At 45.2% G+C, this 143413-nt stretch overlaps 2 protein-coding genes and 1 long non-coding RNA gene across 5 annotated transcripts; 2 read left to right on the forward strand and 1 right to left on the reverse strand.

The window, feature by feature from the left end:
* Positions 1–624: 624 nt before the first annotated feature.
* FDFT1 (farnesyl-diphosphate farnesyltransferase 1) lies at positions 625–34226 on the forward strand. 3 transcript variants are annotated; one of them, XM_082726917.1, is made up of 8 exons: positions 625–920; positions 10517–10614; positions 11551–11734; positions 15032–15160; positions 17830–18021; positions 22567–22743; positions 23512–23664; positions 30596–34226. In XM_082726917.1, the coding sequence occupies exons 1-8, from the start codon at positions 822–824 to the stop codon at positions 30815–30817; spliced, it is 1254 nt and encodes a 417-aa protein (XP_082583043.1). In that variant the 5' UTR covers positions 625–821; the 3' UTR covers positions 30818–34226. The 3 variants fall into 3 exon arrangements, with proteins under 3 accessions (XP_082583043.1, XP_082583044.1, XP_082583042.1); XM_082726918.1 differs by lacking the exon at positions 22567–22743 and having other exon boundaries at positions 630–920; XM_082726916.1 differs by lacking the exon at positions 625–920 and having other exon boundaries at positions 10184–10614.
* Positions 34227–34908: 682 nt separating this feature from the next.
* Positions 34909–53952, reverse strand: CTSB (cathepsin B). The gene is made up of 10 exons (XM_082726929.1): positions 53770–53952; positions 41992–42142; positions 40990–41075; positions 40124–40238; positions 39340–39458; positions 38412–38497; positions 37999–38142; positions 37358–37474; positions 36287–36415; positions 34909–35864 (listed from the first exon to the last, which is right to left on the reverse strand). The coding sequence occupies exons 2-10, from the start codon at positions 42115–42117 to the stop codon at positions 35767–35769; spliced, it is 1020 nt and encodes a 339-aa protein (XP_082583055.1). The 5' UTR covers positions 42118–42142; positions 53770–53952; the 3' UTR covers positions 34909–35766.
* A 36148-nt stretch (positions 53953–90100) lies between these two features.
* LOC309863165 lies at positions 90101–91748 on the forward strand. The gene is made up of 2 exons (XR_014310900.1): positions 90101–90173; positions 90815–91748. It is a non-coding gene; the product is annotated as an uncharacterized lncRNA (long non-coding RNA).
* The last annotated feature ends 51665 nt before the right edge of the window (positions 91749–143413 follow it).

The following is a 143413-nucleotide window of genomic DNA, read 5'->3' on the forward strand; positions in this document are numbered from 1 at the left end:
TGGGGTTCAACACATTGAAAAGAGGTCCTAGAGCTTCAATTCGAGGGGCGAGGTAACTTCGCCCGGAGAGAAGGGAAAAGCCTTGAGGGTTGTGAAGCAGGGAAAGGAGGGGTGTTCCTGCTGCACCAGGTGCCCGCCGTCCTCTGCGGCTGTAAGAGCCGCGCGGAGGACTTTGGCTCCCGTTGTCGGTGGTGAACGCCGACAACTCGGTGGCGGGGCCCTCCCGGCTTTTAAAGGGTCCGCAGCCTCGCGCAGACAGTACAGGAGGGGCGCGTCTCTGAAGAGCTAATCTGGCCGCAGGACAAACACCGCTACACACGTGAAGGGATTACTGACAAAATCCTCGCGAACTCGCGCCAAAAGCCCACGCACCTCGGGGCCAGGACCCACCACAGAAACGTTAGAACGTCGGGTCTGGGTTCGGGCTCCAACTGCTACATAGGGAAGTGGAGGAAAAGGCCCGCCCCCGGAGAAGCACCAATCCCGCTCTACCGTCCTTTTCTCTTCTCCAATGGGCGTCCAGGGTATGGTCGTCACGCCAGCCTCATCCTGCCGCCGATTGGCCAGCGTCTTCCTCGTGCGAGCGGTCCTAGCTAGTCAGAGCCCGTCAGCCCACCCCGTGAGCCCACGAGAAGTGGCGCGAGAGCCAGAGACCCGTTGAGGTGGGCGGGGGAGTGGGCGTGGCGCCCGCCTGGGCCCGCCTCTGCTCCGCCCTAGTCGTCGCGCCTCCTGGGTTTAATCCGCTGAGTTCCTGCGGGTGTCCTCCAGGGGTGTACGGGAATTGAGCACCTAGCCCCGGCAGCCGGCAGCCTACTACCAGCATGGAGTTCGTGAAGTGCTTGGGGCGCCCCGAGGAGTTCTACAACCTCCTGCGGTTCCAGATGGGGGGCCGGCGGAAGGTGATACCCAAGATGGACCAGGTGGGAAGAGCATCCTTGCATCCTGGCTGGGACGGGGCGGCTGCGCGCGTTCCCCGGGCGTAGAGCCTGGCGGGTAGGCCCCACAATGGAGGGCGAGGGGCGCGGCGAGCGGGTGCCGGAAGCCTCTGGCGCCCTCCTACCCTAGGGGTAGCAGACACCCACCCCTTCTGGCGGCCCCACCCGCCCGGCCTGGTTCCGCTTCCCTTACCCCAAATCCGGCCCAGCTGGCCGACGTCCCTTCGGCGGGCCGCCTCTTCCCTTCCTCGCCCTCCCTCAGGTGATGGTCTTGATGTTTAAAATGTTTCTGTTCTTTCCAGACATGGGTTGTCAGGTATTTTTTCGTCTGCCCTTCTGTCTTTGAGCATTGATGTTTATCAGTTTCTTAATAGGTGGTTGCAAAATCGAGATCGTATGGGTAGATTAAGTGGGAGAGGACGTGTGAGAGCATATCATGAAGGGTATGAACTATGCAAATATTGCCCCAATACCTTTTCGGGAATGAAACCTTCCTTGCTCATCCTTCAGTTTTCCAAAAGCTTGCCTCACTGTCCTGCAGTCTGATCAATCCAGTTTCTCAGTGCGTCTTCGTTTTTTTTTAATAACACATATTTACTCTTCCAAGTTCTTAGTTATTATTGTAGTAGTTATTATTATATTATTTTATTAGTTACCTGTATTCTGTCGATTAGCAACATTGTTGGTTGCTTGAAGGCCAGACTTGGTTTTATTTACTTACATTTCATCTGCCTCATTCTTGTGCCCTTTGCTAAATGAATGCTTACAGAGGTATCTGTTACAACAAGAAAATGATTCTGAAGTGATTCTTGAATGAATAGACACATTTAGCCAAATTCGTGGGTTATATCAAAACTTTTAAATTATTTTCTCTGATGGCAACATCACAAAGACTATTCTTTGTTTACATATATTCTTAATTGGTGTTGTTTATTAAACCACTTTAATTTCCCATCAGAAAAAAATTCTTCTCTTTCCCTCATAACTTGGAATCCTTCTCATCTTCAAGGTCTAGCTTCAGTGAGTGCCACCTCTATTCATTCAGTGGAGATTTTCGGACACCTGTTCCGTGCTAGATGTTATGCTGGTTGGACTGTGGCAGGATGGCATGTATAGACAAATAAGACCTACAAAGAGCTCACCATCTTGTGAAGTCAATAAAACATTATGATTGTTAATAGAAAATTCAGGTAGGCACCATAACAAGATACCTGTGAAACACCCTCCACCATTTTCTCCAGTACTGCTTTGTAACAGTCCCATAGTCTTGTATTGTGGTTATTTGTGTTTTGGTTTTATGATCCCTAAATCCCTTATGGATTTAAGATTCTATATTTGATTCTGGATTTTTAAGCTATTTGGATGTAGGAATCCTGTTCAATGTCCCTTTAGTGAATTAATGAATAAAAGGTGGATGTGCTACCCTCATAGCTTTTTAAACAAGTAAAACTTAAATAACTGTGGCAGAATATAGTAAATGCCATAAAGAAATTTCAAGTAGGGAAAGCTCACTGCTGGCTGGAATAGGGGATTCATCTTTTGGGGGATGCCTAAAGGAATTACAACTAAATATTGTTCCTGTGCCTTGCTCAATAGATATTTAATCAGAGATTTTTACTAAGAGTTTTTGGAGCTTTCTTGAGATTGTTTGCAAGTTTTTATGTTCCTGCACATTTGTGTGTTTTGAGGAGAGAACAGTGTCTACTGTCATCATATTCTTCCAGGGACCTCTAACCTAAAATAGTCACTGCTTTGTAATCCAGTTTGTACAGTCTCCTGATCACCTCCTGCGACAGGTAGTTCACTGCCTCTGGAGACTTGCCCACTCCATCCGCAGACAGTTTTGGATCTTAGGAAGTGTTACCTTACAGTAAGCTGACCTTTTTTCACTCTGTTCTCCCTCTGGAACCAGAGTCCAATCCTTGTTGTGTAATACAGCACTTGCCATATTTTAAGAGAACTCTCACGTTATCACTGAGAATACTGATATTCAAGCCAAAAGTTCTATGTTCTTCCTTTAGTTATCATTATCTATTACTCTTTCCAGATCATTTACCAACCTGGCGTCTCCTTTTAAAGTCTATTGTTCGAAGTTGAATGGTACTCTTTCAGTGTGACCTGGTCATTTCAGAACTTAAAATTTCTTTCTTACGGATGCTGTGTAAAACTGCTTTCACTTTGAAAAGTATATTTTAATTATAAAATATTTCAAGCAAATAGAAAAATAATGAAAATACTCTAACCAATTTGTGTCTGTTTCCAAGATGTATAATGTTTGCTATATTTGCTTCATCTTTTGTTTTTTCTTAAGAAATAAAATGGCCATGTACAAATAAAGTCCTCCCCCCCCCCCCCCCACTACATCAGTGTTCCTTGTCTTTTTGAGGTAGCCTTGTCATGCTATGGACTTAGAATTGTAGTCAGTCAGATCCCTAATTGCACTTGTTCAGGATGATTTCTTCCATTCTGACACCCTGCGGAGAGACTCTTAAAACCTAGATCTTTTACCTTTTAGATAAAGGGCATCACAATAATGGCTAACATTTATTGAGCTCTTATCTATGTGCCAAGCACTATTTTACATACCTCCTTGCTTCTATTATTTAAACTTCCCAGTAACCTTATAAGGAAGGTACTATAATTTTTAGCATTTTGTAGATTAGAACAGAGGCATAAGGTGGCTAATTAACTGCCTGAGGTCCAGTTATCCTGGGACAGAGCCTGTCTTTGAGCCTGGCTGTCTCACTCCGGAGCTCACTGTCTTTCTTACCTCCATCACGCTGCTTGTCATTCAGGTGATGGACCAGACCACACTAAATGAGTACTGTTCAACTTTGACCAATAGACGTTAAAAGGAGAGATGCCAGGTTGGTAAATGATTAAGCAGAGGAGACCCATTGAGTAGAGGATTGTCCAGAATCAGCTAAAAATTGACAACACTTCCATGTGAGGGACACAGAGTAGAAAATGGCCACTCTGAATATATTCACAGTCCTGTGGAGAATCGGTGTCCAAAGGTCAGATAACCTAAGCAGTAATCTTTATTTATTTATTTATTTGGCAGAGAGCGAGAGAGAGCGCGCGCATGCGTGTGCCTGCACAATTAGGTAGAAGGTGGGGGGTGGGGGGGGAAGCGGAGTAGGCTCCCTGCTGAGCAGAGAGCCTGATTCGGGTCTCAGTCCCAGGACCCTGAGACCATGACCAGAGCGGAAGGCAGAGGCTTAACCCACTGAGCCACACAGGCACTCCAGTGCCAAGTAATCTTAAGTACACTTGGATTTCAGAAAATTTTAGTGAAATGAGAAATGTCTCTAAGTGAAACGATTTTAGAAAACACAGGAAAAGGGCTTTGTAAGTTATTAGATTTAATTTAGTTGGGGAGCCTCCTCCATTGAAAAAACTAGTGTGGGCCAAGTTATAGAGGACTGGGCATGCCCTGAGCAAGTCATAGAGGACTGAGCATGACTGCGCATGTATGAAGTGAAGAGAAAAGCAACCTGAAATTGAAGAATACAAGCTTAGAAGTATGAAGTTCTTTGAGGGCATGTGGGAGACCAAGAGCTGAGGTGTCTAATCAGTGAAGCAGGTAAGGGTTAAGAGCAGAACAGTGACTTGATGAAAGCAAAATTTTTGGAACACAAATTTGACAAGTGAGTGGGATTAGGAAGAAATTATATTGTGAGACTAATAAATTTAATAATGATAATAACAGTTTCCTAATAATAATAGCATTTATTGAGTTTTTATGTTTGCCGGGCCCTATGCTAAGGTCTTCAAGTCTTTTATCTTCAGTGTTACCAGTTAACTTTCATTGAATAACAAACCATACCAAAACTGAGTGACTTAATTCTGGAGATTGGGTTTAATAACATTGTGAAAGTCTTTAACACTGTTGAACTGCCCACTTAAAAGTGATTAAGGTGGCAAATTTTATGTTCTGCATATTTTTACATAATTAAAAAAACAATTCAGTGACTTAAAATTCCAACAACTTGAGTTCACAGTTTTCTGGGAGAGCTGGGGAGTTCTATGGTCTGGACCCGTTTGGTTGATTTCTTCTGGGCTTGCTCAGCAGGCTGGCTGGGTTGTGGCTGGACAGTTGGATATTTGGCAGACTGTAGGTTGGAGTGGCAAGGAGAGACCGGTGTTTCTGTGTTTCATCATCCACAGGCTAGCCCTGGTGTCTTCAAGCCTTTGCATGAGTCACCTTTGCTGCTGTCTTAATGGACAAAAAAAGGCACAAGGGAACCCACACGTAGGGAGGCAGAGAGAGAGAGAAGAGAGACCCCATCCCTTGATGGGAAGAGCCACAAACTTTTGTGGCACACTTAGTCAATCTTGACAACAACCCTAAATTGACAAGCACTATTATTACTCTTCTTTTACAGATTAGCAAACAGTGGCATAAAATAATTAGATAACTTGTTCAGGTAGTGGTTCTAGGATGTCCACCCAGGCTAGTCTGACAACCTCCATGCTCCCTGTTTGGAGGCTGTCTGCAGTGAAGAGCTCAGGTTTGACTGGCCCCAGATCACTGATCAGATCCCAGCACCATCACACGTGCTCCTGGCACATCGCAGATACCCTTTAATTCCTAGTTCCTTTCTTCCCTTCCCAACCTGGTGTATGGTAGCTTCCTTCCTTCTTTCCTTTCTTGAACAAATACATGACCACCAAATGCATGGCAGATACTGTCCTAGGTGCCGGAGATAAAAGAGTTAATAAGATGGGCAAGACCTTACTTTTATGAACCTTTCTTATATTCTAAAGAAAGACAAAAAAAAAAAAAAAAAAAAAGGCAAGTACAGTTGACCCTGGAACAGCATGACTTTGAACTGTGTGGATTTACTTATACATGGATTTTTTCCCACTAAGTACAGTACGGCACTGTAAATGTATTTTCTCTTTTCTTAAGCTTTATTGTAAGAATACATCATTATATAACATACAAAAAAACTGTGTGTTAATCAACTGTTTATGTTATCCGTAAGGCTTTTGGTCGTAGTAGGCTATAAGTAGTAAAGTTTTGGGGGAGTCAAAAGTTACATGCAGATTTTTGGCTGTGCAGGGGTCCATGTCCCTTATTCCCACACTGTTCAAGAGTTTACTGTATATAGTGTTTCGGGTGGAGGTAAATACTACAAGGAAAAATAACAGCAGGGCAAAGATCTGAGTGTCTAAAGTCAGGATACACAGTTTGTAGGGTTGTCATTTGGGTCCAGAGACTTGACTTCTCTGACTCATTCTCCTCGCTATAAAATAAGACTGTTGGAGAAAAGGGTAGCATTGGTTACCCCTAGAAACTGAAGACTTTGCACACTATAATCTCTTGATTTTTTTTAAGTGAGACTCTTCTAGTTTTGAGATGTGATGAACAGTACAGTACAATATTATTTGTTTTGTTGCTCGCAGTTTTTCTGAGTCTAAAAACCCTAAGAGCCATTAAAAAAGAAAATGGTTGAATAGAGGGAACATAGGTTCACACATTTTCTTTTGCTTAACATGATTTTAGTTTCTCTCTCTCCCAATATTTTACTTACTTGAGAGAGTGAGCAGGGGGAATGGGGGGAAACAGGGAGAAGCAGACTCCCCCTTGAGAAAGGACCTTGATGCCAGGCTCCATGCAGGGCTCTATCCCAGTACCCTGGGATCATGACCTGAGCTGAAGGCAGAGACTTAAAACCAGTTGAGCCACTCAGGTGCCCCCTTAGTTTCCCTCTTTTGTAACAAAGAGACTGGGGGGAAATGTGCACTTAGCAGATATTGATGGCTGACTATTTCTTTCACAGAAGGATTTGGCTGTAGGAATTCAGGGTTCAGTAAACTTGATTTCTACTGAGTTTTTAGGAGCCTGTCCATAAATAGGGGCATGCTGGTGTGATCACCCAGACAGTACCTCATGGAAAAAGCAGGTGTTTTGTAATTGTGCATTTCTGGCCTCTATTAAGTCTAAATCCTGACTCTTAGCTAAATAATTTTTGGTAACTTAACCTCCAGGTAACAGTTTCTTCATCTCAAACAGAGATACTGATCGCAGTCCCTGAACCACGATTTTCCAACTCAGAAATGGTCTGAAGATGAGAAATGTTTTCATAAATCTGGCTCAAAGTCATTTGGCGGCAAAACTACCCCTAATTGAAGTGAATCTGGCTTAGTATAAATATGAGTGTTTTGCTGAAGAAATATTAACAATTAATTATGGGATATTACTCTATAGCAATTGGGGCTGTATATGCATCTTATTGCCTATTTTCTGAAGCACTAAAAATTCTGAATTCGGCTGTACATCTGGCCATGAAGTTTGAATGAAAGTGGATATAGGTCTGTAATATATTCCTTAAAGGATTTTGTAAGGATAAAAAGTAATATTTGTATTGTGCTTGGCATGCGGTAGCTGCCCAGTAAATGGTAGTTATTAATTTTATATAAATTTGGTTAAATTGTGGGGTTTCTCCCCATTCTGAGGAATCTGCATTCAAGTCTGAAGGAGAGCTGTGGAAATGGTCGATAGCTGTTCACCTGTGGACTTTTCCTGGGAGTCCCAGTCCTGGGAGTTCGGTCTCACACTTCTAGCCACTGCACACTCTTCCTCCAAATGCCTTTCATCCCTGTTTTTCTCTCACTTGAGAGTTCTTGGGAGCATACTTGATGTCAGACAGCAGTAGAAAACATCAGGAGGCTCTAGAGACAGGCAGCTGTTAGCTCTAGTCTTTTTTCCACCCTCTCCTCCCTGCCAGCCCATGGGAATCAAGCAGTGGAAATTTTCATAGGGAGTCTAGTTCTCCAATGCTTAATAGTTATAGCTTCCTATATCTTCTTGGTAATTTGAGGAAATTATTGTTATGGAGTGAGGAACTGAGGCAAATAGGTGACAGAAAGAAGAATGGTGAGGGAAGGAGACTGGGAAGGGGTTTATTGACCTTGCTCACTTTAAGAGTGGGAGAGGTGTGTTGACAAGGAAGGGTAGTATTCTTTAAGGTTGTTGCTCTTCAAAAACCTGTCCAGCTTTTATAGGAGCTCATGGTTAGATGTCAGCTCCTAAACCGTAAGTTGTAGTTGAGGATTAAAACATTTGGCAGTGCAGTGAAAGGAATCATTGTGGCCTGGTAACAACAGTTTCTGTGAAGAGCTGCCATAGAGCTCAGTAGTAGCTGTTAATTCTGTTTCTTTGACTTGACTGCAAAGCCTGAAGCCTGGCCTCTCAATACTTGAGAGGGAAGGAGTTGGTGAATGGTTTTTAAACACCCTCAGTGGGGGTGGGGCGCCTGGGTGGCTCCGTCAGTCGGTTGGTTAAAGCCTGCCTTGGGCTCAGGTCATGATCCTAGGCCCACACGGAGGCTCCCGGCTCAGTGGGAGTCTGTTTCTCCCTCTCCCTCAGCCATTCCCCCTACTTGTGCACCCTCTCTCTGTCAAATAAATAAAGAGAATCTTTTAAAAATAAATACATAAATACTCTGAACATATTCATTTATTCATCAAACCTTCACTGAGTATATTTGTATGCCAGACACTGCATGAAATGATTTTATTAGTATGGTGCCCAGTAAACACTAATTTTTATTAATCATGTTTTATTGAACATGGCAAGAAAATGAAATTCTCATGATTATGTAATTTTTTTAAGCTTTATTCTTGTTAATATGATACGCATTCATGATAGGAAATTGAGGAAATAATACACATAAAAAAGAACATGGGCCCACTAGGGTTCAGGATTCACTGTTAACATTCCAAAGTGACTGCAGTATTTCCCACCAGTGGATATGCCATTAGGTATATTTTTAACCACTCCCCTGTTAGGTATTTCAAATGTTTTCTTTTTCTTAAAAAGATGGGGGGGGGCAGGGGTTGGTGGGATACATGAGAACTCTGTACTTTGCACTCAGTTTTCCTCTGAACCTAAAACAGCTCTAAAATTAAAGTCTGTATAAAATACACAGCAGTTCTTTCAGCTATGCTTGCTTTGAAGCTATGGCTTTTTTTTTTTCCTGGAAAAAATGATTCTTGTTGGGGGCGCCTGGGTGGCTCAGTGGGTTAAAGCCTCTGCCTTTGGCTCAGGTCATGGTCTCGGGGTCCTGGGATCCAGCCCCACATTGGGCTCTCTGCTCAGCAAGGAGCCTGCTTCTTTATCTCTGCCTGCCTCTCTGCCTACTTGTGATCTGTCAAATAAATAAATAAATAAATCTTAAAAAAACAAAAAACGATTCTTGTTTTCCTTAGGGAAGAGTAAAAGTTCAGGAAGCAGCTCATTACAGCTTACTAATTTGAAAGAGAAAGAGGATCAGAAATCTTAAAAGTAATATCTTTCCAGTATTTCCCACCAGTGGATATGCCATTAGGTATATTTTTCATTTATTCATGAAGAAGTGAGGAAAAAAAAAAAAAAAAAAGAAGCCGGAGGTGGACTGTAGTTAAAGCAGTAAAAACAGTTTCTTCAGAATAGTCATTGCAATGACTCAGTATAGAAAAGAGACCTCAGTATAGAACTGGGCTCAGTTCTGGGCACCTGGGTGGCTCAATGGGTTAAAGCCTCTGACTTCCAAGCTCAGGTCATGATCCTGGGGTCTTGGGATTGAGCCAGCATCTGGCTCTTTGTTCGGCAGGATCCCGTTTCCTCCTCTCTCTCTGCCTACTTGTGATCTCCGTCAAATAAATAAATAAATAAATAAATAAATAAATAAATCTTAAAAAAAGAAAGAAAGAAAGAAAAAACTGGGCTCAATTCTGAATACAACACGGAAAAGTGGGAATTTCTAGCCAAGGAGCAGAGTGGAGGGGTCGGTGGATGGAAAAGATGAAGATGGAACATGTTGGGTGAGGGACGTTCTCACCACACGACCTAACCTAGTGGGATTCTTGCCAGAGGCAGACCAGGGTGATAAGATGATGGGGACTGAGGAACCCTGCCAGTCGGTCGGGGTGATCAGTAGCAGGATTCTTGCTAAAATTGAGCCATGCAGGGGTAGACACAAGTAAGTACAAGAGTGACTCACCGACTCCAGTTTGGTGAAGGAAAGATTCTGGCACCAGGAGGAAGAGCCAGCTTCTCAGTCGACTGGGCTTTGGCAGCTGCCCATGGGGTCCGGGGACAAGGGGAAGACTTGGAGGAAGGCACAGGTGGTGAAGGGATGGCAAGCGGGGAGGAGGGGGGCAGGGGGGCGGGGTTGACCTCGGCCCCGGGGGGGGGGCGGGGCCAGCCAGCCACATGCCTGGTGGGGTGGAGGGAAAGCCTGCCCCGCCCCACAGGGTGCCTCCCAGCCCCGCTCGGGTCTATGGAGGAAAAACTCTGCTCGGGCCCCACGATTCCCATGGCCGTGGTAGCCTGCGGCACCAAGGCCATGTCCCTGTTCAAGCGGACCTTTGTGCTGAGTCCGGCCGCGGCACCCCGGGGCACAGGCGCGGGCGCCGGCTCCCCGCCGCGGGGCTGCGCCTTGTCTTCCGCCGCCTGGCCCTCCAAGGACTGGCCGCGGGGGGAGGGCGTCTGCGGCTGGCTGCGCACCCCACCGGCAGCCTGCCGCCGGCCGCAGTCCCACTCCTGCTCCTCTGCATCTCCCACTTCAGTGTGTCTTGTCTGTCCCCAGGACTCGCTGAGCAGCAGCTTGAAAACTTGCTACAAGTATCTCAATCAGACCAGTCGCAGTTTTGCAGCTGTCATTGAGGCGCTGGATGGGGAAATGCGGTGAGTGGCCAGACAGCTCCTTTTCACGTGGGGGAGGAGAGCTTTTCCTGGGGACCTTGAGCTAGTCCCGGACGTTGAGCCACTCAAGGCTACTTTCTGACAGCTCCTAGCGTTGTAGTGTCCGCTTGTGGCTCATCTAGAGCGTGCCCCACCAGAGTGAAGGAAACGTGGTCGGAACACCCATGTATTTACTCTAGAATGCCCTTCCAGGCACTTCGCCGTCTAATAGTGTCCCTGTGGGCCCAGCTCTTTCAGGGAAGCATGGGGGAAGGGGGGGTGGGGGATGGTGGTGTTTATTGACTCTTTTTTAGTCCTGGCAGCTGAACTCTGAGTTCTCTGAGTAGGTCATGAATTTTTCTTGGCTTCACTATGCTACTTTGCAATTCTAGTATATGGGGCTAATTCTAATAGAGTTGCTTTTTTTGTTTTTTAAAGTTTTATTCAAGTAATCTCTATACCCCACCTGGTACTCAAATTTAGGACTCCTATGACTAAACCAGCCCAAGTTGCTTCTGGGCAGATTGCCTGCGTGAACCTGGACCAGTTGCCTTTGTGTATGATAGTAATTATACTGAGAAGTTACTGTGTTTTTTGACTTTATTTTTATCCTCAAAAATACTAGTTCCATGTAAAAAGTTGGCCTGTTGATCTTTGTACAGTTGTTCTACGTTTGTTAAATGTAACTCATTCTGAGAGTAGTTGTGACATCCAGCTGGCAGGGTTTTTGTTTTGTTTTTTATAAATAAACCACTGAAGTCCGTTGCTCCCACTTAAGAAAGGAAAACTAAGATGTCTCGTATACAAAAAGCTTTGGCTATCCTTTCATAGTTCTTTAGAGGTGGGGTCCTAGTAGGGTTTGCATAATGACACGTTATTTTGAAATAAATATCTTGGAATGTTTGTCCTGTTATATTAATAGTTTCTCCATTTTCACAGCCATGCGGTATGCATATTTTATCTGGTCCTCCGAGCCCTGGACACTCTGGAAGATGACATGACCATCAGTATAGAAAAAAAAGTTCCACTGCTACACAATTTTCACTCTTACCTCTATGAACCAGACTGGCGGTATATGGAGAGCAAGGAGAAGGATCGACAAGTGCTAGAGGACTTCCCAACGGTAGCGGAATTACATATCTCTTCTGCCTATGGTTGTGTGTATAACTGATGATGTATTCGTCAGCCAGCCCTCATCCCTATAGAGAACTGTAAAATCAGGGCAGTGTAATCTAATGTGATGGGTAAGAATCTGAAGCTACGCTGCCTGGGTTGGAATCCCACCCCTTCCCCTTATTAACTGGTTTGGAGTGATGCGGCCTGTGTAAACCTCAGTTCTCCATCTATAGTGATAATAGTACCCACTTCGTAGTATTGTTGAGAGGTTTGAAAAGAGTCAAGACAGGTACTATTACTGTTACCAGTATGTTGCCTAGAAGTCCAGTGTTTCTTCTTTTGGAAAGATATATTTCTTTCTTTTCTTTTTTTCTTTTAAGATTTTATTTATTTATTTGACAGAGATCACAAGTAAGCAGAGAGGCAGGCAGAGAGAAAGGGGGAAGCAGGTTCCCTACTGAGCAGAGAGCCTGAAAAGAGGTTCGATCCCAGGACCCTGAGATCATGACCTGAGCCGAAGGCAGTGGCTTAATCCACTGAGCCACCCAGGTGCCCCTAAATAAGTGGTTCTTTCATATCAAATAAATGAAAGGTTGATTTAGTGAAGTCTCATGTTCTCTAACAGACCAAAGAAGCCCTTCCTTTTGTACACAGTTGTCAGAATTTGGGAGGAAGAATTGCCCTCATGTGGCTGTTGCTACTGAAATAGATCTATATTCTTGAGAGGGGAGGGCTGTAATCCACCCCATACAAAAGAGTGTTTGAGAGACTTCTTTGGAGCAAGGGCTATTTCAGATTACTGAGAGCATGTTTTTGGTGTCAGAGACAAAAATAAAATACAATAAAGTTCAAACCCAAAGAAAAGAAATCTGTGAGAAGTAATTACATGGAGCTTTTACAGTACAATACAATAAAAAACAAGAAAAAGGAAAAAAGAACCTGTGAAGAATAATTAGGTGGGGAATGAGAGCACTCACCTAGAGAAGGTACCAGTGATTTGGCTCTCCTAGAACACCTCTCACGACCTGAGCTGAAGACCGATGCATAACTGACTGAGCCATCCAGGTGTCATGATGTGTATTCTTACTTAAAAAAGTTATATTCTAGCTAGAGACTCCAAAAAAAAGAAAGAAAGAAAGAAAGAAAGAAAAACAAAAAACCTTTGACACTATTTTCGAATTGAGTAGATTCATAACAAATAGTTTCTAGTTGTGGGATAAATGTCATAGGTATTTGAAAAACCAAGGCAGCCCTATCTACTCGGCAAAAATGAAAGAATATGAAAACGTGTGAATGTCAGAATAATTTGGGGGGATATGGCAAGTAAATGTTTAGATAATATTTCAATATGCTTAGAAAACCAAAGTGGTCTTTATAAATATTGCATTCCAATGAGAAAACAACAGTTTGTTCAAGCAAATTTCAACATTAAATTGATCATTTCCTATGTTGGGTAGTAGGGTGAGAGAACAGAGCCTCCCCTGCAGAGTGGAAACTTGCTCTGCCAGAATAGAAGGGAGCAGAGTGCACAGGCCAGGCATCACCATTTTGCTGGTGTTGACCTTTTATATCCTTAAGAATGTGAAATATACGAAGCTATGTGTTGGTGAGGATGGAACTTCAAAATCAGAGGTCCTTTCAGCTTGTCATTCCTATTGAGATATGAATATATGGAAAATCGTAGTGTCTTATTTTCAGTGGGAAAGCTTTGCACACCTGCTGATCTATCCCAGCATCTCCTTGAGACAAGATGCAAAATTTGAAGGATAAAGCAGTGTCTTTGGGTTACGCGCACCATCAGTTTCGGGCGAGGTCCTAGGGCAGAACAGTTAACTTGGCCTCACTCACACAGTACTGCTCTTAGACCGAGGGAAGAAGGGCCTGCACTTCCCGGCTCCTCACTTTTAGAGGGCCCCACTCAAAGGGGTGAGGGTTCCCCAGTGCCATGGGAGTGTGCCTACCCAGATCTTATGCAGCTCGCCTTCTAGATTATATTCCAGGTGTGTGGAATTCCTTGCCCTCAGCTGAGCCTGCTTTCTGGGTTTGCAGTCTGTTTCCACAGGCCTGTCTTCTCCAGGGTGAACCGTGCACCAGTGACCCTGCCCCTAGGTCTTCTGGGTGCTAGACAGAGTTGGGAGTGGGAGGGCCAGGCTGCAGACCAGAAGCTGGGGATCGCCAGTCTCTGCTCTTGCTTTTTGGAACAGAGCCCTGAGGGAGATTTAAACTCACACCTGAGTCCTTCAGGTTGTGGTGAAGGTCTTTGTAAAAGCAAGAGAATAACACATACTGTTTAACAGATTACTAGTGTGACTGATAATTTCAAGATTTTGAGCCAGGATGGTGTGTGCGCCTCCTTTTGTGCTCTTGTCCCAGGTCCCACAGACTTTAGGCATAAGCCTAGACAGAGTTTTCTCACCAAGTGAGCCTCTCCCCAGTGTGTGTGCATTAAGATTGAACCTGGTGTTTTATGCTTTGTGGTCATTAGTTAGTATCATTTGAAGCCAGGTTTTCTAGAACTTTCACTGTATATTATGGATTAGAGCTTATCTTTTTCGCTTGGTACTAGTGGAAACTAGTAGTCTTTGAGACCTACCCCAAACACAACTTAAAGAATAGCATAGGGTTATTTTTAAATGCTAATAGTGGTAATAACATATATTTATTGAGCTATGAATTAGTTAATGAAATATTCATTCAAAGTTTGTATTTTATGGTAATGTAATTTTAACATTTAGCCTTATAGTAGGGGAGACACTATAACTTCCTGATAGAAATTTGGAAATTGATGATAAAAATAGTGGCTCATCTCCTCCGTAGAATGTAAACTGTACCAAGTTCAAGTTTCTGTTCCTTTCCAGGCTGTGTATCCCCAGTGCCTAGAACAAAGCTTGTTACATAGGAAGTGCTTGGTGCATGTTTGAAGGAATGAGTCTTCCCTATCATGAGGTTTGTCTAAAATGGGGCATTCTCCCTAAAATTCTTATGTTTATGTCCACTTTATGTTGAAACACCTCATTTATTATCTATTGGAAAGATGAGTGTAGAGTGAGACTTTGATTTTCTTTAGAAATTTTAGCAGTTTTTAGACTCTTCTATTTTAACAGTTATAACATTTCTGAGCTTATTATGCAATATGTAGAAAACTAGCATGACCTAGGTGTTAGGTTTATAGATGAATCATCTGGGAGTCTTAATGAGTTCTACTGTTATTTTATCTTACGATTTGTACGTACCATGTTCCCAGTGTAAATACATATTTCATATTTTCTTTCTTTTTTTTTTTTTTTGTGATTTCCATTTCCAGATCTCCCTTGAGTTTAGAAATTTGGCTGAGAAATATCAAACAGTGATTGTTGACATTTGCCAGAAAATGGGATTTGGGATGGCGGAGTTTTTGGATAAACACGTAACCTCTGAACAAGAGTGGGACAAGGTCAGTGTTTGCAAGCTGTGTTGGTGTGTGGCGCATAGAACAGAGCTGGCAGCATGTGCTATGAAGTTCAGAGTGAGGAAGAAAGTTGTCATACCAGTTCCACGTTTTCTGGTTTTACAGCCCACCTGTGTAGCTTGAATGTCTCATCATAAACACTTTAAATAAAGGGGCTTAGAGTTGAATACTTGAAATAATCCATGCCCTAGGGAGTTTGCCATTAAGTTAGGCCGAAATAAATATAACCTGTCCCAGAGATACAAACATTAACTGACTTGCTGTGAAATTTTAGATTTCTTAAAATTAATGTAATATAGAGATAGCCGAGGTTTTCAAATCTTCAAAAATGTGGTTTTGGTTATTTGCTTTCTTCCATCACTGAGTATGTGTGTATGTGGACACACCTTAGCATCTGAATCAGTTTCCAATTCCATCTTAGCACAAGATGACTTTTAAACTCTGTGCCAGCCTGACCCCATTTGTTGAGGAGAAGTAGGTACCACTTAAACTGTTAAATTATATGTGTGTTTCCTTTCCAACTTTTTGAGTATCCATCCAGAGGTACTGACTTAGGATCGTGGGTGTGTTGTGCTGAGGAGTAACTCTCCAATACCGTACTTCTTCTTTCCCGTCATCTCCTTACAGAACTAACACAATGGGAGAAGTTCCAAGTTTCTCAGCCTCCCTCCCCCAGTTCATATGGCCGTTAGTAATGAATATGTGTGGGGATTAGCAATGGGAGACCCCTCATGGGTGAGGTGGTCTTCCTTGGGAGGCAGGGTAGCTGGAAAGGGCAATGAGAGCAGATGATGTGGCAGATAAAATTATGATGACTTTTATTTGGCCTGAGTTTACTCCTGAGCAGCAGCTGCATAGGATATGGCCAGGGTAGGAGTTAGGGGACAGGGAGAAAGTGCCTGTCTAGACAAAGTGACCTAATTGACCATGGGGACTAAACTAAGCATCAAAATACTGGATAGGAAGGAAGGATGTTGCCCATTTTCCGTAGGAATGATGTTTGTGAGACTTGTTCATCTCCCCAGTGGAAGCAAACACATTTTAAACATCTGAACTATGTGTGTATTTTGTATCTTTAATAGTGTTTAAGTTAGTATCTCAGAAGAGAGGTGACTACATGCATACTGAATATAGGTTCAAAGTCTGGCCTCTTAATCCTTCAGTCCTCAAAACTTGCTGGCAACATCTTTGCATCTGCTGGGTTATACTCTCCAAGTTAGCATGAGTGATGCTGCTGCTGGAATACCCATTTATGAAATTAAAGTTAAAGCTGAAACTCCTCCGGGCCAGGAATCAGCACTGATTAGCTGCGTGGTGACTCCCTTTTCCGCTCTGCAGACCTATTCAGGAGACCCAGTGGTAGTTTGTTGAGTATAATTTCTGATTAGATGAAATTCAGTACTTTGAGTGATTCTCCCCGCCTTCAACTTTGGAGGAAGAAAACTACTTCCAGTCTAGGAATATTTCTATCCAAAGAACTGTTATCTTAAAATCTTCTTTTCCTAGGGCAGTGCAAGGACAAACTGATGTTTTTAAATTTCTAGTAATTCTTTTTAAGTTTCTTTTAGCTGTCCACAGCTCATTTCTCTATTTTAGCCTATCTTTACTCTTTCCAGAGTCTTCCATTCTTAGACCACATTTTGAGTGCTTTCTCTTTGCCATTTCATTGTGCCTTTTGATTAGTCTGGCTTTGCGCATTTCTTTCATCCAGAGGTCCTCCTTGGGTCTTTGCTGAATGTTTACCCTTGCTGTTGTTCACCCCAGAGTGTACCTTCTTTAACTGCTCTCCACCTCTTACAGTGTATAATGGAAATTCATTTCATAGGAGTATTGCATTAAGTTGTCTTGGAATACTCTTTTTAAGAGAGGAGAGCTTTGACAAACTACTTCTACAGGAAGGAACTTCTTTGACAATCAAGAATGACGCCAAGATTTCTTTGGAGAAAAGGCAGTTTCAGTAAAGTTGTTAGAACCTGCCTTGTAAACCAGACCACCTGGCTTTGAGTCCCTCGCCTCTAACTTCCAGATGAGTGATCTTGGGTAATTAATTGACCAAACTCTGTCTGCCCCAGTTTGCACATCTGTAAAATGGTGGTAGTAATAATACATGCCTCATAAAGGTGTTTGTGAGGAGTGAATATGCAGAGTGCTTTGAAATGTGGCAAGAACAGAGCTGTGGTACTTTGTCCTTCTATGTAATGAAGATTTTGAGACACGGCAAGATCTTGAAGTGTCCTCAAGACTAAGCTCCACTTACTATTCTACTTTCTATTAGAATATTCCTTATTCCCTCATTGCCTTCACCCTCAATTTTAGATACCAAAAAGCTTACTGTACTAGTTTATTTTTTCAGTGACCTTTTTATTCTAGGAGTAATGCATGTCCACAATAGAAATACGGAAAAGCAGGTGAAAAAATAAAACCATCACACCAGCCAGAGATCAGAGGTCACTTTGGTTAAATCTTTTGTGCACGTGTTTTTTATTCCTCACATGTACATAGTGCATATTTGTGTTTTTTAATCAAAATCAGATCTTGTACATTCTGTTTGGAACCTGTTTTGGGATTTTGTTTTTTTTGGCTTTTGAGATCTTTTTTATAGGCAATTATCTCGGATGTTTCCATTATAGTAAGTACTTCATTGTTTCTTACAGTACTGTCACTATGTCGCCGGGCTGGTGGGAATTGGCCTTTCCCGTCTGTTCTCAGCCTCAGAGTTAGAAGACCCCTTAGTTGGTGAAGACACAGAATGTGCCAATTCTATGGGCCTGTTTCTGCAGAAAACAAACATCATTCGTGATTATCTGGAAGACCATCGAGAAGGAAGAGAGTTTTGGCCTCAAGAGGTAACAGATGTAGGAAATTTGAGAAAAATAATTTTAAGTACTTTCTGAGAACAAAACAAAACAAATCTTTCAGTTGTAAATGACAGAAATGTGAACAAACTACCTTAGACAATGTAAGAGAATATATGAAACAGGTTAGGATTTAGTTTGCTTCAGAGTAGACTGGCTAAATCCCGGGGTTCAGACTATGTATAGTAATGCACACACACACACACAGACGCTCACACAGAGGCTCTATCCTTGTTCTTTCTATCTCTTGAATAGGCTTTCTCCAAGTGGTGGTTATAACAACTCATGACTCACAATCTACTAACTTAATAAAGAAGTTCTTAGGAAGGCCCAGTTGATGAGACATGGATCCTGTGCCCAGCCCATAATCAGTTATCATGTAAGCAGAGGGCTGAGTACTCTGGCCAGACCTGGGTTATATCTTCCCAACACACAGAGTGGATTCTACCCCACCCTTAACCCCTGTCAAAAAAGGATTCTGTGGCAAGAAGGGAGAAGACCATAGAGAGGGAGAGGCAAAAACTACTGAATGTTCATTATAAGAGAAGAGTTGATCTTTGACTTAATTTTAAAAAAGCAAGTAGTCAAGGAAAGCCATGGATGTTGGCTTTATTCAGAAGGACAGCTAGAAAGTATTAGGACTATGTCCTGATTTTACTCCAGTATTTGTCTATTGCTTTCCGTAAAATGATTTCCTAAAAGCAAGCGCTTTTAATTTTTTTATTATTTAAATATTTTATTTATTTGAGAGACAGAACGTGAACAGGGGAAGAGGCAGAGGCAGAGGGAGAAGCAGACTCCCCACTGAGCAGGGAGCGCCTCCATCCCAGGACCCTGAGATCGTGCATGGCCTGAGCTGAAGTCAGTCACTTAACTGACTGAGCCACCAGGCACCCCAACCAAATGATTTTAAAGTGAAAAAAAGGCAGGTAACAAAGTAAGGAAAATATTTGCAACTCATATAGCAAATACGGGACTGCTATTCCTAATATAAAAACTGCTAAAAGTTAAGACCAGCTACTTTATAGAAAACTGGGCAAAGAGATAACAGGTTATTCACAGAAAGAACAAATTTTTTTTTTTTTTTTGAAAGAAAGATCCTTAAATAGCTGAAAAGATGATCAGTCCCACACCTAATAAGAAAAATTCACGTTAAAACGACCCTGGACTGAGACATCCTAGTTTGCCAAGTTTCCCAGGTGACTCCTGTGTGGGCAGGGTTGCCAAAGAGCTCTAGACCACCCTTCTGGGATGCCACGGCTCAGCGAAGGGAAGGGGTTTGTGTGAGGACCCGCAGTGAGTCAGGGGCCACCTGGAAGGGCCACTTGAGTCTCTGGGTCCCAGCCGGGGCTTGTCCCTTGTCATCACACTGCCTGTCACCCAGGCACGTCCCCTCAGGATGGGTCATGTGCACTAGCTCTACAGGTCTGCACACCGTTTACATCCTCTTCTGTAATATTGAATAGCTGTTAGACCACAGGGTAGTGGTATGAATAAAGTGAGATAAACCTTGGCCAGGGTGCTTCTAAATGTCAGTCCAAATAGCTTAACCAAAAAAGAGAGAAGAACCCTGAGAGACTATCCAGCGCCGGACTGGCAAAAAGTCATTAAGGTTGGTATTCACTAAGAAAAACTGGGGACGCAGGCACTCTGTGGCTGGGGAGAGTGTATCCTGGTGTAAACAGCCCTGAGCGCTGGCAGCTTGGCAAGTGAATAATATGGGGGCTTAGTCGTGCAGCTTTGTTTCTAATAGGTAAAGTTTATAAACAACTGAGATGTCTATACCGGACTGAACGAACTATGGTCTATTCCCTTGGTGGAGCACAGAAATAACTGTACTACTATGGAGTAATCTCCAGGTTATATTATTAAGTGAAAAAAAGTAAGGTGCACAGCACCGTAAACATACTGAACGTAATCAAATATGTACGTAATTATACTGGGAATAATATTGAAATACTGAAACTGTTACAGAAACACTGCAACATACAGCAAATAGGCAGTTGTGTTCTTATCAGTCTGGGAACCAAGATGTTCAGTCTAAAATAAAAGGTACAAATATAGAACTATTAATAAAGTTAAGCAAAATTCCCATAATCCTAAACTGACTTGAAAATGTCAGCATGAATTCCTGATACAGATTCTCTATTAAAAAAAAAAAAATGTCTCGCTCTCTCTACAAAGAGGTGTAGAAACAAACCAGTAATAATGAGTACCGCTGGTGTTCCAGTTTGGTCTTTTACTACTGTTTTCCACCACACAGAATAGGGGAGTAGGAACTGAGAATACACTGTCGTGCCAGGAAGTAAGGCGGCTATCAAAGTACAAAGTATAGGGTAAAAAGGTATAGGGTCCAATTTAAAGGTGCCTTTACTGACCACATATGGAACAATTTGAATATCGAAAAGAATGAAGACTACAGTGGGTTGAAACACAGCAAATGTGTTTAAATCTAAAGAGAAATGAGCGTCTGCCTCCTGAAGGATGGGGTGCTCTCTTATCGAGAGGCACACAACGGCTGATCTTTGCCCACTTTGATGTTAGCAGTCCTTAGGCTTCATGTCTAGTTCTGTTCATTTATTGGGGATCAAGTCCCACATTGGGCTCCTTGCTCTGCAGGGAGGCTGCTTCTCCCTCATCTGCTACTCACCCTGCTTGTGCGCTTTCTCCTTTTTCTGTCTGACAAGTAAGTAAATAAAATCTTAAAAAATCACTGATTAGGTTTAATCTGTTGTAATTATTCTCACTATTAAAGCTCAAAATTTTCCTCCTTTGGTCAGGAACAGGTTCAGGTTGGCTCCTGAGTCCTCACGAGGGGACTCTTATTACTTTGATAGCTTCCTTGCCGTTTGGTATGTACAGATGTTCTAAGCTCATTTTGTACATTTCTTGCTTGAGTACTGGACTCCTCCAGCTCTTAGGAACCCCAGGTAAGACACCTGGGCTAATGGGAAATAGTACCCAGCACTGTACTTGGACACTAGGCACAGTCACTGCTCTTGGGACAGTCTGTGTGTGTGTGTGTGTGTGTGTAGTTTTAAAGCTCAAATACCTTCTAAGTTCATGTTAATTTTCCAGTTCAGGGATTGTTACATAACCACCTCCTCTGTATTACATTTCTACTTCATTTCTTTCTCATCGAGATTCATAATTCTCAGGGAAATCAGAGATGCTAGAATTAGTATATGCCATGATTACTCATTTGCTTTTCTCCCCCTGCATTAAAGATCCTGCAGTCTCTCAGTAGAGATAAAAATGCACCTACCACCAAAATGATTCTTGAAAATAATTGAAAACTATTTTTGCGTATGCTATACTAATTTCCAATTTTTTATGATTGTATTTATTTCTGAGTTGTCAGATTAGATGGCCACTGATACTGTACTATCTTCCTTTCCCCCTTCCTTAGTCTTAGTTTAAGCTCACCTTAAATTAAGGTGAGCTTTTATTGATGTCTGTAGTCATTTTGGTTGTCTGGAGCTCACACACTTATCGATTGGAAAGGCCCATGAGAATAATAATTTCTCACGTTTATACATATTGGTAATTTGTGACTTTGATATTTGAAAGTTAGTTTTTCTAGATAAATAATTTTTAGCTCACATTTTTGAGTATCCCATTTTCTTCTGCTTTACAGACTGTTAAAATTCTAAGGGTAACTTAATTTTCTTTTCCTTGTAATTTATGGGTTCTTTTTCTTTTCCTTGGTGATTACTGCTTAGATCCCTTATCACTGGAGATGCCAAAAGGTGATATCCTAAATTCTGTCACCCTTTCTGTATTTTTTAGCAGGAATTTTGGATTTTGTAAAAATGGTAGTGGTAGTGGCCAGTCATTTATTGGGGGACAGTGTAAAGTGACAATAGCCATTATTCTTTGGGAAACTTAAGAGTGATCAAAAATGAAATTAGTTTTTTTCTAGCTTCAGAGACTCCTTTAAAAATATCATTAAAAATTGATAAATCAATCACACTGTTGGAGTTGAAGATGTTATTTCACTTTTGAGTTACTAAGATCCAGGGAGGTAATGTTCTCATTGTGTAGACTCAGCTCATTCTCCCCCAAGACACTTGTTCGGCAGCATTCTTATCAGAATTGGGAACGTCATGTTAATCATTCATTACTTTGAGTCCTGACCATCTTCAGAATATTTAACATTTAGCTTGCACAGTACTCTTGTAGCTGATTTTGTAAGGAGACTAATGCCTTCTGGAACAACAGGAGTCCTCTTTATTTGAAGTCATCAAAGTATTGCTTAGTACATGATGTACCAACTGTCCCTAAGGGACAGTTTCCCAAATACTTAACTGACTTCTAGGTTGTGATCAGACCCTGACTGGTCATCACAAGTAGCCACTTTGTGGAGCTTGAAATGGACTTGATCTTGGTGAAAGAGGAGCATGCAGCTAAGAAAAACTTCACTGTAGATCTTATTAATAAGATAATTCTTATTGATAAGATAGTTCTTATTGACGAAGATTCTTTCCGGTTGCTTGTATGTTCTTCACTTATGCCCGTGCTAACTTACTTTTTAAGGTTTGGGGCAAGTATGTTAAGAAGTTGGGCGATTTTGCTAAGCCACAGAACATTGACTCGGCTGTGCAGTGCCTGAACGAACTTATAACCAACGCACTTCACCACATCCCACATGTCATCACTTATCTTTCAAGACTTAGAAACCAAAGTGTGTTTAACTTCTGTGCTATTCCACAGGTAGGTAAGGGAGCTATTCTTGTGTATGAGAGGCGGAAGCTAAAAGGACTGGCATGGTGGTGCTGATGGGGGTGGACAGAATGCATTTACTATTTTGGTTTGCTGTATTCAGGAATATGGTTCCTTTTAAAAAGATGACTCCAGTCTGTTTTCTTTTGCTGGGTGGGAAGGCAGGCACCTCCCCTCTGCCCCACAACCACCACACCCAGGTCAGCCTCCTTAGATCCTTAGCCTCACAATTAAATCTAAGGCTTTGGCTTAGGTTTAGGGGGAATGCTGGGTAGAATATAGGTGAAGGTTTATCATTACAGAGTCTTACTTAAGGGCCTTGTTTCTGCTGTCCTTTTCCCAGACATGGGATAACAGAACCTGATCCTATGGACCTAGCCCCTCAGTCCTCTGGTACTTAGGCTTTTTTATTTTTTTAATTTTTTTAAAAAGAGTTTTATTTATTTATTTGACAGACAGAGATCACAAGTCGGCAGAGAGGCAGACAGAGAAGGGAGGGGAAGCAGGCTCCCTGCTGAGCAGAGAGCCCTATGAGGGGCTCAATCCCAGGTCCCCGAGATCATGATCTGAGCTGAGGCAGAGGCTTTAACCCACTGAGCCACCCAGGCGCCCCACTTAGGCTTTTTTAAATGCCTTTGCCAATTATTTTAGTTTTTAACTCAAATACATGAAACTCATGGGATTTAACTGATTTGGAAACTTGGTTTGATCTTTTTTTTGTTTTTTTCTCTTCTTTTCTCTCCCTCCTCATGTCTGTAGGTGATGGCCATTGCCACTCTGGCTGCCTGTTACAACAATCAGCAGGTGTTCAAAGGCGTAGTGAAGATCCGAAAAGGGCAGGCAGTAACTCTAATGATGGACGCCACCAATATGCCAGCGGTCAAGGCTATAATCTACCAGTACATGGAAGAGGTGGGTTCTTACTTAATGACCTGGAAAATTTGTGTCTCTTCTTAAGATTTAAATACTGTCACTCTTTCAAGAGTTCATATTTGGCTACTAGATGATTGTAACAGCTCACGGTGTTATGGTATAAAGAGACAGGAGTTGGTGTCCTTTATTAGGAAGTGTGTGCCCAGGTTGCTGATTGATTGGAGCTGCACGGCCCCCTGCTGGGAAGCTATAAATGGAGCAAGGCTTTAGGGTGGAGCCCCTACGGAGGATCGGATTTTTTGAGGAGGGGATCAGATTTGAGGTGAACCAGGCTTCATGGGTGTGCTGAGTGAAGCTGAGGCTTGTGCATGCTGATGCAGGATCTGACCAAGTGCATCTCCAGCCCCAGGCCAGGTTGCCTGACACCCAATCCAATACTTTCCGTTACGTGATAGGCCTCAACTGAGAAACCACAGTAGGGAAATGCAGCAAAGGAGAATCATCAAGTGGCAGTGATTTGTCAGTTTTCTAATGCGGATCTCATTTCAAATGCCAAAACCACCTATAGGACAAAACACACTTGTTCAAGTCAGATCTCCTGCTGTGGAGGATATAATACATGACTAGGTTCTAAAAACTTTTTCTTAGAGGGTAAAACTAATCACTAGGCCCTAGAGCAGTGGTTTTTAACTGAAAGGGCTTTTGCGCCCGCCCCCTCCCCCACCCCAGGGGACATTTTGCAATGTCTGAAGACATTTTTTTGTGATGGTCACACTGGTGAGGGGGGTAGCCACTAGCTTCTGGTGAGTGGAGGCCCTGAGATCTTGGGTTCTTACTAAAGATCGAACTGCTCTGGAAATACATGAAACATGAAAGACCTTCCTCCTTCCTCTCTCCCAGAGAGAACTACTGCTGCCAATAATTTTCTCCCTCCTTCCTGTCCTCTGGTTACATCTTTACAGGGATGTGATGTGTAATAGTGGTCTCCCCTAAACAGAATTCTGCAAAAACAGTGATTCCCTTGGATTTCTGTTGTATAGTGCACATTCTCCTTGGAGTTCCTCCCTGTCTTCTATCTGACAAGATTTGGACCTCTGCATTTCTACCAAAGACACCAATAGAAGACATAAGAGCAGGGACCCTGGGTGGCTTAGTCGATTAATCATCTCCCTTTGGCTCAGATCATGATCCCGGGGTCTTGGGATCGAGCTCTGAGTTGGGCTGCCTGCTCAGTGGGGAGTCTGCTTCTCCCACTTCCTTTGCTCCTCCACCATCTCTCTCTCAAATAAATCAATAAAATCTTAAAAAAAAAAAAAAAAAAAGAAGAAGAAGACAGAAGACCACATTAAAAAAAAATCCTAAAATTCTTTTAGTGACTAGGTACAATGTTTAGCCATTGATCAAAAAAATTGCTACTAATGAGACTTGGGGACAGTCTTGTTGACCGTATCGCCAGCACTTCCTCTGAGCTTGCTGCGCGCCTGGCATAGCAACTGACTAGGTGGGTACTATTAATATCAAGGAAACCTGAGGCTGGAGCCATAATTTGGGCCTGGATCTGGCTGACTTCCGAGCCTGTGCTGTAAGCCACAATCCTAAGGGGTTTGGGTTACGCTTTCGAGAATGAATAGTACCATAGTAGTTACTTTTCCTTCATTTTATATAAATGAGAAACCTTTTATATGTAGTTCAGAGAAGATTTATTTGAGTCCAGAGGCTGCAACAGAGGGTGGTCCACACAGCTGAAAATAGCTCCTGGCTCCTTTAAGAAAATTTGCAGACCCCCAATTCAGGGAGTCAGTTGTTTAAAGCTACTCCAGTGAAACTCAGTGTAATTTGGGGGACACATTAACAACGCTTGAGTTGATTTGACTAAGAAAAATCTCTGAAGACTTCTGAGTCAGAAGGAATAAAATGTAGTAATGGTTTTGATGTCAGCATGAATGAAATTTCAAGTTAACTTTTTCTATCAAGTCCACAAGTTGTCTAGCTTTTTTTTTTTTTTTTTTTTTTTTTAGGATTTTGTTTATGTTGAGAGAGAAAAAGATAGTGCACATGAGTGAGGGGGAAGGGCAGAGGGAGAAGCAGACTCCCTGTCTAGCAGGGAGTGCAATATGGGACTCCATCCCAGGGCCCCCGGATCAGGACCTGAGCTGAAGGCAGACACTTGAATGATTGAGCTACCCAGGCGTCCCAGCTGCCTGGCTTTTTGCTGCTGTCCAGATACTAACACTGATCAAGTCTGTCCTTCGCAGGAAGACAGGCAGACACATTTATTCTGTCAGATTTCTGGGCCTAACAGGTGGTAACCAGAATGTCCTTGCAGGGGACTTGAAGGCTTTCCTCACGCAGCTCTAGTGTTTAAAGGAATAGTCAGAGGGACAGCCGACCGTTGCAGAGTAGGTGGGCTCTGCTCCTCATGTCGTGGGTCCTCTGGAGCAGCCACAGCTTCAAACCACTCTGATTACCTGTCAGCTGGCGAGAAGCTCCGCCAGCTATTTTGGGACAGAAACAAATGCTGAGGCAAAGAGCCAGAAACTATTACTTCTTTCTCTGCCAATGCTTACTCCTTGGCGAGGGCGATCTTTTTCAAGCTGGCACTGCTTCCCGACTCACCCTGTGCTGTGGTTCGTCTAGAGCATTGCCCTGCCTTTACCAAGCTCTCCAGGTGATCACCTGTGAACCGAAAGTCTGAGATGCACTATTGTACTCCCCGTCCTCCTCCTCAGCTGCTTTCACCGTGGGAGGAGGTGCGAGATTGTGTGTTGTGTGGCATGAACCCCCTCCACTCCTCTGTGTCCTGTGTCCACCTCTCCTGGGTGAGCCTTAGCCCTCCTGCTCCCCTCTGTCACCCCTAGATCCACCACCTCATTATCCAAAGCCCCCCACCCCAATCACTCCTCTAGTTGTTACGTGCACTCAGGCCACTCTGCTTCCAAAAGGGAACAGGTCATGGCTCTGACTTGACTTTGCTCCTCTCTACCTACTCCCCTTCCCACTCTCCCTCACAGTTAAGCTTCTCAAAAGATACATGTACTTCATGTTATTTATTCCCATTTTTTTTTTTTTAACCCACCTCATGCTCGCTGGCTTTTTTTCCTACCTTGTCATGAGACTTTTCTTACTAAAGTGATGTGATGACCTTCTAATGACTAATTTTGAAAACATTCTCCCCGGTCCCACTGTTTTGACCCTGTGGATCTTTCTTACCTTAAAAGCTCTTTCCTCTTTGGGCTTCTGTGACTCTGGCCCCCAGTTTAACATCTTACCTGTCTGTCGACTCCTTTGCCTTTCTGGCTTCTTATTATACTGGTATTTCCTGGAGTTCTGTCTTTGTTTGCATTTTTTCTCACTGCACAAAAGCTTTCTGGTATTCTCTTCAATGGCCAGGCTTCTTTCTCCACTACACACTTGTCAGTCCTGACTTAATTAGTCCAGCTCAGGACTTGGTCATAAACTTTTTCTTTTTTTGGTTAATGATATTATCATTCACCTAATCACAGAATCCAGATAACCCAGGCTCCTCTTTATTCCCTCTAACCCTCATCCATATGAAACTCTACATCCTGCCTATTCTACTTAAAAGCTTTCTTACTTATCAGAGTTTTACATGCATTACCCTCTGACCAAGCAATTCTAGGGCTTTATGTACAAAATTAGCTAGAAGATATCCAGAGGTGTTTGTTGTAACATTTTGTCCTCAGTCCTTATTGGGAAGGAATTGATTAAATTTTAGTACATTCACGTTATGTGGCTTGTGTTTAGAAACAGAATGACATCATTTTCTAGGTTCTGGCATTAAGAAATGTCCATAAAAAATTACGTGAGTGAAAAAAGTCAAATTGCAACATAATCTATTTATAATCTATTTTAAAAATAAAATTGTGTATAATTTTATATGCACAATGTAGTCATGTATTTATATGTTATATAGAATGATAGTCATTTTTTAAAAGATTTTATTTAATTTATTTGACAGAGAGCACAGCAGGGGGAGCGGAAGAGGGAGAAGCACCTCCCTGCCAAGCAGGGAGCCCAATGTGGGGCTCGATCCCAGGACCCTGGGATCATGACCTGAGCTGAAGGCAGGCACTTAACCAATTGAGCCACCCAGACACTATGATTTTCTAAATCATAGTCATTCTATGTAGTATATAGAATATATAATAGATATATGCATTTTATGTGTTTGTATATAGTTATATTTGCACATGGCAACAGGTATAAAAGTAACTACACCAATTTATGATGTTATTATTATAGAAGACATTTATACATTTCTATATAGAGTTTTAGGGCATAGTGAAGAAAGGTATAAAAGGTATAAAAGCCTATGGCTGAGAGAGTAGTATAAGGGAATTCTGTTTTTTTTATTTTATTTTTGTATTGTTTATTTGTTTTGAAGATCTTACTTGTTTATTTATTTATATTATTTATTTATTTTTAAGGATTTTATTTATTTATTTGTCAGAAAGAGAGCACAAGCAGGGGGATTGGCAGGGAGAAGCAGACTTCATGCTGAGCAAGGAGCCTGATGTGAGACTCGATCCCAGGGACTCTGAGATCATGACATGAGCTGAAGGCAGATGCTTATTCGACTGAGCCACCCAGGCGCCTCTGAAGATTTTATTTGGAGAGAGACTGTGAGCATGCCTGCAAGCAGGAGGAGGGAGCAGAGGGAGAGAGAATCCCAAGCAGACTCCCTGCTGAGTATGAAGCCCAATGTAAATGACTGGATCTCACAACCCTTGAGATCATGACCTGAACTGAATTCTGGAGTCAAATTTTAACTAACTGAGCCACCCAGGTGCCCCTGTATTGCTTGTTTTTTACAACTGTAACTCCATCATCTAAAATATTTATTGAAAGAGGGGTGCTGGGGTGGCTTAGTTGGTTAAGTGTCTGCCTTGAGCTCAGGTCATGATCCATGGGTCCTGGGATCCAGTCTCATATGCCGCTGCCTGCTCAGCAGGGAGTGCTTGTCCCTCTCCTTCTGCCCCTTCCCCCGACTCATGCATATGTGCTGTTTCTCAGATAAGTAAAAATCTTTTTAAAAATTTTAAAACATAAAATTTTTTAAGAAGAAAGTAAAGAGGAAATTGTAGTTTCATCCCAGTTTCTGTTTTTCTCTAAAACTGTTCTTGGTAGCATAGTATTAGATATTAGATATTATTTGCATATTTCTGTAGGCTTTTTTTTTTTTTTAATTAAGTGAGCTCTGTGCCCATTATGGGGCCTAAACTCATAACCTCAAGATCAAGAGTCACATGCTCTCCCAACTAGCTAGCCAGGTGCCCCTGTAGGACGTATTCTTTTATTTTCTTGTTATTCTAGATTGTAGCTATGCCCTTTTGGTGGAGAGGTAGGAGGCTGGCAAGAATATAATATATGGAATATATTCTTGCCAGGAAAAAAATACCTATTATATAATGAGAATTTTGGGAAAAATTTATTTAAAAATACGCCTGCTCTGTCATCTTCCTTCTCTTTGCCTCCGTCTCGGCTCAGATCCTTGTTACTTCCCACCTGCATCGTCTCTTATCTGCTCTGTCAGTTTGAGTCAGTGGCCATTTGAGCAGGGCCTCCTGTGTGCCAGGCACGGAGCTGGGCTGGAGGCAGAAAGACCAGTAAGATGTGGTTCCTTTGAGACTTGCAATCAGGGAGACTCATAGCTGAATTCAGTGTTAATTGAGAAGGTAGGAGTATGTGCAGGAGGGGGCATGTGACCTAACCTGGGGGTTCAGGCAGGTTTTTTTTTCTTTTTATTCTTTCTTTCTTTTTTTTTTTTTTTTAAGATTTTGTGTATTTATGTGAGAGAGCGAGCAAGAGAGCATGAGATAGGGGAGGGTCAGAGGAAGAAACAGAGTCCCCCGCTGAGCAGGGAGTCCCATGCTGAACTTGATCCTGGGACTCCAGGATCATGACCTGAGCCCATAGAGCAGAGCTCAACCAAATGAGCCTCCTGGTGCCCCAGGGCAGGTTTCTAGAAGACTTAACACCTAATTTGAGACTTGGGCAGCAGATAAGAGTTGGCCAGGTATCAGAGCGTCACAAGGGCATTCTGGGGGTTGTGGGGGGATGGTGTGAGCGAAGAGGGGAACAGAAGCGTGTAGAGTATCACGTGAGTTGTTCCAGGTGGGCAGCGGCAGATGAAGCTGAAGAGGTTCAGTGGGCCCAGGTCATGGGTGGCCTTGTGCTCCATGTCCCAGAGCTCACACCTCACTCAGCAGCCCATGGGGAGCCAGTGGGGGTGTCAAGCAGAGGTTTCCATTTCTTTGGTGACGGTGTGGCAAGCAGGTGAATGGACTTCAGGATTCAGTAGAGTCAGAGCTCAGTTTGGAGGCTGGTCATAGCTCAGATGAGAGGCATCGAGGCCTCAGCTTAAGCTGTAGTTGGAAGCATGGACATGAGGCCTGGATTCAGCAAATGCTCTGGAGAGTTGCGGAGGGAGTAGGAGGGCCAGGAGGCACCGAGAGAGGGTTCTGGGAGGACTACTCTGGCTCCCAGCTTCTGCTCTCAATTTTCCTTGTCCAGCCTGTGGTCCACACCACAGATTCCATCTTGTCTGGCTGCGTCTGCCCCGTCTTTTCAGTGGCCTTTTCGCTGCTGTGTGAGCAGAGCTGTCAAACCCTTCTGACATTCCCAGGCTCCACCGCCTCCCCCCCATGCCCGGCTCTGTGTGAGGCCCAGGGAGGTGCAGCTCTATGCGGTGGCTCCCCGGGGGCAAGGACTTCCTGGTGCTCTCGAGGACAGGCTGCAGGACAATACAGGCCTCCATGGACAGTCCTGCCTTATTAGTGGAGTGACTTTAAGTTATTCCTTCCATGTTCTCTGAGCCTGTTTGCTCATTGGTAAGAGGGACATAAAATGTCCCTTTGTAGGGTTATTGTAAGAAGTAAATACAGAAGGTGTTTATAAAGTTCCTAGGACTCATGAAGTGGCACTTATAATTTTCTCCTTTCTTTGGCAGATTTATCATAGAATCCCCAGCTCAGACCCATCTTCTGGTAAAACCAGGCAGATCATCTCCACCATCAGGACCCAGAATCTTCCTAATTGTCAGCTGATCTCCCGAAGTCACTACTCCCCTCTTTACCTGTCATTTGTCATGCTGTTGGCTGCCCTGAGCTGGCAGTACCTGAGCACGCTGTCCCAGGTCACAGAAGACTATGTGCAGACTGGAGAGCACTGATTGGGTCTTAGTCTGGAAGCTCAAGTTCACCATGAAATGGATTGGCCTTTCCTTCAAGGAGAAGGATATTGGTACCCCTTGTCCTCCCCCTTTTCCTTCCTGCTTCAATCCCTGAAAGAACTCTGTGGACTTGGGACTTTTAGGAACTGTGACGTACAGTCAAGAAGCTAAGAATAAAAGGGAAGGCTACCTCACCCTCAGCAAGCAGGCCCTTGTGCACGGTGCTCCCCTCTACGCACCGTGGCCGGCAGCAGAGAGCCCCTCACTGCAGGTCAGGGGACATGGTGGCCTATGGGGCTGCTGAGAGATCTTACTTAGTGTGAATCCTAGCTAGAATTATAATTAAATGTATTTAATTTGAAGCAACCTTGGAATATATGTCCTTGTACAAAGTGAAGTGATTTTTCTTGGTTGGGTTCCCATTTTTCTCATTTTGTTTCCTTCAGTTGATTTGAATGTAGTAGACATCCATCTTTGTGGTTCTAGGCAATGGCCCCAGGTTTCCTAAGAATGCAGACTGTCTTCTGCTCATGAAGGCTAAGGACTGACTGCTGGGGGTTCTGGAATCGCTTCCTGGTTTAAAAGGAGGTTAGCTTTCAGAAAGAAACTGCAGGATTGCTTTGGGCACCATCGTAGAAGACTGGCCTCCAGTTAAGGCTGACTTTTTAAGTAGACATCATATCTCAAGATGTGTTTGTAATAAACAACTGAATTACTTTGCATTTGTTGAGGGCAGCTCATTTGAAAGCCTGGGTGCACGTGGCAAATAAGAACAGAAGAATGAAGTTAGTGATGGAGGGACATGGCCCCATGGAGCCAGCCAGAGCAGGACCAGGAAGAAGGATCCAACTGCCTGGGCTCTGCACGCTGTGCCCGCTGGAAGTGAGCATGTGGCAGCCTCGCCGCCTCTGCCCGCTTGTGACCTGTACTCCCTCTGCCGGCCTGCTCTCACTTTGGCCAACTCTGCTAGCTGCATGCAGAAATCTTAACCATATCCAGGTTTTATGTGTTTTTTTTTGTCTTTTGTTTCTTTTTTAAAAAGTCACCAGTTTATACATGGAGGTCTCAAGATAGGCAAGATGGGTTTTCACTTGGTGGGCTGGAAAGCCAAAGGGCATTTAGCCTCATTCTTCTAGCATCACTGTCTGCCTTTAGCCCCACACAGGCCAATGGGGTGTGAGGCACGCTCCTCCAGTGACTTACTGCGAATCTCGGCCTGGGCCGGGGAGGACACGGTCCCTTCAAAGGGTGTTTGGAAAAGCCCCCCCAAGCTGAGGAATCATTGGTGTGGGGCATGAAAGTACTTTCTGGAAGCCATTCATGCTCTCGGTGTATGTAGCCTGCTCTTATGCAGTCCATTGTGTGTGGTTGTTTAATCATGGAAGCTGGGGGTTTTCCCTGGCAGGAATGCTGGCCTCTGGTGATTATACACATACACCAATTTCCTCCTTGTCCTCGGCTGCCACCAGACACAGTGGCTTAGTTTTAGTACATGGCACCTGCAGTGAACTGGTTCACTTGAGGTCCTGGACAAACTTGTCACCATGCTGAAGTCAGGCACTTGCGACACGGAGTACAGCTCTGAGCTGGGCTCCTAGCAATTTAAGCATCAGAACTTGGTTTCAGATTCCAAGGTAGGTGGTTTCTACACATCATTTCTACACAGAAATGATGGATGAGTTCTCTACAGCCTGTGTAGGACAGAGGACAACCTGGTAGAGTCATGGTCTGAAGTGGTTGTACTGGAAGGTTTCTCTCCCAGCTCAGTGATGACCTGTGGGACTTTCTGAGCTTCTAAATGGTTTAGAAGACCTAGGCCCCTCCCAGATACAGAGTTATGTGACTTTTACTATCACTGACTTGTGCAATGTCTTAGCTCTTGTGCCCGCTCCTGGGTGCTTTGGAAGATCATTTTCCTTCTAGAGTTCTCTATCAAAATTGCCGGGTAAAATACAGGATGACCAGTTCAACTAGAGTTTGACACCCTAGTTTTTGTTTTGTTTTGTTTTAGTATAATTATGTTGCAAAATTATTGCACAGGATGTATTTCTACTAAAAAATTATTTGATCTGAAATTTAAATCTGACTGAGCATCCTTTGTTTTTGTTGAATCTGGCAACCCCATCCTCCGCTCCACACTTTAAATCAATCAGATATATTTATCTTTGGCCTCTAGTCTACTTGATTTTTACTTACAGAGGAATATTTTAGCTTTCCCCAGAGTATCTGACACATCTGAATCAGGGCTCTAAATTTAAAAACTCCGTTACAATGGACAGGAGTAGGAGCCTGCTCTGCACGTTTTTTTTTTTTTTTTTTTTTAAGATTTTATTTATTTGACAGAGATCACAAGTAGGCAGAGAGCCTGATGTGGGGGTTCAATCCCAGGACCCTGGGATCATGACCCGAGCCGAAGGCAGAGGTTTTAACTCACTGAGCCACCCAGGCACCCCGTTTTGGGAGCTTCTAAGGCTCCAGATAGACCTGCACACTTGCACACCCATCTCTGTTTGGGGAAGTGCTTGGAGCAATTACTGGGAAGCCCGATTCTGTCTGAACCATTTCTGTGGGGCTAGCATGCACGTGTGTGTTGGGGGAGGAGAGGGGGCTAGCCATTTTGTTAATTAATCTTAGCAGTTTGGGAAGCAGAGCTCTAAAGCTGTGGTTCTCCAACTTAAGCATCCAAACTACCTGAAGGTCCCAGATTGCTAGGACAGTTTGTATCTCAAACCCCGAAGCATTTTTAACAAGTTCTTAGGTGATACAAATGCTGGTCAGGAGCCCAGTTTGAGAACCATTGCTCTAAGGCCTTACTTTTCAAACTTTAATGAACATGTGAACCAGCAGGAGTCTTGTTAAATTGCAGGGGCAGATTCAGAGCTCTGGCCCAAATTCCACATTCTAAGGTGCTAGGTGTCGGCCCTGCTTTTGGTCTGAAGCACAGCTATCTGACACATTTTCAGAGTGGAAAAGCAACTATGTGCCCAAGCTTCGAAGTCTAAACTATACCCACACCCTCTTCTGGGTCATGAACAAAAAGGCACGGTGCCTTCCATTGATTGAATACCTCGTTCCAACAAGCACCCGAGAAAAGCATACCACTTGATGAACTGAGGTGACAGGTTGGTCAATGAGGTAATTTGAGGTTTATTTAAGTATTGACATTGATCCCAATCCTAAACAAACATTGCTGGTTTTGTTTTCTAACAAAGGCTCCTAAGCCAAGCGTGCAGACGCCTTGCGGTTCATCTGGGTCCTTGCTGTCCATGTCCCCTGGCTTCCTGGCTGAGCGCAGGGTGGACATGGGGCCATCCAACTGTTCGGGCGCAGGTTGAATCTGTCAGAACTACACTGAGGTTATGAATGTCTTCCAGTTGAAAATTTAAGAATAAAGTGATTGCAAAGTTGTCGCTTTGGCCTTTGTATTATGCTAGGTTTCACAGATTTTTAAATTTTTCATTTAATTCCGGCTTAGTTTCTGATCCCTAACTTCTAATTTCAATCAGAAGTCAAACATCCCATGCTTTTGAACTAGTCTGGTCCTCAGCGGGGAAAGAAGTTAGGTACTGACGTGCCATTGGGATGGGAGTAATTTCTTCTAGTTTCCTGTTCCCTCAAACACTAGTATACTTCACTGCTTGGGATTCTTAACCAGCAACAGAACCCAGAGACACGGGAACTCAGAACAGGACACACAGGCTCTGCTTCCACCCCGTCCCAACATCAGCAGGGCCCAGGGCAACCTGGCTCTCCACTAGGACAGCTGGCTTCCGGCATCACCCACACGCCATGCTTGTGTGAGTCCCCACATGGGTTACTGCTGGCTTGGGGCTGGTACAAAACGGACTACAACTATGTTCTTAGCTCTTGAAATTAAGCAGGGGCACAAATCATTGGAGCCTGAGACAGTTTAAGGGATGAATTGTAGAGCAGGGCTGATGAAAGTGATAGGAAACGACGAAGAGAGAAACTGGTTTGAGGCAGGAGTTCCCTGGTTTGAGTTTCAAGGACACCCGGATCCAGGAAGACGGGAATCTGCAGGGTAAGAACGGACGGACCGCGGCATCCCACCAGAACACAGACTTCGCGTCAAGGGAGAAAACGTTTAATTGGCACAGTCATTCCTTTCCTGATTAAATTAACAGTGAAGCAGTGATTTTTACAGTTAAAGCTGGTTTCTCCCCAATGAGTGTCACTGTTAGGCTGGGAGGCCAGTCCGCTCACGCCCCGCCGGTGGTACTGGAGGGACACAGTCTGTGAAGTGAGGACAGCTCTCCCAGCTGTTCCTCTTTCATTCACATGATCAGCTGAGGTGCACACAAAATAAAGTGTTTATTTAAAAAGGAATCATGCCAAGGACAAGACCAGAGGGTCTTTGCAGCAGCACCGCAAAGCTCATGAGATGCAGGTGCCCTGGGAGAATGGCTTTCTCCCAGGGCTAGCCCACTGGTTTTCTTTTCAACCCAGCCCACAGCTAGCGAGCTACTTGCTTAGAAGTACCCCTGCTGGTAGGGGACTGGTCTTGTTAGGGACTCCACTTTCCATTCCTCTGGAACACCTAACAGACCTCTGGGTCTCGGTCTGGCTTCTTGGTGAATGTGGCCGGGGAGGACGCGGGGGCAGCAGACACTATGCGCAGCACTAGTCTAGGGGGAGAAGGACTCACTTTGCTTGCGGTGGCGGCTCACGTGGTCTAGGTGTGCACGGGGACTGCAGTCCACCCAACGGGCTGGGAAGTAGCCAGGCCTTGGATGTGTCTCCTTGGAAGACGGCTCTGACAGTAGACACGAGGTTTGGCCCAATCCCTCAGGCCCTGTCTAAAACCTCTTGTATCATATCTGAACTCAAAAGAATAAAAGATATTCCTACCCTCCATCTCCTCACCAGCCCAACTGGCTATATTTAGGGAAACAGTGCCCCAGGGCTGGCAGAACTAATCCCACAGCACATTAGATCTTTTTCCAGTACTGGTCAGTGCATGGAATACCAGCCACAATTTCTGATTCAATTCCACAGTGATCCTGTCCTCTGAGGATTTTAAAGAAGCCTGGAAAGCAAAAATGATATGCCTTAATAGTGTGCTAAGTTACGAGCCTTGCCAATATACTCCAGGAAGACCCAGGAGCAAGAGACACCAGCCTAGCCAGAAAGCAGTCACCAAACTAGCCCCAAGGTGTTCTCCCAACCTGTTCTGTTCACCCAGCAGCCCAGCTCTAACCCCACTTCCATGTGACCCCACATAAGCAAGCACTGCATCCCAGGCATGGGGAACTGTGAGGGACAAGCACCTCAAAGCCATGGCCTGACCCCTACCACCCCTTCTCGGCATCAGCGTCTGCCCTCATGGCAAGGGAACCCCCGGGAGGTCACTGCTGAGCCCCAGGCCCAGTGTTTGGAGCAGAGCAGGACAGGATGACCACCCCATCCTGGCCCACACATCCTGTGAGCAGGCAGGGGGCCGCCACTCACCATTGTCACCCCAGTCCGTGTTCCAGGAGTTGCCCACCAGCCAGTAGGGTGTGCCATTCTCCACTCCCCAGCCCAGGATGCGGACAGCATGGCCTCCCATCATTTCTCCAGTGACGTGCTGGTACACACCTGAGAAAAGGACAGCCCCGTTCAGGCAGAGACCAGGCTGCTGCCTCACTTCCCAGAGCATCCCTCCAACCCGGCTGGCCCACCACGCCCTCCCAAACAAGGTTATAGAGAATGCCCTGATGTTCTCTCAGAAGGCTCCAGCGGCTCGCACGATGTGGGGCAATGATCTCAATAGGTTTTTGAAAGCCCAATGCCCAAATATGTTGAGTAAACGTTAAAGTGGAGTCCAACAAAATGTGCTCATTGCTTGCCTTGAAAACTGAAGTTATAAATTTTAATTTGAGTAGTAAATTTAATGTTACCATCCAATTCCAGTTACCCATTCTACATGCTAGGTCTCCAGGTGAGGATTTATTTGTCAAAAGGGTTCTGTAACTTAAGTTTTAAGGTTCTGTCCTGGGCAGCATCCTGCAGAGGCGAAGTGAGAGGGAGGCCAGGGTGGTGGCAGGCGGTGCTGACAGAGAAAAAGCTACAGGCCAAGGTGCTCACAGGGCCTGTGCAGCAGGTGATCCCCACACTGGTGAATCCCTCTGTCAAACTGGAAATGCACCCTTTTAAATTATAGGGAGGGACAACTCTTAAAAACAGCTGCTTTATAATCTTGTCTTCCAGAATTATCTCCCTTTATCCAATGGTGTTCCCTCACCGTGGATAATGCTGAAATATTTGAGCAGGCAGAATGGAGACAGCTGGGCCAGCCACACACTGTGCCAGAGTAGGGGGGTTTCTAAGGCAGCCCTCAGGCCAGGGGCATCGGGATCTCCAGGGTGAATCCCCACAGCCTCACGCAAAGCCAGGTGCTTCCTGTTCCACTGTCCATGCGGAGCATGGTCTGGGACTTCGCCAGCACAATTCGAGTTCTTCCTCCCTGATCTAGTCATGTTGGTTCCCTGGAACCCACACCTCCCCTGCCCCGCTGCCATCAGGGGGGCCAACACGCACCAGATTTGTACATCAGGAAGTCAGAATACACGGAGAAGGCCGCCTCTACCGGGCCGTTCTTGTAGATCTCCGCCATGATCTCCTTCTCGCTACTGGACACGCTGTAGGAACTGCATCCTGCCAAATAAACCGGCAGAGTGGGTGTGAGGCGTGCCCCCCGCGGTGCCGTCTTCAGCTCTTCACTGACTTACGGGGAGCCGCCAGGTGAAGCCTGCATTTGGGCTCTCACCCAGACCTCATGGAAGGCTTCCCTGGGGAGGAATGAACGATGGCCCCGGACCCTGAAGGGGAGATGTGGGAGAGCACAGCTCCGCAGCGAGAGGGCCAGGGAGCATGAGACCCTGGGAGAAGGACGGAGCGGTGCCCTGAAGGTTCTAGGTCTGATCAATACCCTGTAAAACGAGGGGTCTGGTCCCTCCAACCCTAAGGGTCTGTGACTGACGCAACAGAGATCCTGGGGCTGGAGACAGGCAGAAAATACAGTGTGCTGCTCCCTCTGACAACGTCATGACCTTTCCTTCTCCCTCCTGTGTTCCTGGCTCCAAGGGTCAACCGCCCAGGCCTCTCCCTTCCTCTGGCTCAGGAAGGGTGTCAGCGGGTCCCTGGCCCCAGGGTGCTGGGCAGCGTGGGCCCCACCTTACCATAGTGCTTGTCTTCCTTGTAGGACGGGGTGTAGCCGGGCTCGCAGATCTTGCTGCACTTGGGGGTATCCCCCTCCCCTGTGCATGGGGGCCGGGAGCCATTCACGTGGTGCTCACAGGGAGGGATGGAGTAGGGTCTGCAGCCTGTGGGGGCCCAGCGGAAAGGAAGGATCAGCTGAGAGTCTCTTCAGAAGCCCCTTGAGGGCAAAACTGCAGCAATGGTAACGGGGTCAGATGTGCAGCACTGACACTTGCTAATTCTGCCCTGGAGGGGACTGCCTCCGATTCCTCCTGGATTTTTCCACCTCCCGACCTCAACTCTCAATCCTCACTTTATAATGCAAGCAGAGACCATTCTTACTCATGGCTTAGAAAATCCATTGGCCAGGTATGGGCTGGCGGCAGACACTCACCGACATGCGAGTCATAAAGGCCACCGGAAACCAAGCCTTTTTTTGTCCAGAAGTTCCAAGCTTCAGCAGGAAAGCCCCCATTACAGCTAAGGAAAGAGCCACTCATTAAATTCACTGTGCGAGAACTTCTAAGCTGTTTCCAGACCACACTGCCTGCTGCCTAAGACCCCAGGGTCCCTTACGGATCCACCAATGCCTTCGGCAGCTGGCCTAAAAGTTCTCCTGGGTCCCAAACAAGCCCACTTCACCCACCCTGGGGGTCACTTCTTCCAGGGAATCTCCCCAGCTCCCAGACCCACCCACCACCATCCTCAAAGAGACAGAAGGACCCTCGCATTCAGGTCTACCCTGAACCAGGCTGTCACACGGATTCTAAGCACACTGCAATTCCCTGGTGTTTTAATAGAAAAAATGCTAATGCCGGAGACCAGGTTAACTGGAAGGAGAGGAGGCTGGACACTTATTTTACTCCCAGGTATTCCTAATCCGCAGTCATATTTGAGAACCACGGCTGTAAACCAAAGCCAGTCGGCAGAAAGACAGGCACCCATGCTGGGAAATCAGTTTCTGCAACCAAGCTGGGAGCCCATCATCCCTCATTACAGAAACCAGGTGCCAGGGTTCTTACATTTCCATGATCAAGGAGAGGCAACAAGGAAAACAAGCAGGCTGGAGATCAGAAATGTCCCCACATATCCTGAGACCATGTCTGTTGTGCTGGGACGCACCACCCACACCCCAGGCAGGGTCAGCCTGGCTGTAGGCAGCTCCTGGAAGGCAGCAGTCCCACCGGGGCCTGCTTCCATACTCCCCCGGCCCCCAAGCTGTCCCAGCAGAGGGCTGTTATTGGACTTGGAATACCACTCCTGCACTCACAGAGGCTACAGCCTGGGGGCTCCCATGGTGGGAGGGGCCGGGACTGACTCACCCGTCCCCACATTGGTCACCACAGCAGGTGAGCATGTCCTCAGCAGACACCTCCACGCTGACGTGCCCATTGGTGCGGATGCAGATTCGGTCTGAAATGGCTTCCACGGCCCCAAACGCCTGCAGGAATGAGCCCCACCCGGGTGAGCTGCAGTCCTGGGCCGTGGGCTCTGCCAGGCACCACGTCGGAGGACCACAGTGAACCCCGCAGACCTTCCTGGTGGCTGGTCTCCCCCAGTGTCAGTGAGGGTCCTGGCACTCAAGTTTGTCTCTAAAGCGGGAGGCCAGTCCGCCCCAAATCTCCACCTGCACACTCAGTTCACTTCTAAGATGTGGTTTTTGTTAACATAAAGCAGCTCACACGGGACGATTACTATATGATTTTACCAACAGGAGGCAGCTCAACTGGTCAGTAAGAGACGGAAAACAGTTCAATGTACACCAAGTGCACTTTACCACAGTTTGAAACAAAATTAAGACAGCTCACTGACACAGAGGGGTACTTCATGGAGCAGAGCAGGGCTCCAAACTGCTGTATTTGCTGACAGCCTTGGGACAGCATGTCAGAGAAGTAAGAATAGCTTTCCCACTGACACACGGGCCACCGGTTCTTCCACCTCGTCTTTGCAATAACTCATGACCACAGGGATCATCATGATTTGTATGTCGACAGAAACAGACATGCAGAAAGTTTCTATAACTTGCCTAGTCACCTGGTGGTCTGGTCTGACACCTGCCCTCCCACCCCCCATGGCTCGGGCCCCTCCCAGCCAACAGGGCCTCACCCAGCAGGACCCGCAGGAGCCCTGGTCCCGGATCTCTTTGATGGTCGGGCAGTTAGGCCACTGCTCCCGGGAATCGAAGCTTTCAGGCAGAATCATGTTCTCGGCAAACCAAAGTCTAGATAAAGGAAGACCTCCGTGACAAACTCGCATCTTACAACTCTCCCCCATCTGGCAGACGTTAGCGCCTGCCACCTGGGAGGGAAGGCACGGGGAAGCCAAAGGTGACATCTGTGGGCACGTCCCCTGGGAACTTTATACAACCAAACCAGGAACTTTACCATTTAGCACATCTCGTTCCCTGTGTTTCTTGCTAGTCTTATTTATGGGATATTTTTCAGGAGTTCGGCCACAGGATCTACATAACTGTGTTTCTTACTTCCCTCACTACCCCCTTGGGTCTGCCCAGGGTCCCCACAACGTTTTTAGCATCTTTGCCATTGTGTGATGTCCCGTAACTATTCTAACCATATTGTTAGGTATTTCTAATGCTTCCTACAAGAGTAGTATCTACTGCAAAATGCCCATTACAGAGTTCTCTAGGAAAAATGGAACACTGACGGCAGATCAGATAGCTTTTCTCAGATTCTCCTTCAATTCCTAAAGACTAGATCTGCTAGGTCATACAGGGCAGTCCTGGGGGCCTGCCCATTGGGTTCTGAGACATGTGGAGAAGCACAGTGGGAAACACGGCACTGGGGGCTGAGCCCTGTCAGGCAGTCTCGCAGCTCCGAGGGAAGGGACACCTCCAGATGCCAAGGAGGACTTCTTACTCCCTCTTTCTCGCAGTCCCAAACCAACCCCTGCTGTTCCTAGGGCAGTGGGGCAGGTATGGCCAGTATATCCATCCCCAGGTAGCAGACACTCACCTCTGGGGCGGCTTTGGCCCACCCAGGAAGGTGCCACACAGCTTCTTCAGGTAGCTCTGGTCCACATTGTGGAAGTTGTGTCCAGCCTGCAGGACAGCCACAGCAGTCAACAGAGGCAGTGTGCAGGGGTGGGGTACATGAAGGCCTGACAGGGCCAGGGGTCCTGTTTAGCTCAGGAGAGCAAGGGGGTTTGGGGGACTGCAAAAGAAATGTGTTTCCCCAAATTCATGTTGAAACCTAAACCTCAAGGTGATGGTACCTAGAGGTAGGGCCTTCAGGAGGTGATTAGGTCACGAAGCTGGAGACTTGGTGAATGGGATTAGTACTCGAACAGGAGCTGTGAGAGCTGGCTCCACCCACTAAGTGAGGCACTCCCCTAGAACCCAGCCATGCTGGCACCCTGCAAATGTACTTCCAGCCTCCAGAATGGCAAGCAATTGCACTTCTATTTATGAAGCACCCTATCAGTGGTATTCTGTTACAGCTGCGTGGACAGCCTCGGACAGGCACCCTGCACAGCAAGCAAGGCCCTGCCCCAAGGGAGCCACCCAAGGGGCACGCAGCTCCCAGACCACTGGGTATCTCATCGGATCTGCTACACTTGCTGAGGTCCACAGAGACCCTCTATAGCCCTGAACATGGCTCATTCTTTATTCCTGTAGCCCCACGCCCCAGGGCTGGGCAAAAGCAGGGAGCCACCTGATGGGCCTTAACAACTACCAGGATTGGGGGGGGGGGGTGTCCAGGGTCTTCCCGGCTGTGAGCACTTCCAAAGCTCGTTTACTCCCATGCACCACCGTGTGCATGCACACACAGCACGGGGCTGGGGGGAGGCGCAGGGAGAAGGTTAGCATGGTTTGGAGTGGCTATGACTCTCAATCAGCCCCACTCTGGGACAGACCATCCCACGGCTGCAGCTGCAGCCACCACCCTTGGGAGGCAGAATGCATCAAATGAACCCCGGGGGGAGGGGCGTGCACAGAAGCGGTCCCCACAGCTCACCTTCCACGTAGTATTCTGTTTGTTAACATAGTGGACCAGCTCATCCGACAGCGGCTGGAAAGGTGGCCTTCTCTGGGCACTGGTCAGCACCACCAGGCAGCTAAGGGTGGCCAAGAGCTGCCACATTTTGGAAGCTGGATCTTCGATTCACCTAGAAAAGAAAAGACATCAGGATGCTCCAAGCGCGTAACGTACACAAGGGGGCTGTCTCAGGCAGCAGGGCTCTGAGGCCAGACACAACCCAGGGGTTGAAAGACCCGTGTTCTCTTCCTGGCTCCACCATGTGCCCCCTTCTGTTCCTCAGCGTCCTTCTCTGTGAAGCCTGGGTTTGGGGGCAGAGAAACCTCAAAGACCCACAGCGCCCATGAGCTCCCAGGCCCCGTCTCACCACAGACCCCAGCTATGCCCGTAGCACAACGGGCCGTGCTGTGGATTGAATGTGCGTCCACCCCAACCCCCACCCAAACTCATGTTGAAATCCTAACCCCAACATGATGGGATTTGGAGATGGGGCTGTTGGGGGTGATTTTCATGAGGATGGGACTAGAGTTCTCACAAGAGACCCCAGAGAGCTCCCTCTCGCCCTCTGCGCCAGGAGCACACAGCAGGAAGGGGGTCATCTGGAAAAGGACCCTCACCTGACAGTGAGACCTCACACTCCCTGAGAAACAAACCAGTGGGGCGAAGACAGGCCGTGTGCACTTCTCCAGATGCCCGGGAGCTGGGAGAGAGTGAGCTGCGGGCAGGGAGGTCCCTCTGCGCTGCAGCCTGGTAACCGGCGTGCTACTTGGGTCTCCTGGGGTCCCCTGAGCCGATCTCAAGCTGGACTCATGCTCTGAGACAGGGCTGTTCCACTGATGTGCGGCTAGCTGGGGAGCTGTAGGCCCAGGGCCAGCCCGGCCCTCCTGTCCATCAGAACCGAAGGCCCAGGCCACAGGCAGTACCTATGACAACATCTGAACCCTGTCAACAGACCCATATCTTCAGGCTAAAAGGAGTTCGGGGCCCTCCCTGCTACTGCCAAATTGCCCCTTGCTGGGTTTGTCAAACTGGGTTCAAGCCTTTTCCAGGCTAGTGCTCTGAGTGAGTGAACATTCTTAGGTGATTAGGTCCCAAGGGGAGAACCACTAAGATTAGAAAAATGCAGAACAAAATCTATTTCACAAGCTACATTTGGGATATAAAACAAGCATAAACAGGGAAACAAGCAAAAACAGGCCAATGAAGCCCAACAGCACCAGGGAGGGAGAGCTAGTCTGGCCAGTGGCAAAAGTCTGGGACTTTCTCTGGTTTTTCCAGTCAGCCAAGGGCTCTGTTTCAAAGACAGTCCTTCCAGGAAGGGAACCCATCACAATATAACCACAGTCCTTAGATCTTAGACTGGCCAGCAAGTCAGGAGACTGGCTCCACCTCTGAATCATGCTCTTAGGCAAGCAGCTCTAAGGAAAGCAAGGAATGTTCCGGGTGCCACAGTCTGTCCTTCCCCCTCCCCCCCCTGCTGGGCCTTGTGGGAGACCCATGGGGGCAGGGGGTTAGGGGAGTGGGGGGGTGGTTTCTTGGGCTGGAAGGGGGAGGGTTTCCTGTCCCTGCCCTCTGGAGCTTCCAGAAGGCCCCACCTCCTTCCAGGTCACAACTGGGCCTGCTGCCTCCCACAGTGAATTATAGTTAAAGCAAGATTTAAACCTGACGGCTGCTTAAGCAACAACCCACCCGGGAGGACAGAGGTGTGACAACAGCAAACAGCTCTGGAAAAGAGCAGGAAGAGACGCCTGCCTGCCCCCTGGGGTAGTGGAGATAGTATACAACCCTGCCAGATGCTGGCCAGGAACAGTCCGATCAACAAAACCATTCAGAAGCTTAGATTTTGTGGCACCAGTGGGAGAGGAAACACCTATGATCGACAAACAGAATCTTAAAGAGACGGAGCTTGATTACTGAAAATAAAGCCTCTCTTTCTAAGAGAAAAACAAAATAAGATAAAAAGTGGCACACTGACCAAACAGTGCTTCCGTGCGCTTAAAGCTTCATTTCCTCAATATGCAAAAAGTGCTCAACAATCCGAATAAAAACAGAATAGAGAAATGGCAAAAGGACACACAATTAAATTACAGAAAAAGTAGTACAGGGCGCCTGGGTGGCTGAGTTTGTTAAGTGTCTGCCTTTGGCTCAGGTCATGATCCCGGGGTCCTGGGATTGAGCCCTACATGAGGCTCCCTGCTCAGTGGGGAGTCTGCTTTTCCCTCTGCCTCTCTCTGTCTCTCGTGAATAAATAAAATCTTAAAAAAAAAAAAACAACAAATAGCCATCAGATATCAAAAGATACGCAAGCACAGGGAAGTACAGATAAAATGAAGGGCATGCAAAGGCTGCGCAGCTGGCCGGTCCCTGGCAGGGTCAGACATGGGCAGGCAGCAATGCTGGGCTGCTGAACCCCGGAGGCAGGCCCAATCACGGAGACGACGGCCAGGACATTTCTATTACTTTTGCAATCTGCATGCCCTCTGACTCAGCAATTTGATATTTAGAAATTAACCCTACTGGCCTCAAATTCGAAGATACAGAACAGGTATACAGATGTTTACTGAATATTCTCTGTATGACAAAAGAAACAAAGCAGGTGTCTAATAAAAAAAATAACTGTTAAATTACAGTAAATGATTAACAGAAGACAAAGCAGCCATCAAGAATGAACTAGGTAAAGTGAATCATATTGTCCTGATAAAGTAAAATACGCCCAACACACGCATAAGTGGAAAAAAGCAAGTAGCAGATGAGTCACGGTAAGCGTGTGAGCCCAAGAAGCGACATACATGCCTTTTACCGTTACCACATGTAAAACATCAATAAAGTGTTAAAAGTAGTATGTGTGGCGGGCAGACTTCTTTTTCACTATCCTTTTAAAAAAATTAAATGAACATACTATATTCAAAGTTTGGCTCGTTTAGGAAGAAAAGCAGCTAGGACTACCCAAAACCCTGAGCCCCCAAATGTACTTCCAACTGATTACTGGGCAACAGTGAGGCCTTCTCCTAGTGACTTTCTGCTCAAAACACTTAACCTTCTCATTTTCAGTGCCTTACGGGGAGGCTGTGGCTCCCATGACCATATCAGGATCCACATGGCCTCTCTCATGGTAGGTAAAGGTCTTGTCGTGTCCTCACACCTCGGAAGGAGCAACGGAGCAGAGGTCTCGCTCATAACATCTTCTGAGCAAAGGAGCAAAGCAGTCGTGTTCCCTTCCTTTATCCTGATACCCCTTATACTTGCTCAGTAGCTTCACGTTTCCTCACGATAGGAGAACCTCATGAATGAACACTGGAGTGTGGCCTCCGGGCACACGGGCCATCAGACCTACGCCAGCAGGGCCAGGCCTGGATGATTAGCCCATTCAAATCACAGTCAGAGGGCTGCCCTCCCTGGCTTCCACCGTGACCCATTAGGGGTCCGGGAATGTGGCAGGGTGCCGGGGCAGCCTCAGGGAAATACTCCCCACAGGTCACAGAGGGGCATCCCACAGTGATCCCTGGGGGCTCTGCCATCTGCTGAGATGTTAAGTCACGAGCAAGTGGGGAAGGGGAGCAATTCATGGTAACTTGGACTTGAAACAAGCTTTCTCTGTTTTTTCTCATGGCAGAGAACAAAGAGGCACCATCCACTTCCCAGTCCGTTTCTGTGCCGGGGGCTGTGCCATGGCGATTGCCAAGTCAACTCCCAAGGCCCGTGAGGCCCCCGCAAGCGAGACTTTCACGCACTTGCCCTTCTTCTCTTGGTTCCACAGGTCCTCCTCCATACTTCCTGTCAACGTCATTCTCCCCATCTTAACCCTGCATCAGGGAGAACCAGGGACCCCAGCAAACTGCAGAGCCATTAGCCTGGAGGTCAGGAGCTCAGCTTGAACCCCTGACTCCAAGCTCCACTAGCACTGGGCATGGGGCTGTGGCTTTGGGAGAAAGTCTGGATTCGTTTCAAGTAGTGAATAGGCTGCTGTGGCCCATGGCCAGGACGAGCACTGGGCTTGGAGTCAGGAGACCTGGGTTCAGATCTTTCCCTTACTGTGCACTCTTGAATACCAACCTGCACTGAGCCTCCACTGTAAAAGGGGGCTCATGACTCTTCTTTTTTTCCAGGTGGAAGTCAAGAGTGCCATGATGGCACCTGGTCTATAGCAAGAAAGCAACAAAGGGCTGCTCCCTTGGGCACCCTCAACTCCCAGGTCCCACCAGCCACCCTCCTTTTTTCCCCTCCCTGCTCCCTTCGTCCCCACTTCTAGCCTGTGCCAGGTAACTCCCATGGACTCCAGATGTGCCCAGAGTACCTCTATACCACAGTCTGAATTAAAAAACGAGGTTCTAACCTCGATTAACCTCCAACTGGGCTTCCTTTTCTAGAGGTCGAGAGACTGCTGAGCCCAAAGACTGTGAAGTCAGACTTCTCCTGCTAGAAGGGACAGACGCAGATGTCCCATGAGCAGTGGTGACTGTATCCCAGGGAGTGCCCAGCATCTTTCTGCATCTGCAGAATCATGCACAGCGGACCAGCTACAGCAGCTGGCTAATGTGAGCTGTGCGCTCAACAAGCCGGCCTTGGGTTGGTCCTACGGCCTGCGCTTGAAACAGAAGCAGCTTTCGCTTCCCCTCTTTGGGGCAAATACTTCCCTTTTGTCAGTTTTGTGGGTTTTTTTTTTTTTTTTTAAATTACAGGACAGAATGAACAGAAAGTCCTTATTCTGTGAGAAAAGACGGGCCCAAACTGGGTAAGAACATTTGGAGTCACCAGACTTGCTTGCAGGGCGTGGATGGGCAGAGGGAACAACTGTGGGCAGATGGTTGGTCCCTCCAAACCTCAGGCAGCTGGCCTTCTTCAGGGGACCTGGGGTGCCACTACATCCCTCTGGCCCTTTGCCAAGCCAATCTCTGGCTATGAAAAAATAGGCTCTGGTACTTCTTCCCTTTCCAGACCCCTACAGCACTCAACGGTTTCTATGGAAGCACAGGCCACTTAAGTTCTGTAGAATGCTGTCATGTGTGAAAGGGGCCTGTGGCCAGCAGATCCTATGAACCCCGCTTACAGCATAATCATTCCCCAGATGACTTTGAAGCCATTCCCGGGACTACGGTGGACCTTGGGGCTCTGGAAGAAGATGGAATGGATGCGGGAGAGGAGCCAATGCTGAGTTGCAGGCTTCGGTCCTGTTATTCCCCAAGGACACGGACTTGCCACCGAGCTTGGTTTTTACCAAAGCTTCCTTTTAAGGCTGTAGAATCCCCGAGGAGACTGGATTCTCAATATGCCCCAAATCTAAGGAGACGGGACACAGGTATGTGAGGTTTCCAAGTAAGCGCAGCAGTGATCTTCTGGGCAATACTGACACAGATGAATGGGTCTCTGGCACGGCTCTCATCCCCTTCTCTGCTCGGCCTTGCCCGCTCCTGCTGTTCATGCACGGTGGGACCTCCTTCACAGCTGGCTCTAAAGGACCACAGGCTGAAGGCCCCGATTCTGCCCACAGCTGTGGAATAAGGCTATGCCCTGCAGATCGGTAGTGGAGTGCCTGCAGACCAGGGGGCAGGTGGACAGGCAGGAGCGCTGGGAAGATCGAGTGGGACCTGTCTGGAGAACTCGGCTGCAACTTTCTCTCTCACATTCAAGGCAGATGTTCCTGAAGTTTCGGCTGCTTCGATGCACCACCTACACATCAAAACTACACAGCTCTTCATTTCCTCCGACGGCAACTCGCCCAGCTACGCCTCCGTGCTGGGGCGGCGCCATGGGGGCTGACACCAGCGCCTTCATCTCTGATCACACCAAAGGAGACCTTGCCTTTGAGTCTGAATCACGGCCTTGATGTTTCCTGTTTCTGCTCATAATGGAAACGTGTCTAACTGCCTCATGGCTTACAATCCTCAAATTAAAAATAACAAAACCAAAAGGGCTCCTCATCGCCATCTGCCTCCTTAGAGCTGTGAGAATAAACGGGCACCAGCTGGCTCTCTGTGGTCTAGAGCCAAACTCCCTGCAGCTGAATGGCCCCCGGGCGATTGCTGTGTGACCCAGAAAGGGCACCCACTGCAGTGGGCCAAAGCTGTGCGGCTCACAGCCCTGCAAGCCCCAGGGGGACCTGGGGAAGCAGTGAGAGGGCCCCGGCTGGGGGTGCTGGGGTGGGGAGCCTCAGTTGGTTAAGCATCTGCCTTTGGCTCAGGACATGATCCCAGGGTCCTGGGACTGAACCCTGCCTTGGGCTCGTTGCCCAGCAGGGAGTCTGCTTTCTCTTCTTTGCCAACCCCCTCCTTGTGCACTCTCTAATAAATAAAATCTTTAAAAAAAAAAAAAAAAGGCAGCCTCACCTGCCTCACCCACTTAAACAGTTTAGGTCACTCACAGGTACACCTGCCAACCATCTGTCCCAAAACCAGAGACTAATTCCCACCAAGCTGAGCAGGCCAAGCCAGTCAATCTCCTCTCCCACAGTGCCTGGAAACCTTCTGGCTACAGTGCCCACAAATGGAACTCTGCTTCAGATCAACCATAGCAGCCCACATCCTGAAAACAAGAAAATTATGACTTTGGTCTTCAAACAATAGACCCCGGGAAGGCCCTGGGCAGGTGAAAATATTTGTATTGTTGAGAAACAAGAATTTGGGCAAAGTTCTGGAAGCTTTTGCTCACAAGCTTTGCTCATGGACTCAGACACTGACTTACTGGGATGCTAAAGGGGGCATTACATTCTCAAGTCTCGGTTTCTAAAACAGGCATATTGCCTGGATTCTGAAGGACCTTAGGACTACTTTATACAAGCTGGCGGAAACCCTTGGAGATTGAAATGAGATCAATGTTCCAGGCCTCCTCAGCTCACAGGAGCACTGCGGCTCTAACTGGATTGCAGGCTAGATCCCATTTCCGGGCTGGCTGGGGGCTCAGAGGGGCGGAGACACTGGCAGTGACAAAAGCAAGCAACTGAAAGACGCTGCCTCCCCAGCTTGGTTCTAGTTCCTCTTGAGGCCCCACGAAGACGAAGACGTATACACCCCACAAGGCTGCTGGGAGACGGAAGGAGATGGTCTTCTTCAAAGTGCCTTCCATGCAGCCTGGTTTGGAGCAGACAGCCAAAGCAATGAACTAACTGCCACCAGGAAATGGCTGTGTCCTCAGTGGTGCGGGAAGCGCACAGCGCTTTACTCACAGGCTGCTCAAGCTGTACCATCCCAGACTAGTTTTTTCTTCCCCCGTCTCAGAAAAATTATGATCACCCTAGTTTTTTTTTAAAGATTTTATTTTTTATTTGTCAGAGAGAGAAAGAGAGAGAGAGAGCGAGCGCACAAGCAGGGGGAGCAGCAGGCAGAGGCAAAGAGAGAAGCAGGCTCCCCGCTGAGCAAGGAGCCTGATGCAGGAATGATTCCAGGACCTGAGCAGAAGGCAGTGGCTCAACAGACTGGGCCACACAGGCACCCCCACCCTACTTTTAGCAACACGTCCTCAAATAGTGGTTATTTAATTCTACTACCTTGACCAGAAGAACAAAGCACTTCCAAGCACCCACAGGGCTCAGTGGAGGAAAAGATGGCTCCCAGCTGATGTCTGACGATGCCTCAGCCCTGGAGTGGCCACAGGCCTGGGCTGGCACCACCTTCCCAGGTCTTGTGCAAGCCCAGAGGCTGAGTGACTGGTGTATGCATAAGCACACCCCACGCCAGCCCAGGTCAGAGGGTCACGAGGAAGCCCAGCCCCTGCTGGGTCCTTTGGCAGAATAATTGGGTTGTTCTCAGTGTTTGAGACTGGATCAGTTTACTCTTTTGGTGGTACCCATCCCATCCTCCTCCCCTCACCCTTGCTAGTGACTAGGTTATCTTGACGACCAGAGTGAAGTGAGTTAAGAGGCTGGTAGAAACAGATAACACTGGCAGGCAGCTTCCTGGGCACCCCACAGTCCAAAAACAGTAATGCTGGGAAAGGACCTCTGGCTTGTATAGAACTTGTTTTATAGGTGAGAGAAAGTGGTGCCTGAGAAAACAACATGAGCAAGCCCGGAGGAGTGTACCTGGGGAGGGACAGACAATTATGAAGAGTTCAAACTCTAAAACTCCTCCACTATTATTTTAGTGACCTCTGTCATGTCACAAGCTTACAGGAGCCACAGTGTTCTCATCCGCAAAATGGAAGAGTCAAACTGCACTACCCAAAACTCACACGCATTCTGAAAGTTAAAAAAAAAAAATTAGAAAAGGTTATCTAATTGCATTAAGTCCAGATATCTGTAAGGATCTAAAGAAAGCTCAGTGAGTTCTAGCTATTAACAAACACATTAAAACTACAAACACAGTCAGCGATTCACAACAAAAATAGAAATCCTCACTCATCAATGATTTCTGAGAGCAAAGAATTATTTGAATTCCTGGTCATCGAAAAGAAAAGAGCAACATCATTACAAGCCCATCAGGTGGGTAAAAATTAAAGTCTAATAATAATACCCGGTTGGTGGCAAATGAGGAAGAGGGACCCTCACCCACTGCTGGCAGTACACAATGGTAAAACTCGGACAGCATTCTATCAGCAAAATAGAAGATGCACACAACTTACGCCCCAGGAGTTAACTGGACTTTTCCTGCTTCTACCCTAGAGAAACTCAGGAGTACCAGAGAGATACCAGGATTTACTGCCAGCGCTGCCTGCCCTGCCTGCCGTAAACAGTGAGAAAGTAAAAACAACCTGCCCCTCAGTAGACACTAGACCTCCATGTATTAAGAATAACCCTCATAAACAGAAACAGGAAAGGATATGAATAGCATAATTACAGTTGCATCACTTTTACTAATATTGTTGGGGACTGATACAAAGTAATAAAAGCACCCCCCAAAAGGTGCAAAAGAATTACAAAGAGACAAGATAGGAGCTACCTGTCCCTCAGGAAGACCAGAAGCAGGCTCTGGGGTGGTCATGAGTCTTGCAGAGCAAACAAGCCAGTACCAGCCTCTGGCCAAGAGGAGCTGTGTCCAAGAGGAAACGTACTTCCTGGGAACCCCACGGAAGCCTGGGTTGTGTGAGCCCCAAATGGGGGGAGGGGGGTGGGGATGAGGCTGGAGGGTAAAAATGAGATAGGTTAAGTCTAAATATATACGGGCATTTGATCCCTTGGTGGGATATGAACATGAACAGCCATGGAAAGACCCAGGATTTACTGCCCACCCACCCTTAGGCAGCTTCCAGAAGTGTGCGCAGAGCTTAAAACAAGAGGTGATGAAGGACATGAGACCAGGTGTAGACACTGATGACTGCCTCCCAACATCCACTGAGTACAATACACACCTGCATGTGCCCAACTACATGCATCAACTTGTCAACCCCACCACCTCTCTGCACGTGAGGCTGACCCATATGAAAAGTGCCTGATTTCCTTCCTTCTTGATCTAGAAAAATTCCCAGCTCTTACCATCTTTCACATTTTCCTTATGTCAAACTATCTAAAACAGGCAGCAGACACCATGAGCCCTTACTTGGAAATAGCCTAGTCCTATCCTCCCAAGGACAGGGATATTCCACACAACCACAACCTTAAGAAAATCACCCAGCGGGGGCACCTGGGTGGCTCAGTGGGTTAAGCCTCTGCCTTCTGCTCAGGTCATGATCCCAGAATCCTGGGATTGAGCCCCCCGCATCTGGGCTCTCTGCTCAGCAGGAGCCTGCTTCCCTTTCTCTCTCTCTCTCTCTGCCTGCCTCTCTGCCTACTTGTGATCTCTGTCTGTCAAAAAAATAAAATAAAATCTTTAAAAAAAAAAAAAAAAGAAAAGAAAATCATCCAGCGGAGGCCCCACAACTCCCCTGAATGTGCTCTCCCTTGCTTCCCAATCCAACTGCCCAACAGGAATACAAAATATCTCTTACTCCTAAAATGTGCTCAACTTCCTACCCCCACGCCCAGGTCCTATAATTGAGGAACGAACCAACCGGTCTCGGAGGAACGCCTCAATTCAAGCTGCTGAATCAGCAGCGCGTGGACAGGTTCATGGGGCCAAAGAGCTTCCACCCTCACCGCCCACCCGACCAGTCCAGAGACAGAGATGTCCTGACCCAACAGCAGGGGAGTTACTGGAGCCAGGGCTGGGCTGGCCTGTGGAGCCCCCAGATAAGGGATCTACACCTTTCCACTGCCGAATGGCAATACCCCAGCTCCGGGACAGATGCCCAAAAAGATTTGAGCAGAAGCTTTCTCCAAGGCACCTTCAACTCTCTCTCTGGGAAAGCCACACAGGGTGTGGGTGTGTGTATGGGGGAGGGGGTACAGCTCAGCCCCTTTCTCTATAAAGTTCAAGGGCTCTAATCACCATCACCAGTGCCAACAGGAAACAATTCTCAGGGTGCCTGTCTGGGTCAGTCAGTAGAGCATGTGATTCTTGATCTTACGGTTGTGAGTTCAAACCCCACGGTGGGCACGGAGCCTACTTAAAAACAAACAAAACAAAAAACCGAAACAATTCTCCATTATTTAAGGATGTTATGGAAGAAAAGCAGCCCTTACCCAACCAGACACCCTTCTAAACCTATTCACCTTATCATTCTGAATCTACAGAAACAACGGGATGAATGCATTCCAGCTGCATTTGTGTCTAGTGGAAGCACCTGAAGATCAGTTTTTCTAAGCAAACTAAAGAGGCCAGATCTCCATTTGAACCACTGGGTGTGAGGGGCTGGTAGAGGATGTGGGGCCTGGGTTAGTGTCCTTATCCTTGTACAGCCTGTTGGCTTCCTCAGTGCCAGGGGAAGATAATGACTTAGGTCCACTAAGGCAAATGCAATTCATATCTACCTGGGTGGCCTGCTGAGCCCCCACACTGCTGCCTCTCCCAGGACTCCACGATCATCAACCGAGGGAAGAGGTGGTGCCCCAGGGACTCTGCCCTGCTTTCCCTTCTACCAGTCCTGGGCCTATGGAAAGCACAGTCTCCCTTCCAGGACACTCCAGAGGTAGGGAGTGGCATCTTCTCCTTCCACGCCAGCCTCCCAGGGAGAAGGCAACTGGGACTCTCAAGCCCTTTACCTAGTTTCCTACCCCCCCACCCCCCACCCCCCCGCTTAAATTTGTCCTCCCATCAGCGGGTTTAACTCATCCTGTGGCCTCCACCCTACTCCACCCAGTTCCAGGTTCCAATTTTCTGGTTTCTATTTCCCGGGGCCCCCAGAATTGTGCATGTGGTTCTGTGTAGAAAGTTGCCCATGTAAACCCTCTGGAATAAGAAAACACCTGTAGGGAGACACTATTATTTCAGCAATTTCCTGAGGAAACTGAGGCCCCGAAGCTCACAGGGGGCTGGGGAGCTGGATTCCACGCGAAAGTCACCAGGATCCAAGCCAAGCGCTTCCCGCAAGTTCCTCCCCCGGAGCTCCCCCGCAAACTCCTAAGCTCCTCCCCCGCTGTTTCCCAGGCGCGACCCCGGAGCCCGGCGGACCGTGGGGGTCGGGCTGAGCCCACCTGCGGTGGAGAACACAGCCCTAGGAGAGGGGGCCGGCGGGCGCCTGCTTTCTGGTCAGAGTCGGGGTGGGTGCCGGGCTGCCCGTCTGGGGTTGTTTTTTGGCTTTTCTCTCCCCAACGACTTTTAGGTGCTTGTGAGCTGCCACCCCTGCCCGCCCCGCTGGGGCAGCCCGAGGGTCCCCCGCCTTCTCGCCCCCCATCCCCGGGGATGCCTCGGGACCGCGCCTGGGCCTGGCTGGGGGCGCAGAGGGGCCCCGGCCTGCCCGTCCCCCTCCAAGGTCACTTCCACCGCGCCCGGGCCGCCCGTCCGCACTCACCGAGCCCCGCAGCCAAGAGCCTGGGCCTGCAGCCTGCGAGCGCGCAGGAGCCGCCGCCACCGCCACCGATGCCCGAGCAGCCGCCGTAGCTTCCCGGAGCCGGCCCCGGCGCCTATTTACCGCGCCCGGCCCCGCCCTGCGCACCCGGCTGACTCGCCACGTGACGGCTGCGAGCCGGGGTCCGCCCCCCGCCCTCCGCCCGCCGCCCTCCACCCCTCCGCCCCGCCGCCGCCTCCGCTGCGGACTCTGCGCCCGCCTCTGCGTCGCTGGGGGTGGGCCCCCGGCCCCGGGAAGAGGGGCTCCGAGCCCTGTGGGAGGCCTGCCTTACAGATGGGGGCCAGAAGCGGAGGGGAGATGAAGGTGGCCCTAAGGGCTTCCATCCAGCCAGGAGAAATTCCACAGGGGCCGCCGCCGCCTGAAAGCAGCCGTTCAAAGCCGGATGGATCCCTTCTTGGAGGAGGGGATGACTGTCCCTATTTCATTCATTCGGGAACCACGGAGTTGGGGATATCATGATAGCAGGTCTCCCAGAAGAACCTGAACAGGCTCCATTAGCGTTGATATTTTGAGAATATGCCTATAAGGTCCTCCAGTTTTGTAATAATAAATGGGTATGAATTTCAGGACCTGTGTCAGGATGTCTATAGAGAAGGGTCTTAGGGGCAGAAATCTGTTGGAAGAGGTGTGCCAGACCTGTCCTAAAGGGAACACGCACAGCAAGTACACTCTTTTCCCTGGAGTTTGTTCGGAGAGTGGCTAGGCAGGCTGATGGAGACGGTGGTGTGGCTCTAGACCTTGATGCATTCCCAGGTTTCTGATCCTTCTGACAACTTTGCAATCTAGGTATGATCCCAGTTTTATTCGAGAGGCTCAGGAAAGTCTCAGATTTTATCTAGGTGCTCCTGGTAATAAGAAAGCTGTAGGTCTGGTGGATTCCAAGAGGTTCCAGGTGATGTATTTTTTGAGTAGTGCTCCAGCTAAGAAGGAATTTTTCATAAGTCTTTAGTGCAAAGAAATTACTTTATTAAAGCAGGGGAACAAGACCCATGGGCAGAAAGAACTGCTGCCCCAGGGTTGTTAGTTGCAACTGACAATATACTTTGGGGTTGGGGGAAGTAAAGAAAAGAGAAGTTCCAAAAAACTTTCATAGGCTAAAGACTCACAAGGTCTTGGAGGCCTTGCTATTGCCAAACAAAGGTTGTTTTTCCCCTCTAGCAAAGCATTAAGACGGTTGGGAGCTTCCTGGAGGAATGTTAGAGTCTGCGGATCTCAAGTATTTGTCAATATGGGCTGCAGGTTATAAGGGCATTTAATTTTTTTCTACATTTCCTTCTGCCTTTGTTTCCCCTATTAGAGGCTGCTATCTGCTGTGTCTTGCAGCTAGTTGTTGCACAGTCCCTGTGCTTGCCAGGGCACATCAGAGAGCTAGCTAGACACATGTACTTATACCTGTTTGGTCCCAATTAAAGAAAGGAGTGGAAGCAAGGAAGTCTCAGAATCTGCCCATGGTTACTAAACCCTCAACGGAGAGGGTTAGCTGAGGAGCTAGCTATCACGATGGTCCCAGCTGCAAGCTCACCCAGTCATATCTTGAGAACCGTGGACTCTAGACTGCAAATCAGTGTTTTGACATTTCGTCTCCCACATGGTGTCAGTCATTTACAGACCCCGTAATGGTGCTCATAAAAGGAAACCCCAGTGGGGAAGACACACAGAGGACCATGGTCAAAATCTCCTCATCATAACAGGAGGGTAAGTGCTTTACATTTATCTCCTTTTTATGAAATTTTGAATGAGTGCCATTGGAGAGTGAGAAGTCATGTTTCTGAAATAAAAGAAATAAGCAAGTACTGTTTGAGTAGAATTTAACCCTTCCTGCTGCATCTAGGATGGCTTCACGGAGAAAGGAACACACTGTATAACTGACTTGTTTATTCTCCTCAATGCCCTCACTGGATCTTAAACTCCATGAGGATAAGCATTTTTGCCTGTAGTTAAAAAGAAAGCCACAGGCCCAGGGAAGAGTTGGTATAGGATTGTGGGGATACTCATCTCTCAGAGTTAAAGAATGAATCTTGTGGACACAAAAGGGTGAAGTGAAGTGAAAGTTTATAAATGAAGGAGAGAGCAAAAAGGAAAGAAAAAAATCTCTACAGCGACAGGGGTCCCGAATGGGTTACCACTGGGCGCTTTTACTGGCAGTCTTTTTATTGAGAACTGACAGGAAGCTTGTAGCCTTAAAATTCTTATACTGGCTTGGTTTGAGCAAGGACTAATGATGATACCCTTAATGGCTCACTTCTTTGAGGTCTGGTCATTTTCTGCGATTACAGTATAGCTGTCAAAAAAACAAAAACAAAAACAAAAACAAGAAAACACCAACCCCCCCCCCCCAAACTGCCTGACATTCAAGGCCAGGTGGTCTGATTTGTTCCCTTATCTCTGGTTTTGTCCACCTCAGCATTTCTCTGCATCTGGGGGTTCTGTGAGCCTATTTGGAATTTCTGTGAGCCTGGTCACGTAGCCCCCTGTGTGAGCCTAGTCAGGGGAGTCATGGGCCTCCTGTCTTTCCCTGCCTATACCCTCTTTTCCTCAGAGTCACTTGCCCCCAGGACAGCAAACCAAGACTTAACTGCAGTTTCTGTCTTCCCAAGAATGGAATTTTAAGCGAATGAATCCAGAATTTCTGGTCAGCACCAATGAGGTAATCCGTCACATGGGTTTCCATCCACCCATTCCCCAAGGAAAATGGCATGACCCTCTACCCTTCTGGCTAAGGGAAGGTAACCTCACCGGACCAGTCCTTTCTTTGGCTAGTAACTTTTTGTCCCAAACTCTCTCCCATAAAAACCTTCCATTTTGTACAACTCCTCAGACTTCCCCTCATTTGCCAGATGTGGGATGCTAGTCAATTCATAAATTGCTTAATAAAGCTCATTAGATCTTCACATTAACTTGGCTGAATTTTGCTGTCAAATGCTATGCTGTTATTTCCACATCCCCAGCATGTAGCAGAGAGCGTGGCACCTTGTATAGAACGAATAAACATTTACTGAGTGAATGTGTCCCGTGCATGAAGTGGGTCTTGAAGGTTGAGTAGAATTTCAGCTTAACCTACCAGGTCTGAGGTCAGGGGCTCGGGGAATACTCCTCAGAGCTTACAGAAGGACCTGAGCCTGTATATGCTGAAGCCATTTGCCTGCTGAGCTTCTGGAAAAGAGACCTAGGTATATACTCAAAAGAGAGGAAAACCTCTGTCTTCACAAAAACTTGTACTGAGATGCTCATTGCAGCCTTCACAGGATCATCAACTGCTAAAGGATTTACTTCTCCTTTGGTGTCCGTGGTTCTTGGTCACGCCACTTTGAAGAATGAAGAAGTTAGACCAGAGTGGTGGGCAGCAAAACAAGGTTTATTGAGCCCTATCAGGAAGCTCCCAGAGCAGGAGGGGACCCGAGAGGGTTGCCACCACCTTCTCTGAGTCTAGGGGTTTTTATGGGTTTGTGGGAGGGCCATTTCAATCTGATATATCCTCCCTGCACCAGTTGTCCAGTCAGGCTTTTGTCACCTATCTATCCCATAGAAAACGGTGGAAGGCTCCCTCCAGGGTGGGTATAAAAATCCTTTTAAGGGGAGAGGTGTTTGTCCCTCCTACCTGTCTTCCAATTATCCTTCATCAAAAAGATGGAAAAACCCAATGTCCACCACTGATGAACAAAACATCATACACCCATGCAATGGAACATTTTTCATTCATAAAAAGGAATGAAATACTTGGGCATGCTCCAACATGGATAAACTTTGAAAACATTTATGCTAAGTGAAAGAAACCAGCACTCAGATATCTGACCAGCTGAAGCCAGGGAATCAATGATACTGACCATTGCTGGCCCTGGTGACTTTGACCTAGACTCAGGCACCATACGATGACTTTGCCCCAACCCCAAGCTGTATTCACATTGCACCAGGCCCTTCATGAATATGTATGCACCCTTAGCTTAAAACTGCCTGGTTCCACTGTGGTTCAGGAAGACACTGCTTCAGGAAGGATCCCAGTTGTTCTTCTGCACTTGGTGCAAGCAAAACCCTTCCTTTTCCTAGTCTTTGGCTTGTTTTATCTTTCGGCTCAACATCCACCAAGAGGTGAGCCCAGTTTCAGGTAAGCGTTTTAGCAGCAGTCAGTTCTTTCTCCCAGGTGTGGACCCAACAGTGACATCTGACGAGGGAATCCACTCTCGACCTTCTCTTTCCTCCTGATTAGCGCTGGAACCTGGAAGTTCAGTTTTACCTTCAGGCTTTGGGTTGCAAGGACCTTACAAGGTCAGACCAACTGTCCTATCCAAACTGATTTAAAACGACAGCAGCAGGACAAGAAGGTCCTAGATCCAAGGCAAAACTGGGGCAACACGGAGCTGTATTCATGATCCCCAAAGGAATAGGATAGTATTTAACACAACAGAACAAGTTAACTTTGTTTCCTTTTGACGATCTGTTTGGCCAAAGACCAGAAGAAGGGGAAATAAAAAACAATAATTGATCATCTATTATATAATATGTACCTTGTAAAGGATATTCTCGACCTGGGACATGGGAAAAATTCCCTCCATTCTACAGATGAAGGAAAAGGGACTCAAAAGACATATTGGGGCAATGTATTAGGGTTAACACAGCCTCAGGCTTTCTCCAGCTTCATCAGGTGAGAGTGAAAGACCCTGGAGCCGCACCCAAGAATCGAACAGCAGCACGCCTCCACTGGATGCAAATTGCAAGAGGTTTATTGGTTACACAGGCGCCTGCGGACGCATCAGCCTTTGTGGACTGAGTGCACTGAGCTAGGTTGGGGAGCAGATTATATAGGGCAAGGGTTGGGGTGGCGGGAAGCGAGCTTACAGAAGCAGATACTTGGTTACAGGGATCTGATTGGTTAACTTAAATCAAGCATTGTCAGGCACTGGGTTTAAGGCAAGGACACAACGGTTTGTTCTGGTGGGCCTTGGCTCAGCACTCTGGAAAGTCCCAGGTACACTCTATTCTTCATTTGTCTTCTCTTTTTGATAGGCCGGTTGACCATAGACAATAGACATCCTGGTATGTGTTGCCATCCGGCTATGGGGACAATCAAGCCTTCAGCAAGGGGAGAGGGGGTGCTGTGGGGACATCAGGTTACTTAAACAAGCCTTTAGCAAGGGGAGAGGGGTCTTTCAAGAGGAGTGGCCACCACTCATACACCTTTGGGTCAGAGCATCATCAGTGATGGGATTTCAGGAAGGGACAGAGGGTTCCCCCCACTCCCCCCGACCAAGGTCTTGTGTCCTCAGGAGATTGCTGTTGAAATGCACACAGGTAACCTGGAGAAGTAAGTGCCCAGGGTCCCCTGGAACATTTTGGACTAAGAATTGCTCTCCCTTTGCTGGGGCTCCGCTGTGGGCCAAGTGTTCCTCTGCCAGGGGGTTGGGGGTAGGAAGGGAAGGTGGTTCCCTTCCCTGCCTGCTTCGGGCTCTGGTCCCTCCCAAGATGGCATGGGAGGCATTGTCTTGCCTCAGGATCCACACACTTCATTCAGCATTCTGTCTCAGAGGTGGGGTCTCAACACAGAGCGGGTGCAGTTGAAGCTGAAGCTGCCTTGTTGAGAATGTCCCCTTGGTGTGGACTCTCCCATGTAATCTGGTAGGTCACAAAGAGTCTTCTCTCAGCCCCCAGCCCCAAGCCTGTGATTCCAAAGCCCTTGCCTCAGTCCTTCGCACCAGGAGGTGGACAGAATTTGCAGTTTCCCACGCAGCACTGTATGACTTGAGATCAGTGACTCAGACCCTCTGATCTTCAGATGCTTCATCTGGCTAACAAAGACACTTGAGTTTGCCTCATATGATTGTGATGGATGGAGTGCCATGTGTGCTGTTTCCTCTCCATTTATATCCCAAACCCCAGCAATGACATATTCTTTCAAATCTGGGAGCTCCCCAGGGACATAATTGGCTCTCACTGGGTCAAAGAGCCCATTTGGGGTTATTATTTCAGCAAGGCAGAGCTGTAACTGAGATTAGAGCTGCACCCAGAACTCCTTATCCCCAGTGGCAGAAAAGACCTTTGGAAAGTCTCTCTGGGCCCTTTGTTCTTCCTTCAAACCTTTCATGGTCCTGAGAGCTTCATTTCCTAAGACTTCTAGCAGGTGGAAAGAGGCAAGTGTTTGGAGAAGGATTTCTCTCCTCCCTTATCCTCTATCCCCAAGTCACCCAAACCTACAGGGTCAGAAGCATCAGCTTCTAACATGGACCAGAATCTCCTGAGCTTCCTAGTGCCCTAATGGGAAACAGTTGACAACACTCCTTTGCACAGGGATCTCCCTTCTCAATACATTGTTTTTAATCAAGGTGAAAAAAAAAAATGGGACCAGAAAAACCTGGGTTTGAATCCCAGTCCCACAATTACCTTATTTCCCCCAGCCTCTGAGCAAGTTGTTAGAGGAATAAATTTAAATTAGATTCTGTACGGGATACTAACCACAGTGCCCACTGTACATGCTTAGTAATGGAAAGCCCCTCCCATTTCCTACTGTCCGGAGCCAGACATGTAGAAGGGTCTGGTTTTATTAAAAACACTGACGATGCCAGATGTTGGCGAAGATGTGGAACAATGGGGGTAACTGTACATCATTAGTGGGAGAATAAAAGGGCACAGGCACCTTGGTTTAAGAAACACTCTGGCAGGTTTTTCTTTTTTTTTTTTTGAATAACAAACTAAACATACCCTTGCTCCATGACTCAGCAATTCTGTTTTTATGTGTTTACCCAAAACAGGTGAAGACAGAAGGCCACAAAAGGACGTGTACAAGAGTGTTTATAGTGCCTTCCTTCAGAATAGCCAAAAACTGGAAACAGCCCAAGTGTTCATCTGTAGGAAGATGGATCACCAGCCCCATTGGTATTTAACAATACTTCCCAAACTGAAAAAGAGGTCAAATGACTTGCTGTGCACAGCCACAGGATCTGTCTCAAACACATTATGCGGAGTGAAAGACACTGTAAGAAAAAGAAAGCATACTCTATGATTCCTTTTAAATAAAGTTCTAAAGCAAACACAACTAATCTGTAGTGGAACAAATGTTATAATAGAGGTTGCCTCCGGGCACGGTGAGGGTGGAATTGACCAAGAAGAGGCCTGGCCACTTTTTCAAAGCGTTGCTCATGTTGTACATCTTGACAGGGGTTTGGGTCCACAGGGGTGTGAATGAGACTGACGCCATCTTGGAAAAAAATCCGCCATGTTGACTGGTCTGTGACCTCAAACCTCCTTGAGCACAACTCTCTCTCCCTCATTCTTTCCTTTTGTTTAACCACATCCTTAAACACACCCTCAGAGCATAATGTCCTTGATCTACCCCAGAGATATGACCGTGCCACAAACCCATTTTTAAACATTCTCTTTTTGGGGGCATCTGGGTGGCTCAGTCAGTTGAACATCCAACTCTTGATCTCAGCTCAGGTCTTGATCTCAGGGTTATGAGTTCAAACCCTGTGTTGGGTTCCATGCTGGGCATGGAGCCTAGTTTAAAAAACAAAACAAACATTTTCCTTTTGGGTGATGCCCCAGCAAGTACTCCCAGTCTCTAAGGACTATAAAAGTCTTAAGGGAGATGTGATTTCAGAGAGATCTGGTCTTGTATCCACGCAAGACTCAATTCTTTCCTTAGTTCCCCAAATAAATCATTTCTCATCTAGATGAACTTATCAAACTTTTTCTTCCGTTATAGGGCTCTTTTGGCCTTTCGAGGTCTTTCTGCAAATACCTCCCTTTCCCAGAACAATAGATGTATATCACTGTCAATGCTCAGGGTTGTGAATTTCATCATTGTAGATACATTTTACATGCAAAGAAACCACTGTAAACAAATACTGGATTCTGGTTAACGATATGGATGCTGAAAGGGAAGTTAGAGACATCTGCAACGTACTTTGAAACGCATTAAGATGATGGATGGGATGGAGAAACGAGGAAGGGATGGGAAAATGGACAGGTGTGCAATAAAGCAAACACAGTAAAATATTAATGGTAGAATATCGGGTCCATGTACCAGCGTTCATCATAACATTCACTGTAAAATTCTTCCAGTTTTGTTGTCTTTGAAATTTTTCTTAATATCACCTTGGAATAAAAGTTCTGGTCTTAGAGCCATCGGTAACAAAGTGTAATATAAGTTGGAAACAGCTCCACCAAAACTATATTTAAAAGGTAGGCTAAATTGTCTCTTTTTTTCACTGTGCACACACAATCCCTGGTGTCTTTTTTTGTGTCCTAATATCCTTTTCTTATAAGGACAAGAGTCATATTGGATTAGGGATCTCCCAGGACCAATAGAATCATTTAACATAATCAGGACTGCCTTTAAAGGCCCTGTCTCCAAATGCAGGCACATTCTGAGGTCCTGGGGTTTAGGGCTTCAACATACAAATTTTGGGGAAAGGCAGTTCAGCCTCTAACACTGTCTTAGAGGACAGGGCTATTTTGGACTTTCCTGGAAGAGGCAGGCTTATTGGCAACTCCAGAGAGAAAACTGACCAGGGACATTCCTGACTATATGTTTTTGAACCAAGAAGTGAGCAGAAAACAATGAGGAAGCGAAGGCTAGTCCTTCTCAGCAAATGTTAATGGACAGTCTATTATGGGACAAGTGCCCTGATAGGTCCTGGAAATTAAAGCATACTTTGCTACAAAACAAATTGGGTTAGGTTGCACACATGTTGGTAATCAAAATACATGTCCTTGAAGACAAATGCAATAGCAAATGAGCTTTCCTCTATTACTTTTTAAAGTATCTTTGTGTTGGGACATCTGGGTAGCTCTGTTGGTCAAGCCTCTGCCTTTGGCTCAGGTCATGGCGCCATCATCCTGGGATGGAGCCCTGCGTTGGGTGAGGGGTGGGGGTAGGGGTAGGTGGGTCCTTGCTCAGCAGGGAGCCTACTGCTCCCCCTACTTGTGCAGTCTTTGACAAATAAATAAAATCTTTTTTTTTTTTTTTTTAAAGAGTATCTTTGTGTTGTTTCCTGGTTTATAATCAGAGATAGTATTCAGCTTTTTACACTACCAACAGATAGCTTTATCATTTTCACATAAGATACTGGTTTGGTTGTCTTATGTTTAGAGCTGACCTTCGATTGTTCAACCATCCTAAATGGTAGAACCCACTTGCTGCCTGTGGCTCTGGTCAACTGAGAGCTCAGTAGTCCCTGTTAAGGAGGACTCTTGGAGATGCATTAGTCAGGGTAAGGAATGCCAGGTTCTATAAAAAATAGACCTATCCCAACAACAGTTCATTTCCTTTTTTTTTTTTTTTAAGATTTTATTTATTTCTTTGACAGAGAGAGAGATCACAAGCAGGCAGAGAGGCTGGCAGAGAAAGAGGGGGAAGAGAGAGGAGAAGGCGGCTCCTTGCTGAGCAGAGAGCCTGATGTAGGGCTTGATCCCAGGACCCTGAGACCATGACCTGAGCCGAAGACAGAGACTTATCCCACTGAGCCACCTAGGTGCCCCTCTTCATTTCTTTTCTTTCTTTCTTTCTTTCTTTTTTTTTAAGATTTAATTTACCCATTTGACAGAGAGAGAGAGACAGTAAGAGAGGGAACACAAGCAGGGGGAGTGGGAGAAGCAGGCTCGTTATTGAGCAGGGATTCTGATGTGGGGCTCGATCCTAGAATCCTAGGATCATGATCCAACCTGAAGGCAGATGCTTAACGACTGAGCCACCCAGGTGCCAACAGTTCATTTCCTACAGAAGTTGGAGATCAGTGAGGGTTGGCTGGGGGGAGGTGCTCTGCCTCCTGATGTCACTGAGGGACCCAGGCTGCTCCCTTCTTGTTGCAGGGCTATCTCCTACACATGGACTCTGAGGTCCCTGCCACAGGAAAGGGAGACAGTGGGGAAAATGTCCCTGTCCTCTTCACCATCCTGGCTTATGGGCCATATACAGTGCTTTCACATATATTCCACTGAAGAAAACTCTCCAGGTAACAGGGCTGAGAAACATGGTTTAATCGTGTGCCCAGGAAGAAAAAATAATTTAGGTGAGTTCTGGCAGGTGACTGCCATGAATTCATAATCCTGGTTGGTGGCCTTGGCCTTGGACAAGTTCATTAAACTCTCTGGGTTCCTTTTTCCTCATCCACAGAATGGCCATGAGGACAGGGGCAATCTCAGGGTTGTTACCAGAGTGAGAGAACGTCTGACTCAGCTTGGGCTGCTCTAACAAAATAGCATAGACAGGGTTTAAAGAACAGGACTTTCTTTCTCACAGTTCTGAAGGCTGAAAGTCCAAGCTCAAGGTGCCTGCAGAGTTGCTGTCTGGTGAGGGCTGTCTCTTTGGCTTGCAAGTGGCTGCCTTCTTAATGTGTCCTCACATGGCCTTTCCTCCCTGTGGACAGGTGAGAAGAGAGAGGAGGCAGCCTTTTTAGGGTCTTTTCTTATTCCCATAACCTCATCTAGACCAACTTACTTCCCAAAAGCGCCGTCTCCAAATACTGCTCCACTGGGGATTAGGGTTTTGACACAACTCCATCTGTGGTAGACTCAGTACACGTCCAGCCCCTAGTACCCAGTACAGAGGGAGCTCAGAAAAGAGCCTGCTCCAATTCAGAAGCAGTGACAATAATTTATACTCTTAAGGCTTCTTACAGTTTACAACACGTTCTTACCCTCAACCTTTTCTGCCTGGAGCCTCTTAGCAGCCCTGTGATGCAGACTTGTTCCAGATGACAAAACCAAGGAAAGGCTGGGCAATTTTCCAAAGTCACATGCACTTAAGCAGCTAAGCCTCCTGACTCAGAGCAGTGTTCTTCCTGTCTCGCTTTCTGACGTCATAGTCACTATCTTCAGCGCCATGAAGTCCCCTGGACCCAATCCAAGGCTGCTGAGAAGCTTGACAAGAGGGTCTGAACAAAGAGAATGGATGAGTCTACTTTGGGTCTCCTACTTTGGGCTCTCATGGAATGTTTCAGAGTATTTTTTTCCCTAGGTGCTAAATTTCCCCCTAGGGACAGACCTAGTGACTGAGCTCTCTGTGAAAAGGCAGCTCCATGCCCTCTAGCAGTGAATACAGAGTGTCCAACTCCTGAATTTACCAGGAGGGGTTACAGTAAGGAGGTACCCCAACTTAAGGTTTCCCCATCATTTGTGGCCCAGCCCATGATCCAGAGGGAATGTTAACAGTGAGCTGTTTCCATTTAGATGCATAATCATGGCTCAGGCTCATTTTAGACATCGATGAGATGGGCCATAGAGAATGAACTAATTTCTCTATAATTTTATATTTTTTAAAAGATTTTATTTATTTATTTGACAGAGAGAGAGGGAGCACACAAGTGGGCAGAACAGCAGGCAGAGGGAGAGGGAGAAGGAGGCTCTCTGCTGAGCAGGGAATCCGATGTGGGGCTCTATCCCAGGACTCTGGGATCATGAACTGAGCCAAAGGCAGCTGCTTAACCAACTGAGCCCCTCAGGAATCCCTCTCCATCATTTTAGAAACATGGACTCATTTGCTATAGAGAGCCAATAAGTACTTTTAAAAAATTAAGTGATCGTTGAAGAAGCGTTTTTATTTTTTGTAAATTCTACTTTTGTTTGAGAATGTCTTCAGACTTTTTAATTTAATTTAATTTAGTATTTATTTTACTTATTTGTTTGGGAGACAGACAGAGATAGTGAGAGAGAGCTCTAGTGGGGAGAAGGGGGGAAGCAGGCTCCCCATTGAGCAGGGGACTATAACCTGAGCCCAAAACAGGCGCTCAACTGACTGAACCGCCCAGATGCCCAAGAAGGTCTTGGGCATGGTAAGACATGAAATCCTTTGTTTCCTCCAGACATTTACCTGTGTGAGCTTCCCATCCTTGTTTGTTTATTTAGGCTTATGCGTATATGAGACCTCCTCTAATTGATGTGTGTGTTCGTGAGTAAACGTATAAAGCATGCTTCGCATGCGAATCATCTCATTTGTGTGTGCCAAGGGAAGTCATGGCTCAGTCATCAGGGGATCAGGAGGGGGAAGTTGGTGAATTTTGTACCGAGAGCTAAGAATGCGTTGGACATTTGGTGGGGGGCAGAGTGCAGCGTTAATTTCAACTCAGTTTGCTGCCTTTCGTTCAGGCAGACATGGTCTTTGGTCCAGGAACAGGAGCTTCCTGCACGGTTAGCCAGGATTGTGGACTCCAAAACCTATAAAAGAACAGAGCCTTCTGCCACCATTGGGGAGCTGACAGGTAGGAGGAAGGGTTGTAGTGTGACAGAGTGAGTCATCAGAGTGAGCACTGAGCCAGATGTAGGTCAGGTGGCCTACGGCAAGAGGACAGTCTTTGCTCAAGCCTGAACCAGCCTTCCTCGTGAACCAGCACATTAGCTCAAGACCATGGGACAGGAGGGGACCCGTGGACTGAGTAGCTGAGATTAACCTGAGTTAGTCAAAGCAAAGATAGCTGTGCTCTGGGAAGCTAGCTCTTCCTTCTATGGTTTTCTATTTTTTGCTTTTGCTTTAGGTTTTCAACTGGGGCTTCCCCTTTCTTTAGATCCAGGTAAAATGGGTGGAACCCTTCTGTTTTTACGGCCCTTTGGCTGTTTAAAACCCTCCCTTTAATGTTGGATGTCCACTGGGGACGAGAGAGTGTTTGCTTTCTGAGGACGGAAAATTCCTCCCCATGCTTGATTTCTATACACATCTGCACAAATCCTGGTGAGTTTAGCAGACCCTCTGGGAAATTCCTGAGTTGGCAGCGAGGATGAGCAGGGGGTTGCCGAGAGGTGGAGAAGGGTTTTTATCTTGCCAAAATGCTTCTAGAACCTGAGGCATCTCCTTTGAGAAAATGTTCTTTCGTGACCCCCAGCTCTGCTGGATTCCATTCACTCCCAAGCTTTCCATCTTCCTGGCTCCCTTGCTCCTTCCCGAATCTCTCCACCTTCCTTTCAGGGCCCAAACAACCCATCCCATTCCTGTGTCCTGCACAGTGGCCTCCGCATTCTGTGCAGTCCCACAAGCCTCATCTACCCCAACCTGGTTATATCAGTCAGAGCTCCAGGACCAGCCACTCTACATTTGCCTTTCAATTTGACTTCTCTGGGAAAGTTCTTTTTGGAAATTCCAAACTTGCTCAGTCGAAGTAAGCAGGTCAGGGCAGGATTGCTGGTGGGATTGTGCGTGCTTAGAGAGCCAGCCTTGTGCTGGGGTGTGCCTGGAGAGAGGACGTGCTGGTTAACAGGGCATCCAGCTGTTGGGTCGGGAGTGGGGAGTCGGGGGCACAGCTCCTTCCCAGTTGGTACAATGGCTTTGCTGGTGCTGTTGAAGCTTTCCTGGGAGAGGCAACGCACCTGACACATCTAGACGCACTTCCCCAGACAACAAACTTGCCCTGAAGTGGGTTTTTTTAATTTTTATAATAGACTTTATTGATTTATTTTTTTTACAGACATTTTCAGTTCTCAGCAAAATTGAGAGGAAGGGACAGATGTTTCTTATATCACCCCTGTCCCCCTTCCCCCGCCACAGCTTCCCCTCCTATCAACATCCCCCACAGAGTGGAACATTTGTTACAGTGACAGACATCGACACACCATTAGCGCCCAGACTCCAACAGTTTACGTTGGGGTTCACTCTGGGTGGTGTACGTTCTGATACATCCTTATATCCACCAGTACACCCAGTAGCTTCGCTGCCCTGAGGATCCTTCGCGCCACCTCTTCATGCCTCCCTCACTTTTGCCCCAGAGTTTTCATCTTACAAATGCAGGTCAAGTTTGACCTTCGTTCATAATTTCATATTCAAGTTTGTGTTCATGTGAAAATAACCCAATCTTCGGATTTGCAGTGTTTATCGTATACTGATTCTGCTCACTGTGTGCCAGGCACTGTACCGGGCACTGGGAATTGAGGGGCAAGCCTGACTCAGGAGGAACTTAGGATCTAAGTGGAGAGACGGATGTTAATCAGTCAGCCCTCCAACAGAAAACACCAGCACTCTGGCTTTTATCTAGAGGCTGCCTGCCTTGAGGGGTCTGGTAAACTAGGTTAGCAAGTGCTATTTCACTCTTTCCCCAAGTTTTTCTGTAGCTATTCCACCGCGTGGCTCCCAGGGGGCACTTAGTCCATGTTGGCTGAATGAGCGAATAAAGGGATAAATGTATGGATTATAAAGTTTGACTCTGATTCTCATTTAGGAGTGTGACAGTTAATTTTATGTGTAAACTTGTCTCTCCTGAGGGATGTCCAGGTGGCTGGTAAAATATTGTTTCTGGGTATATCTGTGAGAGTGTTTCTGGGAAAGGTTGCCACTTGATTTAGGTGGCTGAGTGAAGAGATCAGCCCTTACCAGTGCAAGTGGGTGCCATACAGTCCACTGGGGCCTCAATGGAACAAAATGGCAGAGGAAGGGTGCCCTCTCTTGACCTGGGACAACCATCTTCTCCTGTCCTCAGACATCAGAGCTACTGGTTCTTATCCCTGGACTTGCACCAAGCTTCCTGATTCTTGGGTTTTTGACCTCAGACTGAGAATTATATCAGGCTCCCCTGGTTCTCGGGCTGTTGCACTTGGGCCGAATTCTACCACAGGATTTCCTGGTTGTCCGACTACAGCACACTGTGAGACTTTCTGCCCCCCACGCCCATAACCGCATGAACCAACTCCTAGAATAAATCTCCTCTTATCTAGCTCTCCTTCTCTCTCTATAGATCTATCCTGCTGGTCTGTTTCTCTGCAGAACCTTGCCTAATATAAGGAGCTTGGTGGTACAGCCAGTCTGGAATAGAGATGAAATCCAGGGAATAAAATCTGAAATGATTCGGAGACGATTCCACTTAACCTCTTGATTGGGTCTTGAGGAGGATGAGGCCTAGAGAAATAACATGGATGAGGCAAGAACCCAAGATCTTGGGAGGCACTGTGGCTCCAAATCCACTACCCCAGCTGTCCATCCTTTCAAGCACACGCGGATGACTGGCATCACCCTTGACGTAGTTGTCAACAAACGTGACACAGGCATTCACCTGATAGAGATCATCATTGTGCTGGTGTTTCTAGAGCCAGAGTTAAGCAACACCAAGGTTCTAGTGTGCAGCCTGGGTACTCCCCCAAGCTCCGGGCTGCCGCGGCAGTGCGGGTCGAGGGTGTGGGGTGGAGAGAGGTGGGGTGCTAGGAATAAGGGAAACGGCTTGGCAGGAACATGCTCTCTGTAAACCATCTTTGGATGCCTCCTGGCTGGGTTCCCATTTTATTAGGCCATAATAAAGGTTATGAGGTTGCCATCCCTGGAGGTCTCCTGTCTCTTGTGGTGAGGCTACAAAAAGAGACTTCAGTGGGCTCTTGGGGATGTCTTCCGAGGGGTCTCGGGAGCAGCACTAGTGGGCTGGCCGGCTGGGTCCCTTTGTGTCATTTGGTTTCCCTCAGCGTGCAGCAGGGAGGTGGAGAGGAAGGACAGGCTTCGGGGAGATGGCCCTTGGGCTCTGTGCCTTGAGCAAGTCACTCAGCTTTCTAAGTCTCACTGTCACGTTCTGTGTCCTCCATGATAGGAGATGTATTCACCTCAGAATATGGATGTCAAGTGACTAGCATTGTGCTTGGTCGATGGAGGTTGTAGGTGGTGGTCATCATCATAATTCTTGGAGAAGGAGCCTGACTCTCTGCTGTCCATCAGAGAGGGGGTTGAGATCAGTGTTTGTGAAATAGCGTCTCTCTGGGAGAGTATGAAGAATGCCTATTCCTCGTCTGATCTGATTTGATTTGATTGATTATTCAGTCCTGTTGGACGCCGTGCGACTCTGATACCATGAGAGGCCCGGATGGAACACTCCCTGTCAGTCTGTCATCAGCTCTCCTGGTCCAGATGACCTTGCTGTGGGTGGAGGTAAAGCATGTTCAGGAGATTAAACGGAGTAGAGCCCCTTCCCCTTACGTCCCGGCAAGAAATCCCTCCCATCCGATACGATACAATACGATATGATATCTCTCCCAATACGTTGATTGCTCTGGTGCAGGATCAGTTTTAGAGTATTTTCCGTGAAACATTAGTTTTACTGGGCAACTTGATGTGGTAGAAAGACTACAATACAATGGATTGTAATGCACAAGCCTGATAGAAGACAGGTCTAAGTTCCGAGAGCTACATGTCTGAGATGAAGGTGTCCATAAGTTTGGTTTCTCCTGAGGTCTCTCTCCTTGGCTTGCAATGGCCACCTTCTCTCTCTGTCTTCATGTGGTCTTTCTTCTGTGCTTGAGCATCACGTCCCCCGATTGTCCATCTTCCTGGGCTTATGACACTGGTCATCTTGGGTTAGGACTTACTCTAATGACCTCGTTTGAACTAAATCACCTCTTTAAAGGCCCTATTTCAAGGAGCACCTGGGTGGCTCAGTCATTAAGAATCTACACTCAGGGGCACCTGGGTGGCTCAGTGGGTTGGGCCGCTGCCTTCGGCTCAGGTCATGATCCCAGGGTCCTGGGATCAAGGCCCGCATCGGGCTCTCTGCTCAGCAGGGAGCCTGCTTCCCTCTCTTTCTCTCTGCCTGCCTCTCTGTCTACTTGTGGTCTCTGTCTGTCAAATAAACAAATAAAATCTTTAAAAAAAAAAAAAAGAATCTACACTCAGCTGGGTGTAGAGTTCCACATGTGTATGTGTGTGTGTGTGTGTGTGTGTGTGTGTGTTGGTGTGGGGGTCCCTGCTCAGCCAGGAGTCTGCTTCTCCTTTTTCCCATCTCTCCTCTCCACTCATGTGCACACGTACTCTCTCTCTCAAATAAATACAGAAAAATTTAAGTAAACAGAGGCTCTATCTCCAAATATAGTCACAATCTGAGGTACTGAAGAATAGGGCTTCCACATACGAATTTTGCGGGGACACAATTCAGCCCATGATACCAGGTGAGGATTCTAGCCAAGTAGAGGCTCCCTTTGATGAGACCCAGCCATTTCTTTCCCCAGCCTCTTTCTCCCTGCCTCTGTTCTGGAATGTTTCTATGGTTTGCGAGTTGGTGATTGCGCAGGGGGTGATAGAGATATTTTTCAGAGTTCAGTAGTAAAAGCCGATTAATGGCAGGAAGAAAAACATGAAAAGCTTGCTCAGCATTGTTCTCTAAGCAAAGTGTCTACCCTCAGGTACTTTTCCAGGGCTAGTATTACTGAGGAATTATTTGCTAGCTCAGGAATATGCAGAAAATGTGTCGAGACTGGGTCGAAAACATGCTGTGGTCACCATACATGTCTTGTGCCTTTTGTGATGGGCCGTTTGCTGCATGACCGAAGAAGGGGTGGTTTTGTGGATATTTATATACCTACATAAGTGGAGGCTCTTTGGCGAGAAGGTCTCTCTTAGTAGCATTATTATTCACACATATAATTCTTGACAGAGTCTAAGTAATCTTAAAATGGAAAGGCACTTCAAACACGATTGCCTGTACCAGGTACCACAGCAGATATTGGGAATAAGACTGGCTCTTGACAGGCTCTCTGCTCTCCAAGAGGTCAAATTTCTTTCTTTCTTTTTCCGAGATTTTAATCAATTAATTATATTTTATTTATGTATTTATTTATTTTAATTAATTAATTAATGAGAGAGAGAGAGAGAGAACACAGAGGGAGAGAAAGAAGCAAACTCCCCGCTGAGCAGAGAGCTCAATTCAGGACTCGATTTCAGGACTCTGGGATCATGACCAGAACCGAAGGCAGACGCTTAATGGCTTAGCCCCCCAGGCATCCCAAGGGGTCAGCTTTCTACAACACACCACACACACATTGTCAAAAGTTTATAAGGCCATAGCACTTACACACATAAGCTGAACCAGGGATCGCTGGCCCAGTGCCTGCTCATTTGGGCCGCCGGGATCCTTGCTACCTTACAAGGCCTCTCCATTTTCTGAATCTCTTGGATTTCTGCCCTACCTGCCACTTCTCTGGTTTGAATATTGCTTTGTGCCCAGGCGAGGCTGCCATGTCCTTTGGTGAAGAGCCAAATGGCCTCTAATCCATCAGCCCATGCCCTTGGGATGCAGTTCCCAGACCTGACATCATCCTGGGCGGGCCTCTTATCATTTGCCATCATCTTCCTAAACACAGAGCCTCCAGAATAGCCCCAACTATGCGGTAGTGTAGCATTTGGAGGGTAGAACAGGATGGAGACTGCACTCTCCAAAAAATCCAAGTACCATTTCCTCCAGGGACAGTGAAGTCACAGGTGGTTTTTCTAATGGCAAGCCTTTTTCGGAAATTTCTAATGTTCATACTCTTTATTAAGTCACCTGACTTCTCTGTCCTCCACATTAGGGTGGCATAATGAAGCCACGGGTCTCTCATCTTCTTTATTATTATGAATAATAATATTCATTTATTTATAAAAATGTTGACCAGCTAGGGAAAGTGTGGTGTTGCAAAAGCCCTGTCCTGAACATTGCATGGATTTCTTTCTTTCTTTTTTTTTTTAAGATTTTATTCATTTGTCAGAGAGAGAGAGAGAGAGCACAAGCCGGGGGAGCAGCAGTCAGAAGGAGAAGCAGGCTCCCTGCTAAGCAAGGAGCCCCCTGTAGGACAGCAAATGCCTCACATCCTTCCAGGATCAGCATGAACAAAGTTTAGGGAAGAGAGACATGGCGCAGCACACTCTTGAAGAGGGCGGGCTGTGGCGAGAATATTGGACCTGGGGGTGGGGGTGAAGCACCCGGAAGGAGGAATGATAGACTCGGCAGCCTTGTGAAGTTTGTTTTCAGGGTGCCCTTTGCTTCAGACGCTCTCCCTCTCTCCATCTCCGCCTGGAGTTCCAGGCTAAGAATAAACGCATCTTTCTGCTCAAGTGTTTATCGATCCCTGCAGCGGGCGGGAAGTGCTCTTCTCTCCCTTTCCTGAGGCTGCTGGAGTCAGTTCTCGGTTCTCTGTGGTCCCTGCTGGCAGCCTGTGGTTATCTGGCGGTGAGCACCCTGGGGAGCCCCAGGACAGACAGATGGTGCCCTGCTCATCTCTGTCCCTTCTCAGGATCCTATTTCTGACCCTGCCCATGCACATCTCAGCACCCATGGCGGCCTCCTTCCTTAATCCTTGCCTCCCCAGATCCCTCAGGGGGAAGTATCCACGGTCTGCCCCTTGGCCAGTCCCAAGAGGCCTTGGCACTCACTGGGCAACGAGTTCATTATACTCTGACATTCAGGTGAAACTAAGCTGGGGCCAAACCCCTCACCAAGGTTTGTGCTTCCCTCTCTCAGGACATAGGTCGGACAGAGAAAGGAGCAGGGGTTGTACCTGCAAAATCTCTGGAAGAGCCCCTCTGGGTCTATACAGTAGGCTTGCTTTTTAATGTTTCAATTTGCATTTAAAAAATCAAAGCACTTGCCTCTAGTTATTATAAACGACGTAAGTGAATTATGATAGCGTGTCTGGGTGAGCCCCATTCGGCCCTAGGGTTTGGGAAAAAGGGCCTTGAAAGTTACTACCCAGTGGCTTCCCCAGACCCAACAAAGTCACCCTGTGGCCAAGGGAGGGCTGCCCAGTGGTAAGGAAATAAAGGGAACGCTAAATATTTGAACTAGTTTCTGTCTCTTAGTGTCTAGAACCTTCTTTACTACCATAAACAGCATTAAGTTGAGGGCTAATCTAGGGAGATCAGTTATGCCTCGTTTGCTTCTGAGTCTGGAGTCCTCTGCAAACTCCAGCCTCCAGCCCCTCTGACAAGGGCAAGGTGCACGTTGCTCACCTTGGACTTCAGAGGCCTCCTGATGTTTGCTCTGCCCTCTCCCCTTTGAGGATCAGGTGCTTTCCTAAAGGCGGAAGCAGGATGAGTTAAATGTGTGCATTTGCTTCAGCAGTCTGCTGTCATAATCAACCCCAAGCCTTCCTCATTTCTGTTCTTTCTTCTAAGAAAGCTGTAAAGCTGAAAGGGCTCCTTTTGTTGGCCCCCTACCCTACCCCTACCCTGCCTGCTCTATTCTCACAGGTCTGTGTCACATCCATATCTTTCTCATGCCTCCAGAATGCACTGAACAGCTGTGCAGGTTGCTCACTGCACAACCCTGGAGGGGCACCATTCACAGGGGCAATGGCTCAGTGGGCCCCTTCCGTATTTCATACACTTTCTTTGTCACGTCAGAGTCCCTCAGAGACTTCTCAGAGAGTTGGCAGCTCTGGGTTCCATTCGCCATTTTTGAGAGAGTCTTGCACAGAGATATATTTCTCAATTATAAGAAAAAAAGTTCATTATGACAAGTGGTAATTAATGCATGTCTCAGTATTAGGGAGAAGCTTGGGGAATGGTGAGGAGAGGGGAGCCATGGAACACACAGGCAGATTCTTGCCATGCAAAGGATGGCAAAGGAATGTTGCCATATCTTCTGGTTTACCAGATGGAAGTAGAAATCTGGATTTTTAGGGGCATCTGGCAGGCTCAGTCAGTGGAGCTGAGGACTCTTTTTCTTACCTTCCTTAAGTTTTTTTTTTTTTTTAATTTAAAGTCAATTATCAACCAATAGTGTACTATGGATTTCAGAGGTAGAGTTTAGTGACTCATCAGCTGCATGTAACACCCAGTGCTTATCACATCATGCCCTCCTTAAAGCCCATCACGCACTTACCCTATCTCCCACCCACCTCCCCTCCAGCAGCCCTCAGCTGGTTTCCTAGAAATAGAGTCTCTTATGGCTTGTCTTTCCCTCTGATTTTGTCTTATCGCCTATGTTCATCTGTTTTGTTTCATAAATTCCACACATGAGTGAAATCATATGATATTTGTCTTTTTCTGATTTATTTCGCTTAGCATACTACCCTCTAGTTCCATCCACTTTCTTGTAAATGGCAAGAGTTCATTCTTTCTGACTTTATGATGCCTGAGAAATATTCCATTGTGTATATAGAACCCATCTTCTTTATCCATTCAATAGTTGATGGACATCTGGGCTCTTTCCATAGTTTGGCTATTGTAGACGTTGCTCCTATAGACATTGCGGTTCATGTGCCCCTTTGAATCACCATGCTTGCCTCCTTTGGGTAAATACCTAGTAGTTCAATTCCTAGGTTGTAGGGTAGAGTGGAACCTGAGACTCTTGATCCTGGGGCCGTGAGTTTGAGCTCCATAGTGGGTGTAGAGATTACTTAAAATAAATAAATAGAATTAAAGAAAATGAAAATGGATCTTGTATTTTTCCCGTTTTATTTGTTTATTTTTTAAGTTGTTGAATTTTTATTTTAAGTACAAAGAGCTAGCGATAGGGTGGAAATCTTGGATGACCCATTCAAGGTGGTTCATTTAATCCAAAGTAATGAAGCCGATCTTCTTCACGTCCTGACAGAAACACTGGTGGCACATATTGAGGCCATATTTCTGGATCAGACCCCGAAGGTCTGAGCAGACGCGGCAAGAATGCCAACCCTGGTGGAATTTTCTTGCATAGCTCCAGCAGAGCGGCTGGTGACCCACTTTAACTTTCTCAGATGCAATGAAGCAAAAAGGGAAGAGATCCCAAAAGCACGTGTTCTTCAAATTTTGGGGGGCAGGGAGAAGACACAGTTTACCAGAAGGTGGTGCTCATAAATGAAGCGTAGACTCTGTGGCTGACTGGTTCTGGGGAGTGAGGGAAATCTGGATTTTTAAATGAAGCCTCCAGCTTTTAAATGTTGGCTCAAGGGCACCTGGGTGGCTCAGCTGGTTAAGTGTCTGCCTTGGGCTCACGTCTTGATCTCAGGGTCCTAGTAACAAGCCCCCAACCGCATGCCTCGGGCTCTTTGCTCAGCTGGGATCCTGCTTCTCCTTCTGTCTCTGTGGATCCCCTGACTGTGTTCTATTTCTTGCTCACTCTCTCAAATAAATAAATAAAATCTTAAAAAAAAAAAAAAAAGAAGTTGGCTCAAATGAGAAACAAATAACAGATGGAACCAAAGAAGAATGATTGTGAACTGTTTTTGTCCTACAGGCTTCAGGGAGTAGTGATTTCTGCTCTAAATCCCACAAAGGAAGATTGTCACAGAGAAAGAAAACTGTCACCAGACGTTCTGCCGTAGGGGATGGAGACTTTTTTTGGGCAGCATCTTGTAGCTTTGAAAGCTATCTAACCAGGGATGACATACCTCATTTCAAGCTGAGATGTTGAATAGAGAGCTGAGTTTGGAGTTCACAGGCAGCAAATTGAGGATCAAGATTTGCAAGCAATAAATGTAATGTGTCTAATGCCATCATCCCACCGATGGGATGAGTGGGATTTTCCTATTATGATGGCACTTCCCCCACTGTGGTTCCAAATTTTCTGGTGAGTGTGTCTTTGTCCTTATGGCAAGGCAGCGACATTTGATTTCTGGGATAACAGTTTGGATACAGGGTGTGCCTTTACCTGTCATAAAATGGACATAGTTAGTAGTGGTAAAGAGCCCCGGAGGACTCTCCCCAGTATTCAAGACCTCTTTGGAACCCTTTAAACTAAAGAGTACTAAAGAGTTACTATTTAGCACAGCAGGAAGCCTCCAGGCTTCCTATCTACCTTCAGGCATCAAATTGGTCACTAAGTACTTTGAATATTATCCACATGGTTTCTATTTTTATATTGAGAAAGGAAACCTAGAGGTTTTCTCAGTTTTGCCCATTACCAGCCTTCTGCCTGGTGACTGGTAGATCATCAACTCAGGTCTTTTTTTTTTTTTTTAAAGATTTTATTTATTTATTTGACAGAGAGAAATCATAAGTAGATGGAGAGGCAGGCAGAGAGAGAGAGAGGGAAGCAGGCTCCCTGCTGAGCAGAGAGCCCGATGCGGGCCTTGATCCCAGGACCCTGAGATCATGACCTGAGCCGAAGGCAGCGGCTCAACCCACTGAGCCACCCAGGCGCCCAACTCAGGTCTTTTTAAAGAAGATTTTATTTACTTATTTTCCAGAGAGAGAGAGAGAGCAAGAGAACGAGAACGCATACACTCGAGCACAAGTGGAGAAGCAGCAGGCAGAGGGAGAAGCAGGCTCTCTACTGAGCAAGGAGCCTGATGTGGGACTTGATTCCAGGACCCTGGGATCATGGCCCGAGCTGACGGCAGACACTTAACTGACTGAGCCACCCAAGGCGTCCATCAACTCAGGTCTTACCTGGGCTCTCTCTTCATGAGAGCACATGATTTTCAGATATTTAACAGCTTTGCATATGAAGTTTTGAAGACCAATGTCATCCCCAGGTATTCACAAAAGGTAAAGAAACAATGCTCTGGGTCAAAGGATGCAGGTAGGGAAGAGTCTGGTGTGTACACAAGGTGGTGGCCCTCCTTTTGTAAGACACTGGTAAAGAACGGACATGCCCCTAGGAGTCTCTGCCTTTTCAGAATGGGTCTCAGAATGAACACGGAGCTGACCTGAACCACAGGTGCAGACTGTAGCTTGGAGCAAGTCACTGAGCTAAGCCCAGTCTAGATTTGTCAAATGAGTCAACTTAAAAACCAGTGAGCAAGAGACCAAATGTTTGTTGTTGCCTGTCACCAGGGTTTGGGGTGGTTTGTTATGTAGCATCATTGTGGCTGTAGCTGACTCATACAGAAGTTGGTTAGTATTTTGATGTGAGTCAGGCATAAGTTTGGCTTGGCTTCTGTTATCACCTGTATGATCCTGACCAAGTTATTTAACTTCTTACTACCTAGCCTGGTGCTTATTCGTGTGAACATTAAGTGATACTATCTGTGTGTAATTTGTTTAGAATATTATCTGGCACACAGTGTCTTGTGAATATTCTAATTCATAATAATGTCAATTGGTTATTTGAGGAGAAATGCACTCCCATTAACCTAACAACTATTCTCATTTTGCATATTTCTTTCCATTCTTGCCCACATGAAAACATATTTTAGATCCTTGCAATCATAACGGACATAGCCATCTCCACTTTGTTCAGAAATATTTCCCTCTGTTTCTGCATAGCTTTCATGAGCTCACATTTTTACTGTGTATAGAATACTTGTAGTGAAAGGACACAATTTTTTCATGAATTTATAATAGTTCTAGTTTAAAAAATGTTGCCAATGCCACAATAAGTACTAATTCAAACATTTTATTGGGCATCGGGTATATGCCAGACACTGTGCTAGGAGCTAGGGACGCAGGAGTAAATAAAAGCAGACAAAAATCTCAGCTCCTCAGAACTCTCACCGTGGCAGTGGAATGGCCAATCAGAACCAACCAAATAAATATATTGTGCCATTGATGATAAGCTGTGGGGAAAAGGAAAGTAGAAAAGGTGGATGGGAAGTACCAGTGCAGATCAGGGTGTGGTTTGCAATTTTACATAGGATGCTGTGGGAATATCCTCTACCTCACCAGAGAGTCTGGTACAGGAGGTAAGCAGTTAAGCCATTCAGATATTCGTGGGAGAGCATTTTTTTTTTTTTTTAAGATTTTATATTTAAGGGATCTTTATTCCCAACCCGGGGCTCCAATTTACAACCTCGCGATCAAGAGTCTCATGCTCTACCAACTGAGCCAGACAGGCGCCCCAGGGAAGAACATTTTTGATAGAGATTAGTGAGGGCAAATGCCCTGAATGCTCTATGTGTTTGAAGAGTAGTTAGGAGGCTTATGCGAGTAAAGAGGAATGCGTGAGTTGGAAAATGGTAAGAGATAAAGTCAGGAAAATAAAAGGGAGTCAGAATGTGTATGGCCTTAGCTTTTTTTTTTTTTTTAATCTATCTATCTTTTGTTAGATAAATAGCTATGCATGCATCCATTTCCAGAACTTTTGGAAGCCCCAAACTGAAACTCTGTACCTATGAGATACCACCACCTCGCCTCTTCCTCCCAGCTCCTGGAAGCTCCCATTCTATTCCCTGTGCTCTGGCTTCTACGTTGAGTGTTATGGGAACTGCTGGTGGGTTTTGAACAGAGAAGTGCTATGATCTGACTTAGGTTTCAACAGACACATATGACTGTGTTTAGAATGATGTAAAAGAGGAAGAGGGGCAGAGGCAGGAAGGCTAGTTTGGTGGGAGAAGGTGGAACCTCGGACCAGGGTGGTTGCAGGAGAGGTGGTGGGAAGTGGTGATATTCTTAAGGCAGGGCAAACAAGACTTTCGGATGGATATGATATGAGCTATGAGAGGAGAAAGGGAAATCAAGGATTTTTTTGGCCTAAGCAACGGGAAGAATAGAGTTGCTGTGAAGTTAGGTGGGGAAGACTTCAGAAGAAGAACTTTTTTGGGGAGGATCAGGAGCTCCGTTTTGGTCATATCCAGGATGACATACCTCATTTCAAGCTGAGATGTTGAATAGAGAGCTGAGTCTGGAGTTCACAGACAGCAAATTGAGGATCAAGATTTGCAAGCAATAATTGTAATGTGTCTAATGCCATAGACGGATTGAGTTTACCAACATAGAGAGAATGCCAAAAAAACAAGTCCTGGGAGTGAGCTTGAAGACTCTCTAAGATTAAGAGGTCAAGGATACAAGGAGGAATCAGAAGGAAACATGGAGAGAAGCAGCTAGGAAAGGACAACCAGAAGGGTCTGTCTTCATGGAGTACCAGTAAAGAATGTGCTCCATGGAGCTCTACACAATCAGGGGTGGTTTGTGCTTCATGGGATTTGTCCATGCACCTGCTGAGGGTGGGGGTCACTGGTAAGTCAAGGAGTGAGCCAGCATTTAGGAAAGGGGATTGAAGAGCAGTTCAGGGGAAGGCCAGGGTATGGAGGAAGAGGACCCTAAGGAGTGAGTGGAATTTGTGGCTTAGGGAAAACAGCTGCCCAGAAGTGTCCATTGTGAGATTCAGGTAATGGGATTGAGTCCCAGAGTAAAGGAGACTAAGGCAGTGGCAAGATAGGGGAATGCAGCAATCCCCCAGGTCCCTGGGCCCTCCCCCATAAGGAGGATCTCCAGTGAGTTTTGAGGCTGCTCGTAGAATTGTCCTCAGTCAGATGCACCCCAAGGCTACCAGTCTGATGGTGAGGGGCAAGGATAGTGGGGCAGATAGATTGGGTCTATGTTATGGCCTTAACTGAATCCCTGTCAATCCCAATTTCATATATTGAAGCCCCAACCTATAGTATCTCAGAGTGTGACTGTATTTGGAGAAAAGTTCTTTAAAGAGGTGATTAACTTAAAATGAATCCTTTAAAGGTGGGCCCTAATCCAGTCTGACTGATGTCCTTGTAAGAAGAAATGTAGATACCAGACAAGCACACACAGGGGGGACCATATGAGGATGCAGTGAGAAGGTGACAACCTGCAAACCAAGGAGAAGTCTCAGAAGAAATGAACATTTCCAACACCTTGAACTTGGACTTCCAGCCTCCAGAACCATGAGAAAATAAATTTCCTTGTTTAAGTCATCCGATCTTTAGAGAAGCCCATAAGGCAAGAAACTGAGGGTCACTTCTGACCAGAAACCAGCTAGGAAGTGAGGCCCCGAGTCCAATAGCCTAAAAGGAGCTGAATCCTGCTGACAACCACATCAATGGGCCTAGAAGTGGATTCTTCCCCAGCTGAGCCTTCTGATAAGAACACAGTTTTGACCAACACCTCAAGTGCCACTTTGTGAGAGACCTTGAAGCAGAAGACAGCAAAGCTGAGTTCAGATTCCTGGTCCACAGAAATCGTGGGATAATAGTTGTGTGCTGGTTTAAGTGCTAAGTGTATGCTAATTCGTTACTTGGTGATAGATAAACAATACAATGTTAGAATGATCCTTGAGATGTAGACTGAGGTTTCTTTTGGGCCCAATTAGCATTGGTCTGAGGTGGCCTCCTTGAATGTAACCAGAAATTTGAGTCTCCTGGAATAAATCACATGACTGACCTCCTCAAATTCCTTATGATGAAATGAGAAGTTTGCACAGATCTCCAAGATCTCTCTGCATGTAAACTTTCTACAACATGGATTGAGAGCCCACAGCTGGTGCACCTGGATGGGTTAGCTTGTGACAGCCCATTTTTGCCTTCTTTAAAAGCCAGTTATTGGTATTTCAGATTTTTGCAGAAGGCAGCTAGAGTGGATCAAATATTGTCTCCAAAATTTAAGTCCATCTCGAACCTCAGAGTATAACCTTTTTTGGAAGTAGGATATTTGCAGATATAATTAGGTTGAGATCATACTGGATTAGGATGGACCCTACACCCAACAAATGATGTTGTTGTAAGAATAGGAGAGGCCACAGAGAGGCAGAGAAGAAGGAGATGTGAAGACGGAGGTGAGGTTAGAGTGATCAGCTATAAGCTGATGAATCCTTGAGTTGCCAGAAGTCACCGGAAGCTAGGAGAGAGGCAAAGAAGGAATTTTCCCTAGATACTTTGAAAGGAGTGTGGTCCTGCTGACACCTTGATTTCAGGCTTCATGACTGTGAGAGAGTCAATTTCTCCTGTTTTAAGCCACCTGGTGTGCGGCAATTTGTCATGGCAGCATTAGGAGACAAACCAAACAATGTTACTTTACATTCCTTTAAACTCACATACACTATACAGAATCACTAGGATTCTTGGAATTTTCATGAAGGATTATAGGTTTCCCATTATGTGGCCATGAAGAAGGACGATTTTGAAGATTTTAGGTAATTTGGAAAGATGCTTAAGATTCAGTGTTACGAGCCGAAAGCAGAAGTGTATACAGCATGATTATAACTTGTTTAAAAAGAAGCCTCCTGCCTAGGGAAAAAGAGGAGGCTGTGAGGTAAAATAGAAATAAGATGGTAGGGGCACCTGGGTGGCTCAGTGGGTTAAGCCTCTGCCTTCGGCTCAGGTCATGATTCTAGGGTCCTGGGATGGAGCCCCACATCGGGCTCTCTGCTCAGCAGGGAGCCTGCTTCCCCCTCTCTCTCTGCCTGCCTCTCTGCCTACTTGTGATCTCTCTCTGTCAAGTAAATAAATAAAATCTTTAAAAAAAAAAGAAAGAAAGAAGATGGTAGGATGGGGGAGGATTTTCTCCCTTCTAATTTTTCCAAAATTCTTTAATGTGTCCATATTCACTTCTGTGGATAATATTATAGGAAAATTGAATAAAAGAAATACCGAGTTTGAGAGAGAATCTGAGAAACATGCAGGTTATGGACTGTTAGACTGAAACAAAGTGACCCAGGTACCTGACGTAAGATGAACAACATTAAGACACCTGGGTGGCTGATTCGGTTAAGCAACTGACTCTTGATTTCCATTCATGTCATGATCTTGGGGTTGTGGGATACAGCCCTGTGTTGGGTTCCACACTCAGCGGGAAATCGGCTCAAGACGCTTTCCCTCTCCCTCTGCCCCTTCCCCTCACTGTGCTCTCTCTCTCTCTCAAAATAAATAAATAAATCTTTAGAGGAAAAAAAAAAAAGAATAACACCATTACCGATGAAAATGCCTGACCTATATCCTTCCCTATCTATCCCCTCCCTTCCAGAGCTTACAGCTGTTCAAAATTGAGTACATATCCCTATTTTGCCTTTTTAAAAAAAGATTTTTAAAATTATTTTTAGGTAATCTTTAACCCAGTGTGAGGCTGGAACTCACAACCTTGAGATCAAGAGTCACCTGCTCCACCGACTGAGCCAGGCAGGCTCCCCTATTTTGCCTTTTAAAAGGTAGCATTATTATAGATTATGCATCTGTAAATGATCACTGTTTGGTTCTCCTTATTTTGAGGTTATGAGAACAGTTGTGTGTCCTAATATTGTGATGTGCTCTTTTCATCCAGTGTTACACACCTAACAACCATACGTGTTGATTTATATATACTTATGCTTCTTCGAGGTAAGCCTGGTCTTAAAATCTATGCATTCGTAGCTTTGTCTGGATCTTTGCAGACACCACAGGACCAAGTCATGGTGGTTGTTTTCTTGTCTCTCTCTCTTCACCACTTTGTGTATTTCGTATTTCCTGTCAGGCGTGATTTATCTCAGGCACCCCCAGGCCAGTTCCCCTTTTGGGAGGCAGTGAGGGCTGGATGATGGTGGGGGAGGGCGCCGTCCTTGAATGAGGGACACCTGACATATGGGCACAAGGCCCAGACTTCACAGCGCAGCAAAACTCTGCTGGTTTCTTGGAAGTCGTTAGGAAGGATCTTTCATTTTTGACGTTTCTGCTTCCTCTCTGGATCTTTGGTCCATGCAGTGACCTCAGTGTCTCCTGACTGTGGAGTCACATGTCTTTTTCTACTTTGGAGTTTGAGCTTTCTAAATCTCCAACTCTTTGGCAATAGACAGCATGTGGGCCTGATGTCAGCAGCAGGGAAATGTCTTTGTATGGGTTTCCGTCAACATCCACATGACACCAATGACTCCTGGTGGACCCCTGATCTGACCCACTAATAGAAGAGGCCACACTCTGCAGATTCTCCTGAGTCAGGGTCTTAAAGGCTAATAACAGCATCTGTGAAGGACTGGAGAGTTTTACCAAGCTTCTCCAAATACATGGTCCATTTGACTTGGGAATAACTCCACTGGTGAGCCGTTCAAGTCCCATCTGACAGAGTAGAAGGTCATTGTTAAGTGAGGGCTTGGGACACAGTGTGGTTAAGAAGACAACCAGCATGTATTAAGTGTCTCCCCTGGGGCCTAGGGACTGTACTAGGGACTTTATGCCTCATCCATCCTCTGAACAAACTTACGAGGCAAATAGTATTTTCATGCCATTGTCTTTTAAAGATAAAATAACTGTTATGGATGAGGGCATGTTGGCTCACTCCCTCCCATTCATATGTTGAAGCTCTAACCCCCAAGGAGGATATTATTAGGAGGTGGGGCTGTGGGAGGTAATGGGGTTTAGATGAGGTTATGGGAACAAGGCCCCCATGCTGGGATTAGTCTCTCCACCATGTGAAGACCAGACACGGGGTGTGCTGGGACCTAGATCTTGGACTTCCAACCTCCAGAACTGGGAGAAATTAATGTTTATTACTTATGCCGCTCAGTCAGTGGAATTCTCGTTATAAGAGCCTGAACAGACTAGTACAATAAGTAGGTTCAAAGAAAAAAGTGGCACAGTGATAGGAGAAGACTAGAATCTGCAGCTCAGCTCTGTTTCCTGTTCAGTGCTTTTGCGCATCACTATTCATGTTATCTTTTGCTGAGCAACTGAGTGCCCTAAATCTTAGTAGTTTAAAACAATGGCAGTCATTTGTGATCTCACGTTTTCTATAGATTAGGACTTTGGGAGATGTTGTAGCTGGGCTGCTCTGACTCAGGGTCCATCATGGAGTCCCAGCCAAGATGGCGCCTGAGGCTATTGTCCACCTGAGGACTTGACTAGACCTGGAAGATCTTCTTTTTGGAGGATCTCCAGCCTTCCTGGCTGACTCACATGGCTGGCCAGTTGATGCTGGTTATTGGCAGGTGGCCTAGTTTCTCTGCATTCTGTGGTGCTTGAGTATCTTCACAATGTAGAGCCTGGCATCCCAGAGTGGGAGACCCATGACAGAGCCAAGACCGAGCCTTGGTGTCTTTTATGACTTTGCCTTAGAAACTACAACTATCATTTCTGTAATATCCCATTGGTTGCAAAGGCCAGCTCTGTTTGATGTGGGAGGGTACTACACAAGGGTGTGGATATTGGGGGATGGCATTATTGGGGGCCATCTTAGAGTCTGGGTACAATACTACCTATGTTGCCTAGCAATGTAGAATGCTGGTGTTGGTTAAAATCCAACACAGAGATAGCATCTTCCTAGTGTTAATGGGGTTCCAGAAGCTGACAGCATGAAGCTTTCAGGTTTCCATGATTTTTATTTTTATTTTTTTAGGTTTCTATGGTTTTATAATAAAAAATGGACTTAAGGGATTTTGTTTGCCAATAATGTAAACATTAGAAAGGATTAACAAAATATAGATAGTATTTTGAGGTATTTGACTTTAAAGTCTCAAACATAGGGTATAGGTTAAAAAAAAAAAGATTATCTCCCAATATGCTCTAGTTAACATTGAGTATTTAGTATAGTATAGTATAAAGTACAAAGTAACATTGTACTTTAAAAAAGAGTAGTTCTAGGGGTGCCTGGGTGGCTCAGCGGGTTAAAGCCTCTGCCTTCGGCTTGTCATGATCCCAGGGTGCTGGGAACGAGCCCCGCAGGGAGTCTGCTTCCTTCTCTCTGCCTGCCTCTCTGCTTACTTGTGATTTCTGTCTGTCAAATAAATAAACAAAATCTTTTTTTTTTTTTTTAAAAAGAGTAGTTTTTTAATACCAATCCAAGGAGTCTGCCAAATATCCTTTTTCGTTGGTTATACATTGCATTTGGTCGTTATGTCCCTTAAATTTCTCTTATTCGAAAGCAGGCCCTTTTATCATGACCTTGACTTGGGAAGTACCTGAACCAGTGGTTCTGCAGAATGTCCCACTTTATGGCCTTCTAATTGCATCCTTGCTGGGAAGCTTAGCCCATTTCTCTATTCCTTGAATTTCCTGTAATTGAAAGTTAGGTCTAAAGTTTTGATAGGTTTAAGTTAACTCTCTATACTAGAAGAAATCAAAGGACACAGATTTCATGTTTCTGCGTATTAAGAGACACATTAACTCTAGTGTTTGTGATATTGTAATACAATAAGAAATATATATATGGTATGTTATAAAATAAGATATATATGTTTGGTTTTCATCCCTGGTTCCTGGCACAAGAGCTTCCCAAACCCTTGGAGTTTCCTGACTGGTAGGGGAGAGAGGAATGTCTTTTGTTATTCATTAAAAAAAAGCCCCTTTTCGGGGCGCTTGGGTGGCTCAGTGGGTTAAGCCGCTGCCTTCAGCTCAGGTCATGATCTCAGGGTCCTGGGATCGAGCCCTGCATCGGGCTCTCTGCTCAGCAGGGAGCCTTCTTCCCTCTCTCTCTCTGCCTGCCTCTCCATCTACTTGTGATCTCTGTCAAATAAATACATAAAATCTTAAAAAGAAAAAAAAAAGCCCCTTTTCACTGTACCTGGTTTATACAAATGAAGTGCCTCTTGGTGGATCCCTACATGGCTTCAGGATGGGGGCTGCTTGCCTGTGGAGTCGACCGTGGGAGTAGAGGCTTGGAACTCTGAGCTCCATCCCCAGGCCTCCAGGGCTGTGAAGAGCCTCCAAGTTGGTGAACGTATGCTGGTGTGGGGAAAGAGATGCACCCCAGCCCCACTGGACAGAGACTCCGGTACTAGAGATCCCTCTGGTCCTAACCCTACATACCTCTTCACCTGGCTTTTCATCTCAGTTCTTTGGAACGTCCTGTATACTAGACCAGTAAGCATGAGTGTATCTTGCCCTGAGTTTTGTGAACCATTCCAGCAAATTACTAATCCCAAGAAGGGGGTTTGGGGGCACTACTGGTGTATGTATAGCTCCTTGGTCAGAAGTATCGGAGACCTGGATTTGCGATTGGCATCTGGAGTGGGGGTACTACAACCTGTGGCGTCTGGGCTAACTCCGGGGAGTTAGGGTCACAGCTGAAATCGTAGGACACCCAGTAGGTGCTTGCAGAGAACTGGAGAACTGGTTGATATGGGAAAAACAGCTTCACACGTCTGGTGTCAGAGGTGCTGTGAGCAGAGAAACTGCTTTCCCTTAGTGTATAGGATAACTCCGGGGTTGGGGTTGGCAGCCTGGTGCCTTTGTGGGGGGACCCCTTGTGGCTAGACCATAGTGACAGGGTGGTGCTTTGGCATTACACAAAATTCAGCTCCCCACTTACAATTCACTTCACAATTTCAACATTAAGGAATAATCTTCGATGGAATCAATAATTTCATCAGGCTTGAAAAATAATGATTCTCCAATGCTGCCAACCCTTTTAGGTTTATAAACGTGTTCTTCTGTAAGGCTGGGCTTTCTTTCAACTGAAATACAGTTCCTGCTGGAAAAGTAGAATCAGTGTGAATGCCTTTCTTTTACATGACTGATGTTCAAAGTAAGGGATTGGTTTTATAGTCACCCCCCAAATAACAAATGAATGTTTTTTTTCCCCTATTGTCTTGGTTTTCTCTTCTTTGATTATCATCCTGGATTTGTGGATTTTTATTGATTCATGAGTTTCAAGCAACTGTGTTCATAATGTTTTGATGCTTTAATGTAATTTTTAACCACTTTTTTGAGGTATAATTGACTAATGGTAAACTACACACACACATATGTAATATACAATTTGATGAGTTTTGACATATGCCTATATCAATGGAACCATCACCGAATGAAGATAATAGATGCTTCCATCTCCCCCAAAAGTTTTACTCTGCCCTTTGTAATTCATCCCTAGGCAATCATTGATATACTGTCTGTTACTACTTGTTTTCATTTCCAAGAATTTAATTTAATTTAATTTTATTATTTTTTAAAAAGATTTTATTTATTTATTTGACAGACCGAGATCACAAGTAGGCAGAGAGGCAGGCAGAGAGAGAGAGAGAGAGAGAGAGGGAAGGAAGCAGGCTTCCTGCTGAGCAGGGAGCCCGATGCGGGGCTTGATCCCAGGACCCTAGGATCATGATCTGAGCTGAAGGCAGAGGCTTTAACCCACTGACCCACCCAGGTGCCCCTCATTTCCAAGAATTTTAAATAAATGGAACCACACAGTGTCTTCTAGTTTATGTCTTTTTTTTTAATTCAGTGTAATGATTCTGACAATCACCCATGCTGTTATGTTTATCAGTACTTTGTTCCCTTTTAAAAATTTAAAAAATTTAAGCAGCATTATTGAGGTATAATTGACATACAATCAGCTATGTATTAAGCATGTGCACGCGGGTAAGTTCTGATCCATGAATATACGCCATAAAACATCACTATAATCAAGATGATGAAATCATACAATGCTGCCCCAAATTTTCTTGAGCCCCTTGGTCATCCCTCCCTTCTGATTTTCTCTCCATCTCCATCCCTAAGTAACCACTGATCTTGCTCTCTCCACAGATTTGACTGCATTTTCCAGAATGGAATCATATAGCATGTGCTTTCTTTCTTTCTTTCTTTCTTTCTTTCTTTCTTTTTTTGAGATTCATCTATGCAGGTTCAGGTATCAATACTTCATTTTTTTTTTTTTTTAATTGCTGAGTAGTACTTCATTGAATGGATAGACCACAGTTTGTTAATCCGTTCATCTGTCAATGACAGTTCAGATTGTTTCCATTTTGGAACTATTATAAAGAAACTGCTATGAATATTAGAGTACAGTCTGTGTGTGGATGTATATTTTCATTTATTTTGGGTAAATGCCTTGAAGTGGAATGGCTAAGTCATAGGTAGGTGACTTTTTTCTGTTTTTTCTTTTTTTTTTTTTTTTAAGTTAGGTCCCACACCCAGTGTGGAGCCCAGCATAGAGCCTGAACTCACAGCCCTGAGTCAAGACTGGAGCTAAGATCAAGAGTTGGATGCTTAAAGGACTGAGCCACCTAGGAACACCTGCCAGTAACTTTTTTTTTTTTTAAGATTTTATTTATTTATTTGACAGAGAGATCACAAGTAGGCAGAGAGACAGGCAGAGAGAGGGAGGGAAGCAGGCTCCGCACTAAGCAGAGAGCCCGATGCGGGGCTCGATCCCAGGACCCTGAGATCATGACCTGAGCCGAAGGCAGAGGCTTAATCCACTGAGCCGCCCAGGTGCCCCTGTCAGTAACTTTTTAAGAAAACAGTCAAAACTGGTTTTGGAAGTGGTCAAACCCTGTTACTTTCCCACTGGCGGTATATGAATGTTCCAAATGTTCCCCATCCTCACAAACGCTTGGGGTGGGCAGTCTTTTAGAGTAATTATTCCAGTGGGTGGGCAGTGGTGTCTCATTAAGTTTTTACGTCACATTTCCTTGATGACTAATGACCTTAAGCATTTTTTCATGTGCTTATTGGCCATTCATATATCTTCTTTTGTCAAGTGTTTATCCAGGCCTTTGGCCCTTTTTTTGAAATGGGGCTGTTCATCTTCTGAGTGTCTAGAACGCCAAGTATATAGAGTTATTAACACGAAAGCTAATTGCGTGGGGACAGTGGGTTCTGCCTGTAGCTTGCTGCTCCCATCATGACCAGAATGACCAGAACGCTGTTGGCGGTGGTAGAAGAGAACTGTAAGTTCCCCAGGCAAATGCAGCAAAGAGGGTCACACAGCAGGGGAGGAGGCAGGTGGAAGAGAGGGAAGGAGGAGGTTGGCAGCCATTTTATGGCTCTAGAACCTCTAAAATGGGGCCCACGTGACTGGGAGGATCATTCTGTCTGCGCACCTCTTTCCACTTTTCAGTCCTAGCCCATGGTTCCCAGCCAAAAATCCTTCAGAGTACAGGCCTAAATGACCAGGGAATTTGGCCACCAAGCGTGAACACTGTAGATTAATCCCATCTCCAGACTGCTATTTGTGTGAAGTAAAAACAGCCAGGAATCTGGGTCTGGTGATCTTTGCTCTGCTGCCTCAGAGAGGTTTTGTAAATCACTGGCCAATGACTTTGCCAATAGTGATGATTAGAGTTGGGAAATTCTATATTTTCTGTGGATGTAACAGTTTTGAAAGTAAGTCCTGGCTTAGTCTACTTCTTCCCTTTGTGATGGGAAGGGCCTTGGTCAGCGTGGCCATTTTACAGTGAAACTGAGGTTCTGCTAAGTTGGGAATACTGAGGCCAGGACTCCTTCTCTAGTCCAGGAACTGGATGGAAGTCATTTCCAGGATAGCATCACCTTCTTGTGACCTCCCACATGTTTGCCAGCTCTAGAATCATAGATCTAGCCTGTTTCTTTTTTTCTCTCTCTTTCTTTAAGATTTTCTTTATTTATTAGAGAGAGAGAGAGAGAGAGAGAGTGAGTGAGTACAGGGAGGGGAAGCTGTAGGCAGAGGGAGAAGCAGACTCCCTCCCTGCTGAGCAGGGAGCTAGATGTGCCACTGGATCCCAGGACCCCAGGATCATGACCTGAGCCGAAGGCAGACGCTTTAACCCACTGAGCCACCAAGGCATCCCTATCTGGCCTACTTCATACCAAAAACTCAACTGAGAACACTTTAACGATGTAATTGGTTTTATGAAACAATTCATGAACCGGGCAGCATCCCATCTAGCAAGTAGAAGGGCTCCGTGGAGGTGTACAAAATGGAAGGTTTTTGTAGGAGGGCAGGGCAAGAAAGTTATCAGCGAAAGAAAAGGATCGTTTCAGGCAAGGCTGCATTCCCGGAGGGGGAAAAGCCAGGGTCTCTTCATGCAGATTAGCTCACCTTTCTTTAGGGGACAGAGGGCTCGTGCGGTGGGCTCATTGGCGCTGTTGGAAAAGTTCCTCACGGGCTGGTTGAGACAGCATTTCCGGGGTAGGCTGACGCTGCAATTAGATTAGGTATCAAGCCCCGGTTTGGGAACTTGGTTTAAGTGATACCATTTGGAGCCTGTGGTTTGTTTTTAACAAACCGATCTTCCCTTCGCTCTGTTCCCTGTTGATTTATTGCACAATCAAGCACTGTTCACAAAACAACAGAAAGAGAAACAACGGTGCCTACTGGACTGGGGAAGCAAAGAAACTCGAGCAAGTCCTGTAACCTCCGGAGGCCAGCCTCCACCATGGTAAAATGGCCAGCCAGCACCCCTGCCCTGTCATCAGAGTAGGTTACACGGACCCTCTCCTGGAGCCACATTGCGAAATCAGCCAAGAGCTGGCGGCCCAGGTTTGCGCTTGTTCCTAACTCAGGCGCGCAGGTGGCCCCTTGAAGTCACGGAACCTCGGTTTTCGCCGACCCAGGCCAGGCAGAGCTGGGCAGGGGGTGGGGACGTGGGGGCGGGGGGCGGTCAAGTCTCAGGTCAGAAGTCGCGCCAGCCTCCGCGGAGCCCGGGGCACCCTCCGTTCTTGCCGACAGCGCCACCCAGCGGCCATTCTGGAGAACAACTCGCCATCGCCATAAGTCGCGGGACGCAGGCTCGCGTCTCCAAGCGGGTGGCTACAGTCCCGGGTCGGTCCGGATGCGGATCCGATCCCGCGGAAACCATTCCGGGCAGGGCGGGGCCTCCTCCCCACGGAGGCTGGGTGGCGACACACAGGCTAGTTGGAGCCACGTCCTTGGCTTCTGCTGTTGTGACTGGAGCTTTCCCCCCTTTCCTGCGCCCCCCGTGCACCCGGCTGCGCAGGGGGGGAAGCCCCCCGCGTGGGTCCACAGCACGTTCACAGACTGCGTGGTGCCTACAGGTTTCCATCTCCTCTCTCCCCTCAGGTCTCGTTGGGAATTCATCCGTCCTCCCTCCTCCCTCTCCGCAACTTCGTCCTTCCCCTTCATCTTTAAACTCCTTAGGGATCTGGCCACCCTGGTGTCTCGGGCCGGATGACCCAAGCGTGGCGTCAAGAGACTTGGGATTCTGATGCACCTGTGCCGCGCCTTCTCACGATTAAAAACAGAGCCTCCGCGATTGGCTTGCGCCCTCCTGACCCTGCCCTGGAGACTCCTGAGCCTGGAGGTTAGAGGACAAAAGACCCTGCCTGCAATTACAGACCCCAGCCTATTCTTCCAGCCTCACTGCCACCATTCTCTCTCCCTCGGGGGAAGATGGGCTCGCGGTGGTCACACAGGATCTCCATGATTTCCTACCTCCACACCATTGGTGTTTCATTTCCTTGGTCTGGAAGGCATCCACCCCCTCGCACGCTGCCTGAAACTGGCACTTTCCTACAAGCTTGGGCTTCCTACAAACCTCCCAGGGCATCCAGAGACAGTCTGCTCCTAGAGCTCCAAGACCAAAAGCACAGGTTGAGTTGTGGATGTGTCTATTATCTTAATGTCTTCTTCTCCTCCTCCTCCTCCTTCTTCTTCCTTCTTCTTTTCTTCTAGATTTTATTTATATTTGCCAGAGATCACAAGTAGGCAGAGAGGCAGGCAGAGAGAGAGAGAGGAGGAATTGGACTCCCCGCTGAGCAGAGAGCCCACTGCGGGGCTTGATCTCAGGACCCTGGGATCATGATCCCAGCCAAAGCAGAGGCTTTAACCCACTGAGCCACCCAGGCACCCTTATCTTAATGTCTTCTAACCAGAAGGGAAATATGGTTGCTGTTTTACACAAAAAAAGGTTTGAAGAAAAGGAATCATCCATTTTCCTACATAATTACTATTAATTTAAAACTCATTTGAATTAATATAACCCTCTAGACATAAATTTTTTGTCTGCAAACACAAATATATATGATATAAGATCATATATATTAAACATCTTTTAATGTGCAAAAGCGATGTTTCTGCAACTATTTCATTGAGTGTGGAGAAAGCAGGAACTACTATGCACCCTTCAAAGCCCAGCCCATGTTCCTTTTCCCTACAGGAATCTGACTGGCCTGGAGAATAGTAACTGCCCTCTTATCTGGGTATTGATGACCTAGTGACCATACTTTTACATCAGTACATACTGTTTTGTATTTGGTTTATGCATCTGACTTCCCCCACTTGACCAGAAATCTCTGAGGCTGGGGACCTTTCTGATAGATTTTTATATTCCTTACTGTTAAGGGGAAATTATTCTGACACTTGTTAAAATGGTAAGAAAGATTCGGTTCAGTGTATTGGAGTAGGGGCCAGGACTCTGGCAGGAGGGGACGGAACTGGGATTACACTTCGAATACAACCAGGACAAGAGGGAATTCACAGCTGAGGAGTAGGGTGGGGTCAGTAGATGGAAATTACTAAGAAGAAACATCAGATGGGGCATTCTTGCTGAAATGATGTCCCTGGATTCTTACGGAAGGCTTAGGCATCAGGGATGCTGTGTGAAGCACTTGATCAGGTAGGTATTCAGGATGATCAGATATCAAGGGTAGGGAACACTTGTAAACTGACTTAGCAGGATTCTTGCTAAATCCTGAAGACAGGATGGGGCCAAGGTCAAGGCCTCGTGGAGAGGGGGACTCAGATGAGCTGCATTATTTCAAAGAGCATTTTTGTCATACTACATATTCACTGAGTGTTGAAATAAGTATCAAGCATGTAACTAAAATATACCACTGTATCTTTTTACTATCTACTAAAAAATGAAATTCAGTTTCCTCTCTAGGGTTTATTGGTTTGAAAAGAAGGAGTCTGGCACCATGCACCATATCACTCTTGGTGCCAGAAAACTTCCAGAGAACAAGGAAGCTTTATAAAGATAAGGGATCCCTCAGACTGCCTTCTATTCTGGTATGTTGAACCCCCCAAATCCATTATTTGTTCAGCAGATTTTTACTGAGCACCAACTATGTGACCGACAATGTGCGGAGAACAGTAGTAATCAAAACAGATCCTGGCCTTTCATGGGGCTTGCAGTTTTCTGAAGGGAATGAGACAACAAGTTAAATAAATAAAATCGATAGTATATCAGAGGAAGGAAAATAAATTTGGAAACGGTCAATCCTATCCTTAGACCTGGCAAGTGGGACCCCTACCTTAAGCTCCACAATCTAGAGGCCTGCCCTGCCCTCCTTCAGGGTAATGAAGGCCAAGGGGATCTGCCCCCGAGAGCCTAAACCCCCTTTCTGGACCACCTGGTTACTTAGGACCTCAAAATTTCTGCTCAAATGACACCAAGTCCATATCCTAGGTTTGCATGGATTTGCCATGGGTCTGACCTTGAAGTGTGGAATGTCTCTCCATGCCTGAGGGACAATTATGTGTGAAGCTCCTTGAGGTATTGGGTCAAAAATGGGGAGTGGGAGGAGAAAGGGGACAGGTCATATTTTGGGGACCATCACTTTTGCTTTTGCTTCAGGCTCTACAAATATTCAGGAAAGGCATGGGAGAATAAGGATAGGGACTTTTTCCTGGGGTAGGGAATGTCACTGCAACTTTCAACAGGTTGGTCAAGGAAGGCATCATGGAGAAGGTGACATTTTACTAAAGACCAGAGAAAGATGGGGAAAGGAATGATGTGAATCTCTGTGGAAGAGTGTTCTAGGCAGAGGAAAAGGTAAGTGCAAAGGCCCTGTGGCAGGAATGTGCCTGGTATGTTCAGGAAAAGTAAATGTAGCTACTCCCCAGGCACCTCAGCCTGTGGGGACCTGCCAGATTTGTGTTTGTGCAAAACATAACAGAAATAGGCCCTCCATAAAAGTTCTAATGAATGAATGAATGGGCCATTCTCTTTGAGGATCCACTCCCACAGCACACAGATGCATCTCCCTTTCCTGCTCTGTGCCAAAGGGTATTTCTTGGCCAGCTCTGATATTCTGATGGCCAGGGACTACTACTCTTTAGGCCAGGATTTTCCCAAACCTGTTGTTCTTAAAAGTTTTTCCCAGTTCCTTCAAGACGCTTTCCTTATCACCTCCACCTTCCTGTTTTCCTCTCCCGGTCAGCACCCTTGATCTCCCCATGGTGTCCCCATATGTCTGCTTGTCCTCAGGGATACCAGCGTTTAGGATGTGGCTGCAGACACAGAACTGAGAGGGGGCAGTGTTGGCGGGGGTGTGGAGCTGTGGCCTCCACTCTGGGCTGAGGGGAAAAGGTTAGGGCCTGAGGAAGGAAAGACTCAGAAACTGGAGACTTGACCTGGTCTTAGCCCAGGGGAACATGTACAGGTATTCAGATGGTAAGAGGAAAAAAAAAAAAAAAACAACCCCCAAACAAACAAACAAACAAAAAACAACCCCCCCCAAAAACACCTTAAAAAAAACACCCCCCCAAAACACCTTATTTTTAGGGATAGGTCCTGAAGTTTTGACCTAACATGGAGTCTGGGTCTCAGATTTTCAGCTGGTGGCTTCTAGCTTTGCTGCTACTGCTTTGAGCCTTTCTCCTCAGTCCTTGGATATGGATATGGTCCTTGTTGGGGGAAGAGTTGTGCCCTCCCCTTTCAAGGACGTGTAGATGCCACCTCCCCACCCCAGGGCTGCCTTTTTCCCATTTCCCTTTGCACAGGCTGTTCCTCTGGGTATGCCCTTCCCACCCTCTTGTGTCCAGGCACCACCTACTCATGGAACACTCTGCTCAGGCCTTCCTCCTCTGGGCAGCCTGTCCTGGCCAGCGAGGCTGCGTGGGTATGTACTCCCCCTACCCCAGAAGCCCCCAATTTTTTGTTTTGTTTCCTTGATCAGTCCCAGCCTCAGTGACCTCATTTGCTTCCCTTGGTGTCAGAGGCCATTCTTATTCTATGTCCCGAGAGCCAGCATGGACTGGACATGTGCAATACCTGTTTGGACTGATAGTTTAGTGAATGAGTGGGTAGAAAGTGAACCCCGGAATAAGCTCACCGGAAATTTAGTACGTCCAAGGGGATCGCTATGGTGAAGGAGAGTGCCAGGAGAAGGCACATATGCTGGGGTGAACATGGGGGCAGTACTTGGATTTGGCCGTGATTTTTCATGCAGGCTCTGGAGGCCAAGGAAGGCAGTGCCTGCTGCCTGTGTCTGCAGGGGTTGGGTGGGTAGGGGAGCTGGGGGAATGCCTGACCCCTGTTTGTAAAATGCTTTAGATACAAAGAGTTCAAGGTTATCATCTAGTAGGCAGAGCAAGGACAGTATGCTCATTACAGATGGAGAAACTGAGGCCCAGAGAGGCCACTTGACTTGCCTCTAAAGGCAGCGCCAGATCTGAGTCCAGTCTCAGGTTTTTCTGGGATCTGTCTGTGCCTTCTAACAGAACCCTGTCCCTCTGTACAGCCTTCTTCCAGTGACAAATATTGATACAGCTAGTGCAGAGAGGACCCAGGGTGTGTGTCAGCTGGTACCTTCCACAATGCATGGGACTGCTGGGTTTGGAACCGGTGCTCTCTCTGGCCTCTAGCAGCTCTGTGGTCAAAGCTTCTGGCCCCTTCAGGGGACTTATAAAAAGCACTCTTTCCACATCTGCCCTTGAAAGATCCCTGTTGAAGGGGTTTGTGTGATAGAGCTTGCTGGTGGCTATCAGGAGGCAGTGTTGGAAAGCAGTGGACTCAGCTCCTGTCCTCCATTGTTCCTCCAGTTCCTGGTTCCCATTTGTGACAGGTTCTCTGGTTTTATAACTGCCCTCATATTTCCAGTTTCATCATCACTTGGGGGATGGATAAAAGATGTTTATAAAATGGGGCATTTAAATGAAATTGACTAGCTTGCATGTAGCATTTCCTTCAGCATTTTCTTGTACATTTTGAGGTAGATATTGTTATTCCCACTTTGCAAGTGAGTCAATTGAGGCATGATTAATAATTATAATTAGACACTTAGGAAGTACCCAGTACTTTATTTGAATTATTTATTTAATAGTAGAGGCTTCTATTTATTGAATATTTAGTATGTGCTGATACTGTTCTAAGCTCTGTACATACATGAAATCATCTTATCTCCATGAAAACCCTTGACAGGTAGCCCAGATGAGTAAATGGGGGCCAGGAGAGGGTCAACAAACCACCTAAGGCCATAGGAGTGAAGTAGCAGATTGGGGATTCCATCCAGGCAGCTCTGGAGGTGCATATAGGCATCTCATAAAGGCAGAAAAAGCCTCTTTGGAGAAAGGTATCTTTATCCTAGATCTGATATCATTACTATAAATATTTTTCCAAGTATAATGAGTAGCTCACAATAAAAGATAACCTGGCACCAAAAGAAAGAAAGTTACCATGAGAAGAACAAGCAGAAAGAACGGACAATAGAAGTAGATCTACAAGTACTTTGATTATTGGAATAAGTAGAAAGAGAGCCCCTCTCTGTCTGATTAGTTTAAACCTATCCCTACCAAAAATGTAGCTAGTATGCTTAAAGACATAAAAGGGAAGCTTGAAAATATATGTAGGTAACTCTCCAAAGTGACATAAGAGGTCTTAAAAGAAACCAAGTAAAACTTTTAGAAATAAAATGTGCACTAACCAAAACAAAAAGTTCAATGGCTGGCTGGCTTTAATAGCGGGTGAGACACAAGTAAAGAGAGAATTAGTGAATAGGAAATTAGCCAGAAAAAGATCTCTTAGATTGCAACACAGAGAGACAAAAGCTATAGAAAATGGAGAAGAAAGGATATGAGATATAGAAGGTAGAGTAAGAGAGTCTAACATAGGTTTAGTTAGGATCCTAGAGGACATGAGAGAATAGAATAGAGTTTATACTTGAGAATTAATAGCTACAGATTTTCCAGAATTTATGAAAGAACTCAATCCACAAGTTCAAGTGTAATAGAATAAATCCCTAGGGGAATAAAGGAACACTAGCCATATCTTAGTAAAACTGCAGAAAACAAAAGACAAAGGAAAGAATCAAAAGTATTGGAGGGGGGATGACAAAACCAATAATAATGGAATTTAGAAGGTAATCAAATATTTTCAATGTGCTGAAAGAAAATAACTGTTAATATAGAATTCTATAGTGAAAAAAATTTTTTTTAAGGCATAAGACAGGTATCTTTATTTTCAGGTAAAACCAGAGGACTTTTCCAATATTAGTAGCCATGTAAAGGAATTATATAGGATATGCTCCAAGCAGACAGTAAAACAATCCCAGATGGCAAGACTGAGACACAGGAATAGAGATCAGTGAAAATAAATAAATGTATGGGTAAATTTAAATTTTGTATCATACATGGTATGAAACAACAATAATAATCATTTGCAGGATTTAAAAGAAAGAATGGAAAGACTGATATATATAGCAATAGCTGAAGGGGTAAACGGAATTAAAACACTGTAGGCCATTATATTGTCTGGGAATAGGATAAACATTTATTCAACTATAGACTTCAATAAGAAGTTAACTTTACATGTTGTGGTTTCTGGGGTTATTATGATAGAAATAGGTTTTATGACTTCCAAGGTAACAGAAGGGGAAAAAAGCATGATGGAATTAGTCAAGTTAAGTGATGTCAAGAAGAGAGAGGAAAAGCCAGTGTAGGGCAGCCAGGACAAAATACCACCTTGCTTATTCCAAAGTGGTAGACTTAAATATGTCAGTAATTATATTAAATATAAATGCACTAAATGCTCCTGTTAACAGACAAAGATTTTAAGACTATATAAAGTTACTCTATGTGGACCAGAGAGGGAGCACTAACCTGCCCAAGGTCCCCGGAGGAGTTAAGTCTGGGCCGGCAACTCGGTGACCTGCTTCCTAGGCCTGAATTCTGTCATGTCTATGCAACCTATTCAACTGAGCCCATTTACACCGAGCAGCCAACTGTTTGTCAGGAGGTGTCAGATGCTCAACATATGGATGATTGGAACAAAGTTGCTGTCTTCACAGCATTTTCCTGAAACAAAGAGAAAGTAGGTTTTAGCATGAATCCTAGGATACAGACTTCTCTAGGGATTCATGGTGACACCATATCTGCATGGTGGGAGTGATGGGGGTGGTGACAGTTTTGAGGCTGCATCTGAGACAGGCCTTGCCTGTGTGCCCGAGTGTCTGTTCTAACAGCACCACATGAAGGCAGAGGGGAGGGAGGGGCGGAGGGAGGAGGTGCTTTTCTGAATGGGAATTCATCAATGTATTTCTGTCTACAGGAGTTATCAGTGTTGCTATTTCAGTGAGTAATGGTGGAGCCTTCACCGGGCTCATGCCAGACGCTGGGGGTGGGGGCACAGGGCTGTGATATGGCAGGGGTCCTCTCTTTCGTCAGAAAACATGAGCTCATGCCAAGGTTTCCACAGGTCACCAAGATAGCACTGGCTCTCTGGAGACAGGCGTGACCCTCAGGTCGGCTCCTAGTCATTGAACTAAGTGGGCTCAGATAAGGGCCGGATAATGGTAGCCAAACTCCCACGGCCTCTTTGGGCCTCCCCCCAGAGGCCGGGGAGAGGGCAGGTCAGGGAGGGGCCAGTGGGAGGAACATTGACTGGGAGCCTGCTCCCCCTGGGGCTGTCAGAGAGGGACCCAGGCCTCCCGGGGCTCCTGGCCCACACTGTTGGTCCACGTCCTGGCCTCCAGACCTGAGTTGTTAGAACAACAGATATCTAATGGGGGGGGACACTGACCACTCTTAACTCCTGGAAAAATATCAAACTGGTAGCACTTCCTTCCCTGGACTCTTTCTGATGTCATCTGATTTAGAGTATCTGTTGGCATATTTTAGTGAGCGGTGAAATAAGAGATGTTTGTTTTCAGGGCTCTGCTGTGGATCTGGGACATCCAGGGTTAATCTGCCCCATGTTCTCAGGAAAAGCCAAAGCCTGATCCTAGTCCAGTTTCTCAACCTCTGTGCTCTTTGACCCTTAATTGGCCACCTATGATTTAGTGACTGGTGGCCATTAAGACTTCCTGGGACTTAAAACAAGCCACGCCCACTTAAAAAGAAAATAAATTGAAATCTGTGTGTCACCCAGGCAGGATGATGGTTGGGGCCCCAGGCCTGCCAATCTCTGGGGGCTGCTACCCAGCCATGTGGGGAGGGTAGGAGGCTGATTTAGCCCTGGGGTGGAGGGGGGGGTGGGGAGGGACTTCCATTTAGAGATTGTCCTCCAAGTTTGGCAAACACGGGGCATACGCACTGCCAGCTTCCCTCTATCGCTTGTAGATTATGGAACCTTTCTTTTTCTGCCCAGAGCAGTCCTCAGGGAGCGGCTATCAAAGGACCAGGGTCGGCATGTGAGAGGCTAGAATTTGCTGTCTCTGAAGGAGTCCAACTCCTGTATTCTATTGGGGGGGGTTTTGCCCTGAGGCCCCGGGAGTTTGGCACAACTGCTTATTTGAGGTGCTGGGACTAGAAGGCAGATCTTCCCCTCCCTGCTCATGCCTTTGACTCTCCGCTTTGGGGAGACTTCCCTCTAGGGAGAGGACTGAAAGCAATCCTCTGAAACATCACTGCTGACCAGACAGCTCCTCAGTTTTGCAAAAGAAAACTCCAGTATCCTGCATGTAGACAAGCTGCAGATGAGAGCTAGGCTTTCCACAGAAGGAAATTCCAAACCTGTCATTGAGAGCAGAAAAACAAAACAAAACAAAACACCAAAACAACAGCAACAGATCCAACCCCAAAGCCCAGTATCCCTCCCTGACTGGAACACTGGTGACATCTACTGGAATGTGCACATGTGGCCCGTGCCCGGGGTAATCCATCAACCTTTTGTTTCAATACGATGTAATTTGCATAAACATTTTAAATGTATGCAGTTCTATATACATGCAGAAAAAGTACGAAATATACTTGCAAATTATAAATATAACTTCAAGTTAGTAGTTACCTCTGGGGACGGTAGGATGGAGTGCATGGTAAAGGTTTTAGCTCTGTCTGTAATGATTGTCTTTTTCTCTTAAAGAGATCTGAAGCCAATATGATGAAGAATTCACACCTATTAAATCTTGGGGGTGCTAATATTGAAGTCTTATTTTCTGCACCTATCTCTCTGTTTAAAATAATTCATAATGACGGAAACAATGATTGTATTTATTATGTAATATTCATTATATAGTATATGTTTATTATTCTATATGTTAGTTACTATAAATTAGTTAGATACTATAAATTGTATGTTCATTATACATTGTATAATTATATTTATGTAAGGACAGTAAAAAATAAGAATGTAAAACTTGGGGTTCAGGTTCTCATCCCTGGTAATCAGGCAACAGTTATTTGTAGCTAAGTTATTCATACTTGCTGGCTACAGTAATCATCATTAATAGGTTTACTGGAGTCAATGCAAGTAACTGAATAACATCCAAAGACACATATGGGCTAAAGAGGAATGGCGCTCTTTGGCAGAGGTGACAAGATGAAGATGACATGTGTACTTGCTGGCATGATACTAGACAGACTCACTTCTTCGCTGCTACTGAAAAATGGTTTATTCCCCATAAGAAGATGTGTCCTGGGACATCAGAATGTCAGTGGCACTGAATCTAGGCTTTTCAGGGACGATCTCAAATAGGAGGCTGATAGTTGAAATTGACAACCAGTATTATTTCCAGGTTAAGGTTACAACCTTGGAATGATCACAGACCACAACTTCCTGTTAGGAAATTAACCTAATTAGGACCATAACCCAAAATCTGCCTATTAACAGCAGCAGGGCTAAAGCAGGGCTCACCCTATGCTGACCATTCAGGTTTACTTACCTTGATAATTTTTTACATATCCAGGTACCTTGTATATGATTATTTACATAATATATTTTTATTTAAATAAACTTGTTTTTGGTTACTAGAGATTTGAGTGTGACTGGTCTGGGTGGTGTACTGGGATTAAAAAAAAATGTCTTCACTTGATTCTGAGATAAACCAAGGGGGAACACCACTTCTTCAAAGTAAGAAAGGGGCAATCCTGGGGTTGTGGGGATGAAGAGGGAATTGAAAACGAGGACAGTTAGTATGAAAGCTGATACCATGGACTCTGGAGTCTGGATGGGCTGGGTTCTAAGAAGGAAATGGGTCCTTTTGGCTAGAGGCTTGGTTTTACACTCTCATAGGGACATATGATGAGGCCTTGGGCCTATAAAGGATTTGAGATCTCTGCATTAAGTCAGGGCCCTTGAAAACCTGCATGCTCAGTGCAAGGGGGCTAGATAACCCCTTCCCACTGATGAGGGAGACTTTGTAAGCCTGGGGCCCTAGGTGGAAAACATCTCCCAGGATAATCCAAAACTCCAGCTGAGAAATTCACTTTAAAATTGGTCCAAAACCACCCAAATGTCCCACCACAGATGAATGGATATACAAAATATGGCACATACATGTAATGGAATATTATCCGGCCTTAAGAAGGAATGCGTTTCTTTTTTTCATTTTCAAAATTGTGATATAATTGACATATAACATTGCATTCATTTTAGGTGTACAAGGAATGACATTTAGATACATGATACAACATGGATAAAACTTGAAGACATTAGGCTGTGAAATAAGCCAGTCACAAAAGGACAGATGTTGTATGATTCCACTTACATTAGGTACCAAGAATAGTCAAATTCACGGAGACATGGCCGAATTCATAGAATGGATGTTATCAGGGATTGAGGGAGGAGAGAGCTGGGAGTTAAGGTGTAATGGCTGTAGAGTTTCTGTTTGGTATGAAGAAGTTCTGGAGATGGATGGAGGTGATGGTTGCACAGCAAAGTTGAATGTACTTAATGCCACTAAACTGTACACTTAAGAGTGGTTAAAATGGTAAATTTTGCCATAATAAAAACAAAATCGGTCCCAAGTTTTTGATGCCCCTGGAGTGTTTGGCAGAATCCAATAAAATACTGCGTGGAGGGGGCCTGGGTGGCTCAGTGGGTTAAGCCGCTGCCTTCGGTTCAGGTCATGATCTCAGGGTCTGGGATCGAGCCCCACATCGGGCTCTCTGCTCTGCAGGGAGCCTGCTTCACCCTCTCTTTCTGCCTGTTTCTCTGCCTCCTTGTGATCTCTGTCTATCAAATAAATAAATAGAAATCTTAAAAAAAAAAACTTCATGGAGGAGCAATCCTCTTTCCCAAGTGTATGTGGTTCCCACAGTAGAGCTTCGAGGAGGGTTGGAGGGGGGGTCTGTGTCCACTGAAGATGGGTTCATAGTCATAAATTACCAAACATAGGAAAATAGCTTGTCAGCAGACGAGACGAGCGGCAGACAAGAGAGTCAGCAGACATGATGAGCAGCAGGATTAGGACCCTAAGAGTTGAGAAAATAAAGCAATCTGAAAGAAAACAAACAGATATGTTAGAGGTGAAGGAATGAGAAACCATAAGAACATAACATCTTGTTGCACAAAAGAATAGCAGCTTAGATACGGCTAAAGAGAAGATTAGCAAATGAAAATATAGATCTGCGAAAACTGCCATCAGTGAAGCCCAGACCACAAGAGATGGAGAACCCAAGAATGAGGTTATGAGACGGGCAAGATGGAATGAGAAGTTTCACCATAAATCGGAAGCTGATGTTGGTGGTGCCTTGTGCTAATCCTTTTGACCCACCTAACTTAGTACTGTTGCTGTGGCTAACTCCATGTGCCCTCAACCAATGGAGGATAGAAGTAAGTAAATAAATTTCTCAATTCAATTGAAACACTCTGAGACATACACTGTAAAGTTCTGCAAGGAAGTCTCTGCAGGATTGAGAAACCTAATTAGTCACAGTGATAATCAGCTCCACTTGGCAAACTTTATTGAATTTCCTATTTTACTTCCCTTTAAAAATTTTTTTTGTTGAGCACTTTTATTTTTTAAATTTACTTAATTTTATTTTTTAAAAATTAACATATAATGTATTATTTGTTTCAGGGGTACAGGTCTGTGATTCATCATTGTTACACAATTCCCAGCACTCACCATAGCACATACCCTCCCTAATGTCCATCACCCAGACACCCCATCTCTTGCACCCTCCTCCACTCCAGCAACCCTCAGTTTGTTTCCTGAGATTAAGAGTCTCTTATGGTCTGTCTCTCTGTCCGTTTCTTCTTGTTTCCTTTTTATCTCCTCTCTTTTCCTATGATCCTCTGTCTTGTTTCTCAAATTCCTCATATCAGTGAGATCATGTGATGTTTTTCTCTCTGACTGACTTACTTCGCTCATCATAATACCATTTAGTTCCATCCATGTTGCTGCAAATGGCAAGACCTATTTTTACTTTACATAGCTCACTAATGCTGGTTACTGGGATCTACAACTTGCATTTAAGTTCTTCACCCATACTCTGCTGTCAGGGAATTCAAACTAAGACAAAAGGAGGAAATATAAAGGGTGCTTCATTTGAAGGGGCACTGCTTGAAGGGATAATACCTGGGAATTTTCCAGAATTAATGAAAGACAAGTATTTGTAGACTCCATAAACACAGTTCTAAACAGGATTAAAAATAATTCATTCAAGACACACTATAAAACATCAAAGATAAGAAGAACAATTTCTAAAGAAATCAGAGAGAAAAGATGGAGTAATGTACCAATGTATGGCAATTAGACTGAGAGCAGACTTTTCAACTGCTACAAAAGCTAGAAGACCATGGATTTAGGTGCTGAAAGAAAATGACTGGTGACCTAGAATTTTGTACCCAACCGAACTGTGATTTGAGAAAACTGCTTTGGACCTGAGTAGGGAGGAATTGGGATGATTTTTTCTTTCCTTTTTTTGCTATGCCTTGGTGCCTCCCTCGTGTGTAGAGGTTCCATCTTGGGCAAAGAGATTTGGGGAGCGGGTTAGTAGAGCCTGAGAATTTTAGTCTTCACCCTTCGGTCCTTGGCTCCCTGGCTCCCATCTCCCCAGGTCGTGAGATTTTGGATTGCGTTAGCAGTATCCATGAGTGTGCTTGTTTGAGAACTTTGCCTTGACTTCTTGGGTGGGGGAGGGAACATCTGTACAGTTGCCTACAGATTGAATTCCCCTTATCTGCCCCACAACCAAGAGAGAGGAGGAGAAATAACCCTAACACTGCAGGGTTGTGTGCTCTACCTCTCCGGTCTCAGTTTCTGTCTTGATAAAATAAGGGGGGGAAAAAAAAAGACTGGCCCACATTGAACTGTTTTCTGATTCTATGGAAAAAAACTTTCACCCTTCCCTGGGTTCTCTGCAGTGATAGCTACTTTCCAGAACAACACAGGTGAAAATAACTTCCTCCTTCACAGCATTGCCTAGGTAGACCAGGGTGTGTGGTGACTGAGCAGCCTCTCCTCTGGCTTGTTCCTCCTGTTCCTGCTCCTTCCTCCACCTCACAAGGAGGATGAGAACCAGGTGAAATCACAGGTTTGCCACAGAAAGCAAGATGTTTACTTTCTTTCCCGTTTTTGTTTAGATCATAGATAGGGTCTATGGCTGGAGGAACCTGGTGTAGCTAATATCTTTAAAAAAATTAAAAAGTATTTATCATCACACAAATTGTACGGAAACAACCTTCTATTATAGGAGAATTCATATAATGACATAAAGCATATAATTTCCCTGCCTTTAATCCCAGCTGTCTTTAGAAGAACCACTGTGGTCATGTGCTGTGTTCACCTTCCGGAACTTTCTCTCTTTCCTTCCATTCTCTCTCTCTAACATATATGGATATATATGAGCATATATGAATATGAATAATAGTTATATATGATAAACACATATAATGGAGATATATATATATATGGATATAGGTAAGATAGACATCTCTCTTTTTCTAGAAATATACATATTTCTTTTTTTGTTCTTTATACATTATAACCCATATAAATTCTGCAATTTGTTCTTTTGCTAAACTTAATATTTGGGGGAATCTTTTGGTATAAAGATTTTTCTTGTTCTTTCTGATACTTAACATTCCAGAGTGTTGACATACCAACTATAATATCTTTAATGACTCCCCTGTCGACTGACGTTTAGGTTGTTTATAATTTTTGCTACTCCAATCATTCAGCAATGAACATTTTTGTACCTCTCTTTGTACACATATGCATGTATTTCCCTTTCATAGATACAGAAATCAGACTTACCAGTGACTAGAAGACACACTTAACATTTCAACATTTTAACATTGGGAGATTGCTCTCTGAAAGTGCTACACCACTATACAAGCTACCTAATTAATGTGTGAAAATACCCATTAAGTTTTTCAGTCTTTAACCAAAATAGGTTGTTTTCAATCTCTTAAATGTTTCCCCCTGCTGTCATTTTACTCCTCTAGTATCTCCCACCTCTCGTCTTCCTTTGGGGCATCTTCTTCCCTAACACAGCAAACACAGACATGCTTCCCAGACTCCTACTTTGTACTCAAGTCATAAAATTACACAAACATAATCCATATGGTCAGAAGTCATGGAGGGAAAAACACTAAAAGACATACACGGGAGTTTGCAAAAACACATGTCTTCACATACAAACAGTCTTCTTTCCAGTCAAGATAAGAATATTGGTGGGAAAAGTGCTGCCGGACTATCTCACTTCCCGGTGTGGGTGTCCCAGATAAGTGGCCTCCCAGATCTGGACAATAAAATCCAGCTTCTGACAGCTTCTCCACAAGCCTCCTCCGCCCCTCCTGAGAAGCCTCAGCCCCCATGGCCATGCCTACGGCCGAGCCCAGGACAGGGATGGGGGAACAGCTCTGGGCTGATTGGAAGGGTAGATGGTAACAGTGACCTAGGAAGCGGGGTCAAGCCTATGATTACAGAGTTGCTAGGGATACGCTGGTGGGCAGAGTCATGGGGGATGGGCATAGCAAATCAGAGTAATTGGTGTAACCACAGGGGCTCACATAATCACTGTGGCCTGGAAGGGAGGACGATGATGTGGCCGAGCTTGTAGTGGACGTACACCAAGTTTGTAAACCTCCTTCCTCCTCTTCTACCCACGTGCTCTGGGTGGGATGCCTCGATAACAAGGCTTCTCTCCCCTGCCAGTGTCCCCTCCTGTCCCACACCTCTCAGGTTTACCCTGTGACATCCTTCTGCCATAGTTTAATAAGTGATGGGTACTTGGCTAGTCCTAAAGAACACAAAAAAACGGTAAATTCCCATTTCTGCCCTTGGAAGGACCCCTGGTGGCGTGTCCCGGATCCCCTTGGCATTGTAATTATAATTCTAGACAATGTCTCCCCATTGGGAGTCCTGAAGATAGTATAGTACGTTCCTTGTGTTCCTCTCTGCTGTGTCTGATATTTATGATTTTGGTGCTGCTGGTCTAGGCTGCTCTTGGGACTTGTTTTGAGTCCCTTCTTCTATATGTCATGTAAAGGCATGAGAAAGGGCACATAGGAGACCAGCAGTGACTGGGGGGAAGAGGGGCAGGATGCTCCTTCAAGATGGTGGCAGCTCCATACTGGCCTGAGGCCTCATGCCCTCACATTCAGGGCTGGGAAGGAGAGGCTGACAGACCCTCTGAGACTCTGTTTGGGTAACTGGCGACCTTGTCGGGCCGTACAGAGTGTAAAGGTGTCTCATACCAGTGGCCTCTGCTGGTCCTCACGACGTGGGAGGGAAGTGGAGCAGGGCTTCTCGTATCCCTAGCAAGGGAAGAAATGGAGCTTACCAAGGTTCAGTGACTCAGCCCAGGTTGCACAGCCAGGAAGTGAGGAAGCCAGGTCTCTGGACTTGAGAACTCTGGGCCCAGGCAAGGACCATGTCAGTGGGAGCTTGGCAAGCTGGTGTCACATGACAGTACCTTCTGGGTAGAGGAAGCTGGTTGCTCTCCAGGTCATTCTCATGGGGCTTATGACCCTATGTACATCCTTAGGGAGAGGGAAGCAAAGCAAGTCGCATTTATGCCCCCAATGTGAGCATCTTGGTGCCAGGTGTTTAAAAAGAGGAAAAGAAACATTAAAGGTGGACTTGAGGGCGAACTTGTGTGGAAGGCGGGTTTAGGGTACAGGCCTAATATTTCCAGCACTGGTTGATGAAGCTACTAGAATTTTTCACTGAAACAGTTTGAGTCTTTTGCTCTCCAGTCATATTGAGACCCCAAACTCTCAACTTTTTTCCTTTCTTACTGAACATTGACATCCTAACCACAGTCACAGCCACGTAACTGGGCCCTTGGGCTCTGATGTGAGGGGCTGCAACTTGGGAGTGTCCCATAGGAATCTGTCCACACTGGGGAGATTCAGAGAGGTGGGTCCGAGGCAGAATTCTGTGAAGGAATTTAGGGTTAAATCTCAAACGCTGGGAAAACCGAATGCCAACCATGGAGCCAACAGCAGGAGGGAACCAAAGTCCAGAGCCCAGGATTTGCAGTTGGATCATGAAGAGGTTGTGAGGTTTGAAATGAGAGGCGAGGTTCAAGGAGAACAGCTGGAATGTTCTGGGTCCTTGTTTTAACGTGTTTTGAGCCCTGGAGTCCAAACGGCCCATAAAATAGCGTTCCAGTTTTCATGGCTCCCAGCAAAGCCATACTTCCCGTTGACCAGCACTCTCGAGGATACTTATTATTATAACAAGAAAATGGTATGTCCCTGAAGACTGTGGTCCTGGAGGGTCTTACTGTCTTGGCGGGGAGGGAAGTTTAAGTGTCTGGGAGGTCCCAGTGCTCGCACAGTGCCCAGCACATGGCAGACCTCGTGGCAGACCTAGTCCTCGAAGGGAATAGCAGGAGGCTCTGCACAGTCACCATCCCAACAGCTGGGCTGCCGGGCCTCCAGAGGCCAGTCCCAGATGGCCCTGACCCTCTGTCCCTAAAGGAAGGATCAAGCCTCCTGTCTTAGAGCGGCCAGATGGACACAGAACCAGAAGGTCCAGATGGAGCTGTCATGGGGGAGATACGGTCTGTTAGAGTCAGGAAGTGGAAAGATGAAAGCCCAATAAAAATGCAGGAAGCTATTAGAACTAATTCAGGGAGGGTAACAATGTGAAATCTGAGACGGGGATACCGTCCGGGGGCCTTCCTGCCCCCGGCTCACCTGCCTCACGTCCAGCCTCTAGGAGGGACGTGTGGCTTTAACCTGAACATGACTCCTGGCCCAGAAGGGACACTCAGGGGCTGCAAGAAGGTTCCAGAGAGTAAGCCGAGCGGGTGCTTCCAGAAAAGCATAGGAAGTGAACGGAAAGCGAGAGAGAGGGCCTGGGGGACAGCAGCTAGCTGGGAGCTGCCAGGACAGCATGTTCCACACCTATTGGCCCCCTCCCTCCTGGCGGGGAGGAGGTAGGAAGCAATCATCCCCTGATGTTTGACAAACGTCTCCCTGATCAAGCCCACTTCTCCATCTAGCAATTTCTGAAATCAAGAGGAGGTCGAGATATCAGAAATCAGAGTGTGTCCTGGCCTGGAAGGGGAGGATGGAGTCTAGGGGAGCATGAGGTCCACATCCGTCCTGTGATCCAGCAAGAGGGAGCCCAGGGGCTCCCTAACGGGGGAGTCATAGAGTCCCCATCTGTACACCCAAAAGATGGCACAGGCTGTAGGGGGCAGCGGGAGGAAGGCAGAAGCTGACAGCCATATGAGACCACAGACACAAGACAGACTCTAGTAATAGCTCCCCCACCCCTTTTACTGAATGTTTATTTGTGCCGTGCACAAAGTTCTAATTTATTAATCAATTTGGTGGTTACAGTAGCAATTCTATCCCCATTTTACAGATGAGGCAGCTGTGGCCAGAGAGCTAATTTACTTTGCTTAAGATCACATGGCTGTGGGAGGGCAGGAGCCCAGCTCCCGAGCTGGTCCTCTGTGGGTGACAACATGAGGCTCACTGGGAAGGAACCAGTATCCCTGAAGCACTGGATCAGACTGGGGAGTGATATCACCAGTGCGATGACATGACCGGGCAGGACACAGCCATTTCCCTGGGGCCTGGCCGGTCTCCCCTGAGTTCCCTGTGGGTCTCTCAATGGGCTCACAGGTCCCTGGGGCAGGAGAGGACACACTGACCCAGGACAGTGACCGAGACTTCAATTCCAGAGCAGCATTCATCACACACTGAGCTGTGCCAAAAATAAATGGTCCTCCTTGGCATGGGGACCAGGCACGGAACCAGGACCAGGACCATCAGGACCAGGCATGGAGCTTTCATATCGGAGGACACAGGGGGACTCCTTCTGCCCTTCTGCGCCTGGCTAAGCGGTGGCTGCCAGTTACAGCTGCCTTGTACCCAAGTGTAGCACGGAGGAGGTTGGATGGAGGCCCGTCGGGAGAGGGGCCCCCTTGCAGGGGCATGGCTTGCCAGGCTGCAGGAACCCCCAGAAGGAGGTCAGGGCTCTTCCCATTTGGAGGCTGCGGCTGACACTCCACAGAGCTCCAGCCTGTGCCAAAGTAACCAGAGCTCCCGCGGTCCTCTGCCTCCAGGCTCCCTTCCCCCTCTGGTCCCAGGGAGGCTGAGTCGCAGATAGGAGCTCCGTCCCGAAGATGAAGTCATCTGTTTTGGTGCCAGGGAAGGGAAGGGCTGAGGGGAGCGGGTGGAGGGGCCACCGGGCCCCGCGCTCTGTCTGCCTTTCCCAGGCTGGCGCCACAGGTTGGAAAGCCTGGGTCTTATCTGGGAGTGCCCATTGTGGGGGGGGGGGGTTGTGGGTGGGAATGGGCTCCTGGGAGGGCAGGGGACTGGTGAGGAGTGTCTGTGCATTGTTAGCAAATCCGGAAGAGAAAATGGGAGTTTGGTCGAAATGTCAGAGATGGGGGAATTTGTGAGTCTCTCGCAAATTTCGTCCGGCTGATACCGTGAATGATTTAGTCCGTGATCTGATGGGAGCACTCCTTTTGACCAGATGCCATTCTGCAGAAGAAAAAAGTGACCTACGGATCATTCCAAGCTGTAAACTCTTTGCCTGCTCTACAGGCACTTCTGTTATTTGTCACTGTCTTTGCAGGATTTCTCTCCAGACCTCAGCGGAGCTTGGGCTTGACTCATTTTTTCTGAAGGGAGATGTAGGAATGCTTGCTAGTGTCACATCCTTTTCTTAAAATTAAAGTTTAGCAGAGAGGGAACACATCTTTTTATTTTTTAATTTTAATTTTTTTTTAAAAGATTTTATTTATTTGACAGAGAGAGAGATCACAAGTGGGCAGAGAGGCAGGCCGACAGAGAGGGAGAAACAGGCTCCCTGCTTAGCAGAGAGCCCGATGCGGGGCTCAATCCCAGGACCCTGAGCTCATGACCTGAGCTGAAGGCAGAGGCTTAACCCACTGAGCAACCCAGGAGACCCGAGGGAACAAATCTGATGTGTACAGATGGCTGCACTTTTCCTAAGGGATATACTCTTGTAGATGATGCCCAGGTCCAGACCTAGACCTGTCTCCGTGCTCCTTCCCTGTCATCGCCCACCCCACTGCCACTAGGACCTCAGCTGGTTTTGTGTGTCCTTGAAATTCATGTAAATGGAGACGTGAAGCCCTTCCCTTTCTTGTCTGGTTCCCTTCCCTATCATTGTCACAGAGGCTCCCTCTACTTTCATATTGTGGTAAGTAGTGATAGTTCACTCTGCCTCTTTTTCTAAAAAAATACTTTAAAGCGTTTCATCTGAACAGCAAAATTGAATGGAAGGTACAGAGAGCTCCCAGGTGCTCTGCCCCCACAATCACAGCCTCCCTGGTGATCAGCACATTCCCCCAGCAGCCTGATACATGTCACAATTGATGCCCACACTGAGAAGTCATTATCATCCGGAGTTCCTACTCTATGCCATAGTTCACTCTTGGGGTGAACTATGAACATTCTTTTCTTTTTTCTTTTTAAAATATATTTGTTTGAGGGAGAGAGAGAGAGAGAGAGCACTCACAAGCAGCGGCGAGGGCCAGAGGGAGAGGGACAAATTAGATTCCCCTGCTGAGCAGGGAGATGGACCTGGGGCTCCATCCAGGACTCTGGGATAATAACCCGAGCCGAAGGCAGATGCTTGACTGACTGAGCCACCCAAATGCCCCAGCTCAGTGCTTTTGAGTGAAGAAAATTTCCAAAGCCAGAGATAGGCAATAGTTTTGACACAAACGGCAAAGGTCTTCCCTAGAGGGGACAGAATTGGTTTGTATCCAGAAGGCCAGTCTGGAGTTGGCATTATGAGCTGGGCGGATTCACACCGGTATCCATTTTCTATTTAATTTTTTAATTTTTTGAAACCCCGTTTCTGTAGAGATAGTGTCCCCAAACAGGAACAGCAGCATGATCGTGGGGGGAAGGAAAGGCAAGAGGCATGGCAGCTGCTGGTGGGTCTGGACCAATCCCACCTGCTCTCCTAGAAGGAAGGGGCGGTCCTGGAGGAACTGCGCCAGAAGTCGCCCCTTTGCACACAAATTTAACAGCAGAGAGTGTTGCAAGGTAAGATCAGAGGGGGATAGAAGTGTGACCCCGTTCTCGGTGAGGGCACCCATGGGTGTAAGACCAGACGGACTGGGCATCAGGGTAGTCCAGATCAGGAGGACCTTCTGAACCCCAGGGTCCTGGGACCCATGGCACCGTTAAACACGGGTCTCTTAGGGAATGGAAGGGCTGGCGATGAGCTCTTCACCGCAGGTCGATAAGAGCAGGTGGGGTCCTGGGAAGTGGAAGCAAACAGCAGAGGAATCATGGTTGGCTTCGCGGCGGTTTGTGCATCGAGACGCAAAAGGGAAACAGCGCAGCACTGGCTAAGTCTCTGGGACTGTGTTGAATGTCCATCTTGGGCTTCTTGACCAGGCAAATGAAAACCTCCTCCTTGCCCAAGAAGTAGGATGCGATGTGTGAGTGTGCGAAGTGAAGGGGTTGGAAGTAGGGGAAACGAAAGAAAGCAGGAACAAGCCCGATCTACCATCTCCTGGATGGTGAACTTCCCAACCTCCAGAACTGGGAGCAATAATTCCGCTCCCCAGTCCGTGGTGTTTTGTTAACAGTAGCTGGGACTGCCTAGGACACCAGCCCACGGGGATGCTATGATGTGTGATCCCTTCGAGCCTGAGCTGAGCCTGAGACAGTGGGAGCCCAGCCAGGTGCCTCCTTGCTGGGCACGGCTTCCTCAGGGCAACGTGGGGCAGGGGCTGCCCAGAGAGCAGGTCCAGAGCACTCTGTGGACGGCTCTGATTCGGGGCGGCTGCTCTGGGATCCTGTGCAGAGCACCGCAGGAGAGGGACTCTGCCTCTGACACCCACCCAGGCTGCTGCAGACCCCCGCCTGTCCTTTATAGCCGAGGGCCCAGCGGCCGCGGGAGGAGGTCGTGTTCCTCTGGGCCGTTATTTTGAAATACATGTTCAACAAGTCCGAGCATTGTGATTTTGGCATGTTTCCTATGGGTTCAGAATCTATTCTCACTGTTCCAGACGAGTTGAATGTTGTATTGGTCGACTCAAGAAAAGAAGGGCTGGGTGCCTGGGTGGCTCAGTGGGTTAAGCCGCTGCCTTCGGCTCAGGTCATGATCTCGGGGTCCTGGGATCGAGTCCCGCATCGGGCTCTCTGCTCAGCAGGGAGACTGCTTCCCTCTCTCTCTCTCTGCCTGCCTCTCAGTCTACGTGTGATTTCTCTCTGTCAAATAAATAAATAAAATCTTTAAAAAAAAAAAAAAAGAAAAGAAGGGCTGTTAGAGTCTCCACGTAAAATTTTGATCGTTGCAAATCTTCGAGGAACTGCAGATGTGGTTTATGTTGATTTTTATCACCCACTGGTGTGGGCAGGGTTTCTCGTAGTTGATGACTTTTTAAAAAATATGAGGATCTCACCACGAATAGCCTGTCAGGAAATGTCTGGGACTGTCTGAAATATAAAAACGGAGATGAAAAATATATATTCAGAGAAGTCATTTCAAAGGTCTCATTAAAATTTTAAAAGATTTTAATTGGAAGTTTTACTCCAGCTTCTAAAAATTTCCTATCTATGTTTCCTGATCATGTGGCTGGTTCCTAACACTGAAGTGTCTTGACTTCTCTATGCAGAAACTCTTGATTTGTGCAGTCTGTTAATTATTTTTAAAAAAGTGTCTGTCTTCGTTTGGGCTGCTATAACGAGATTCTAGAGACCTGCCTGCTTAAACAACATTTATTTCTCACAGTCCTGGAGACTGGTAAGCTCAGGGTCAAGATGCTGGCAGACGGGCAGACGCGGCGTCTGGTGAGACTGCTTCCTGGCTTGTAGAGAGCTGTCTTCTGGTTGTAACCTCACATGGCGGAAGGGAGAGAAGCAAGCTCTCTCCTGACGTTCATAAAGGCACTGATCCCTTCACAAGGGCTCCACCCTTATGACCTGTTCTCCTCCAAGGGCCCTACCTCCAGATACCGTCAGCTTGGGGGTTAGGTTTTCAGCATGTACATTTTGGGGACACACAAACATTCAGTCCATTGTAATACTGGAACTTTGTTACAGGTACACGGGTTATAAAATAATTATTCTATGCACTCTTTAGTACTGTTAGGGGTTCCTCTGATTATCTTTAAAGGTTTGATCTATTTGGAATTTATCCTAGTGTGGTGTGTGAAATAAGGATCCAACCTTATAAATTTTTAAATAAGATTTCATTTATTTATTTCACAGACAGAGATCATAAGTAGGCAGAGAGTCAGGCAGAGAGAGAGGAAGGGAAGCAGGCTCCTCGCTGAGCAGACAGTCCCATGCAAGGCTTGATCCCAGGACGCTGGGATCATGACCTGAGCCAAAGGCAGAGGCTTTAACCCACTGAGCCTCGCAGGCACCCTCAACCTTATACATTTTTTGACGGATCTTTAGTTTTCCCCACACCGTTGGATAATCTTTCATTAGATGGCTTCTTCTTTGTTTCTAAATGCTCATTTTAATTGGGTCTTTATCTTCAGTGATAAGTCTGGTCATGTGCCGTGATCACACTGCTTTAATTACTGAGACCAAGTAATAGTGTTCAACACCCGGAAAAGCTACTTGTCCATACCCTTCATCTTCAGTAAGAATCTTACTTCCAAATGTTTTCTTATGAGATTTAAAATTAGCTTGTCCGATTCCTAACTTTTTGAGACTTTTAGAAAGGTCACATTCAATGTGTAGGTTAACTTACGGAGAGTTGCCATGTTCATCATATAAAAACTTCTCATCTAAGAACATGGCGAATCTTCCCATTTGTTCAAGTCTTGTGGGTCCCTCAACAAAGATTTAAAGTTCAGTTGACCTTTGAACAACACAGATCTGAACCAGGTTGGTTCAAATCCACCAATTTTGGATTTTGTTGTGATAATACAGAACTGTGAATGCATTTTCTTTATCATTTTCTTAATAATATCTTCGTTTCTCTATCTTACTTTATTGTAAGAATATAGTACATGGTACATACAACATACATTTATGTAATTGGTGGGGCTTTAGGTCAACAGTAGGCTATTAGCAGTTAAGTTTTTGGGAAGTCAAAAACTCTACTGGGATTTTTGACTGCCATGGGAGAGGACACCCCTACCTCCCCCTCACACCTCCCCCTCTTGCTCAACGTTAATTGTAGCTTCATGTATTTGTCCATTCCTTAAGTTTGTATTTTACTTTTTGTTTGCTATTATAGGGTCTTTTCTTGTTGGGTCTTTTCTTTCGTTGTATCTTCTAGTTAGTTGTTGCTACTGGCAGACTTAAAAAAAAAGATAACTTTTTTTTTTTTTTTTTTAAAGACTAGATTGCTTTGGAGGTTACAAATATTATGGAAGAAAACACTCAGTATGTACTTTGGGACATGTGTCTTCTGACCCCTTGTCAAACAGAATCTGGGTACAGACCTGATACCTGCCCTTGACTCTTACTGTTAACTAAAAGATTCAAATATGCCCAACATCTCTTAAACTCAGGTGATGTGTCAGACATTGTGCCAACCACGTCACCTGATTTCTGGCCTCTTGTGTGATTATTATTTTCTCATTTACAGAGAAGTAACTGAAGTCGAGAGCTTTTCCTATTATCATTCCTCTAGTAAGTGACACATCAGCTAGTAAGTTATGTCCAGGTCTGGGACTTTTCAGGGCTGCTCAATTCACAGATTCCCCATTATATTTGTTTTGCCTGTCCCTAGTTTTCCAAATTAGTTTCTTTCCTTTTATATACATTTTATGTACAATTAAAAAACCTCCGAGTGCCTGAGCTGCTCAGTAGAGTTCAGTGTCTACCTTCAGCTCAGCTCATGGTCTCGGCGTCCTGGGATGGAGCACCGCCTGGGGCTCCCAGGCTCAGAAGGGGAGCCGGCTTCTCCCTCTCCTTCTGCCCCTCCCCCATACCCCTACTTTCATGGGCTGGCAGGCTCAAATAGATAAATTCGTAAGAAAATCCTTCACCTCCAATGGATACAACTTAGCAACTTATCTTTGCTAATATTTCCATCTCTCTCTCTTTTTTTTTTTTGCTAATATTTCCATCTCTTAAACAGAGATTGAACTCCTTTACAAAACTGGGTAAATATGTTCCTTTTACCGTTCTAACTCTCCCTACTCCCAAACTATGTACAGTTTCATCTGCTGTATGACGTGAGATTTATATCCAAATTCACATTTTTCAGGTTTCTGTCGCACTCTTCCAAACGTTGTTGAAAATTGCCTCGTATAAATGGAAAACTGGGAAGAGTGCTCTTCTTGGCCGGGGGTGGGGGGGGGGGAGGGTGTGTGGGGGGGAGGAGGAAAGCCACATGGTGGGAGAACAGTGGACAATTTTTCTGACAGCTGGAGCAGGGGAAGAAAAATATAGGCAGGTAGCCCCCTCTGGTGGTGAAAATAAGAACTGTAACCAGTAGCCCCTGGAGCTCTATTTGGGCTTCCGTCCTCCGTTGTCATTCTCAAGTGCAGATTCTGTCATTCTCAAGTGCAGATTCAGACACTGCTTCCTGCCGTGCCGTGTCGACCAGCGAGAGGGAACTAGATCTGAGAGCTTCCAAAGGCTCCTGGAAGTGATTCAATGCCTTAAGTCCCCTTTGTACCATCATCAGATTGCATTTAATTTTGGTCCTTTTTTTCTTCTTCTTTTCTTTCTGGTCCTATACAAGTTGTGTGTCCATTTTGCAAAATAAGGAGGCTGAAAACGATTTAAAAAAAATAATAACTGTGGCTCACCGTTTTGGCTGAATCCCTTCCCTAAATACACATGGTGTGGAGCATGAAGACCTGGTGCCTTTTCTGGTTTCTGGCCTCTGCAGTGGTGGGATTTGGGGCAAGTCCCTTTTGCTCTCCAGGTGTCAGTTTTCTCATCTGTAGAGACGATTTCTGAGGACCTTTCCAGATCCAGGCATTGATGTGCATGTATTTTCAGATAAATGAGCTGCCTTGAGCAGCAGATCCTTCTGTGTGCTGCCCTACTGGACCACCGGTGGGGCTGCTTCCTTGGGTCAGTCCCAGCAGGGCTGCAGGGTCCCCTTGGTGTAGCCTCACCCAGCTCTGCGACCCCTCCTCCTATCTGGGGTTAGGACATTCATTGCTGTGCTCCTTGGCTTGAATTTTCATGTGGCTGCTGACTTCTGTTTGCTGTGGGGCTGAGGCCACAGCCTTTTTTCTGTAAACTGTCATGCTCTGTAATTCAGGTTACAGAGCAGTCTGGAGAACGGACAGTGTTGAGGAGAAATCACAGCAGAAAAGGCTCTGCCTTTATTAATTTACTTTCTTTTTAAATTCAATATTGACTCTGAGCCCAGCAGTGCTCTGACCATGAGCAATTCCAGTGGCAGTAGGTAACCGATGGTCAAGCATGCCTTTGGAGTAGACACTGGGGCGCTGTCTACTGGTGCTCTTTGCAGACTGCCCAAGTGGAAGGCTGTGTAGGAGCAAGATAGACCGAGCCTGCCATCTGGTGGCGGAAAAGAGTCATATTCCATAAGAGAAGCTTCCGGCACTGCCGGCCCCAAGAAATAGGGAAAAGGGACAGAAGAGCTGGCTAAATTTTAGTGTCTGACACACAGAAACAGTAGGAACGAGTGGATTTTAAATGAAAGTTGTTTAGCCTTTGTATGGACTTATTTCTTTCTGCCTTGTAATCGATTTAAACTTGGTCTCAATGAGAGGTCAAGGTTATTTATTCATTGAATAATTATGCGATATAATAAAGGCTAAGGCACATCCTCCAGGACCTGGCACAGGGTCACCACACAGCGGTTCACTGTTTGGAAAGACAAGCAATATAATAACATTTTGTGGCACTTACTTGTTCTTACCTGCCCTCTCCTTGTCAAATGTGAGTTTACACACATCACAACGTCAAATGTGAGTATACACACATCACAATGTGTAGGAGAGTAGGAAAAGTGTGGGATAGCTGGCAAGAGACCCACGTTCTTGTTTGGGCTCCGTCACTAACTTAGTGATAGGCTTATGGCTTCATTATGTCATTAGGGCTGTGGAAGCTTGATTTTATTTTATTTTTGATTTATGAATTATTATTATTATTATTATTCTTTTTTGAGAGAGAAAGAACACAAATGGGGAGGGGCAGAGGAAGAGGGAAAGGCAGATAGAGAGAGAATATTAAGCAGACTCCATGCTCAGCGTGGAATCCAACTCCAGGCTCCATCTCATGACCCTGAGATCAGGACCTGAGCCAAAATCAAGAGTTGGATGCTTAACCAACTGAGCCACTAGGGAGCCCTGTGGAAGTTTGATGTTAAAGTGGACCGTCATTTCATTACCACCGATGTATTTGTAAACTCAAATGTATTCAAAGTCCTACAAGTCAGCAATAAAATGACAAACAGCCCAATGAAAAATTGGCAGAAGGTTTGAACAAGCGCTTCACAATTGAGGCTCTCCAGATGGCCAACAAGCATGCGAGAAGATGCTTATATTGTGCTTATTAAAGAAATGCAAATCAAATGAAATGAGAGGCCACTATTCATCCGGCAGAAGTTGAAAATACCGACAATGCTAAGTGTTGTTTATGAAGATAAAGGACCACCTGGACTCTCACACATTGCTGATGGGAGGTACACTGGTATAGCCAGTTTGGGAATTGTCAGTCTTTGCTAAGAAATCAGTATTAATCAAAAAGTAGAAACAAACCAAATACCCATCAACAGGAGAATAGATAAATAAATTGTGGCTCATATACAGTGATAAAAAAGAATGAACAACTGTTACATGTAACATAATGGATGAATTTCATAAACCTTAGGCTGAACGAAAGAAATTAGGTTCCTAAGACTGCCTATAGTATGATTCTCTGAACCTCAGGTTCAGTCACAGGCAAAACTAATGGATGGTTATAGAATTCAGAATCGTGGTGACATCTGGTGCGGTATGAAGGAATCTTCTGGGGGTGATGGAAATATCCTACACCTGGGGCATGAAGATGTCTTCTGGGAGTGATGGAAATATCCTCCGTCTTGATCTGGGTGTGGTTACATAGGCTGTGTAGTACAGATGCACACACACACACACACATACACATACACACGTATATATGTACACACATATCCATAGATATTAGTGTATCCCTGCACTCTTCCTTCAAAGAAATTGTCAATTTGTGATTATTGACTTGTCTATTTATTTACTTTTGGTTTATTACTTCTACTATGTTAAAAATTAAAAAAGAGCAGAGATTATGTTTCCCCCCCATTCGCACTCCTTTTTGGGGAGCCTGTTCATATAGCAGCCATGAATTAACCTATTTGTTAGATGCATAAGTGAATAAAAAATGCAAATGGAGAAATGAATACTTTTTGCATTCTGGGATGTTTTATTTTTGCCCTGAAAGAAATATATATAACTCAGAATTGCATAAAATGGTCAAGAGCTGTGTTTGTAAGGAATTTTTTTTGAATGAATAAAACTGTCATTTATTAAGCATCTAATATGAGTCAGGCCCTGTGCTTTAAAATGTGTCTTTTAAGTGTCGTAGGAATCTTTCCGGGTAGTATTGTTATCTCAGATAGGGAGGAGAAACTGAGATTAGAGGAGGTCAATACACAGTCCAAAGTCACCTTGGTGGGATGAAGATGGGAGGCGTATGGGGGATGACTCAGGTACCACACTTCCTGCTCTGGTCTTTTATCCATAGATCTATGCATGTAGACCTGCCTCTGATATTCGCCAAAGAGAAGTCCCGGGAGCCTTGCAGTGGGCTGGAGCAGGAGCTCCCCAAAGGCAGTGTTTGGGGCTCATTCCTCTCTACTTCCATTTGCTTATGACATAATAGTTGCACAACAAACATCTGAGGAATGAATGAAAGAACATGGTGCAACTGAATGTTGTCATTTGTATGCTTATTCATCTTTCAGAAATGCAGGTACACTGTAAGCCTCTTGAAGGCAGAGATCCTGGCCCAGGCTTCTGTGCATCCTTGGCATTTAGTGTGGTGCTCACCCAGAGCTCCACGGTGGGCCAAGACAACTGAAACATTTCATGATATCAGGAGCTGGCAGATCTGATCCTGTGGGCCAAATACCACCCATCGTGTGTTTTTATTTATAAATTTTAAATGAATACATTTAAAAATTTATGAATTATAAATAAATTTAAAAATTACATATTTTAAAATTTTGTTTATAAAGTTTTATAAGTCAAAATTTATTGAAATGTGGCTGTTTCCATGATGCAAGGACAGAATGGAGTTGCTGCCACTCAGAAATTTGCTCTCTGGCCCTTTATAGAACATGTTTGCTAACTTTTACAGTTACGATTCTCTTCATGGAGTTAACTCGCTTTGGACACTTTCGGATGAGCTTTGCCTAGAGGTGATTAGTAGGTGGGCTAGTAAAGAGAAAGAAACTGGCAGCAAAGAGAAGGATGTGAGATTCCAAATACCAGCATCATCTGCCTCATAGTTTATTATAGCCCTGAATTTACATGTACAGCCAAATGTAAGGATCTCAGGAATGAGGCCAGGGGGTGCAGATGTTCTCTAAGCTTGGCCTGTAGCTCCCCGGTCTTCCTGGGGGCGTGGTGGTCTTGTCCATGGTGCTGCCCATCTCATCCATCCCCACAATTGATTTCTTGACTCGTCCTAGGCTGAAGGAATCTGGATCCTGAAAGAGCTCAACAGGTTGGCATCAGAGGCCAAATCTAACAACACAAAGTCAAAGTAGAAAAAATGGGAGGTTGTGCCCTTAGATTAAAAAAAAAAAAAAAATTTGACACAAGTATCCATTCTGGGGGGATAAAGATCAATGACTAATGACAACATCCAAGAAAAAGAGTAGGTGGCTTTCGTGGACAGAAAATTTATATTATTCATGTTATAGTCCGTGATTTGACTCTTGCAAAGTGAATTGGGCTTCAGATGGCATTCGTGGGATTTGGGAATCTAGCATTGATGAGATGGGGTTTCTCTCTGCTGGCCGGCAGCACTGGCCTGGAATATTGTGTTTTAAAATGAATTACAGCAGAGCTGGAATGCGACCAGAAGTGTGAGGCTCCAGGGCTGGCCATCAGTCACTGCCTGTATTTCCCACTGGCCGTGAGTGGAGTCTGGTTTAAGAAGAAAGCCAGAAGCAACCTGAGGTCTGGAATAGTCAAGGCATCGCCACTTTGGCACATGGTCATGAGCTTTGCCTGTTGTAACTCCAGACACTAGGGCTGGCGGTGCTTGTGACATATGCAACACTTGAGTATTTTGGGGGAGGGGACCTCAGGAACTGTTACCACCACCTGCTCTGTGATGGTACAGTTGCTTCTGTCCTTAGAAGTCCATGCCTGGGATCTGTAAGGGGAGCTGGGAGGTTTTGTAATTTGAAGGAAAAACAGCTCACCTCCCCAACATATGCAGAAGGCACTCTTATCCTAACAGGTTGATTCAAAAGTACTTCCTGTCTTATGGAGTCAGACCTCTCTGCTGGTGGCTTGTAGACAGGGCTTGGGGAGCAGAGGCTGCTATCTGATTTTGTGGGTAGGAGAACCCACCTGGATCTGACCAGCGGAGCTCACTGCTGCTCTGTGGTTACTCTGGACGTCCAAGAATGCAGAGAATGCACTTATGAACCTTCCAACAATCTCCTCCTGAACCCTGGGTGTCTGCGTGGTGATCTCCTCAGCCATGTCGTGCTCACTCAATTCTGTCTGCTTGGATGTCTGCGTTCGTGTCCAGCAAAAATGGGCTTTTATCATGGAGGATGGAGACCTGTGATCTCCATCACTCCAACACGGATCTGGGGGTGCTTAGAGGTCTGTGCTCTTCTGCTGGAACTCTGAGCAGCCACGGGTAAGGAGTGGCCAGCTAATCTTGCTAACAGAATTCTTCCTTTCTTAGGATCTGGCACAGTCCCCGTGTTGGTGGATGTAGTGGCACTGATAACAAGACTGGTTCTGTGTGCAGAGTGCTGGCTCCATGACCTCACTGCTCATCGCAGGCCCCGCCCATGACTTTCCATCCCTTGAGCAGGTGGAGAGCATGAGCTGGGTCTCAGGAGGACATCATGGAGGCACTGTTTAGTGGAAGCCTCTTCCCCAGCCCCCTTTCCCCTCTTTCACCTCCTCTTGCCCACTCCACCTAGAACACTTTTTCCCAGGGCGATTTTTGGTGCTCTTGAGATGCAAAATGGGGAATGGGATGGTGAGGGAAAAGATGAGAAAGCTCAAGGTGGCTAAGCTAAGCTGGGAATGAAGGCCAAGGAGAGAGAAAGTTCTGTTGGTTGGGCTGGCAAGTGGAGTCTCAAGTTGGGCTTACTGTAGAGTTGGAGCTACTTCTGCACCGTGGGCACTGAAGGGTACAGAAACCAGCTTTCTTGCCGTGCCTCAAGATTTGGGTTCCTTTGATGCCAACTTGGCACACAGGATTGGGATTTTGCTATCCTTATTATCTAATTACACCTTTAAAAAAAATATATATATATATGATTTCTGAAGAGACAGCCCAAGTGGGAGGACAGAATTGATGATGTACTTTCTACTTTCATTCCAGCTGGGTTATTGTCTCTGCATGAGCTAGTTTTTCTAGAATTTTCTCTATGCTTCCACATAAAGCATACCAGATTTGCAATATGTCCTATAGCTGACTTCCACTTTGATTTCAAAGCTTTATGTGTCAACAATATGGTGTTATTATACACTTGGGATTTGCTAAGAGGGTGGATCTAAGTGTTCTCATCACACACACACACACACACACACACACAGTATGTGACATGATAGATATGTGCACTAGCTTGTTTCATAATGCATAAGAAGTCATCAAGTTGTATACCTGAAAAATATGCAACCTGAAATTGTCAGTTTATACCCAGATAAAGCTGGGGGATACAAGTTTCTTGCGTTACAGGAAAACCTGCCAGTCACGTCATGGATTACTATAAGCTCTGTCAGCTCACGTTGTGATTGTTTAGTCTTCTCTCTTTCCAAATATTCTCTGAGCATTTGAGGCTAAGGACTCTTGAGGTCTGTTATCAAAGAAACGAGACTGAGACAAAGTGAAAGTTATGCAAAGCCTTATTCTATGCCAAGCATTAGAAGGTAGACTGACCGGCCAGGGCCGCCTCCGAAGAGAGTGACCCCCTCCAGATCTCACAGGCTGATCTCACAGGCGACCCCCTCTCTCTCGCAGAGCCAAGGTACTTGGCTTCTATTGTTAAGGTGTTTACTCCCATAATCAATACCCCGAACCATACTAGGAACTATGGGGGCGTTTATTCCCGGAATGAAGTCCGTGGATATAAACAACAATATGGCTACCTAGGCAATATGGAGTTGCTCTGGCTAAGCAGGCCCTAATAGTTAAACAGGTTTTAACATTAAATTGGCCCTAACAAGGACCACCTTATCCTTCTTTGTGTCTTCTCCAGGGGAAGTCTGGGCAATGTTCAGGAAGTAGAAAAATGTTGGTTTTTATAGAAAAGATTGTTTATTTGCGAATCCTCTTCTGGACTTAGCTGTCTTCACTGTATGTAAAAAGAATGTGAGTAAAGAAGGGATTCTCTCTGCCCCAAAGAAAAGGTGAATCCCCCTTTACAGAGTGTACTGGGTTGACTACTGTTGCCCCCAAATTATGTCCACCTGGAACTTTGAAACATGCCCTTATTTGGAAGTAAGGTCTTTATAGATGTATTTAGTTGAGATAATGTCATTCTGGTTAGGGCCAGCCTTAAATCCAATGACTGGTGTCATTATAGAAGGCCATGTAAAGATACAGAGGTACACATAGATGAGGGACAAGAACATATGAGGATAGAGACAGAGATTGAAGTGATGTTGCACTAAGCCAAAGAGAGCCAAGGATTGCCAATAACCACCAGAAGCTTGGAAGAGACAGAAAAGGATTTTTCTTCAGAACCTTGAGAAAGAATATGGCCCTGCCAATATCTTGATTTTGGACTTCTAGAACTGTGAGAAAATAAATTTCTGGAATTTGAAGTCCTCCAGTTTGTAGTAATTTTTATGGCAGACCCGAAACATGGCCAAAACTTAAAACCTCCAAGTTTGATTCTGGAAAAAGAATTTTAGAGTAGAGGATGGTATTGGGGGGGAGGTCTGATTGTTCCCGAGATCGGCTTTCCCTGTGCATGTGTAGATGGATTCCTGTTTTGAGTCCTACTGCCCCTGCTGTCCTGGTTTCACAATATGTGGGTAGCGTTCAGGGGCAGGAGTGCTGGGGTAATTCCCTACATTACCTTATTTAATGTGAAATGATTGTATGATAAGAAACCAATGGAAGTTCTCCATATCCTTCAGATTTCTTGATTTCCAGTAACATACATCAACTCTGGGTATTTTTGAGTCTAAGGGAAATGCACCAGAGAGATATCTAAATCTCACAGAAAAGGCTCAGAATACGGCCATAAGTGAAGGAGCCCTGAAGGTCACTGCCGGAGCAGAGTCCTGAAGCCCTCTGGGTGCAAGGATGAGCCGGTTTCTCAATGGCACACTGATGGAGTGATATTGCTTACTCAAGTTCAGCGCCTGGGTCAGACATCTGATTTGCTAAGCCTAACTCATGGGCTTTCCCCATGGCTGCCCCGTGAGGTGGAGAACAAAGATGAATATTTTTGGCTTCCTCAGAGCAGGTGGTCACTCCCTTGAAGGTTATACCCAGGGAGCCATGAGGTGAGTACAAAATGGCTTTTCTGTGCGATAAATCAGTATGCTGATTTATTTCGCATGTGGGTTTTTAGCAAGAATAACGGAATGTTCCAGTCTCATCTACGCTGCCCTGAAGAACATCAAAGGCAGTGTCGTGTGTCTCTTCCGGCATCCCACTGTCCAAGGGAAAGCAGTTATCTCACCTCAGTCTGGTGTGATCTGGTTTTGGAACCACAAGGAAAGGGTAGAGATCTTTAGCCTTTATTTTGGGTTGTGGACCCTTTCGAAACCTGGTGAAAGAATATTTGCCTTTTCCCTTCACCCAGTTTTCTCTTTGTATTTCCTGTTAATTTCCTTGCATTTATATTACTTTGCGAGCTCCTGCCTGCACCTCTCCTTTTCTTTTGGTTAGGCGGTGGGTTTAATTAGCAAATACAAGTAGCCCAATACCACAGAACCTCTCTATTTTTATTTTATTTTTTATTTTTTTATCAGAGAGAGAGGGGGGGAGAGAGCTAGCACAGGCAGACAGAATGGCAGGCAGAGGCAGAGGGAGAAGCAGGCTTCCTGCTGAGCAAGGAGCCCGATGTGGGACTCGATCCCAGGACGCTGGGATCATGACCTGAGCCGAAGGCAGCTGCTTAACCAACTGAGCCACCCAGGCGTCCCAACACAGAACCTCTCTAGATGTAACCAGCAGGACTAGCTAAGATACAGATGACCGAGGAGGCCAGCTCTGTGGACTATTGAAAATTTCTGCTTTTTCTTTTTGTTGGAATGCTGAGGATTAAAGGGGATGAGTCTCAGAAGGCAGTACTTCCGAAAGAATGAAGCCCTGCTTAGCATTCCAGTGCACAAGTTCAGATGTTTTTCCTTCAGACACACCCTTGGGAGAGGGAAACCCTGACACTCAGCTGTTGTTCTTCCTCCTGAGCTGCTCATGGGCAAGGGTCTTGACAAAGCTCGGTTACATCTGTCCCTGGGCAGGGGAACTGGAGGGGCAGTGAGGAAGCGCTGCTGGAACAACGCTACCCTGCAGACAGCAGGAAGCTTTGGTGTGGGTATGTCGGGCTCATTGCTTTCCCTGGAGTGGCAAAAGCAGCAAGGGTTGGTGTGTGGAATCTTAGTGCAACCTTGATCTTGAAACATCAGAGTCACTGAGTCAGAGTCAGGAATGCAGTGTAACGACAAGAAGCATTACAGCTTTAAGCCCTAGGAAGAGTTTTGAGGGACCTGCTATTCCACGGTCTAGTTGGATTCTTGACTCCTCGTTGGACCACAACCCATAATCACTACAAACTACAATGAATTCTTCCAGCTCAATTCCTCTACTTATGGTCTTATGTCCATAAGTGGGTATAGATTAATAGGAAAGACTGGATCAAGACCATCTGGGTTCAAACCCACTATTAACTAACTCTTACTGATTGTGTGACCTTGGAAAAGTTCCTTCATCTGCAATATTGGAGCAAAAAAAAAGAAAAAAGCTTTTGTGGTGAGGATGAAGTGATTTACTATATGTGAACCACTTGAACGTGTGACTGGCACAGAGTAAGCGATGGGATTTTGCTCAGCACACATCATCTCCTTGGGCCTGAAACCATGTCTTCATCAACTGAATTTAAGTCTGAAACAGGAATTGGTGATTGGGGTTGGGAAGGCAGAAAAAAGAAAAGGAGATACATTTTGTCCCAGTGCCCCCTTCATAAATTACCTCTGGAGTGTTTCCAGTAAGTTGATGAGAATCTACCCCTCATTTGCTACCCATGGCTTGGTGATGATCTTTACACACAGAGTGGGGATTTTGTCCTTTTAGCCATTCATATAGCCTTTTAATTGGACCCATGAGGTGAGGGTCATGGCTTGCTGGCCTGAGGGGAAATATTTTTCTTCATTTTTACGCAATAAGACAATATGTTGTGACAGATTGCTACCTATGTCCATCCCACTCTGCAACCAAAGAAGCCCCTGCCTTTAATTGCCATACACGGATGAGTTTCTTTTCCATCATTTCCAAACAATCCATTCCCTGAAGGAAAAAAAAGAACATGGGAAAAAGAAGTCAGGCTTTACAGGATCCAGAGAAATCCTAGACCTGCCCTCTCTACCTGGTGGGTCGCTTATTATTTGCGACGGACCTTCTGTATTCTGCCTTCTCACCTCTTACCCTATCTCAGTAAGAGCCACCACATCCAAGCCTAATCAAAGAAAGTTAGGGAAATAGGAATTTGGATAGCTGAACAGTGATGTGTGTGTCACGAAATAGGATCCTCTCTCTCAACTCAGGTAGACCTTCAGGATGTGACAACCGATGAGCAGGGCAGGGACTGAAGACCATTAACTCATATCCCATCCCTAGCCTGCTGCTCCATCTGCTGTTGGAGTCCCCCTGCTGGTCTTATGTCCATAAGGGATTTTAAGTGCCTGTGTCCTCAGAAGACCCCCACTTTCATGGTCAGACCTGTACCTGCCATCTTACCTGAAGGCAGCGAGATCAACAGAAGGAAGAGTAATCCAGAGAGAAAGAGCTTCATCACTCAAGAGGGCATAGAGCTGGAACTTCCTGGGGGTGGCCTCTTGGGAGATTCCTTTATGGAGCTGGACAAGGTTGGGTGGGCTGGACACTGGCCTCATTCTACTTAGAAGGACACTCAGGGGAGACAGGCTGCCTCAGGGTTAGAGGAAGAAGAGATCCTGGTCCTGCCTGTGCTACTTCTACAAATTCTGGGAAGAGAAGGAACTCAGTCAACGCCACACAGGCACAGAGACCGACATCTTCATGCCAAGGCCCAAATATTTACCCTATAATTCACATATATGATAGAAAAACGGGAGGAAAAGTGCCTATTTTCTTACTACTTTGTTTCTCCTTTCCTTTGGAGTCCCACTGAGAACACAGGAGACCAGAGAAGTGATGTTATAAACATGGGCTTAATTTAAGATCAGAAAGGCTGTGAACAAGAACTTGCCAAACAAAGGGTCCCAAGGTGTCAACAGTTGGTCTGCCCAAGAGTTAGGTAGGGGCTCAGCCATAGCAGAGAAGGGTGGCCTTCTCTTTGGGCAGCAGATTTTTTCACCTGGCTAGAGGCAGATGGTACAGGGAATCTGTCACCAAAAAAAATTCACTATGGGGCTTCATTTTCTAAATGACTAGTATGAAATGTTGCCTAGTATTTGGAAACTTTGGGGGTTCTGGGAAAGGTACTCATCTTGGAATGGGTGGGTTGGAACTCTCTTCTGGTCTTTCACAGGAAGAGCCAGATCAGCACCGTGTTCAAGGGTGGATCCCCAGTGTTCAGAGTAGAGCAGGACACCACTTTTCTGGAGCTATAGGGACATAGCTCTGGGGAAGATTCGTTACGTCTGTCTTCCCTGGAGTGGTGGGTGGAGGACCGGAAGTTCAAGAGACACTTAACTTTAGTTATATTCTTGCTCTTTGAGGAAGGCTTGTACCCAAGTAGCCCACGACTACAGGATTGAGTTTGTAAAGTGTCAGTAGAGCATAATTGGTTATACTCCATTTTGCAGTCATATACCCTTGGATAAATTATTTAGCATCTCTGAGCTTGAACTTCCTCTTCTCAAAAGGAAGACAAATTACAAAGTGCATTGCACTCATTCTGGTAGAAATTAGGTTATTCATTTCCTTCTCTTCTTCCCCTCACGCCCCCTCACCTAAGACCACCACCTGCTCCTCCTTCTCCCTTTCCTCCTCCTCCTCCATTATTAAATTCCACCATTATAGCTGTGTTTCTTTCTTTTTTTGCACACTCTCTCCAAAAGATCTCTTAGCGAATGCATAAAACAGCCGGGCAAGTTTTATTCTGGGTTCCAACAATGTGTGTTGCTGGGAGCATGGAGTGGGGAAGAGAAGGGGTGCTAGTGGACTAGAAATAAGTAGTTCAGTACTAGATCAGGGCTGTAGGTTCCCTTTCATGGCACTGTGGAAGACTCCCAGGAGACTCTGCACAGGGCATACAATTCCTGCCACAGAATGCAAGCCACAGGCTGACCATCTGCTGCCAAGACACAGCACAGACTCAGTGATACCTTCTCATTCTTTCAGAGATGGAGGCCACAGGGCTTGAATGGGTGAATGGGTGAATGGGCTTGCACAAGAAAAGAAGCAAGTGGTGAGCTGTGCTGGCATAAAATATTCAGCTCTTTTGATTCTCAGTTCAGACTCTGTCCTTCTGCATGTATTTTAAATTGATAAATCGTGAATTTGGAAATTTGGAAAGAATGGACCTAACATTTTGCAAATACTTCGGAACCTCTCCTATATCCGTTTCTGGAAAAGCAAATCTACAATGCATTTGGAGATTAGCATGTGCGCAGGATAGACCCTTTCCTCTCCATCTGTTCGTGTCCTGATTAAATCACATCCCAACCTCTGGGCAGGAGCTTTTCCTAACTGTGCTGAGTGTTCCCACCTCCTGCCTGAGGTCTTGTTGGGGAAAAGTGCCAGGGAAACACAAACAACTTTATTGTTTGCCCTGTTGGTACTTTCTTCCTTTTTTAGTTTCCTAGAATTTTTGTGCTCTCTGTATCATGTCTGACTTCAAAAAAAAAAGAAAAAAAAAAAGAAAAAAAAGAGAGAGAGAGAAAACCAAACACAATGACTACACAATTTATGCTACATTAATAGATTAACCTATTGAAGGAGAAAACCTTTTTCCCAGCTGCCTCATTCACTAGTCAGTTCTTCAGTGAATGACTTCACTGCATTTTTTTCTCTATGTAAAAGTTTATGTTTTACCCATTGCTCTTATTTTTAAATTTTAAAAACAGGCCACTGTTAAATGATGAAATTTAATACACATAAGGAAAAATAAGCAAATCACATCCATAGCTTAGTGATAGAATATACAGCAAACACTGTAGCCAGCACATACATCAAGAAAACATACCTTTTCCAGCATCACAGAATGTTCCAGGGAACCCTTAAGTGACCACAGCCCACTATGTACCTTCACAAGGCACTGGTGCTCTGACTTGGATAATCAACAATTTCTTGCTTTGTTTTCCCTTCAGTTAGCATCACTAAACAGGGCGGTTTTTTTTTTTTTTTTCAAGATTTTATCTATTCATTAGAAAGAGAGGGAGAGAGAGAGAGTGCAGAAATGAGCAGAAGGGCAGAGGGAGAAGCAGACTCCCCTCTGACTGGGAAGCATGATGTGGGACTCGATCCCAGGACCCTGAAATCATGACAGAGCCAAGGCAGAGGCTTAACTGACTGAGCCACCCAGGTTCCCCAAACAGGGTGGTTTCATTTGCTTCTTTTTGACCTATTTATAAATGGCAGCACAAAAGTTTTATTTGTGGCTGATTTCCTTCTTTATTTTGTTTTTAAGATTTGTCTGTATTTCTCGAGCAGCATTAGTGTTTATTACCTCAGTGTATTGGCTACTTAATGTATTTATGACTGCTGACAAGCATTTGAGTTGTTTCCATGGGTTATAAAGAGCGCTGCTGTGGACATTTTTGTTACTTACATTCTGTGCACCCAGGCTTGCTTTTTAGAGGAGAGATAACTTGGAGTGAAATTGCTAAGTCACAGGGTTTGCATAACATCATTGTATCCTAAATGCCTAAATTGTTTACTAAAGTCCTTTTTACTAACTTGTACATCCACCAGCCATGTATGAGGATTTTGGTTATTCCACATCCTTAGCACTACTTGGTACTGTCAGACCTTACACTTTAGACGACTTGATGGCTATCTAGTGGTTCCCCATGGTGGATTAATACAATTTCTCTGATCACAACTAAGTTGGGGTATCTTTTCATATGTTTATTAGGTATTTGGATTTTCTCTTTTGATAAGAGTCTAGTTAAGTCATTTGTCCTTTTTTCCCTATAAGTTTGTTCACTAATAATAATTTATACGGTGACCATTCTTGCTATTCTGATTTCTTAATAATCAGGGCAGGCTCAGCATTCACTATATTAAGACCATGCATGTGTCCCCAGGCCTAGTTCTTTCCCTAGGTCTGGTTTTATAAATTGTGGTGATAAATCAAATCTGATTTATATGATGCATCTTATATGGGAAATGTCTGTGACTCTAGGTGTTTGCTCATCCTCTAGAAATGATGGCATAGCTAGTGTAAAAACTTCTGAAGATAACTATTGCTAATTTGATGATTACCAGCTGTCATTGAATGAATTGTAAAACTACTGTGTTTTATTTTCTAGGAAAAAGAAGAATAACTTGTAAATTATGCAGTGGTTCAAGATGGCAGCTAGAAAGATCCTAACTCACCTCCTTCTACAGACGTATCAAATCTACAATAACATATAGAATAATTCCTGTTGAAAACTGAAAACTAGCTGAAACTTGGGATATCTTCACAAGGGATGAAAGGACCACATCTAGATTGGGAAGGAGAAGCAGAGACACAGTCTCACCAAAATCCTGTCTCTGGCTCTGTGACACACAATAGGGAAGGACCTCACTCCTAAGACTTTCCCTGAGAAGTGAGGGATTTGTGCCCCACACTGGGCATCCCAGTCCTTGAGACCTGCACCAGAAAGACCATACCCTCAAAATGTCTGTCTTTGAAAACCAATGGGGTTTATATCCAGGGAGCCTGGTAAACTATGGGATCTGAGATACTTCTTTTGAGAGCTAGTGCATGGACTCACATGTCTCAGGAACCAGTGCAAAGGCAGCAGATTGAGAGGATTTTATGTGATGCTGATTCAGTTGGTCATATTAAAGAGTGCTGGAGGGGCAGGGGTTTGTTGAGATTTGTCTTGGGATGGAAGTGTTGGAGTGTGCCTTCTTTTGTGCTCTTCTCTATCTTGCTAGCGGAGGTGGGCACGTGAAGACACAACATCCTTAAAGCCAAGGGCATGGCCCACACCCCGTGCTCATTCATTTATTTGTAACTTCTTTTCCTTCATTTATTATTTATTTCAGTCTTCTCTCCTTTTTTTACCCCCTGATGAGTGTGGCTAAAACCTTATCAATTTTGTTTATCTTCAAAGAACGAGTTCTTAGTTTCCTTCGTTTTTTTCTATTGCTGTTGTGTTTTTTCTTTTTTTTAATTGTTTTGTTTTGTTTTTAGTTTCTCTATCATTTATTTCTGCTCTGATCTTTATTATTTCCTTCCTTCCACTAACTCTGGGCTTTGTTCTTTTTTAGTTCCTTCAGGTGTAAGGTTAGATCATTTATTTGAGGGTTTTTTTGTTTTGTTTTGTTTTGTTTCTTGAGTGAAGCCCGTATGGCTGTAATTCTCTCTTAGAACTGCTTTTGCTGCATCTCAGAGATATTGAACTGTTGTGTTTCCATTTTCATTTGTCTCCATGTATTTTTTTTTAAAGATTTTGTTTATTTATTTGACAGACAGAAATCACAACTAGGCAGAGAGGCAGGCAGAGAGAGGGGGAAGGCAGACTTCCTACTGAGGACAGAGCCTGATGCGGGGCTTGATCCCAGGACCCTGAGATCATGACCTGAGCTGAAGACAGAGGCTTTAACCCATTGAGCCACCCAGGTGCTCCTCTCTATGTATTTTTTGATTTCTCTTGAAATTCTTTGTTGACTTTTGTTGTTTAATAGCATCTTGCTTAGCCTACATGTGGTTTTTTTTTTTCTCCATTTTTTTCCCCTTGTAGAGGATTTCTAGTTTACACTGTTGTGATCAGAAAAGATACCTGAGGGGTACCTGGTTGGTTCAGTTGGTAGAGCATGCAACTCTTGATCTCAGGGTCATGAGTTCAAGACCTATGTGTGGCATAGAGTTTACTTAAAAAAAAAAAAAGCATAAGATAAAATCTCTTAAAAAAAAAAGAAACAAAAGATATTGATATGATTTCAATCTTAAATTTATTGAGACTTGCCCAACATATGATGTGTCCTAGAGAATGTTCCATGTGCACTTGAAAAGAATGTATTTTTGAGGTTTTTAGATGGAACGTTCTCTATATATCTGTTAAGTCCATCTTGTCTAATGTGTTGTTCAAAACCACTGTTTCCTTATTAATTTCCTGTCTGGATTATCTATCTACTGATGTAAATAAGGTGTTAAAGTCCCCTACTATTATTGTATTGCTTTCAAGTTCTCCCTTCATGTCTGGTAATATTTGCTTTATATATTTAAGTGCTATTGTGTTGAGTGCATATATATTTACTATTGTTTAATCCTCTTTGTTGGATTGATTCCTTTATCATTATGTAATACTCTTCTTTATCTCTTATTACAGTCTTTATTTTAAAGTCTATTTTGTCTTATGTAATTATTGTTATCCTAAATGTCTTTCTGTTTCCATTTGCATGAAATATTTTTTTCCATTCCTTCACTTTTAGTCCTTGTGTGTCTTGAGATTTGAACGGAGGCTCTTGTAGGGAGCATGTATTATTTCTTGTTTTGTGTTGTTTTAACTATTCATCTACCCTATGTCTTTTGATTAAAGCATTTGGTTAAGTTATGTTAAAATAATTATTGAGAGATATGTACTTATTGCCATTTTGTTAATTGTCTTCTGATTATTTTTGTAGTTCTTCTCTACTCCTTTGTTCTTCTCTTGCTCTCTTCCCTTGTGACTTTTGAAATTTTTTAGTGTTATATTTTATTTTTTATGTACCTAATATATGTTTTTAGTTTGTGATTACCATGAGGTACATATATAATATTCTACCTATGTAGCAATCAATACCGAGTTGATGGTCACTTAAGTTTGAACACATTGTGAAAGCACTATATTTTTATTTCTTCTTCCATGTTTTATGTTTATTATATCATATTGTATGTCCCCTAATGGCAGGAGTCTCTCTGGAGAGATACCAGAGGTCATGCAGTGGGAGCTTCTTTGGAGGGGAGCCTGTTGGGGTGAGCGGGTTGGATGGGGCAAGTGGTGCTAGCAATGTAGATGGAAAGTGTCAGAACTGGTTCCTGCAGCTAGACTAAATGAGGACTCACCACCACTTCTGTTCCCAGGGAAAGTTCCTGCAGATTCCTGCCCCTTTGGCATATGTCCTAAAATTGATCAATTAATCTCCTTCACATATACCCAGGCCCTTTAAAAAATATTGCTTCAATGCTAAGTATCATGCTGAATGATACAGTTTGCTGGCCTTTCAAGGGTAGAGATGGTTTCCTACAGTCCTTTGGCTCTTCCAGAGTTAAGCCCCAAAGATGTTCAAAGGGAGATGTTATGGGAGCTTGTTTTCCTGGTGCAGATCTCCAGGGCTGGGCTTGCCTCTGTGGGTTGATCTCCCCATTCCTTCATGCCTGTGGTATTGTCCTGATTCTAGGTCACTGTGTGGAGGACTGCGTTCCCAACTGCATCTCTGCCCTTCCTATCCCCCCTCCTCCTCTTTCCTTTTTTAAAGGACTTTATTTGTTTATTTGACAGAAGAGAGAGAAAGAGAGAGAGAGAGAGAGGAATAGCACAAGCAAGGGGAACTGCAGGCAGAGTGAGAGGAAGAAAGCAGGTCCCCCACCTAGCAGAGAGTCTGACACAGGGTTGGATCCCAGGACCCTGGGACCATGACCTGAGCTGAAGACAGAGGCTTAACTGATTGAGCCACCCAGATACACTTCTTCTCCTTCTCCTTCTCCTTCTTCTCCTCCTCCTCCTCCTCCTTCTTTTCTTCTTCTTCTTCTTATTCTTTTTTTTTTTTTTAAAGATTATTTATTTATTTATTTGACAGAGAAAGAGAGAAAGTACACAAGTAGGGGAAAGGAAGAGAGAGAGAGAGGGAGGGAGGGAGGGAAAAGCAGGCTCCCCACTGAGCAGGCAGCCCAGCATGGGGCTCCATTCCAGTACCTTGAGATCATGCCTGAGCCAAAGGCAGAGCCTCAATAACTGAGCCACCCATGTGCCCCAGTACTCCCCTTGATGTGGCTTTCTCTCTATGTCTTTAGCTCTACCAATCTTCCAGTTGTTTTCAGAGTGAGTTGCATTACACGTAGCTGTTGCCTTGGTGTCTGTGGAAGAAGGTGGACTCAGAATCCTTCTACTTCATCAACCATTTCCCCTGCTTCTTTCAGCAGTTTGAATATATTATCTCATTTTCTTCTGGCTTTTAAAGTTTCTGTTGAGAAATTTGGTGATGTTCTTATGGGGGCTCCTTTATACGTGACAATCTCTTGCTGCTTTCAAAATTCTTTATTGTTGACTTATGACAACATGATTATAATATGTCTCTTTTGGACTTTGGATTCTTCCTTCTTGGGTTCTATTAGGCTCCAGTAATCTGGAAATTCATTTATTTTCCTCAGATTTGGGAAGTTTTGGCCATTGTTTCTTCAAATAAGCAATCTGTTTCTTTCTTTCCCTGTTTGTCTGAGACTCCAATAATGCTTATATTGTCTGGCTTTATGGTGTCCTATAATTCCTTTTCTTTCTTTCTTTCTTTCTTTCTTTCTTTCTTTCTTTCTTTCTTTCTTTCTTTCTTTCTTTCTTTCCTTCCTTCTTTCCTTTCCCCCTTCCTCTCTTTCTCTCCTTCCTTCCTCTTTATTCCTTCCTTCCTTCCTCTCTTCCTTCCTTCCTCTCTTTTTCTCTTTCTTTCTTTCTTTCTTTCTTCCTTCCTTCCTCCCTCCCGTCATTTCTCTCTCTCTCTCTCTTTCTTTTCTTCCTCTCCCTTCCTCTTTTTCTTTCTTCCTTTCTCATTGATTTTTATTTTTCCTCCTCTGACTGGATAATTTCAAATGACCTAGTCTTACATTTGCTGATTCTTTCTAATTCTTAATCCAGTCTCCTTTCTAACTTCTCTATTTAATTTTTCTTTTCTTTTTTTTTTTTTAAAGATTTTATTTATTTGACAGAGAGAGATCACAAGTAGGCAGAGAGGCAGGCAGAGAGAGAGGAGGAAGCAGGCACCCTGCTGAGCAGAGAGCCCGATGTGGGACTCGATCCCAGGACCCTGAGATCATGACCTGAGCTGAAGGCAGCGGCTTAACCCACTGAGCCACCCAGGCGCCCCTCTATTTAATTTTTCTATTCAGTTGTTTTGTTCTAAAATTTCACTTTGTTCCTTTTTTTTTTCTTTTAAAATATTTTATCTATTTATTTGACAGAGAGAGACACAGCAAGAGAGGAAACACAAGCAGGGAGAGTGGAAGATGCAGAAGTAGGCTTCCTGCCGAGCAGGGTGCCTGATATGGCACTCGTACGCAGGACCCTGGGATCACGACCTAAGCTAAAGACAGATGCTTAATGACTGAGCCACCCAGGTGCTCCCAGTTTTGTTCTTTTGACATATTTTCTAGATCGTTGTTGATAGTCTCATTTGTTAATGGACTATTTCCTGTACTCACTGTCCATCTTTATGGTAGTTTGTATTCTTTGTGAGATAAGTCATATACCTCTGTTTCATTAGGGCTGTTTTCTGGAGATTTGTTTTGTTTCTTTGATTGAATCATGTTTTCCTGTTTTTTCGTGTAGTTTGTAACTTTGTTTCAGGTCTGCATGTTTGAAAAATGACCACCTCTTCCAGTCTACCTGGACCAGCTTTATACAGGAAAATATCTTTTCAAACAGCCTTGCTAGAGATTCTCGGGACTCCTGATCCTTTTCTGTGGATACATCTTCTGTTGACCTGCACAGTCAGATTTACAGTTAAACATACTTGCTGTCATCTTTTTTCAGGAGCTTTACATTTTTTGGTTCCTGTGGTTTTTATCTGCAGCACTGCAGATTCTTTGGGGCTACCACAAATTGCCTAGCTCTCTGTTTTCAGTAGCCTCCAGGCTTCTAGAGGATGCCAGATTCTATTAACTTTCTGTGTTAGGTAAGACAAAAACAACTCCCATGTGAAGTAGAATGTTGGATGCATGCTCCACCATTCTTCCCCCATTGAGGAAGAGGTTGCTGAGCTGTACAGGCCTCTGTCTGCTTTACCTTGAGTCTCCTGGACCAGCATTAAGACTCCTAGCTCTCTTGTTCTCAGTAACACCTAGCTATCTGGAATTTGTGGGTCCCTTTCAGTGATCTGAGACAAATAAGACAGAATCCAGTCCTTCAGGCATCCCCCGGAAAGGTCAGAACATTGGATGCATGCTTCAACTCTTTTCCTACCCGGGAAGAAATTGGGAGTTGGGAATTTTCTCTCACTTATCCAGTGCTGAATTGGGAAGAGGGACTGTGTTGAATGAGTGCTCTAAATCATTGACTTTGTTCTCAGTGACTCCTAACCTGGCACCTTTTCCGTTCAGTGCTTAGATCAGACAAGACAAAAGCTAGTTCCTTGGGTAGTCCCCCCCAAATTTTGAACATTGGATGTGTGTTTCAGTTTTCTCTTTCCTTCATCAGGCAGAAGCCAGGATCTGGGAGTTTTCCCCTGATTGTGCCATGCTAGACTGTGGGAAGGGGAAATGTTGACTGAGTGTTACAAATTTTCTAGCAGGTTTGATGCAGCTATTTTCATGCTCACCTGGTTTGCAGGAGCTTTTAACTGGTTTCTGAATATATCACGAAGGGAACTGGTTTGTGTATTATTGTTGAGTCAGAGTCTCTGTGGGGGCAGGAGGGTCTGGAGATTCCTATGCCATCATTTGTTGATGTCACTTCCCAAGAAAGATCATTATGGTTTCAAAGAATTAGACATCAAATTGGTTAAGCAGGTACAACTTTATAGAAACCAACAAGTGACCATCAATGACGTAGTGAGTTGTTTTCAACTGTAAATCCTAAAAGTAAAATATCATGGTTGGTTAAAACTTGGTCTAAAGGAAGCACTTTCTGTGCTGAAAACAACTTAGCAGTAAAAATTCTACTTCTAAATTATTTATGCCACATTAGGAAAGCTGGAGTTCTGGAACAGGGGCATAAAGTGCCTGATGGGAAGATCACAGCAGTAACTAATTGTCAACCTACATGGAAGTATTTCAGCATTCTAGCAGTCAGGTGGATGTTGGCTGAATATCAGGCCTTTGGCTGCAAATTCTTGAGGGAAAATGGAAGAGATAGACAAATATCTTATTGGCTGCTTTTGCTAGATGGATCCCCCCAACATCTCTGTCCTAAGCTTGCCCTGAGGGTATAAACTCTGGGTGTTCCAACTCTATCAAGTGTTTTAGCATCAGTTCCTCCACTTTGCTCAGACCCAAAGCTTAGTCTCCTGTCCTTCCTCAACTGGTGTTAGTACTCAAAACTGTTGGTTCCTGACATCAGCATTTGGCACCAAGGCAATCTCAGCATCTGTGTTTATTTGTCACTCTAGATCTAATTTATTCATCCTTCCTTATTTTATTTTATTTATTTATTTTTAAAGATTTTATTTATTTATTTGACAGAGAGGGAGATCACAAGTAGGCAGAGAGTCAGGCAGAGAGAGAGAAGCAGGCTCCCTGCTGAGCAAAGAGCCTGATGCGGGGCTTGATCCCAGGATCCTGAGATCATGACCTGAGCCAAAGGCAGTGGCTTAATCCACTGAGCCACCCAGGCGCCCCTTCCTTATTTTATTTTTGTTTTTAATTGCTCACTGGTAATTTCCATTATTTTCTTTCTATGAGGGTAATATGCATTTAAATATTATTTGTGTAATTAATGTAGCATCTAATTTTTTTTGTCTGTGGAAAGAGAATATTTCAGAATAATTGGTTCACCATATTTCAGAAGTGGAGATTTCTATTTAAGTATTCTTTGTAATACATTGTGTTTTCTACACTTGGAGTCTTAGTGGGCTTTAACAAAAATCTTGGTAAAAAGTCATCCATCATTGATGCTGGTATCAATGTTGTCAGTAGTATTCCTTACAAAGTCTTCCCAGAGGAGCAGAGACCTCTTATTACTTTCCTAGTATGGTACAAAATAAAAGCTAAGTGAATTTTGTTGAAAGGCATTCCTGATTGTATTCTTTTATGTCATGCCTTTCAGTGCTCCCAAGATATACCCTTACTTTTAGACAAGAAACTTAGTTTCTCCAGGGACACAGTAGAACTTTTCTATCACATCTTTATACGTGCTTCCTCCCATCAAGAACCTTCCTATAGTTCAGGGTCCAGTTAGAGTTCCTTTTTTTTTTTTTATCACTAAATCTTTTGTATTCACTCAGTTTACATTTCCTTTTTTAATCAATTTAAGAAAAGACCATCAACAAAATGTCACTGGGTATAGCAAATCTGTCAAACTGTCAACCAGAAATCTTGAATTTGTCAAAACAATCTCTTTTGAATCATTCTATTGCATTTTCAAGCCATAGGTTCTCAAGTAGAATTTAGAATTTGTTTTCATACTTCCCTGACCTCAAAGTCTTCATTTAAAAAAATAAAAGAATGTCATCTTTAAGGGGATACAAGGAGAGAAAGTTATAAAATGAGTAGTGATTTCCTGGCACATAGCAGAGAAAACACAAGTCAGTTTCCTGCCTTGGTGGCCTGTAGTGATTATATTGTTACAATTATTCTCCCATTTAATTAAATATTGCCTTTCATTTTTGGCACTATTCTGCAACCTCCTGTAAGTCCTATTTTATTAAGCAGTGTGTAAACTTAGATAGGGTTAGATCTAGTCTTCCACTTAAGTAGGCGCTCTCTAGTTTCAGTGTAATGCTATGAATGGAGTTCAAAACATACTTATTCACTTAAATTTAGTATGTGTTCTGGAATTGGAAGTTAACATTCCTTTTCTTTCTTGCTGCCATTGTTGAGGGTTACTGTGCATTTGGCACTGCGCTAAGTGTTTTTATACAGGTGCTCCTTTAATCTTCCTAATGCTCTGAGGTGGGTCATTTTATAAATTTTTAATTTTGAGATAATTTCTAAGTTACAGAAGAACTTCAAGAATAGTAGAAAGAGTGTTTATTTATCTCTCACTCAGAGCCCCTGTTCAAGATTCTCCAGATGCCCAAATAATGTCATTTGTAGCAGAAGAAAGTATAAGACCATGCATTACATTGTTTTCATGTTCTTTATCTCTTTTAATCTGAAATAGTTCTTCAACTGTTCCTTGATTTTCATGGCCCTGGTATTTTTTGAAGAGTACTGGTCATTTTGTAGAACATCAATCAATTTGAGTTTGTTTGAATTTTTTTCGTGATTGGATCATGATGCATTCTCCCCAACCAACCACCCCCTTTTTTGTCAGAATATCATAGAAATGAAATTGTGTTCTTATTGTCAGGTGATTTGTCTCATCACTAGTGGCATTAATTTTGCTCCCTTGTTAAGGTTGTGTCTTGCAAGTTTTCCATTCTGAAGTTACTTTTTTCTTTTTCATAATTAATAAGTATTTTGTGGGTGGAGAAATGTTAAATGCACTTTGGGGCAATGTAAAATACTGTTCTTATTCCACTTTTACTCACTAGCTTGCACATCCATTGATTTTTTTTTTTTTTTGCATGAATTATTATAGAATGGTTACTAAATGGTGATCTTAAAAGTTCTATTATTTTGTCTACATTTATTGGAATTCTACTGTGATAAAGGCATTGTTTTTTCCATATGTATGTATCATGAATTGCTATTTTACTCATTGGGACTTAATCTGTTTTTATCACTTTATTTTGATGTTTACATTTTCCAAGTTCAGCTAGTCCCTGTTTCCTTTTGACATGTCTCTATCATTTTTTGAGCATTTTATTACTTTCTGGAACTACATATTTTTGTGACTCTTAATCTAACAAAACAAACTGAGGGTTGCTGGGGGAAGGGGGTTTGGGAGAAGGGGGTGGTATTATGGACATTGGGGAGGGTATGTGTTTTGGTGAGTGCTGTGAAGTGTGTAAACCTGGTGATTCCCAGGCTTATCTTATCTTTTTCTTTCCCTGTCCTAGATTTGTAGTCAGCCAACTATTTAAGATTCTCTCCTTTTGTTTGGTGGAGACTGGTATTTAGAAGCCAAGATCTGGGTTCTAGATGTGCTCATTATTATTAGAGTTCTCTTTGTCCAGACCCTCTCAGTGGACTGAACTAAGAAATGTATATATATATATGTGTGAGAGATATATATATATCTCTCACACATATATAACACACACCATATATACATACCACTTTTTATTTATATTATCTTCAATTCTAATGCAACAGTCCTAGTGTTCATTCTAGTTTTCCTCTTGCCGTATTTATATATGGTAAGCATATTTTAATCCATAATTTAAAGTTGAGGAAATTGATGCTTGGGGAGAGGAGATGCAATTAAAAGAGCTGTGATTTGAACCAAAGTGACCTGACTCCAAATTTAACATTCTTATCCATTAATTACTATTATTGATGGCCACACAGGTTGGCCTTCTGTTAGAAATATCTGTCAGGATCTTCAACTTAGCCAAGAAAAAAAGATTTTCAAGACAAATAGGGATGAAAAAGGTAAAATAATAAAGAAGTCATAAACTTTGCACCAGAAACATGAAGGCTGTGCTATACCAGTGCTTGACTTCCAGGTGTGGAGACATGTGGAAACCAAGTTTCATTCAATAGAAAAACTCAAAGAATATTCACTCTGTATAGAGTCCATGCTCAGACACTTAAATGAGGTGATCCGAATGGAAATAAATGAGATAGGATGGTCCTTTTTACAAACGCCAAAACTTTTCTAACAATGTTCCATTGAAGGAGGCCATATGATACAGTGGAAAGAACATAAATCTTGGCTTCTGTTAGATTTGAATGGGCATCTAGGCTCTGCTACTTGCGAGTTACATGTTACTAGATAAATTACCTAGTTTCTCTGCATCTAGTTTTATTTATCTGTAAAATAAAAATAAAGGTACCTTGTTATAAGATTATCATATGGAGAATGACAAATTAAAATAAAAAGGACCATGGGCTCTTGGTAATTGTTAGTTCTGCTTTTTCCTCTTTATTATGAAAAGAGAAGGGGCTTGACCATATTGGTCTACTCCTATAAGTCAAAAGAAGTGTGTGAAGAGGAGGACAGGGAACAGGACAGACTCAGGCATATTGGTGCTTCCCTAATTTACTACTGTTTTTCTTCAGTCTGACTTATAGAGGGTGGGCGCCTCTGCCAATTTCCTCCTCTCCCAATGCCCCTTTGGCCTGTACTTCCCAAATCTTGATAGAATTACCAAGAACCTGATGGTTCTAGCAGACATATCACTTTTCCTTTGGTGAAATTTCAGATAAGGTTTGAATATGGATATTCAGCCAGTGTGCACTAGGTTACTAAAATGTTGAAATACTTGCATATCAATTGACAGCTCCTGCTTTGATCTGCCCATTAGGCACTTTATACCCCTGTTCCAGATTCCCAACCATCCCATAGTCTTATATGAACTATTTAGACGTAGTATTTTGATGAGTAGTCTTCAGACAGCATTTTAACCAACTGTGGTGTTCTATTTTTAGGATTTAATGTTGAAAACAACTCACTGTGCCATTCATGGCCATTCATTGGCTTTTATTAAATTGGATCATCCCTATAGAGCTGATGGTGGAACCCACTGATGTTAGAGGATGAGAGTACATTACCGCCTGCTGCTTAACAACTGGAGGGTTTTCAGACCAGAGCAATGAAGGACCTGAGCACAACAACACCTCTGTGACTGGTAAAACTGGACTTAAAAATTTTGGATCTTCTAGAGCATGGTCCAGAACACTTTACTCTGTCACTGTGTTTCCCTAATTGTATATTGGAGCAGGGTGTAGAGTGAGGGTAAGATTATAGTTTCAGTTTCTCTGAGACTCTACAGGCTCTGAGAGATGACTTCAGACCAAACCCAACTTCCAACCTAAGCAGGAAAAATGTAGCTGGTTCCATATAGCAGCTCCTTCAATAGTTTCAGTTTCTCTGAGACTCTACAGGCTCTGAGAGATGACTTCAGACCAAACCCAACTTCCAACCTAAGCAGGAAGAATGTAGCTGGTTCCATATAGCAGCTCCTTCAACATGAGGCTAATAAGGAAATCACTCTCTGCACTTGCAGAAGTTCAGAAAGGAAAATTAGACCTGGTTGTTCCAAGTGATCAAGAGACACATCTACCTGGAAGGGGCTGTGTGATCAGGTGAATCCATTTATTACCGTCAGCAAAATTTGATTATGCTTGGGGTCTTAGGACATTCTGTGAGGAGGTGTTGGCTTGGAACTGGTCCCTCGCCACACACAAGGAAGAAAAACTTCAGTGCTTGCTTTCAATGGGAGGCCTTTATGACACTAGTGCTTGCTTTCAATCACAGGCCTTTATGCCACTGGGACTAGTGCCCAGAAGTCCCTAGTGATAGTTTGAATTCTTCCTTAGTCTCTGCCAGATTGTCTACAAAACCCCTTGAACAATTAAATCTCTTTCTCCTCAAATTTCTTGGCGCCATTGTAACAATCTGGGATGTCCTTATCTCCATGGGTTTCTGTAAAGCACTGTGGAGAAAGGCACTTCAGCAACACTGGTCTAGAATCTGGCATGTGACAAATATTCAGCCTTACTTATAACTGTGAGCAAATCCTCAGCCCACTTTTCCTTTTCTCACTTATATCTGGAAGAAGTGAGGCACAAACCCAATATGGGGAAACAAGCAAGGGCCATCACTGTGAGTGAGAAGGAGAAACCCAGTACGTCCATCTCTTTCCAGCATGGAAATAGAGGGCTCCAGAGAGCAGAAAAGGGGAAATTCGGTTCTGTTCAGTGTGGTCAACATTCGTGGCACTACTACTTCATGCCAGACCCAGTGAGGTATTCCAGGGACTCACAATAGAGGTCAGATTTTTGCCCTCACAGTTATACAGGTCATTAGATTATAATTTTAATATAATGAGAAAGAAGCTACAATAGTTTGATGTACAGGATGTTTTGGAAACAAGGAACAATTTGAATTTTGGGGGAAACAGAGAAAGGATTCCTGGAGGAGATGATACCCTGGAGTAGAATCTTTAAGGATAAGCGGGATTTAACCAAGAACTACAAGAAATGGGGCTCCAGGAAAACTCAGCAGATTCACAGGATTGGGGCACAAAGGTATAGAAGATTATGGTGTGTGCAGATATCAAGTATTGCTAAAATGTGGGTGTGGTTAACATGGAGCTGGAGAGGGAGGAAGAGCCAAGTTATGAAAGACCATGAATGAAATTTTAATCAGTGTAGACTCAATATGTTAAAGAAGCACTACTGAAGGGAGTATAAGGAAATGATATGGTCTGATATGCCTTTTGGATAGATCATCCAGCAGCCTTGTGCAGGGGATTTAAGGGGCAAGATTAGAGGTAAGGAAGTTAGAAGGCTTTAACCTGGGACAGTCGGCTCTTTAGGTGACACCTCTTTTGAGTTTATGCTGAAACATCACTCAAGCAGGTAGTACTCAGTATAGAATTATTAATAAGAAAATGATACACAAGCAAAGCTATGTAGAGGTTGAAGGGAGAGGTAATGTTACTATCTGAAGAAGAGTGGTCTGACTCTGGGGTTGTCATTAATCCAGTGGAATTACCATAATCTAATGTTGATTTCTTGGTTTTCCGGTTTCCAAAAGCTTATCCATTCCCCAGGGTCAGAATCAAATAAAACAATCTCATAAGATTTATCTATGAAAGAACTATCACAATATAATTTGTGATGAAAAGGTTGCTATGGGTTTGAAATACTCTTTAAAAATTTGTAAAGTTTTTTTTTTTTTTTAAGATTTTATTTATTTGTCAGAGAGAGAGCGCGAGCGAAAGTGAGCACAGGCAGACAGAGTGGAAGGCAGAGTCAGAGGGAGAAGCAGGCTCCCTGCGGAGCAAGGAGCCCGATGTGGGACTCGATCCCAGGACGCCGGGATCATGACCTGAGCCGAAGGCAGCTGCTTAACCAACTGAGCCACCCAGGCGTC

The sequence above is a fragment of the Mustela nivalis genome (genome assembly GCF_964662115.1).
Source record: "Mustela nivalis genome assembly, chromosome: 4".
NCBI classification, from domain to species: Eukaryota; Metazoa; Chordata; class Mammalia; order Carnivora; family Mustelidae; genus Mustela; species Mustela nivalis.

What these genes read in the sequence shown, in the direction of transcription:
- FDFT1 (XM_082726916.1), top strand. Translation starts at nt 10,208, where the DNA reads ATGGAGGAAAAACTCTGCTCGGGCCCCACGATTCCCATGGCCGTGGTA. An exon ending in CTGAACAAGAGTGGGACAAG is followed by an intron (nt 15,161 to 17,829) that starts GTCAGTGTTTGC and finishes TGTTTCTTACAG; the next exon opens with TACTGTCACTATGTCGCCGG. An exon ending in TCTACCAGTACATGGAAGAG is followed by an intron (nt 23,665 to 30,595) that starts GTGGGTTCTTAC and finishes TTTCTTTGGCAG; the next exon opens with ATTTATCATAGAATCCCCAG.
- CTSB (XM_082726929.1), bottom strand. Translation starts at nt 42,117, where the DNA reads ATGTGGCAGCTCTTGGCCACCCTTAGCTGCCTGGTGGTGCTGACCAGT. An exon ending in AACAGAATACTACGTGGAAG is followed by an intron (nt 41,076 to 41,991) that starts GTGAGCTGTGGG and finishes GCTGTCCTGCAG; the next exon opens with GCTGGACACAACTTCCACAA. An exon ending in GGGCCAAAGCCGCCCCAGAG is followed by an intron (nt 40,239 to 40,989) that starts GTGAGTGTCTGC and finishes TCCTTTATCTAG; the next exon opens with ACTTTGGTTTGCCGAGAACA.